At 36.4% G+C, this 144,179-nt stretch overlaps 1 protein-coding gene across 7 annotated transcripts; it reads right to left on the bottom strand.

Moving 5' to 3' along the window:
* Positions 1-2,991: 2,991 nt before the first annotated feature.
* Positions 2,992-108,656, bottom strand: VPS13A (vacuolar protein sorting 13 homolog A). 7 transcript variants are annotated; one of them, XM_051801305.1, is made up of 72 exons: positions 108,481-108,653; positions 98,377-98,420; positions 97,830-97,872; positions 96,802-96,897; positions 96,417-96,518; positions 95,607-95,716; positions 95,277-95,336; positions 94,214-94,273; positions 93,916-93,996; positions 93,438-93,495; positions 91,870-91,997; positions 91,550-91,656; positions 90,719-90,890; positions 90,300-90,362; positions 86,434-86,569; positions 85,665-85,759; positions 84,713-84,855; positions 83,258-83,459; positions 83,058-83,172; positions 80,271-80,407; positions 76,381-76,513; positions 75,472-75,589; positions 71,197-71,335; positions 66,699-66,783; positions 64,836-65,011; positions 63,197-63,353; positions 62,760-62,839; positions 62,440-62,499; positions 62,211-62,361; positions 61,565-61,681; positions 61,379-61,482; positions 60,770-60,937; positions 60,167-60,465; positions 59,231-59,378; positions 58,263-58,413; positions 55,700-55,824; positions 54,694-54,863; positions 53,889-54,109; positions 52,484-52,716; positions 49,858-49,950; positions 49,002-49,358; positions 48,159-48,260; positions 46,680-46,838; positions 46,300-46,561; positions 44,639-44,799; positions 43,444-43,547; positions 41,858-42,152; positions 40,328-40,723; positions 39,456-39,560; positions 39,209-39,355; positions 34,796-34,924; positions 33,993-34,126; positions 32,355-32,484; positions 31,772-32,007; positions 29,615-29,768; positions 28,726-28,872; positions 28,066-28,147; positions 26,615-26,684; positions 25,951-26,056; positions 25,471-25,584; positions 24,049-24,194; positions 23,848-23,929; positions 22,777-22,890; positions 22,242-22,317; positions 21,977-22,140; positions 21,564-21,609; positions 21,181-21,304; positions 20,108-20,222; positions 9,639-9,724; positions 8,878-9,001; positions 7,276-7,350; positions 2,992-5,973 (listed from the first exon to the last, which is right to left on the bottom strand). In XM_051801305.1, the coding sequence occupies exons 1-72, from the start codon at positions 108,578-108,580 to the stop codon at positions 5,923-5,925; spliced, it is 9,573 nt and encodes a 3,190-aa protein (XP_051657265.1). In that variant the 5' UTR covers positions 108,581-108,653; the 3' UTR covers positions 2,992-5,922. The 7 variants fall into 7 exon arrangements, 6 of the variants coding, with proteins under 6 accessions (XP_051657265.1, XP_051657266.1, XP_051657267.1 ...); XM_051801306.1 differs by lacking the exons at positions 2,992-5,973; positions 7,276-7,350; positions 8,878-9,001 and adding an exon at positions 13,491-13,609 and having other exon boundaries at positions 108,481-108,654; XM_051801307.1 differs by lacking the exons at positions 2,992-5,973; positions 7,276-7,350; positions 8,878-9,001; positions 9,639-9,724 and adding an exon at positions 17,373-17,952 and having other exon boundaries at positions 108,481-108,654.
* Between the last annotated feature and the right edge of the window lie 35,523 nt (positions 108,657-144,179).

Consider the following 144,179-nt stretch of genomic DNA (forward strand, 5'->3'; position numbering starts at 1 on the left):
CTTTAGATGATTTCCAGACCTTTTCCCATCTCCACCCCTCCCTGCCCAAGTACAAATCACTAAAATGTCAGCACCACTAATAGCACAGTCAGTTCTCCTTCACTGGGTCAAACATTCTCAGACAAAATTAATAAAGACATGAGGGCAATCTTACCCATGTAAAATTTGTGGTAGTCACTGGCACTTGATCAGCTAACTTGGCAGCACTGGTAAGGAGACCATTGTAGCAGAACAGCCTGTTAACACAGGCAATTAAGCTCAAAAGATGTGCTGAGGTTCTGTATTCAAATAAATGAAAATGCTATTTTTCTAAGAGAAAACATTATATCAATAGCTTTTACTATTAGCATAAAATAGTAATTTCTGTTCAGCACAGAAAAAACTTAAGTTCTACTGATTTTTCAGCTTGAGTAGTGCTTTTGTGTATTCAGCCAGGTGATAGTTCTCACAGCTCAATTCTGTGAAAAGCACACCCTGACCTTTCACTGCCCATAAAAAATGCTTGCCATTTCACACATTAAACAATACAGATGCCCTTTTTTCCAGCAGCACAGAAAAAGTTGTGTGTCCAGGAGGAAACAGCCTAACATTTGAGTTACCTGCCCTTTCTTTATTGTTGGAACAAGCAATAGAAGCCTGTTCTTACAACGCTTTAATGTTTTCTATGAGAGAAAAGACATTGACCTATAACATTGTGTCCATACTAGAGTGGATGGCAGTACTCCACACTGAGGGAACAGTGTGATACGTCCTGGGATGAGGTACAGGGTACAGTGCCTCAGGTACTTGCTGAAAGAGAAGCAGCCAAGGGAGGGTGACAGAAGGCACAGAATAAAACGGCACATCTTGTGAGAATATTGTTCATGTTCCAAACATGTCATCTCTACACTCCTCTGTAAGATCTGATGTCACGATACGTCCCTCAAACCTGCTGTCCTAAACTAACCATTGCTTCTCAAAAAATAATTCAAAGTCATTTCTTCTCATAAAATCTGTAGATATTGGAGTTTTACTTAAGAACTTCAGCCGCATGAAAAAGACATCAACAGAAATACTCCTTCTAGGGCAGCAGATTTAACAGAAGAAAGCATATGAAATGCCCAAACACTTGAACTGCTTGATAGAGTTTGAGCTCCTTGGGAACTTCTGGAAAAATGGATTTAAACTCTTAGAGGTTTCATATCCTGAGTCAAAATTTGCTGTCTACGTGAATAATGGAAGCCTAGCTTTGCTGGAACACAAACTTTGCAGGTGGTGAGACAGTTACGGTTTTGCAGGACCCATCAGCACAAGAATGCTTTTCTTTCACACTTCCCAATCAACAATGAAAAACATTCATGAGGGCAGGTACCAAGATGAACTTCTGCACATAGTTTTCAATCTGTTTGATGCACCAAGGAGTGAAAATGCACAAAGACAAAAAAAACTTGGAGACATCCAGCAAAAAAAAAAGGGAGGTTTCCCTTTTTGCCTATTAGTGTCCTATCTCATCATGCCTGTTCCAGCAATCACATTTTTTTCAGCCTTTGATGTATCGATCAAGAGGTGATGAGTTAATAAATTCCATGGACATTCTTTCATTCCTCGTAGGAGGAGACTTAAAACAAATTTACTCCTCCCCTGAAGTATTAAAAGAATATTTACAATTCTTGTTCCAGATTTGCCCTGAAGACAATCAAAACCTCTTTATAAAAAACTTGTGTGTGAAGTTAGTGAGCTTTAGATTCTTGAAGTCACAAAAGCAAAAATTGTGACCAAGATCATATTTGCACAGATCAAATAAAATTTGGCTCCTAGGTGATGGATAGATGTACTTGTGCATACTGGCCAGAAAAAATCCTAAATCCATTTGTAAGAATAATTTTGTGAAATGCTCAAGATAATAAATAGCTAATGGCATATATACAGAATTGTATGTGTAGGGAAAAGAAAAAAAAAAAAGAATTACGTAAGAATTTGGTTATCCCAAGCACAGATACAGGCTGGGAGGAGAATGTAGTGAGAGCAACTTTGAGAAGGACTTGAAGACGCTGGTGGATGAGAGGTTGGACATGAGCAAGCAATGTGCACTTGCAGTCCAGAAAGCCAATTGTATCCCAGGTTGCACCAAAAGCAGCGTGGCCAGTAAGGTGAGGGAGGTGACTCTGCCCCTCTACTCCACTCTGGTGAGACCCCACCTGGAGCACTGCATCCAGCTCTGGGGTCCCAAATTGAAGAGTGGTCCTACCAGAAATGGGAGATTGTCCAGAGGAAGGCCAGGAAGATGGTCTGAGGCGTGGAGCTGCTCTCCTATGAAGACAGAGTTGGAGAGGTTCAGCCTGGAGAAAAGAAGGCCCAAGGGAGACCTTCTAGCACCTTCCTGCACTTAAAGGGGTACTTCAAAGTAAGAGAGCTGGTAAGGGACTACTAAGGGCATGTAGTGACAGGACAAGGGGGAATCCCTTCAAACTGAAGGAGGGTAGGTTCAGATTAGATTCTAGAGAGAAATTCTTTCCTGTGAGTGTGGTGAGGCATTGGAACAAGTTGGCCAGAGTAGCTGTCAATGCCTCTTCCCTGGAGTTGTTTAAGGCCAGGTTGGATGGGGCTTTAGGCAACCTGGTCTAGTAGATGGTTACCCTGCACACAGCAGGGGGGTTGGAATTAGGTGATCTGTAAGGTGCCTTCCAACACAAAACCAGTCTATGCTTCTATAATTTGACATCATCATCTTTGTTTTTTCAATGCAGCAACAGAAGAAAAAAACCACAACCAACAAAACAATGTTAAAAGAAGCTTATACATGTTAATCCAGTTATTAAAACCTTGTCTTCACAATAAGCCAAAGGGAAATGCTAAAGTCTATAATTCTATTTTCACTGAGATGGTTACAACAGAAGTTTGATCATTAGTTCACAGAGACAGGATTTGACTTGACCTGCAAGATTCTGAGTAATGGTATTACTTGTTAATTAAAGCAGTATATAAAGAAAACAAATAATAATTACATTTCAGTAAAATAAAATTCAGTTTCACTTTATTCAAGATGAAGAAGAGGTTGAGGGGGGAAGGCAGTGTGGAAACCAAGAGAGCCATGCCATGAAAGCCATGCAGTTGAACAAAAAGAGATGCAACAACTAGATTGATGAAAGTTTCAGCAGTTTCTTAAAGGTAGTTCTAACCCTTAGTAAATTGAGAACCCAAGTGACATTTTTCAAATTTATTAAATTTACGTAACAGTAATCTAGAAGAGAAACTGTTCTTCAGCATTTCAGTGAAGGCCATGATAATACTTTAAACACCACAGTGGACAGAACTGAATGCCTACATTTTAATATTTATTGAGATCCCCTTTTGTAATTGCATATACACTTCCAATAAAAATTAATATACCTATTCTGCCTTCTTGAAAAAAATACGCATATTGCAATGAGGAACGAGGCACAGCAGAGTGGACATCTCAAACAACCTGCAGTAATCCAGAAAATTACACAACGGCACAAGTTTGAATACCTTTCTCTTTGCCCTGGGATGATATATCGTTAAAAGAGACAACTGGTGTTTGCTAAGAAATGGTAAAATCCACCCATGACTGTACGGAGAAAGTTTAAGGAAAAAAAACAATTTACTGACTAGAATAGGGAAATACAAAAAACACACTGACTAGAACAGGGAACTATAGAAAATCATGCTGTCATTAAGAGTGGAAACAAAGTGGGAGGAAAGGTCCCACACTGACTTCTGAACATTTCAGCTCTTGTGTTATCAGTGAGCACAGAAGATCAAAATATTTTATACTCTATAAGAAAAATGCAATTTGGGGTGAATTCTTATTTTTTCCAAAACATGAGCTGCTTAACCACAAATATGCATATTTAAAATAAATTTTTCAACATTAATGATTAAATTACTAAAATATTATTGAAGAGCCAGATGAGATTTGAGAATCAGTGTTTGTTGATAAAATAAATGTAAGAAATACTAAAACAGAGACAGAAGAAAATACATAGAATCAGGTAAACTTAAAAGCTACACAAATGGAAACGTACAAAGTACACACAAGAGGTATTGTAAGTGAAAGTTGCAGCAAATACTCTGTAAATGAGATGGAGCTCGCTTTGCCTTGTAAGGCCATCCATCTAAGAGAAGGTCACTAATTAACCCTACATCCCGAGGACCTCGCTGCCACCGTCCAAGCTCGCTCGGCCCTGGCAGATGAACCTCAGGATTAAAGGGTGGGCCCAGACACTGTGTCTCACCTAAAAAATCCAATGCACAGGCTTGACTCTGTAAATGTTGGGGATAGGGAAGAGACCACAAACTAATCAAGAAAATAATGAGGCTGTTAACTGAACTATCGTATATAAGATGAAAATAACAGATTATAAACAAATGACAGATAGAGAATGGTACTCAGGGCATTTAAAAACACTACTTATCTAAGGCAAAGTACATAAGTTTGGCATGATAACCTGAGTTCATACTCTTGGTATGTGCTTGGTGTACAAACAAGTGGAGTAACACAATCATTGTAATATTTTGGAATTATCTTATTTTGTTTCAATTTACAGGGAAAATTGCAAGATTACATGTATTTTGTAACCCACTAAATGGTTACTCAACACCAATGGTAAGACTTACAGTACATTAAAGATCTGCAACTATAGATTAGCATGCTAGTTGTTTAAGATTTTACAATAATGGAACCATTTGGATATCTCAAACTTCAGAATTCTATCCTGTAGCTATAAATATTGTAAACTATTGTTTAGAAATCATACTTTGGCAGCAGGTACTTTCTATACATATCAGATGTTTTGCAGACTTTGATATTGGAATTTATGGAAGCCTTCATGTAACACTGTACTGCTTCATGTACTTTCTATATCAACTGCAGTAAATAGCTATTCAACAACACTATGACTACTACATCTAAGAAACAAATAGAATTTCAGACATTCAAACTATCAAAATTCTGCTGTCTGGGTACAAAACAAAACAGTTTCATTGGGTAAGAAAAGTTGATATAAGCAACTGTGACATATTATATTTATTATTTAATATAAATCTGACTTCATTAGTCACTTGCTTAGCACACAATATTGCGTAATTCAAGGCATTTATTTTTGGTATGCAACAGTGCACTTATAACCCCATCAACTCCTCCTTGATTTGCAAGACTGTAAGTAACTTCTATTTAAAATAATAGGTTTTTATGATTATTTTTTAGTGCAGAGAAATATTAATTCTCCCCATTACACATTTTTGTAAACTGTTATATTTTCTGTGAGTACAGACAGAGGTGCTGCAACATTGCCTTAGCTAGAATATAAAAAAGTTTACACTAAAAGCAGTACTGTGTTGTAAATCAATCATGACCTGGTCCATTCATTTGCAAAAAGAAAATAATATTGTCAAATAAGCAGCCCCTCCTGTGATCACCTAAATTCAACTTCTTTGATCACTAGCCTCCTTCCTATATTTTGAGTTGTAACACTAATGAATAACATTTCCTTTGACAAAGAAATTTGTATTTCAAAACAGCCTCAAGACATAAATTAAGTATTGATTTTCAGAATCAAAACTGAAACATTTGCTCTGAATAGTATCATAAGAATTATTCCAGAGTTCAATTTCAATATCAAATGTTAAGACTAATTCACTTTATGCTGCTTATATAAAAAATTGAAATTTGGAATCTTATCTTAAAAAAAGCTGGAAAACCAAGCCCAAACTTGGCAGAATCTTTTCATCATTAGGTATTTTTTTAACTTAACATCATCTAGTTCTGTGATATAGCCATAGACTGTTGTGACCATAATAAACAATTCAATAAATAGTCCTTCCTTCTTGTTTTTGTTTTTGTTGCTGATATTCAAATAGTTCTGCTTTTTAAAGAGGAATTAAAAGGTAGCCGTTCTTCATATCTTGGTGTTTTTCCATTCATTACAATTTTGGTTGATTCTCTCTCACTTCTTCCAGTTTAGAAAGGATCCACTGTGTGAAGAAAAAGAAACAATAAAAGTCTTTCCGCGGTAAAAACCAATGAGACGGAAATCTAGAGTAGGACAAAAGGACTGCCATAAGAAGTGTTCATAATATTTAGCAGGAAGATGAGTAGATTATTACAAATCAGAATCAGATTCTACCCCCTCATATTGACAGACCAGTTAGTTGGTTTTGTTAGATTCCTGAGCCTTTCTAGGAAAATACACAAACTAGTATTTTTATGAAAAGTGTACTCAATTTTTTCAGCTTTCTTTTCCTTACTTAAGACTTATGGCATACATAATATGATGTGCTAATTTGACTTTTAGTATTGTTCCTGACTTAGCTGAGGCATAGACAGGATTCCCTTCCCAGAAAGACTACTGGACCTCAACACTGCCTGTCCCTGTTCCACCACAGCCAAAAAGAAAAAAAAAAAAACCAAAAAAAGAGAACCTCAGTTCCTCCAAAGATTACAGGCAAGTCAAATTCAACATGAGGCCCCTACCTTTGTGAAGTAAGAGTCAAGTGTTATCATTCAGCTGTGGTTAGAAATTACCTCCAGGAAGAAAAAGGCAACTTAAATTGATGAGAAGGTGCAAAAGTAACTTATAATAGTGACAGGATGCAACTTCCACAACCTGTTTCTAATCATGATCCCAAGGAACCATGTCCCACTGGAATATATACAAGACTAATTTATGGTTTGTGAAAATTATTAGCTGCACTAATAAAAACAAGGCAGGACCTTCACAACTCATAATTCTGGTAGCAGACCTGAAACACTCCTACTTCTCCATTGTAGTCAAAACTAATGATGTCAAAATGAACAGAAAATATATATAATAATAGCAGCAATATCATATATCAAATAGAGAATTTGTACTTTTATTAAGGATTTTCTTAATTCTTTAACCAAAACTGCATTTTGAGGAACTGAGCAATAACACCCTACCCCTTCCCAACCCCTGGAATAAAACTAAGAGTAATTTACCAAATATTTTTGTTCTATTAAAATGTACTATTTTAATTCACATCCTAGATTGTTTAGTTTCTGTTAGTAGTACTGTTAAATCAGTCTTTAGACAGATAGTTATAATTCCAAAGATTTACGTATGGACAAGTTTGATGTTGAAATTGATTATTTTTGAAATTCAGTACTGAAAAGTTCATTGCTATTTCCATCTCTATAATGCATATGTGGAAATTACTGAATTTTAAATACATATAGCAGTTTCAGGTTAAGAATATTTGTTTCACTTTTTAAGCCAAATTTAGCACAGCATAATTTTAATAGTATTTTGACTTTACCTTAGCATCCTCTGGACTTCTAAAATTAATAATTTTTCCAAATTCTTTGGCATGGAACACTGACTTAACTCGTTCCTAAAAAAGACCCCAAAACAGCAATTCAGAATTGAAGTTAAGTTTCTTCACACTTTAAGGCTTAGAAGTCATTTACTATTAATACAGATATGATGGTTCAGACAGCCATGTGTACCCATTACGCTAACCTGAGTATGTTTGCATTGCATGCACATACCCTGAGAAACGTAATTTTCTGCATGAAAGCACAGTGGAGTGGAACACTCCAGCAGTAACAGACTTCTCTTTTTATCATGGAGTCCCTGGAGAAGGGACTATCAAGTGCGTAGGAATGGAAGGCAGATAATGGAGTATGTGCGGTAACAAAATCCATTACTCCCTAAGGTTTTAATTTTTCATTCTTTCTAAGTCATTTCTTTAGTGGGCATTCCACCAATACTGACTTGGAAGTGGTGGTCTTAGGTAGTGAAAACAGCAACTTTGGCTGCATAAAGAAAAATATAAGGAGTTATTTGCAAAATACAGTTTTCAACCACAGATTTCAGTAAAGACATACTGCAGACATGTTAATGGATTCTGAAATGACTGCTGTGTAGGGGTAAAGATGGACATGTTATTCAGCATTGTCTGAAATGGCAGAAATGCTAAGAATTATTTCATCCTGTAAAAGTTCACTTGCAGTCAGAAATCCAGTTTGGAGGATTCCAAACCAATATGGCTCTGCCTTTCATGCTCTCTGCAATAGAAACAAATAATCTGAGTGAAAAACTGATTTACTTCGTACACTGTCAAGACTGTCCTGACAACCAATATGTGTAATTACACACGTGAAGCTTATTAAAAACAGAAACAAAACCTGTCAGGTAAATTTATTGATTGAAATTAAATTCAGTTACCATTCAACAAGAATTTAAGAAATATTTTTAAGGAACTGCCTCTGTAAGTACACTCAGTCATTGGTGGTCATCTTTCTCCTTCTGTCTTTTGCAATTCTACCAGGGAAAGAAAGTTTTAGGATTTTTTTCAAAGGAAAAATTGAAAGTAAGAGCAACATTCTTCAACTTGTATTGAAAGGGATAGATATATGTCACCATGGTTTTTTTTAAGATATGGAAACCTTACTGTATTTTTGAAGAATTTGATTACTAGCAAATGAAAAAAAAAATCTTTGAAGTATAGCACATGCCATGTATTTCTCTGCTCTATTTGCATAGGATTGCAACAAGGTAGAAGTCCACATATTGGCATATTTCCACAGTGTCAGAGAGCATAATAAAAATATTCTGCAATCTTCTGAGCCTTTTGTCATATCACCATTTTCCAAACTATGAATACTTCATGAATTGGTGCATACCAACAAAAAATTCCCAGGGCTCAAGGAATTTCACCTGCAAACAGTAAGTCACCATTCTGCTTAGAAGAGTCAGAAGTTAGTTATCTGAGTTTGCCCATGCCAAATTTCAACTCCCTTCTCTGAGTGTATCTCAACTACAAAAGAGACCAAGAATTCAAAGGAGAGAGAGTAGAAATTCAATTTTATAAGCAGTTAACACACAAAAAAAATAAAACATGGCAAGGTTAATGTACCTTGGCTTCAATGCGCAATCTTCGACCATCAACAATGAATGGTTCTTTGGTAAATTCATCGTAAGTGTACTGCCATTCACATATCAGCTGTCCAAATGTGCCTTTTGTCACAAATAACACACCACTAGGCAACAGAAAATAAAAGTAATGATTTAAAAATTATTGTAAAAATACTTAAAAGTTATCATGTTACCCTTGCTCTAGTGAATTCATTTGCTGTTGCAAAACAGTTCTCATATAATGATCTATAACAACTATACAGCACACTTTCCAAAAGAGTCAATTTTGAACCTTCCTCTTACTTACTTAAAATGCTCTCTTTCAGAGCAAAACTGTAACACTACTCCAAGCTGTATTTTTACAAAAAGTTGTACATACATTTTTTGAGAAGAATGCCTGATACTCCACTATTAGATGTTGACTCTGCTTTGGTATTATCCTTTTTTCCTGCATTATGCCAATTTATAAGTGAACCCCACAGTTCAGTTGACTTCACCGTAACCAGGTTTATAACAAATCCTTCTCAGCTAAAGAAATCATAAAGCCAACATTCCCTTCTTAAATAGGAGAGAAATAACACTCAGTGCTTTTCTGCAGTACAATGCCACAGCTGAAGATAATTAAGAGTACATTAGGCATGCCTTTCCAATTATTTTATCTACATAAATGATGACAGCGCTGTTACTGATCAGCAATTATCAAGGCATGTACATTTTAATGATTGTTTTAAGTACATATTATTCAAAGTTAAAACTGTTTACCTTTTGGTTACCATTAACAGATCTGTACTGTTGACCATAGCATGTGCAATATATCTGAGTTTTGCAAATCTTCCATTTTCAATTTTCTAGAAGAGATAAAAGTTTTATAGCTTTGAATATGCTAGTAAATTAATGTACTAATTTTGTGCTTAAAATGTATTTATGCTCCAAAAGTATAAATTATAACAAAATGCAATGGACATACTTTTAAAATAAAAGGCTAGTTTCATACAGTCAGAACATAACTAACAGATCTGTGACAGCTACTATTCATAATTATGTAGAATTACATGGTTCCTGTTAATACAGCTATGCAAATAAAAATCAATCCTAACCAAAACTGGCAAAGAAAAATATAATTTCTCCAAACATTTCAGGACTCATTTTTTTACATATTTTTAATATACTCTGAACTTACGACAACTAATACAGTTGTGAGACAACAAATGATAAGGATTCTTTTACTGATTTATGCTAAGTCACTTCCAAATCATTGAGTAATTACCTCCGAGAATAAATCTATGCCTAACTGTATATAAACCTCACCATCATGTAGACAGCAGAACTTATAATAATGCACTTAAGGTAATGCTTAGCATTCCTCCATATTCATTTGTTTTCCTGTGAACTTAACATTTTCCTACAATTGCTGCAAATACTGTAGCAGAATATTTTTTAATGGGTAATAAATTTTAAATATTGATGACAGCAGATTATTTTATAAAAACAGACACTCCCTGTAACTCTAACATGACTTGGCAAACATTGGATTTCTGATTTTCTGAGCTACGAGTGATTAAATTAGTGATTTAATTAATATTGATGCATCTTAATTGGGAATAGCAACATGACTGCTTGCATACTTCCCATCTTTTACAAATTGCAAGCAAAACTAGATTAGTATAAACCAGTATGATTCATTAAAGCCTTAACTACAAGCATATTCCTTCAGATATGTATGCCAAGATTTATAAACATGTAGGTTAGTTATCAAAGCAGTTAAAATAGTAAAACCATTTAATAAGCGTTCATCAACACAGTAAAATAATAAAGACATCTAATTTGGTGTACCCTTCACATTTGGCTGCATGGACAATTCCACTTGCCCAAACACATATTTTGAAAATTATGTCTTCCCCAAACATGCTGTTTCTTTAGTGACTAAAATGCATGAATATTTGAGTAACAGGTTCCCCAGAAGAGAGCTTTCCAGAAAGCTCTTGGAAAGCTCAAATAATTTCTCCTTCCCCAGCTCTGCTGGGCTACAAAAATCATCACTATTGATTATGTGCCTACTTACATAAGTCACCACTTGTCTTTATTTCTACAAGAGTTAATGTTTATTGCAGGGTGAATCCAGCAAGAAGAATGGCATAAGAAATGAGGAACTAAGGGCTTGGAAAAGTCGTTATTTTTTGTTATGTTTTTGGAAACTTCTTATTCAAGCTTTATCTAGGGGTTGCTATGCCTCTGAACTGAGTCTCTCTCTGCCTTTCATATTTAGGTCCAAGCTTCCACCTTATAAGGTAATAATCCTCTCTAAGCAAAAAATCCTCTCTAAGGTAGCCTCTACAACATTCCTGCACACAACACATTGGATGATTAGAAGACAGAGGAGGTTGTATGGACAGACAGCATGAGAAGGATACCTGATCCAGATACCAGGCTACTGGTCTAGGTCTGTGTTCTAATGGATATCGACCACTTGCTAGTGGTCCAGCAAGTTTTTAGTGTCTAGCAATTTTCTAGTGGTCTAGCAACAGGGAAGCAGAGGAGAAAGCTGACAGGAATTTAAAGAAATAATGTGTGTGGAAAGAGCAAGGGTGCTCCAGCAAAGTTGAAAAATACACAGTTGAGTTTAACTGCAAGACACTGTGACAATGACATCAATTTCTCTTACTGACCAAACATACAAATATCGCACAGCATGACCAATATCTCTGTTCTGTTAGAAGCAAGTATAGGGGAGAAGCATTTAGCAACTTAGCCTTATTAGGATGGAGGGGATATCCCCTGTTCAAGAAGGTAAATTTCTTGTGCTTTGCATAGCATTGAGGTAAGTCTCTCAATCCAAATACAATTCAAATACTTAGGAGAGGGATGTTACCTCTTTTTGTCTTTTCCGTAGCTTGCTAGGTAATTTTCATCAAATCATGTCAACCTGCTGTAACTTACTTAGCTTACTGAAAATGAACTGAGAATTGTAAAAATTATTTTGGAAGTAGAGTATTTAACTATCACACGGGTGACAATCCCAAGCAAAAGCTATTTAAATGTCCACCAAATTCCACAAAAAGAGTTTCATTCTACTAAGATTCCCAAACACGTGATTTGCGGAGCACAAAAAACATTGTTGGCATGCTAACTAGTCCTCATTATCTATGAGTCAAAGATCATAAGCTCAGTTTATCTGTGTTGTACAGTTTTGTAGACAAAAGAAGTTAATTGGGAAATAAAGCACAAGAAAATATTGCACGGGCTATTTGCAAAGGGAACACTTGTATCCATAGCAATGAAGAGCAGTAACTACTTCTAAATTTTCTGTCTTTGGATTTTTCTACCCTTCACTTACAGTCTTTATCCATTTAAGCATTAGAGTTATACCTATGCACTGGGAAATGCATCAGAGGGATACATCAAGTTTCTGCTGATAATTCTTATAGCAAGGTCACAACTGCGCTCTGCTACCAAAGTGCCTTATACAGCTCGAACATAAAAGGATATACAATTGATCCCTCAATATAGATGCATAAATAGTTTTTAAAAATCTTATAGTATTTAGCTAATGCCTGGAGAAAGACAGCAACCTGGATCACTGTTTGGTGATGCAAAACTATAAAAGTTAACATTGATCAACTATTAGTTTCACCACTGGAAAAAACCAAACACTGTTTTTTTAAAACAATGTCTGTATTTCAAATTAAAAGCATTTTAATAATCTGATTAAGAGTATATATGAAGCTATTGGGAAAAAAAAAGAGACACTCCAGCAGCTGTTACATGTGAAGTAACACAAGAATAGATCCTCTCCTTTGCAAATTCTTACCTGCAGTACAACTGCTTAGATGTCACTGCAATAATCTAACAGCAAACGTAATCATTTATGGATGGATATGCAAATATGTTCAATGTCTTAAGTGGCATCCCTGCATTTGGAGAGATTCCTAATCACACTACATACTCCTAATTTAACAAGAAATAATCACAGATGGCTATGGCAAAGTTAGAAATGAAACAGAGCAGAATGTCAAGTAGCAGAGCCAAAATTTAAAATCTATGATCCTTCTGGTAATAGTTCTAAAAAATACTAGTGTTATGTGTGATACTGAAGTCTGAATGCTTGATATCCTTCTTGAACTCATCTCAACTGAAACAGGATGTACAAAAATAGTGTAAAGGCTGTTACTACTTAAAAGTGATTATAAATCTGCTGTTCTGTATGTTCAGGTTAACCTGAAGGTTTCAACTGAATTATATATTGACAGTGTATTTCCTTATGAACTGGCTACGGTATAAATGTGTGAGTTCTGAAAGCAATTCGCTGTTGCTAGAAACTCCAACCCTGAATGCAACTTTCAGCTCAAATCATAAGGTAACTTCTTCAAAAGCTGTAGAATTACTGATTTCAGCAGGCTAACCTGCCATAATTACACATCCAATCTTTCCCACAGAAACATTTAATAGTTCTAAGCAGTTCCCAGGTGACTTGTTACATGTAGCTTGAATGTATGTGAAAAAAGGGGGAAAACTGTTATAGAAATAAAGAGTAACACGTAAAACATTCTTTTTTCTGCCTTAAAAAATTATCTCCTCATCCTTTATGAATAAGAACTGACATTTACCCTTTATTACCTATTTCCTCATTCCAGTTATCCCAATGTGCAGTGTCATTCTACAAAAAGCAAAGCTTTTGTCCATGATGTGTTAGTGTCTGAATTCAAGATTCCATTCAGCCATGTTGAACAGCAACTCTGAAACCAACATGGTTTTATTAAAATCAACAGAAATTTGCAGTCAAGATTAACATTTAAATCTAAGGCCACAGTATGCAGGACAATAAAAAGTAGGACAGCAGCTTTCTTTCAGTACACAAATTTCCTTCTTCACAGTAGGAATAAAAGTTGCCTAAGCTGACTAGCAGAATCATCTTGGTCAATTTTTGATCCAAATACACAAGAGAATTTCTTTGATAAGCTGAATGGAGAAACCATACTGATCCATACTTTCATTCTGATGACAATATCTAAAGGTTCTATTTCCTACCAATACAATCAAACCTCTTTGATTTGTAGCATTTGAAGCATGATTACTGCATCAGCAGGAAAATGGAAGAATATTGCATTTATGCTTCCATCACAATCAAGCTAAAATGAAACTGAGTCATGCAAGCTTTCATATTCTTCTGAAACAACTGGTGTTAGCTGGTTTCAGGCAGCTTCCCAGAAATATATATGTCTTCTATTTGGGGTTGTGCAATGGCTATGTAATAGTATCCAAATGTTGTGCATTTAGGTGGTGAGGATCCTGCTTCTTCCTTTAAACTAGACAGAGGAGGTTTTCCAAAGGAGGATGGATGACAGCCATGACTCACTTAAGGGAGTAGCAAACTAGATGGCATACATGAATGTCTGGTAAGAGTCAGGACAACGTCAAATAAAAATGAAATTACTTTGAACTTTGGAAAGAATTTCTCCCAATAATTTTATGAAGTGAAACCCCAGTTTTAGGGTACTTCATAATATGGATGTTTATGTTTGGATTTGAACCCAAGCTCAAGATGAGTGAGGGAAGGAGAGGAAGGAATAGTATGACACACTTTTCCTACTCCTCAGATGTTCTTCCTGGCAGACTGGAGTCTGAATATTGAGGGACGAATCACTTCAACATTCTACCATCTGATCTGAAGGTCCATGACCAAAAAAGGATCACTAAACCAGAAGCTGAAGACCTCCAATACAATAGGACATGGTATTGAAGCACAGCTTTGAAGGACTGTCTTCTCTACAAGCTTATACAGCAATCTCACACAACACAGTGGAAGTGTCCTCACAAACTCACACACTATAAAAGCAAATTAGAAATATTTTAAATTTATTTTGGTTTTGGGTAGACATTAAGCTGTGACACAGAGAACCACTGATTTCATGGTGCAACAGTTGATGACTTATCTTCATAAGCACAAAACTAGTCTTCCAGCTTTATTCCCTGGCAGGGCAAAGGTCTGGCAGGTCTATAGCTTCTGTAAATGACTAATAATAGCAAACGCATATTAAATGATCACAGAAACTGTCTAAAGTATCCCCTTGCACTCGCTTAAGTCTACAGAGCCTCTTGAAAAAATAAGACCACCACAGAACCCTGAACAAAAGGGATATACTGGATAACATCAGAGCTAAAGCACACAGATTATTCACCTCAGCAAGGAGGAAACATATACATTCCACCTACTGTTATACAAGTCACTAAAAGAGAAAAACTGAACTCCTGAGAAAAGCTGAATTGCTGACTTGTTCTGTTGGCAACTGATGCAGCCAAGAGCAGAAAATTTAGCAATATGAGACAAAAGGATGGCACAGTAATGGACTTCAAACTCAATTCAGCAGTGAAAAAGGGGTGCGTGGGGGAAATCATGCAGCCAAAAGTTAAATTGTTAAAACACATTAAATTGAATGAAAGAACCAAAATTGAAAAAAAATGTCTCCATTTTTGGTGTTACTTCAAATCCCTAATGAAAATAATCTCTACATGGTTTTTTGGCTGGTTGGTTGGTTTGGCTTTGAGCTGATTTAGCTATTAGTTTTCATAGCTTTTCATTCCATGACCTAGAGAGAAATTAAATACTAATATCCCAGGTTATACGAGTTTTTGTTATCCCAAAGCCCCAAATCCAAATTATTTATTTTTTCAATGTATATTCAGAGAAGTCTAGACTCAAGTGCGAAACAAATAAAATACTTGTACAAAATGAATATTTTTTTTTATTAACATAAAAACTTCAAAACCACAACTATATTCCATCAAAGAGACAGAATAAAGTAAAGAATTGTATTTGCCAACTACACTAGCAATTTTTTCTACTCTTTTGTTGGGTTGTTTTTTGGGTTTTTTTTTTGTTAGCATTCTACAACCTTTTGATCTACTGAGTAAAGAAAGGACTCTGCAGTTATATTGCAGTGTAACTTGAATTAGCAATACCTCACCCAGGAGTGCTACCATTTGTGCTAAATTTTACTTCCTTGTTCTGCAAAAATTAGTAGAACTTTAAGATAAAAAATTTTTAAAGTTAGGTCAACTTTTAGTCAAAAAAATTATTAAAATAATTACATTTCTAAAACTGTTTTAGAACGAGGAAGAAATATGGTTTTTTATAAAATTGACATGCATTGTCTAGAAAGACTGGTTATTACAGAAGAAAAACAATTTTATAGGTTAAAAAAAAAAATCACACTAAAACAGCACAAAAGAGAAGGAAATGTTAGGTAACATTATTCCAAATTCTCAAAATCCAATAAAGTTAATAAAATGTCACAGTAACCTTTCCATAAAGTTTATCTAACAATTTCCTCAACTTTTAGACATGATGTGTCTTTTTTCAGGATTGAAGATCAAAATGATTTCCTATGTTCCTCAAAGAAATATGGAAGATCCAGTTGTACCCGAAGCATTTAAAATCCTTCCCACTATGTTTCAGGCAGTAACACACTGCAATACAGTCTTTCATCTATTTCTGCAAGGCATCCTTTTGAGGTGACAATGTTACCGAACAAATAGAAACACATGGCCTGGAGTATCAGTAGTTTCAGCTAAAACCAGCTCTCAAATTTAGTTGTCCCCTCTTTCATCTGTGAGATTAAAGGCAAAGGGTAATTGCCCAAGAGATCACACTGTACAGCACGTTTTGAATGCATAGAGCCAGAATAAGCAGTCTTAATGCTTTTTAATGGTTCTTCCCTCAGCATTTTGATAACTGGAAGCCAACAGACAATGAACAAAATGACATAACTTCGGTAAATATGCAAACATTTCAGAAGCTCTTATTGCTTTAGAGCAATTCTAACTGTTCAGATGTTGGCAGAATTAATTATCACTACAATACTTAATAATACAGAAATATCTGCTGCCAGTTGTCTTTAAAGAGCAACACAAATTTAAATTTAGTAATGAACAACAAAAAAGAACGAGAAAACTGTGCAAGCATTCCAGTGAATACAGAATAAATAATCTTTTAAAGAAACAAGTAACTTATAAAGGTATTTTGTAGAATTCATAATACAGAATTGTAGTGGATGAGTGTTCCCTACCACCTCCCATATCTAGGTAAATAAAAAACTAAATACTTTTGCATGTTAAATATGTTTTCCTACACAAAGTCTTGTAAAAATACTAGTATTTTTTTCCATCTGTCTGATTTTTACATGGTGTTTAGTTCTGGGGTGGATTTTTTACCTTTCTGTTGCTATGAAACCAAAACCAATTTATAGTCAGAAAAAAAAAACAACTAAATAACATTATTTCACACTTTTAAGGATACCACAACATACACAAAATATTTAAAAATTAGGGTAAAACAAATTATAAATGAAAAATTAAAGTTTTATGTTAAATGTTCCTTGCAAAATGTATTTATGTTATCTTTTAAATACCTTCACAAGCCATTTAGTGTTTTTACATTATCTAGTTCCAGGAAACATGAAAAACAATGTTGGAACAGAACAGATGAATCCATTTTAGATATACTTTAGATATGTTTATTTTTAAAAGAAAAGCAGACAATATACTTCTGAAATATTTGAATAAAACAGTCAAAGAGCATTTAAACACCAATAATTCAAACTCAGTAAAGTTTTACTAAACACATTTAAAAGCAATCCAACTACTAAATTATAAATAAACCCTCTCAAACACTTATTTAAATGCAAAACCATTAAACACAGTTGATAGAAATACATCTGGAAATAAACTCTTAAGTCACAGTATCACTTATTTCTTCATATTATTCAATACTGTTTTACCTAATGTACAGTTTTATCTGTAAGACTGTTTTTATTACATTCTTTGCTCCTTTGCCGAGCACTCATCACCATACAGTTTATTATCCCCACATTTTTATTCACAGTTTTAAAAATAAGAATTTAGTAGCACAAAATCCCAACATCTCTGTGGGAATTATAGCAGCAACATTTAAAGGTTAAAGGTCAAAGGAATGTGACAAAGGCCATATATATCTGTAACAATCCACATCCACATTATCCTAACTGTCATCATCATCACTACTACTGTGAGTCATAGTCCACTCTTTGTAGGCCTGTCTTTTCTGAAAGCATGGTAAGGGAAGAAGAAAGCAGAAGTATTAGTTTAGAAGTAATGATTTGTCTGGAAAGTTTGTTAATTAAAGCAAAATAAACCCCCGGAAAACAAAGAAATTCTGAAGTGACATCCTAGTTTAGGACGCAGTATGAGTGCACGAAATAACCTATATCCTATTTCCTTTAATCAGCATATTCAATCTCTAAATTGCTAAAAGAAGTTTTACTCCAACCTAACCCTGTAATCTGTTGAAAAGCTACAATACAGTGACTGAAGTGGGACCAGTCACCAGACCTGTATGCAAAGAAACAATGCAAAAGGGGAGAATAATTATTTTCCCCACAAGAAACTACTACTCTATTCAAACTGTTTCAAATAGGGAACATGCAATCCACTGAGTTCCATGCAAAACAAAGTAACAGCTCTGGAACCACAAACATTAAGAATCAAAAACATTAGTATGCTTGAGAGTTAAATTAAGCTTAAGACACCAAACATCCTATAGCAGAATTTAATGTGTGGGAAAAAACAATACTACTCTCTGATTTGACTGTCTACAGGGAGAATTATAACCCTGCATGGAGCTTTGAAAACATTTCTTCAAGAGCAGCTGGAACGATACTAGTGAAAACTGATATGAAACAATAATTTTTCAAGTTCAGTTATTTTCAAATGGTGGCTGCCATCACAAAATATAAAAGACAACACACAGGGCCATGCTTTAATGTTTTTGTAAGTTAGATAATGGAAGGTGGTGGTACTGTACTCGACCATACAACACCGAAAAATTAGAATTACGTATTATATTGCAAAATTTTGTAAAGGCTTCTCAGGAAAAAAAACAAAATACAAACATGTACAAATCTAAGAAGGAAAAGCACTGTACAGTAATGAGAGAAGTCTGCACATTAGAGCTGACTCTGTTGTTTGTGAGCCTTTGTTTTAGTGGTACACTTTAAAACAGAAAAGAGGATGCTTTGAAATTTATTTTCCTACCAAAACCAAAAAGATAAGTAACAAATTTATGCTGTTCATCAGTAGTAGCTTCTAACTATCCTCTAGTTAAGGTAAAACTGCTTTATGGCACTAGCTTTAAATTGGAGAGCACAAGTTAAAGCTATCTCCTTAGAAGAAATGCAGAGGCATAATATTATCAAAGACCTTTCATAGTCTGCTGACCTAGATCACCAGTGAACGGTATAGTGAACACAGCTAAGGTGCTACAAATAGGGCAGTCCTCTTCCACCAGAAATGAGAGACAAACTGATGAAATGCAGAAGAAACAAAAACAAGAGTGGAACTTGACATGAAACAAACAGCTATGGCAATACTCAAAGTGAGTCAAAATGCTCTTCCAAACGCTACTTCATTCTTACCTACTTCTCCTAAAAGGTTATTTCTGTATGACATTTTCATGGCACACTGTGAATCCTTTTATGCGTATTTTTAAAATTCTGTTTAGATTCAGGCAATCAATAATTACTGCTTTATTTCTTATGCCTGAACATTTCTAAAAAGCAGGTTTATTTCTAACAGAGGAAAAAACAAACTCTGTAAGCTGTGTGTGTCACAATTGAAATTATTTCTCAAATTTCCTTAAGAGGCAGATGAATCATTAAAGAATAACTGCAGCTTAGCATGCTCTTCATGCAAACAGTATTCCACTTCAGAACTGTTTAGGTTCTTTCATGGCTTTAGTATGACACAAGTACAGCTATTCCCAGGTTCTTTAAAATGTTGTTTTACATAAAATTGAGATTTAAAAGTCACTGTTTAAAATATGTATTGTAAAATTACTGAAAAAGTATCTGTACTTATCATCACTGTTTATAAAAAAATGAAATTTAAAGGCATAAAACTTTTTAACTGCATATTTAAACTTTGTTCTTCTTTCAAAATGCACTATTATCTTGCACAAACTGCTATAGATATACTGATAGACATTATGGTGTCTTCCTCAAGAGTTGTATCACAGCAGCAAGTGTATCATAGTTGTATCCCTAAAGTGGTCATACACCTAAGAAATTAAATGAAACTTCTTGACTATTGAGTTACTGGGTATGGGCAGATTGGGAATTTAGGAAATGGGAAATTCTAAAATATTTATTTTAATGTAAGATGAGTTTAAATGTATGTCAATCTATCTCTCATTTTTCCTTCACCTGTAACATTTGACTTCCAGTTCCATCTCTTAATCTGTAAGGTCTAATAACTCCATCTTCACCAAAGAAGCGAGGTGGGCGCAGACTTATCACATCTTCTGATGAATCTGCAACTCTGACAATAAAACAGATTACTTCAGATATGTATCAATATCTCTACTCAACTATAATATTTAGCTAAGGCTCTAAATTATTTTGTATACAAATTAAATTCAAGTCCTAGTACAGCAACTGTTATTGTCTATATATGTACTTCTGCAAAGAAGTAGACATCCTGTGAAACAGTAACAGACTCAGAAATCTGTTTCAGAGAATCATTATTAGGAAACTAGATGGCACAGGGCAGCACATGCCTGTAATACTTAATTAGTGTCTAAGCATTGTACTTCAAATCTTCAAAATTAAAGACAACTGTAAAATACAGAACTTCCACTCTGATATGTTTCTTGCATTTCTCTTGCATTTCTCTGCTAAAGAGTTTAAAGTGGAAAACAAGAGAGACTGGTAATCTTATGATAGCAAAAGTGATCTAACTCACTAAGAACAGAGCCATTGAACTGCCGTATTCAGACGAAGTTACTAAATGCCTCCTCAAAACTGTTTCCTACTTCTTTATACATCACAGTGTGAGATAATCTTCAGCAATGAATTCATTAAAGTGAGAATACCAAGTATTCAAATGCAGTCTTAACACAGTTCTCAGTCTGAACAACCATGACAGATCCTAGCATAATCTGGTGGTCTTGGAACTCATCTCATACAATAGTAATAATATATAAAGTAACTTTAGATTCATCTGAGAAGTCTTTTTTATCTCCTTATTTTGAGTAGAAGTTAAAAATCAGCAATTGAAGGAAATCCAATCATGAAGGCTTTTAAAACTAGTTTTTTCAGTAATGCAAGAAATACCTGAGATTTGTGGCTATTTTTTAAATGCTGTCAACTGTGTATTTTGTTAAAGAGCCACCTATTTATTATGTAAATAACACAGAAGTGATAGGAAGACACAACATACTACTGGTACTACTGTCTGTTTCATGCCTTACGTTATCCTGTAGACTTATTTTACTTACTTTTTAATACCCTGAAATGTGCTGCTTGCCATGTCTATGATTCCACCAGTAGGCCTAGCTACTGCTCCCACTAAGCCTTTTCCGACACCTTTGAAAAAACCAGCTGCTCCTTCTTCCTGAGCTCCTAGAAGCATTAAGAGCAATAAATCATTGTAAGACACTGAGTTTTTCTTACAATCGTAGCAAACTTTATTACTATTTAAATACAACTCTTATTTGATACACAACTACACAGTCTCCATCCGAAGTTCATATAAACAACAGGAATATAAAATCAGCAGGAATATAAAATCTGAGTTTTATATCTCAGACTTACAATATCTCATCAAATATGAAGAATTTACCATGATGTGAACAGTTAATGAAACAAGACCCAAACTTACCTCTTATTGGTTTTGTAACTATTCCTGTTATGCCACTGACAAAACCCTACCAAGATAAACAAAACAGACATTACCAAAAGGCTTCCAGGTAATATTTTTCATTTTTAGCATTTTTCTTTCTATTTCATTGAAGAATAGGCTCAAAGTACATGTGTTGGGAGTATTCTAAAATTCACTCCAAGCTAATAGAATTAGAGCACATGCTTCACAATTTCTACCTTCTCTCCTACCCTCTTACATTTTTCTTTAAAACTATGACTCAATTGAGGCTATGTATTTGCAAAACCACAACTAAAACTTAACAAAAACCTAACTAACTAAAAAAAATTCAAAACTAACCACCCTGGTGACTACAACAAGCCCCTTGTTACTTTTGCCTGCATAAAATTAATTGTATTTTTTTTCCTCCTTACAGAAACTAATCCTTTTCCACCACGAGTGATACCCTCTCTCAGACCAGTGGGCTGTTTATTCATAGCTTCTCTCCTTTTTTGCTGGTAATCCTCATCCATGGTTATTGCAGCTACTCCTTTTGCCATAGCACCTGTGATTCTTGAGGCAGCACCTGCTAATCCACCTATTGGAATACAAATCAAATTAAAATTCCAATGCAATTTACAAATACTCAACTCTATTGTTGACTATTAAGCAAACTACCATCACAATGCTGAAACTTACCAACAGCTCCCCCTACTAGTGCCTTAAGTCCTAGTGCCATTCCTTCTATAAATTCCTCAGGACCCTGGATGGCTCCCTATGAGAAAAAAAGTGACATATTTATGATAAGCTTCAAATGGTATGCATTATATATTTTTAAATCTTACTTTTTTATTGGGATTTATATGTAACAAAGAGAACAAGAAGATAAGACTGAGCAAGAAAGTGTGAAAGTGCCCACAAAAGCCCCTGTGAGAGAATGACAGACTATTTTAGAATACTAATTAATTCCCTGAATTCTGCTTATTTTAAGGTGAATGGAAAAATGATCAGATTTATTTTAAAGTAAGAACCATAAGGAACAGTCATTTGTGAGTTAAGTTACATGGACTTCCCTCTCTTCATCTCACTTGAGTTTTCCAGGCACTTTCACTTGAAATGTGGAATTCTAAATCTAAATTTAAAACCTGAACAGGTATTAATATAGATTTTCAATACAATTCCTATCTATTTACTTCTACACTACACTTCATAAAAAGGCAGCAGAGATTTTTACCTGGTATGGTTCATAGAAGAATGCTTCTACTCCTTCAGACAAGCCTCTTATGAATCCGAAGGGATTACCCAAGACATCAAGGCCAAGAATAAGAACATACATCTGTTTAATAGCCTAAAATAAAGAGTTTTTAGTTAAATATTTCCTAAGTTACACTGAAACAAAGGCAAACAGTGTAGTTTAGAAAACTATAGATTAGAAACAGTGAAAGAAACATTTGTTTAATATAAAAACCACAAAATTACTTGGAAAAGTAGTAGTTGTACTAAAAAGGTGAGAAAATCAGTCAGTAAACCACACTAAGTCAGCCAAAGAACCAATAATACTTAAAAGCATTTCAGCAGTAACTGTTGTTAAAGTTACTGAGATTTTACAAAGCCAACATATTACATAGACTTCTCTCATACAACAGGACAAACTGTGGTCTCTTTGTATATGCTAAGAAAATTTTGTTGACAGTCGCTGCAAAATGTTGTAACTGCATCTATATGAAGTGTAATTTGTTCTAAAAAAAAAAGGTTACACGTCTCCTAAACGCCAAATTTTCCCTCTGTGAAAAGTAAGGGAAAGAGAACAAGAGATCAATCATTTCCCCAGTCAAAATCCTGTATTGATTTTTTCTCCTTTAAAGATGGACAGAGCACTAAACTAAAATGTCCCAAGAATCCCTTATTATCAATGGTGGATGGATAGAAGATGATGGCTTCTTTCATGCACAAGTGTGTGTGTTGGAGTCTCTCCACTGGATGACAGGACTTCAACAGTATATAAAAGCCAAGAAGGAAGCAAAATTCATATGCTACTAATGTCCAAGAAAAAGCATTAATATTTTCATGCTAATTATGTTCTATCAGAGTTGCATTGTGTTTGCTTCCCCTATCCATTCCAGCAAGCTGCATTGTTGTCCATGTCACTTCTCCCCAGTATAAAGGAAGTAAAATTTAAATAAGTAATTGTTTCATATGTTTTTATTTTACCTTTGTACTTAGATGTAAGTAATTTTACTCAGTTTCACAGAACAAAAACACAGAGTAGCACTTGCAAAATATAAATTTACTGAAATATTCTAACCTGTTTCGAATAATGTTTTACAACTGCTGACTGGAGCTGTTGTGTAGTACAGAAGTGATACCTGAGTTCAAAGAATGACAACCTAAAAAAACAGGAAAGAGAAAAAGTAAATCCTTATTATGCAGAGCAAAATAAAATCTAACATATGTAATATTGGTATAATCTTTGGGAGTGATCTTTACAATCACATTTTTAACCTACTTAAAAACAATATCTTGTACATCTGTGAGGGTGGCCCCTATACTCTTCAGCAGGAGATTCAAGGACTGAAGTGGTATCAGTTCATTCTTTCCTTCTTCTTTATTACTATCTTCTCCACCCGTACTGAGTGAAAAGCTTAAGTGTAACTAAAGGATAAAAATGAGATGGGGAAATAACAAGGTTCATTATTAAAAATATTATATTTCTACCTTTATAATATTTTAGATTATTTAAAAATTGAGTTAAGACATTCCTGGTCTTGACTGAAAGCAGTAACTTTGTAACAGAGTACATAAATACACCATGAGGCCAAAAAACCCCCACTGACAAAAAGTCAAACTGAGTAATTCAAACTACCTTTAAGAAAACAGGAAATGGAAACTGCTTATTCATGTTTTCAGAGAAGGTCTCCAGATTTTTTTAGCTTTAATTTAGGTTTTTAGCTTGTTTTCAAAATATTAGGTTTCTGTAAGTTATACCCAAAATCAAAGCAGACAGAAAATGATAACATAGCATGATGTCCAAGCAAGAGTGTAAAACAAAAGCCTGAAAACAAATAATTACTAACACAAGTTTTACAGGTGCTAAATAAAAACTGGAATATGCATACAAGAAAAATCCCACCTGTGCACACCTGAAATAATCAAATTATTTGTTTCACAGAAATTAAGACAGTCTCAAAAAAAAAAACATTCAGGAAAATTGCTCAAATGGCTCTATAGTGCACAAATGTATTCAGCAGTGTTCAAATCAGATTAAAAGAAGTTATGTCTGTTGCTGATTCTCTGAAGACAATATTATGTGCCACTCATTAATTTATGTTATAACAGAGCTTAACTATAGCTCATTTCAATGATACACAGTTCATCTTGGAGAATTATTGTCATTTAATTTTTAATCATTAAAGACTAACCCTTTATTAGAACCTGAAGCCCATTTATTCCATCCTATTTGCTCTATGCAATTTTTCTTGTCCAATATAATTTCTAAGATCTCACCAGATACTGCAAAGAGGTGAAACTAAAATATTTCTTTTATTTATTTCCTATGAGATGGAGATGAGATTCTCTTAAGTACTGCTATAGAGCCTATAAGATACTATCACAGCTTTAACAGTGTTTGTTACCCTGGCTGTACATGTTATTCAGAAATTACTTAAATCTCCAATCCACAACACACTGTCTGCACACAAACTAGAGAATTTTGCAGGGAAATCTTACATAATAAAAAGAAAAATCATTACCCATTATAAAGGAAGTAATGGATAGGAATGAAATACTAAGGTAGTGGTAACAATGAAAGCACTTTCCTGGGACTTTTTGTTTTGATCACCTCTATATGTCTTCATTTCCAGTGCCTATTATCCTGCAGGAGACAAATCTTCAGAGAGCGAACACACATTGTAATGTGAAAAAGGACTACCTTAATTGGAGAGATATGAAAGTATTCATACAAGCTGATTTGTGATGTATCCATTGATGACACACTCATCAGTTCTTCTTGAAGACATTCAACATCCTTTTTGAAATGTTGTATCTGTAAATGCATTTCAAATGAATATTACTTCAAAAGTTGGAATATATAAAACTAGCATGCATTTGTCACTGAGACACAATACATTGACTAATACTGCTTATACTCTCCTTTGTACAAATTCCTCTCATTTACCCTGTATTGTAAGGTTTTGAAGCCTTCTTTCCATAGCATTGAAGATGAAGATAAAGGAAAGAGCTTACTATGTCTCAGGCAACAGTAATTAAAAAACTCACAGCTTCATATCAGTCCTAGACACATAGCGATTAACCATTGTTATGGACACAGAAAACCTTTTTTTTTTTTAATACAATTTGACTAATTACAACTTTAAAATCTATTTCTCTTCAAACAACAAAAGGTCTCTACCTCTGGGTCACTTGGCAAATCGGTCTGTGTAAACAACGCAACAAGTGCATACAGGAAGCCAAGATCTAATCTGAGATCCATCTCTTGAATCAGGACCTTAAAATACCTATAAATAAAAAAAAATATTAAGGATTCTACAAAAATGTGTAACACTTAATACAGGATATTTAGGTCACTTATGTATTAATTTCAGGTATAGGTTTTATGGCGGCTTTTTCTGGTGTGGGGCTTTTTTGTAGTATTTTGTTGTTGTTGTTTTCTTTTTTGTTTTGGTTTGGGTTTTTTTGAGGGATTCATCATTACTGGTGAAAAGAAGGCCTCCTACAGAGGTGTAAGATAAACACATTTCTGGTAAACAGAACCATCTTAATCACGTAGTGGCATTTAACACTCTACATACCACCACTAAACATATTTTTTTTCTAAATTAAAGAAGACTAAAATCTGCATTAAAAAGACACCTAAAAATCCTTGCTTTGCTCTGCAATTATGGGGATAGCAAAAGGCATTGAGCTTTCATCTTTCTTAAAGTGCTCTGATCTTTCCAAGAATGAGTTGGTGCTAAAATTACCATTCATTATGTTTGCCTCTATAAAATTTTAATTTTAAAGCTTGATTAAACATAATCAATAGCAGAAGAGATGGAACATGTCAAAATACTTACTTAATATGAGATATTTGTGAATGTCCTGCAGTTCTCATGACAATACTGACATCAGTAAATGGTTTTGGTGCTATGAAGTTGTAAAATAAAAAGAGATCAGCACAGACTGTCATATGTTATACATAACTTTATAGTTTTAATATGAAAATGTCATATACATTCAGAGTTTTTTCAATCCTGTAAAGTAGGATTACATAATGGATATGACTGGCAAACAACTAAGTCAGGGAAAAGAGCAGGAACAAAAAGGAATGGGAAGGCAAAGATGAAATGGAACATCAAAATGCTATTTCACTGACCTCTTAAAATGCACCATTTTCATTTAAAAGCAAATTAATATTGATATAATCTTAGATTTATATCATTTCCTTCGTTATGGAATAAGATTTTCCAATTGCTGATACAAAGACACACACTAAACGACTACAAAAAAACCCAACCAAAAACCAAAACAGAAGAAAAAAAAAAAACAAAACCAAAAACCCCAAACAAACAAAAAAAACCAAAACCGAACAAAAAATTCTGCAGATTTATGCACTGTAGCTTGAAACCGATCATATTGAGAATGAATACCTGACATCCTATTAGCTTCTGCAAAAAATTAAAGCATTATTTTTTGTCTCAATCCACAATCCCTTTTGATATTCCTCAGATCTTTCAAGTGAATTTGGTATGAAAAATTTAATGAAAGACTTCAGTTCATCACATAGTAGAGAGACACTGCAAGCAATGTCACTATGCTCCAAGCAATGGAGAAGTCGGAAGGCTAAATACAAAACAGACAAAATATAATTTTCCATCTACAGAGTTTATAAATAATTTTGAGTTTAGACATTTCTTTTCATATTAGTTAAGGTTATTTCAGATAGGTCACTAGGTCATGTACTGCATGATTAAGATATTGAAGCAGTAGGGAAATAATGGAAGACTAAAGATTCACTAAAGTCAATCCTCAATGCCCCACAACTCCAAATGCAAGCAAGACAGAAACAGTGCACCAGATTCGCTATCATCAACATTAACAAGAAATCTATCTTTTCTTATTTTCAGCAGACAACTCTTTTCATATATTAGTCAGCATTAAGTTTTAGCTGTGGTCTGAATGCAACTACCAAAACCTCATTTTAAGCCTGATTCGAGCATAACTTTCATGCTTATGCTCCCCAAAAGCAATGAATTAGCATGCCAAAAAATGTGCTTAAGAGCTAAGATATTGATGGATAAAGGAAATTTTCTTTTCTTCTGACTGTTAACTGTTGAAATGGTTTTCTGTGTATCTTCTTTGTAGACACAACTGCTTCCTTATCTCCAACATTAGTATTTGTACTGTTATCTGTAGTCAGAAGGCTCAGACAGACTTCATCTGATAGAAGTGACATGGTTAACTTCAGTACAAATAAGTTATTTTGTCTTTTTAAATGGAAGGATTATGTTAAACTAGAACAACAAACCTGAATCCAAGGTGATGGACTTTGGAGGTTTAATAGGATAGAACACAAAGGGAAATATGGCTCCAGGAATCTGGTTTTGTATCTATTAGAGGGGTAAGGACAGGACAAGGTGCAGCACGTTAGCTTTTCAATAGTGAAATACTTTAAAATCAGGACAAACAAAAGAATTATGAACATTACCTGCAGCCTTCCACCAAACTGAAAACAGAAAGAAAGCTACTATTGCGCTTACAAATATATCTATTTTAAAAATTTAATAATCCAATTCAAATAGTTTAGAAAAGCTTCTTTAAGTTGGCGGTCCACAAAATTAAGTACATGGTCCAAAAAATTTTTACAAAGGATTTGTTTTTAAAAACTTGAGCATAACGAGAAAAGAAATCGCACATATCTTTTTGCTGGTTACAAAGAAAAGCTCCAAGAAAAAGCACGGAAGATGAATGGCAAATGTTTTTTTCTGAACAGTCATAGTTATCTTTTTTCTTTTCCCTAGAGGCATTTAAGTAGTATTCCACAGATTGAGAATCGCTGATGTAAAAGCCAATGATTACAAATAAATTGAAAACATGAGAAATTCAAACAATTCTAAAAATGAATCCAAGTTTCTATAAAAGTTGTTTTTCCTGAATAAGTAATTCACTACTTTCTGACAAGACTCACCTGTATCCTGTAAATTTGAATTCTGAAAGACTTCTGATGTGCAGACGAACTGTATTCCACTTTTAAAGCTGGCAGATAATTCCTTCTGATAGGAATTTCATTTGGTTGTTGAATTTTCATGTCCATTCCATTAGGAGTTAAACATACCTATTGTAATATTACAGAAAATTTGGTATGCTGTTTTAAAATACTGCTTTTTATAATATACTTAGAAATTTTGTCACAAATTTCAATAGAAATAAAATTACAAAATACTGCATTATTTGGGAGTTACTAGCATTTAATACGCATCTTTCTAGAGGAAAAGCTGAGTAGTATAATGGTCTATGACTGAGATAAAAATTGGTTTTACTTATGCAATGTTTATTTTCCGATAACACATTTCTGAGGAGCATCTAAGAATTTTTCTATAGAAGAGGACTGAGCATTTGGAGTATAATGTGCTTCAACGTTCCAGAATAATTTCTGAAATTATTTTTCAATTATATGTGGTTGAATGACAGTTGAATTATCCCATAATAAGCCATCTTAAAAATAGAAGATTTTATGCTAAAACAAACAAACTAATCCCAAACTAATACATTTACTGGTATAATACATAAACCAAATGCAAAGCTTCCTTACTGTAGTTTTATGAATATTTAGTATCAAGACCTGCAAAAATGTTATACCTCAATTTCAAAGTTAGAGGCTAACAACAAAAAGGAAGCTTTCAAATGTTTGTGGATTTCCTTCCAAATTTTTTTAAAGACAGAGATGAAGAAGGATATTCAAATGAATTGCGTAAATTGATATATCTCAAATTTCACTGGAAGTCAGCCAAATTGATACATGATCTTTTTCTAGTGTATACATACAAACAAAAGAATTAGAGAACTATCAGTAATACCAAAACATTCGATTCCAACTCAACAATCTTATTTTCTGAAGGACTCAGCTCACTGTAGTCTTTGAATTCTTGTTCTAGTTTTTCAATTTGCTTAACACTCATTGGTCTCCACCTTGACTTCTTCTTTGGTTTTGTCTCCCAAACCACATCAGAACTTTGAAAACAAAACAAAGGACCAAAAGAGATGTATTAGCCATTTCAAAACAAGTTTTAGCTACTGTAGCATGACTTTTAATAGGTTGTAACTGGGGAATGAAAAACAATATCATAAAGCACTACTGTAGTAAATAAAAGGGACTCAAATCACCCACTGCCTTCTTGGTACTAAGCAGAAGCCAGTCTCTCCAATATGATACAAAAAAGAAAAGTTAATGAGTCAGTATAATTCCATACTTCGATGAAGAGAGGTATGTAATGATATTTAAGGAAGCTCAATTGCAACAGCACTGCCATCCATTATTGTACAATCTCAATGTATTTTTCTGCTTATACTCCTGCATGTATTTTGGCATTTTAAATTTACAACAAATCGAGAAGTTTAAGTCAAGACAAAACACCTCTTGAACTGTCTCTTATTTTTGATAGCTTGTTTCTTCACTCATTCCATCTAAACCAATTGATGGTGACTTTGGTTTACATGTTTCCTCTACCGATTTTATGGTGGGGGTTTGGTTTTGTTGCTTGTTTGGGTTTTTTTTTTTTAAAAAGTTATCTCTAAATCAATTTTTTTCTTTTGTCTCTGAGTTTTATTAATACAAATAATTAACCAACTTTAAAGGCCATTGGACTCTTTTCCACTGCTTCTATGAGAAACTATTGTGTCTAATTTCATCTCACAGTCACTCAATCACAGAATCAGCCGGGTTGGAAAGGACCTCCGAGATTAAGTCTGGCATAAAACAGGGGAGAAATCAACACCGTCAGGCAGGTGCAGGATGTTTCCTCTTTCCACGGATATGCAGTTTTTGAGACAGTCCACTAAACCCTTTTAGCTACATCTGTGTCTGTGTTCAGACACATCAATGGCAGAACCATCAAAATAAAAAAGTGAGCTAAAACACAAAACAACAGCTACAAAACAGAGTAATGCCTTGAAGTTGCTGGGAGTTTTCCCCCCTTTTTTTTGTTCCTTGTCTTTTTTTTTCTTTCTGTTCCTCCTTAAAAAGGAAGCTCAATTTCAGTACTGCCATCCATTTTCCCGGAGCTTGATATCCATTCAGGATTTGACAAGAAAACAATACCAACTATACGCATTGTTAGACCACTGACTATGGATGACTTCTTCCAAAAACACCAACACCAAAAAAATCTCAACACTACTATGAATCTAGACAATCAGATGTCACTTCTAATGGAGTGTTTCCACTATTTAGATATCAGAGCACAGTTTCTCAGGTGAGGGCACAGACTGGAATTTTCTTTGTAAATGACAGACGTGACTGTGTGAAGTATATGTATATAAGAAGTTTTTGCTTGTTTATTTTACAGTGCAGTGCAAAAAATTAATCAAGAAAAAACAACCCTCACTCTTGCACCCTCATGGCTGTGAATATACAGAAATGTGTAGATTATGGCAGTGATATGTAAGTGTCCCTTAACATTCTAAAGAGCCCCTGTTTGAATATATGATAGCACACATTTCTTAAACATTATATAATTTCTTTTCTGCTTCCTTCTGAAATGTTTTCATAGGAAATCTAAGTATTAGTGCTCTGGATCACCATAATTTATCAATCAAAACTAAAGAGACCTATAAGCTGCTATTGCATCAAAATTTCCAACACAGAATTCAACAACTGTTCCTGTAGTGAAGATAGAAAAATCCACTGACACAAACTAACCACAGACCTTACAGCTTGAAATTCTATTATCACTTGCCAAACTACATGAACAGGAAATATTTCTGTTCAGCGTATTGGGAAGTTTGCCACACAGAGTTACAAATATATATTCCAAAAATACAGAGATACAGAAAGTATATGCATTAACATAAAACAGTGAAAACATTTCTCTTGACCAGGAAAACAGAGTGATTTAGTTCTAAATACTCTTAACCTAAATCTCTTGTTCCTCTTCCATCACAACCCAAAATAAAACTCACAGAGTGAAAATACCCAAAGTTAAACATTTTAAACCACTGCACACAAAGTAAGTTACCTTGTAATTCCAATGTAGGACACCTCTTGTTTTAAGTAATTATCAACCAATGAAATTCCAACATCTTGCAAAGACAGAATAATTTCTTGTTCTGCTAGTTCTGCTTTTACACTTTCATATGTCAATTTAAACACATTCTCATCTTCAGTGATCAGGACAATACGCTGCAAACCTTCATAAAATGACATTAAATAGACAGCTTTTCTGCAATCCACTCTGAGTATTTCCATTTTGTCCTACAAACAAGAAAGGAAATGTTTTTAGAACTCTATTCATCATTTTACTCCACAAACGAATGCATACATCTTGGCAACATAAAAAATAATAGAAGACATTTTTAAGGTGCAGGAAAAAATTAACTATGACATTTTACAAGAGGCTAACACAAACACACACTTTTCAACTGAAGACAATGCTTACTGGCACAAGCTCTGGCAAATACAGTGTTGGTACTTGTTCTGTGTCTGAAACTCATATATGAGACTCCTAATCATACTCATTAAATATGAAGTTTCATACATACACTGATGAACAGGACAATAAATTAGACGCCACTAAAAGGAGATTTCAATAATAAGCATACCTCTTTTGGAGAAATTTCCTCGGTTCTATTTCCACATTTCCATGTCAATTTCCTAGATCCTGCTGGGTCTGCCCAAGTATACAGTACTGCCTTATTGGGCTGAAGGCAGTCTTCCAATTCACTAAGGGAGCTAGAACAAAGTAATTTTAAATTCAAATGTCAACGAATATTATGTGTTAATGACCTTCGCATTCTAGCATTTCAACAAGAACATTTTATTTATATTTTCAAATAATGAAAATGAAAACTAAAAATAGCATTACGCATGAAAAAACATGAACAAAACCATGCTCAGGACAGTTATAAAAACACGCATTTATACTTCGAAATACATACATATATTTTAAAAATATACACAGTAGACTTTAAATACTCATTTTCTTTCCCACTTGTGATTAACGGGGAAAAATAAAGTAGAAAAAAATTCCAGACAGCAGAGCTTAAACACTGAAAGAAAAACTCAGGATTTGTGTCGCCCACCATTAATATTTCAAGATAAGAAATGTGGGTTCAAAATTCATTGTTTAGGAAAGGTTTCCCCCTATGATTTGCTGAAGAGAAAGAAGTGCAGTGTTTAGTATCTGGATATTTTTGTGCAAACATATTTTAAAATCCATTTCTCCTCAGATACAGTTAAAAACTGGCAGACTTGTCTTCTACTGATGTCTAAAAGGGAGCTACCCCAGGAGAGGTAGTGGAAAGGTGCTGATCTCTTCTTGCTGGGATCCAGTGATTGAACACATGGGAATGGTTCAAAGCTGTGCCATGGGAGGTTTAGACTAGACATTAGGAAGCTTTTCTTTACTGTAAGAATGGTAAAATGCATAAGAACAGGCTTCCTTTAGAGTCAATGCCCCAAGCCCATCATTCAGCAAAGCCCTTAATAACATGTTTTTACTTTTGGTCAGCCCAGAATGATCAGGCAGTTGGACCATGATCGCGGCAGGCCCCTTCCAACTGAAATATGCTACTCTATTCTCATTAAATTTATGATAAGGATGCCCAAAATTCAGCTAGAAAGATAAAAATTTCTAGTCTTTACAGATAAAAGCCAAAGCAAACAATTGTATTTTTCAGACAAACACGAAACAAACAGGATTTGACCAGCAGATCTTCCACTTTTCAAGTAAAAATCTTTAAACAACACTGCCCTGACTGACTGAAAGGGAAAAAAGCTAGAGACTGTTTGGCTTTTAAAAAGAAACAGTTGAAGAATCCTGTAGGTATGCTTACTCTTGTCAGCACTGCATTCATAGCTCACTTTTTACTTAATCTGCACAGTCAGCACCAACACAGGTCCAGAAAAGCCAAACGCAATTCTTTGCCCTCACCAGGAACGTAGAAAGCAAGGCCACAAAATTCAAGAAGACAACAGAGAGCTTCTTTAGCTCACAAAATAGGTTATTTACTCGCACAACTACCTAGCACAACATAACACTGCTAACAATACATTACCTTCAACTTACCAAGCAAGAGATTTTTGGGTGCTCTGACAAAATTAGACAGCCATTTTTTAAAAAAATAGGTTTCTTAAGAGATAAAAACAAGTTTCTTAAGTGATGGGCATGCTTACAATACATGAAGTTACAATTCACATGTCTCTATGCAGACATCTATACTAAAACTCTTCATACATACCTTTGTCCATACTCAATAATTTCGTCGTTAGTATGGTTTATCAACAGAAATGGAGCTGCGCCATCATGGTAATCAGAAAAGGTAATCACTGTAGAATGTTCAGTCAGGTTAACATCCACTGTAATTCCTCCAAGCTATCAGTTGTAAAAATTACTAGGTAAGTAACAATGGAATGGATTTCCAGGAAACCAAATGTAATTTAAATGTTTTGAAAAAACTTTTACTCTCGTAAGATAAAACCATCAAATAGTAAAACAAACAAACCATTTTACCTTATCTTCAAAATATTTCCTTGATCTAACTACTAGTTAACAAGTATTTCACTTAGTAATCAAAACTGCACAAGTTCCGTACTGTGAAAATTCAGGTTAGTAGTAGAGGAACCTTCCTTATACAATCATATGCATTAGTGCCCTCAAAAACATTCTACTACTAAAATCACTCACATATTTAAAAACTACTACTAGATGAGACTACCTGCAACATAAAAGTAAATTTAGTGGAGTCAGTTACTTTTCAGAGTAACTTATACAATACTTCTAGAGTGACAATACTTGCAAAACAATCTGTGTTTCAGCTTCTATAGAACTGCTTCCCAGAGAAGCACTTAAACAGAAAACCTGTTTATATCTGTGTGTACACACACAGGAAAGAGAGCATAAGAATACATTTACATAAACATAATCTTTTTCTCAGATAAGGTTTTGCAATACTTGATTGTATGGGAAAACAAAGTTTTGAGAATGGAAATGAAACAGTGATTTATACTGTTTTACCTAATTTGCAAAGGCAACCATTTTTACCTTGTTGTCTAAATGCAGTAGGAGACAGTTTTCTTGCTGATCAAAATTTATCTTCTTTGGGGGGAGATCAGAATTTTCAACTCTAACAAGCAGTTTGTTGGCATCATTTTCAGGCCAAAAAGGAATGCACTAGAAAAAAACCCAGAAATTTTAAAGTGAGAAAACAAATTACATGTTAAATGGCATTCACTTTAGCCCGAAGTTCATCTACTAAAATTTTACCCAAAAGTGTATTGATTTGGATCAGAAACTATACTAAAACCCCTAAAAGTAATTACTTATCTGAACACAATAAATTAAAAGGAAGTCAAGAAATAATTCAAACTACAGTGAAGAAAGTGATGAGTTAAGGAGCTAAAAGTGGAAACAGTAAGACTTCATAATCACATGAAGAAGTACATTTAAAATGGACAGAGTATATAAAATCCAGAGTATAAAATAGCTACAACAGTGCAAATACCAAGCTCATCTGAAAAAAAAAAAAAAAGACAAAACTGTAAAACTGTTTGTCCATTAACAGACCTGTTTCCAAATAAGTATAAATTACAAATCAATCTTCCAGTGACAATGAATGACAAAAAGGGCTATAAATACTCTCCCCAGGACATCAGCTAACTAGCAGTTCTTTTAAAAAGCTTCACATATATTTAAAAGTGCATATACACACATATATATGTGGGTATACAATATGTATAAATAAAATATGAAGAATTAAGTAGCTAAATCAGAGAGCATGTTTTGCTATTCACATTCACAACTGAAATCGCTGCAATTATGGATTTAACAATCTCACAGATAATCTCTCTTCAATAGTTTACTCACTAAATGGAGATGACCATGAGACAGAGAACACAAAAGTTCTAATTATAACTAATGCAAAGTTTCCAACTAATTAACAGAGTCGTGCCAAGGGAAGAAGACATGACTAACACTAACTCTCAACTGGCAAGAGCCAAAGTCTGTTTAGATAGACCAGTTTTCCTGTATTTCAAACTGTTGACGTGCAGCATCCAAAATTTCAGAAGCATCTTTCTCCAACGTAGCTTAGGAAATGAGATGTTCATATTCAACTGCATCTGAATCCTAGACCTAAATCTTCAGTGGTGAAAGACTAGTTCACCAACTTACCATGCCACTAAGTTCCCTTTCCCATTGTTTCTCACACCACAGGAAGCAGAAAGACAAAGGAAAAAATATAGTTAAATGGTAAGATCAATGGTGTTTTATTTATATCAATATGTATCCCACAGACAAAGGAAATTTAAATTGTGTTGTAAACCTAGCATAAAACACAGCAAGTAAGTCTCAACATGAAATTAAGGAAGCTCAGAGGAAATCCAAGGAGAATCCACCAAAAGCAAAAAAAAGTTTAAAATCAAAACCAAAATACATATAAAGGATTGGCTAAACAAGATGTTACAGAATCAACCACAGAGAATTGAAAAATTAATTAGCTACAGAACATGACACAATGATATTGTTTTCAAGCCTTTTACCACACACGTGATAAGTGCTCCTCTAGACATTATATTTATTCAACAATCTCAATTTTGCATCAGGATCTTTATATTTAGTAATGGTGTTATGACAGTCTTCAGCAATGTCTTCTTTCTTTCTTTAAGGATATATGCTTATCAATTGTCTTGCATTATACCTAATTCAAAGGATGGTCCTTGGCAAGCCATTGCACACTAATCGCTGTCCAACAAATTCTACTGCAATTTTTGAAGAACAAATGGATTTTTCTGAAAATAATGACTGAAGTTTTAGATAGATTTACTGTTTTCCAGACAGGGAACATGTCCCAGAGGAGACTGGTTCTACAAAAGGATTGCTTTTTCCTCTGAGAAGACAGGTAATCTGTCACTAAGAAAGACGAGTGTACAAAAAAAGAAAAGCAGCACGAAGGACTCTGCTTAACTTAAAATGACAAAAAATAGAATAGGGGGAGCAAGAACAAGAGCAAACCAAAATATGAATTAACATTTCAACAAGCTGCTTGGTTTTTTGAAGATCAACCTAGCGTAAAAGAGTAATGTGAGAAATACTCAAACAAATCACAGGCATTAGTTAAAAGAATAATTCAGGTTAGCAAAATTGCAGTGTTTCCTATCTCAGGATCAGATGGAAACCTGTTCCTAGAAATCTGTTCTGGATGCCCAAAGATAGAGCAATAATGGCTTGATGCTACCTAGATTTAGAAGAAATAAGAGACATTGGATTGAGCAACTGAGTTACAAATGAACAACCCTGGCAGACCTATTTGTTACAACATGGACTTCTAGAGACTACCTATCAAAGGGAAAAATATCAACACAATATGAAAAGAGGATTTAGAAGGGAATACAGATTCTTCTATTGACCTCTACTGCTCCATTAGGTAAACTGCCACATCTAATCTTTCAAAAGTTATTAGGAGTGATCCTAAAATTGACAGCCTATCCTTGATACTTTATAACAGAAAAGAGATTATGATTAATTAGTACATTTACGAAACACCTGAGAAACAGTGAGATTTGTGAGACAAACTAGAAAATCCTATAGGCATATGAATAAAAGGGTCGACACGAGAAACACACAGGTTATGTAAGTAGCAATGTATTTCAACTTTCAAAACTATTACCTTTGAATAGTATTTGCAGAAATTCCAAAAGTTCCTATAAATAATTCAGCTTAATCAAATAACAACTCTATATCAACTATAAACCACAAAACACCAAGAAATAATACCATCTGACTATATTTTCTAAGAGTAAAAAATATAAGTAAGAATATAGTGGCATGTTGCCCATGCCACTACACATGAACCTACTGCAATTTCAGAGCTCTGTCAATGAACTAGATGAGGAATCATGCACGTAAAAAACACAAAAACTATGTAAGGCCAAACAAACACTTGGCTCAGAGGAACATAAGAATATTAGGAAATAGAAAAAATGGCTTATGGCAAACAGTCTATTCTTGAGTAAGAGCATTATTTTTGAAAAAAATAATGATAAATGATAAATGTTATGGGAAGTTGAATGGTCTTCAACATTTAAAGATCTAAACATCTTTATGTACATTCAACAAAAATCACAATAGAACAATGTAACAAATTCATTAACTGAAATACTGATATTTAAATGGTACATCTCTAAGGACCATGTCATCAAAGATAAGAGGCATACTTAAGGAGTGTGTGTTGAAGGTACCAAAAATGTAACAAAAAATCTGCTTAAGATTTTGATTGAAAATGCTCTTTTAACTTCTGCATTTTGGTTTGCAAACATTTTTAGTAACCACCTGGAGTATTTGCAATGGTGACATTGAGGTGCTTGAGCGTGTCCAAAGAAGGGCAATGGATCTGGTGAAGGGTCTGGAACACCAATCCTTTAAGAAACAGATGAGGGAGCTCGGATTGTTTAGTCTGGAGAAAAGGAGGCTCAGAGGGGACCTTATCACTCTCTTCAACTAGGAGGTTGTAGCAAGGCGGGGGTTGGTCTCCAAGCAACAGGACCAGAGGAATCAGTCTCAAAATTACACTAGGGGAGGTTTATATCGGATATCAGGAAAAATTTCTTCACTGAAAGGGTGGTTTGGCACTGGAACAGGTTGCTCAGGAAGTGGTGGAATCACCATCACAGGAAGTGCTGTGGGTGTGGCACTTGAGGACATAGTTTAGTGGTGAACATGGTGGTGCTGGGAAGAAGGGAGAGGTCACTCTTTTCCAGAAAGCAGTACTGATCACTTTCAGCTTTCAGAGACCTCCAACGCTACCCCAAACAGGTAGTGCCTTTCCTACACATTCTGGAGGAAGGTATGATGGCTCCAAGACTCAACACACATACAAAACATAATTGTGTGATACTGTAGTGCAAACAGCCAAGCTGCACACCCAGTCTGCTTCAGTCTATACCTCATTTTCATGACACTTGGCCTTGAGGCCAGGGATCCCTCTCTAGAGGGATCTACGTACTGAGCACTAAAAACCATCAGTGAGACTAGTTCCAGAAGAAGAATTTTGAGCTATCTGAACTAATTCACGTGAGGGAATTTCTTCCCATATAAAGTTGCTTGATGTATACCAGATCAGCCAAAATACTCTACCACATACCACTGCTAAACTGAACAGAGGTTTCAGTGCCACTGCAGAGATATAATACAGTAACAGTACTGGTTTTTTTCTGACATTGTTTATGATGCAAGGTGACAGAGAAAAAATTCCAATTACAATGCAAACCAGGTTTACAGTATGTCCCAATGCAAGACTAAGAAATGGTAATAGAACAAGGATAATTTATTGAAAAAAGCATGATATATTCAGCCATTATCACTGAACGCATAATAGTTCATGTTTTTTATCAGTGAGTGTTCAAACCAACTTTTTTTCCTTAGAGACAAAATTGGGAATAGCTTCCCTTATAAGTTTACCTGTTGCAAAACAAGGGGAATCCACTTTTCCTTGCCTTCTTCAGCTACTTCCAAAGTATATTTACTTCTATTTGAGATCATAAAAAATGGAGTGAAAGTTACAATTCTAGTAATATTAAAACTGCTGTTGTTTATGGTGACACCAACCTGTGGAAAGAAAGACACTGTTAGAAGAAGTACACTAGTCTTTTCTTACTTCATTCATATCTCCTGGAAATAATGAATTTGAAAGATAAATATAACATACTTGATATTCCTTCTTATGACTCTTGCATTTCACAGAACCATGACTTCCAACAGTGTCCAGTGAAAAATGATCAGACAGTTCACTGTCCGTTACCCTAAGCTGCACCTGTGAAGAAGCACCCTGAATTTATTTTCAATTTACAGTCACTGAAACATTTAAAATTATATAAAAAGTATGGATAAACATAAATATAAGTGCATACTGGAAATACTGGTGTTTCTATAGATAAGTCAAGACATAAGTGCCAGTATCATCTCACAAATGTATTTTCTACCATGCTTAGTTATAAGTCATGTGGAATAAGCATTATAAGTGTACAGCATTCCAGTGAAAGCAACCACATAAGGATCCTTTCCAAAACTTATCACAACTAAAACTTCAAAGGTAAATCAACACACTCTTGTAATCTCTCTCATATCATTCATCCATCAGTGATCTTCAGCATCAGAAAATTCACAGCAAGTGCAAATAGTGAATGAATCTTAACCTCAGCATTCTACAAACCCAGAACTAATCTACCTACCACCACTGCAAGCATTGATTTTTCAAGTACCACACCGTTACACTTCCTACTCAAGGCCTATGTCTTATTTGGAATAAGGACTTTACTGATGCAGTTTAAATGGAATAAAAGAAATTCTTTTATTTAGGAAACACTTCTCAGTGAATTTTATTTCTCTCAAAGATGTAAACTTCTTAACCATATCTGACAAGACACTCATTTAAAATACTCTCTTTAGACAGAAGTATCATGTAGGTTTCATGCCCTCTACAGAGCACAGCATAGTGTAGATAAATTTCAAAGTATAAAAATACTTTCATACAACAACATGAGGTAGTACAGAGCTGCCAGGTTTTGCAAAACACAATACCTTGTTATTTTGGAGGAAGTTCTTAGGCTGGAAAGAAAAAAGGAGTGGCTTTTTGTAATCTGGAGGATGCTTGCGGTGAATACCATCAGCTTTGTATTGCAACATTCGACCAGTTTTATTAACCATCCAGTATGGACTGTGAATTGCTATAACCATCTGCCCAGTTCTGTAGGTCACATGAACAGCAATATCCAGTTCAGTCTTATCCAGCTCCGTGATGCAGTAAAATGTCGTGAAGCTGATATCAGGTAGATCGCTTTTTATATGGTACTCGCTCTTCCAATTTTGATCAAGATAGTTAAGCAACTGCAAATCTAGTTTTGTTTGATCCAAGACTGCATTATGAATCTGTGCTGAACTTCCTTCTTGTAGAGTGTCATATTTGTTCCCATTACCCTTTAAAAATAAAGAAACTGAGCAATGGAGCAATGTACACTTAAAGAAATCACATGTAAAATTCATATCAACTTCTATTTTCTAGCTAGCTTTAAAAATTCAGATACAAGTTATTTAGGCACAATTTTAAAATATTTTTTATGCTATTTAACTGTGTTACTTTCTTAAACAACTACCTTAATACAACACTTTGCAAAGGGAACCCCAGTACATCATGGTCATTATATTTAACACCATCTGTCATTAAATTCAAACACACAAATATGCCTAAATGACAGTTTCCTCAACACAGTATTTCCTTCACTAAATTTAAAGTTTTAAGAGACATTCAAATAAGAGCCTGTTACTTTCATACATTTGGAATAGGGTAAAGTCTCTAGTTCTAGTAATGGTGTATTTGTGACAAAAGTTTTATTATTAGTTTCTATTATTTGAGTCCAAATACTAAATATTAATACCATCTGAAAAAAATCTGTCTCCCAACAATATTTCTATTACCCTGATCAGTAAGGAGTGGGACATAGTCATAGCAGATCCACAAAATGAAATGTTTAGTGCTGAGGAATCAATGTCTACACGGCATGTTTTAAGTATTTTACTCGAGACTGGCTCTCATCTGGCACTGGAATGAATGCCTACTAGTCACCTAACTGTTCAATTTCATCTAGAAAGAATTTAAAGTATGGCATTAGCCAAAACCTGGCAAAAAGGCAGGGGTGTGAGACATTGTTAAAAGCACGCTACTGCTGAAAGTCAGTGACACCACATAAAATGCTACCAATAGGCTGATCCACTTATGTCACTTGAGGCAGTCAGAATTCACAGGAAGAACTACACTGTTTAATTAGGCTTAAGTTGCACTTGCGCAACAGTGTGAGTCTCTCACAGACCCAAACCTATACAGTGTTAAGTTTTACTTTGCATATATAACTGAAGTATGACTTAATACCACCACATTTCACACTCCTGTAATATTTCCTTTCTGCAGAAAGGCTTGCCCATATAAGATCTCTGAACTTGGTTTACAAATACTCTAACAGAATCCCTCTCTTTTAATCTCCATTTCACCCAGTTGGTAAACTTTCATATCATAGGTGGGAAACATCACAAAAAATTCAAGCATTAAATAATTACCTCTACAGAAAAAGTTATTAGATAAGGAAGAAGATTGTGGAGAAGAACAGAAGGCCATAAATGAACAACATATGGAAAATCCCATTGATCTTCTGCACATGAAGATGTCAATGAATCTTTTACAGGAACAATATTGATGATAAGAGAGTGGTTAGTTGACCCCACAGACTGGCATTTCCTTTGTAACAAACTGTCAACGTTTTTTATGATGTCATCAAACGTAATTCCTTCACACATATCATATTCTCCATTCACTGCATTTTCATTGGCTAGTGGTTGCAAACTCAATATGGATCTGTAAATGAAAACATTTTTAGATACTCAATATGAGATTGAATTTTTCAATTATAAAAAAGTACTATGAAACAGGAACATTTTAGTATTATTTGGACAATTTCTAGCAGTAATTCTTTCCCTGCCTTTATCTTGATTAAAGGAGGAATCAAAAGGTGGACTGGATCGCAAAAGTTCATGTTATTGTAACACTACGGGTTTTTTGTTCCATACAACCAAATTCTTCCTTTACAAAGAAAGGCATGTTGGAGATTCTTATGAAGAAGCTACTGAATATCCTTACAAGTGCTTCTCTATTCCTGTTCCAAGCAAAAGGTCTGGATAAACAACTTACTCTTATAACAGATGTGCAGAAAGTGCCTTTCTTTTCAGTCACATAAAGCATCAAGTTTATGGATTATTTACACACATGGCTTTTTTAAGGCAACAGCTTTAATCTAATACAGCTGCTCCTTGACTGAAGATTTTTTGTTAGGACACATTTTCTTACTGCCTAGTGGAATTCATCTGTGCAATGAATCAGAATGTCACTAAAACTTATTAAAAGAAATATAGTTAGAAATATTAACAAATCAATGAATCTAAGTAAAGTGTAACTTAAGTACTGAAAAATATACATGGCTTTAGTTGTGAAAAAAATAAGGAGAATATGTGCAGGAAAACAGAAGGGAAAAGTCTCTGTTATCATAAAAAAAATCTGCATCAAAGTAAACCTACCTACCTAAAACTTGGTGACAGTTCAGTTAAAATGTAAATGAAAACTCACTGCTGTTTTATGTTGTTAATGGATGTGCTAATAGTATAGCTATGCTGTAAGCCACGTTTTTCTAAGATTGACAAATATCTACATCTTTAATAGAGTTTAAGTGTATTAGTTTCAATATTTTACTTCAGAATCAAAAAATCAAAAGAAGACTTTTCAGAAAAACAAACAAAAAAAGCTGTACTACTTCATTAGACATCACCTGACTAAGAAGAAAATCTGTACTGTGTGGATAACAATCACAAAATTATTAAATCCAGAAGCACCTGAGCTCAGATTTTTAAAGTAACTTAGCTAATTTAACTTGTTCAGAAAAATGGATTTCAAAATATTTCCAATTCAACAATGAAATAATATTCTGGTTAACTCAGACTAGATGCCCTGAGAAGATCCTACCCAATAATGATAGCACAGTATTATTCCAGTATTAGGTAGCAAAGAGAAAAATTTTTTTAGCATAATTCTATGGATTCAATAATTCACAATGTATAAACATATTTGCCGATAAAGGAACAATGCAATAAGGTACCTGTAAGAGGAAAAGGGTATGTTGAATTCATTTCCTGGTGAAGCAGTCCCTAAGCATCTTCCTTCCTCAAAAACATTTAAGGGGATTGAAAAATGATTCCTTATCTGTGTGAAATAAAAATCCAGCAACATATATTAGGAAAGATGCAGTATTTTGAGAGCTCTCTCATTTTTTCATCTTACCCATCTACCATTCGAGGTCACATTTCAGAAGAACTGTCTCTGAAAACAGCAAATCTTTTTAAATTATCTAATTGTGCATTTTAATGCTATCTTTTATTTATTAAATAAATATATTAAGTGTAAAATGCTTTTCAAGGAGAAACATAAGACCCTGAAAAACCAAAGACAAGTAAATCTGGACTCTATGATAAGTTTCCAAAGAACAGTCTCCTAAAAATGTAATAGATACAAAGGTATGTGGGTTAAAAAAATCCATATGGCAGAAAACACATGGGAAGGCAAATGTTTAAGGCTAAATCATCAATGTCAATTATCATTTGAGGGCATGTAATTCTCTTCTTTGCAAACATTATTATTTATTTATTTCAGAGTTAATTTAATGACATTATTAGCTCTTGGAAAAAAAATTAGGGAAGAATCAAACAGTGAATCTGGTCATGAATTAAGCTGTAAACCACTTCAAGCAAAAAAAGCAACTGAAATATAACAGGAACACCATTGCTATAGAACACTAATATCTGAATCATCCCTGTATCTGTAAGCCATATAATGTCTATCAAAAAATACTATTCAATATGCTCAGAGATCTTGCTTTTCAGCTGACAACATACTAAATTTAAAATTAATGTATCAATGGTACAGGATGAAGAAAACAAAATAATCTGATTGAAGGATAAGCTTGTGGAACCACAATAAGGCTAAAAGAAGTTGATCACTTATACAAGACTGAAATTAGTGCCAGTATTAGGAAACGTTACTGATTAATTACCCTGATCGAAAATCTGTTGGATTTCCACCCCCATTCAACCCCTGTCTGTCACTTTGAAAAAGCTTTTTTCCTTGAAAATCTCTTCTAAACTACTTTATAATACACAAACCAAAGTTATATGAACCATCCAGGTACATTTTTAAAACAGCTTCTGCTAATTTTTATTTAAAGACTACAGGGTCATTTTCATTCATTAAAAAAATTAAAGTAAGTGTGAATTTAAAATGTATGGATATATAACAACCTGAATAGGAGAACGTATAGTTATCATCTTGCTTCCTTCAACAGTGTCAATTTGGCAGACAATGGACCTTTCAACACCTGATTCCTCGTGTCTCACTCTGTAAATACATCGACCCACTTTTGTCAATGGAATCTTTTCCACAGTAGAATGATTATGCGGACCTAGGATTTACAAGATAAGACATGAAACACTCAAAATGAGCATAAAAATACACTTGAAGGACAAAAATGTGCATTCAACAGAATTCTCTGTGTCATTTGATCTAACAAGAAAAAAAATCAGATGAAAAAGGAAAATCACCACTCTTAATATGCTGATCTTGCAGTGTTACTACAGAAACAGCAAAGATTCTTTTTTTTACAACAGGAGAAGGAGTAAATGACTCCATCACTCGAATATTTAAGTAGGTTTTGCTACTGCAAATAAAGCTAATGCTTCATAAGAAATGTTTACAAGATGTAATGGCTTATTACAAAGGTACAGCTCTTATATTGCAAAAACAATTCAACTAACACATTGTATGGTCAAGTTTGAAAAATTGTTAATTGTTAAAATAAATCAATTTAAATTGTTAACACATACACCATTAAAAATAGATAAATTTTAATTTTAGCTTTAACTCTGGTTTGCTTAAAACTATTTAAAACAATCTTTTCTTAAGAACATCGCCCTTAAGAGTAACTTCTATAAGCACGTAAATATACAGGGCTCAGAATTCTACAAAAAAAAAAATAAATTATTTTGAGCAGCTTAATTCTGCAATAATAAATAAATGCAAACAAAAATATTTGATTGCAATAAAGGTTAGTGTGGTAGTTTGGCCTAGGCCTTCCTTGGTGACCAGTTTGTAACCAAGGAAGTGCCCAGATTTACCCAGTATTCCCTATGATTTTTACGTAAGCCAGATTATAAGAAGAAAGGAGGAGAGGCCTTCGCTCTCTTTCCTTCCAGCGGCTTGGAGGTGCAGGTTCCCTGCTGTTGAGTCTGCCGTGTTGGGGAGCGAGGCCTGGTTAGGCCTTGTCGACCTTGGGAGACAGAGGTTCCCGGCGATCGTTCCAGAGAGACTCTCGCTTGTCCCAAGGAGAGTAGTGAGCTATTTCTTTGCTAACTCTTTTAGTTGTTAGATAGTGGGCTACTAATCGGGATATATATATATTTTATTTTGGTTTTGTTCCTTTTTCCCTTCCCCCTTCCCTTTCCCTTGTGAAATTGTATATATTTCAATCGTATATAACTGTAACATAAGCGTAAATATATTTATACATATTTATATATATCACTTTAGCTGTCTCTCTCTCGTTTCGGGTTTTCTTGGTTGTTTTCTCCCTCTTCTCCCTGAGGTTTGGGGGGGCAGGGGGGGACTTCTTGTGGTAGGATTTGGAGACTTGGCAGGGAGCCAGCTTCAAACTATATCACTTACTTACCTAAATAATTTATCATGGTAGAAAACTTATGCTGCAAAAATTAATGAGCATGATACATATAACTTCTAGCCTCAAAGACTAAAGTGAGATTTCAAATACTGCCACACATCTAGAACCCAAAGAAACACTGCTTTCACATTATGGAGTCCTCCAATATTTATTGACCTGTATAAGACACAGTATTACGCATGATGTAGTGTTTACAAAAACAGAAGATGTATGAACTTTGTAACTTACAGATTTGAATGTAAAATCTCTTGCTACTCAGTGTTGTCATCGCTGTGAACTGGTCACTTTCATTCTTAGTTCTAACAAATTCCATATTTAAATTCTCTCCATCTTTTAAATGAAATATTTTTGCTCCAAATTCAACATCAAGGACACTAAAGGCATCACTAGGCAAGACCATTATGGGAAGTCCTAAAGAATTTATTATTACAAACGGTGCTCGGTCTTTTTTGAAGATGTCTGAAGTTTGACTAGCTGCTTCAGCAAATGCCTAGGAAGCAAAAAAGAAATACAAAACATAAACGCACTGAATAAGACTTCATCAAGATGATCTCTGAAAACATTCATTTAGCAATTCTAACATGGCATAGTTAAGAAATCTTTCTTACCGTGCCCAAGTTACTCAACATTTGCAGTCCACACTTGGATAGTGTAATGTTGAGCTGGTCTTTTGAGGAAACATTTATTACAGTTTTATATTCTGGAACTTTGTAGTTTTCTTCATCTTCATCATCTGATTCAAGCAGCACTTTTTTTGCCTTTTTCATCTGAAAGGATATTTTTAAATAATTCTTATCTAACCACTCATTCTATATAAGCAAGTTTCACGTCAAGTCTCTCTATCTCTCCCTTTCCCATTACTATGTCCTGCCACGGTTCTCTCTCTTTTTTTTTTTGTTCATATTTTTATTTGTAAATAAAAGCAAAAGAGGGGGAGAATAAATAAGACAAGAGACAAAAGATATATTCTGGATGTCAATGAAATTTCAGTAATAGTAGCTACATTTATGATTATTCAAAATTAAAGAAAATACACTTAAATACTAACTACTAATGTATCCAGTAAATACTGTGTGATAACATTCAACTTAACATATCGAATAACACAGTGTAAAACCTTACACAATTTATTTCCTCATCTTAAAACAATAACTCCAAATTTAGTCTTTATATGTTCCCAAATCAAATACCTATTTTGTATGTTTTCATTTGGTTGAAGGAAAAAATAAAAATCTAATGGAATACATTTTTCTAACCTTCAACGTTTTTGGAAATTATGTGTTTTCAAATGTTATATTTCACATCTGGGCAAGAAGACATGAGGTTTGAGTCACTAGCTTCTACCTTTCTCCTGGTCTCATATCTTCCTGGAAAATTCTTGGGAATATTTTTAATAGCAATTTCTTAACTGCAACATCTCAGTCCATAACCTTTATCCTTCTGAGGCCATTACTGTAGAAATTTGTTTGATGATGACAGTCCTAGGAAAAGGGTGGGTTTTCCATCCTAGGCAATCTCTCAGGTTAAAAATACTTGAAAGTTTTTGAAAAAAATCAGAAAGCAATGAAATAAAACAGTTAAGACAGAAGGAAGAAAAACAAAAGATACCTTCTGTCCTTAGATAAAGTCTTATTTATTTTGAATCCAGAAACTATTTCCATGAAAGACGAAAATGAAGTGGTAAGTGCACTACTCCTATAATACACTTTGTGCTAGTCAACAGGTATCAATTCCTCAAATACATTTCTGCTACACATACTACTGTGAAACAAGAGGAATAGTTTGTCTTTCCAAGGTCCCTGAATGCACCATTTGCATATGGCCTAGCAGACAAACCAGCCATTATGATTATCTAGTGCAACTGGAATCAGATCTCACCACCTGAAAGACAATATTTAACAGATATGTGAGTCTAGATCTTCCTTTGTACAAGAGCTGGTTTTATTCACCAATCAGGAAAAAAAGTCTAAGTAACCAACAAGAAGGAATAAAATTGTTAGATTAGTCTCAGCAATGAAAGGCACAGAGCATTTGTTTTTTCTAAGGGATTGAAATGGAAGATTCAAGTTCAGCTTTGGAAACTATACCTTGATTTCAAGAATCCATGGCTTGAATAAATCAGTCTTCTCAACTTCTAACGGTTCAAGCAAAGGTTCCCACACCCCAAACATCTCATTAAAATAGTGTACCTATCAAAATGCAGAAGTCAATTAGGAATTTACATACAACTGTTTAATCAAAAATTCTCATTTAGAAGTATATTAATTATTTTGGTAACATACAAGATTCATAATCAGAGTGCACTTTCAGCTCCCACCATAAGCTGAAACAAATGCATTAGAGAAATAAATGAGGCAGATAAGTCTCTACTGCAAAAACCCAGTTCCAAATAAAAGGTGCATCACTTTCAGTATAATGCTGGCCTAAACTGTAGGCACTGGAAGTCAAAAGCACTGTAAATAAGGAAGAATCTACCTACAACAATCACTGGACTTTACGTCACTAATTTCCAAATATGAGCCAGTTTGGATGTTTTATGAAGAATACTGGTACCACTATAGAAACTACATAAGAATATATTCTACTGTAATCTTAAGTGAAGATTATCAGAGAATTTTAGCCAGTTGTTACTCCAACATTTAGTACTGATGCAACAGATTTTTGAGAACTTGTAAAAACTGTAAATGCGAGATGGTATAACACCACTTACTGTGCCATTAATGCATTACAGCTAATATATTAGATTTTCATTTTAATTTAACTGTCTTAAAATGTCATTCCCATCATGGTCCCACAACACTTATCTGCAGGAATTTAGTCATTAAATATATGGGTTATTTTACTTTTCTTGTCTAAATAACATGTATATAGCATTTAGATAATAGGGTTAGCATGTTCAGAAAACTTTTTTTTATTGTAGAATTCCTCACCTCTAGCTCAAGACAAGAACGTAGGTTGATTAGAGTACTCCAGTTCTTGACTTCTCCAACAAATGAGGATTTGGCAAGAAGCATTGGTACAGTTCTGTGCCCAACTCCAGCTTCAAGTGTTAGAAAAACAGATTCTATTTTAATTTTCAATGACTCTCCTGTGGGAACTAGTTCAGTGGTTGTGTTTTTATCTTCATTTTCATTTGTCTCTTCAAGAAACCACATGTTTAGATTTTTTATATCTTTCTTATTCCACAAGTCTGGAGGAATTTGACTAATCTCTTCTTCTGTTGTTTCTGCAGTTTGATAAAGGGCTGATGTAATAGTAATTACTGTGTTTATGATTATTGGTGAAACCTACAAAAAAATTGGAATAATTGGAAATGAGAAGCTAGTACAGAAACAGCTGCTTCCAGACACAAAAGTATAACGAATATGTTACACTAACAAAACACTTCTATTTTCTACATGACTCTTGTTTGAAAATGCATTCCCTTCCACAAGCTATAGCTCAATCTGTTCAGATTGTCAACCCCTGCCTTCTTTCCAGATGGAAGCTTTCTAAACTGCGTCATCCAATGATCTATCTGAACACTTCAAAACTTGTATCTCCACATCAGGTCATTTTATAAAACACAGATTCCAGCTGCGAAGCACAGCGACACAATTATTCAATTTCAATTTTATTTGTTTTGGCATGCTAAACAGGTAGGTGACCTGATGAAGAACAGAAATAATTCCCCACATCAGGCATTCCAGATTTTATTTTTTTTAAGAAACATGTGCCAAAAGCAACTTCATAGGCTGCTGAGCAGGAAATAGCAGAAAAGTAAAATCACAATTAAGGTCTACCTACTTTTAACGTTAGAGATTTAATCATTAGATCAGCTCTCTGTGGATTAGTACCTGACTGTTTCATTTCAAAGAAGAAGTCACAAGGCTGTAATACCTATACAAAAGAGTAAAAACACATGTTAAATAGTGAAAAAAAAAATCTGAAAAAACATATACTTTAAAGTAATACATATAAGTACCGAAAGGAAAAGTTACCATTATTTGGTTCTTCAAAATTAAGAGCAATCTGAACACTAACAATATGAAGAAAAAAAAAAGAAGTATCCAGAAGCATCACCTCAGCCATTCTCAATCATTAAAGATTCAAATGTCAGCTACAGTAAAAAGCATTACACTTCAGTAACTCTACTCCTTAGGTAAAGTCTGCAGATGTCTTCAAATACACTGCACCATCATGCCTTTGAGTTTTGAGGAGAACCACATTTTCAGTTAAGAGCAACACATCAACAACACAGATACAGTATTCCTGGATAAACATATAACTGTTTGAATCCCAATTCCAGCTTTATTTTGCAATCAGTCCCTGCATGCTTCTACTTGCCGAATTTTACCAAATCTAAGGTAACTCTATAAGCAAAATCACAGTGCTATGTGATTAACAGAGCACTTAGATATAGTTAGACTCTACTGACACTGTATTGACATGAAAATTTGCTCTCAAATCCCTACCTGAGAAGGTAAGTCTTTCAAAAACTGTAATTTCAAACCATACTGATTTTTGCAGTCTTCTGTGACATCAGCCTGTATCTGAATCAGGCACCGGTGGCGTAGAAACACCCTGAATCAGTTCTACCACACTTTTCCCAAGTGAGTTTGAGCTAACAGAATTTGTTGTCCATAATATTATTTTATACTCTCTTGCTCAAATTACGTTTTTTAATTACATTTTTTCTTATTCTTTGTTACAGACAGGAATGAAAAATAACATATTCCTCTTTAAAGCAATGCACATGTAAGAAATGCATAGAAACAATCTCATCACTTGTGCTATTCTATATCCAAAAGCTAGTTTCCTGTCTGTCTGGGGAAACCTATTTGGCATCTGGATGTGGCACTAAGGGATATGGTTTAAGGGTGACTGTGGTGGTGCTGGGTTGATGGTTGGACTAGATAATCTTGAAGGTCTCTTCCAACCTTGATGATTCTGTTATCAGAAGGATGAACTCATCCAATCTGATGTTTTCCTTAAGTATAGGCAATATAAAATCTTACTATCAACACCACCCTTCAGCAATCTTGTAATCTTCACATAACCTGATATCACTTAGTTTCTTTCCTTTCTTGACCAAAGGCAGCCATGGAATCTCTAATCCTCTGATTACTTTCTCAGACTGGATTGTTTACAGAAAGCCTGAGTTCATAAGTTGGCTTACATGCATGTTTTCAAAACAGTGGTTATGTGGCTACCTGCAGTGAAAGTTTTTTTTTTTTTTTTTTAAGTATTCCACTCAAGAACATTCTGAATCTTTCAAGGAAGGTACTGTTTAAGTATTTAAACTAGCGTCCTCTGAAGTTTTTTCCCTATCTATAGCACAAGCATCCTGTCAGATACAGGTCTTTTTCTCTGTTTCTACAGTCTGAGATGAGGTTCTGGAAGAAGATATTCCTGTAAGAGGGAAAGCTTGGTGTGAAGCCTTCCAATTGCTTTGTACAAAGAAAGCCATATTTATGCCACATTTGCCAGCTACGGAAATGGAAATCAAGTGATGTGGCATTGTGTTGTTGCTATCAATGGAAGTGCATCTCTTTCTCAATGACTAGATTAACATATCAGTGCAACTAAAGACTTCTACCTAGGGAGTTAACTCAGCTGCTACGACTCTACCTGAAAATGAGTCCCAGTCCTCTGTACTTATAGCTTTAGTCTTTTCAGTGTTAACTCCATAAGTAAGCAAGCATTAACAGAGAGCTGAAAAAGACTCACAAATTCATCAGTGGTCTGAGTAATGGCTAACAGTTGGATATAGTGTCAATTTTAATTTTTTCTCTGATGCAACAATATCATCACAGAGTTAACTGAGGTACATTCCGCTGTACAGGCAGAAAAGCTGTAAGAAGCTCCAGGAGTCAATGCAATTCCACCTGGTCAGTAACTAACAAGTCTGATTCTGTTGCTAAAATGTAAACACGCAGCTTCAATTATAACAGATAATTCCTTAATACAAAGGAATTTATGAACAGCATATCACAATTAAACTATTTCATAATATGTACTTCCCATTCTCTCTGTGACCCTGTCATTCTCTTTCATAACTACTTGATGCAAACTTTCAGACTGAAAGACTGAAAGTATTCCAGATTTACTATACTGCATTTGAAATAGTGTAAACTTATAAAATTCTATTTATTTGGCTTACACAGGATGAGATATAATTAACATTTTACTCCTTGAGGCTCTTCAATTTAGCTTGTCATACAAAGCAAACATCAACACCTCAAGACAAAGATGATGTTTTAGGCATATCAGAAAAAAACAGAATAAAATCAACAAAATGTTAGCCACAAAATTTTACTCATCTATCTGTGGTATACATTTTAACAACGAAGGTTTCAGAAATAACTTGTATTTTAGCTTGTATAAGTTACACAGCATCTTTTAGATACACACTGGATGTTTGTAAACTCACCGTAGTAATGTTCCCATTCCTTTTTTCTGGAATAAATGGGCATGCTTTCATTTGTATGTCTTTAACAGCAGCTGTCATGTTGTACTTTTCAGGGCTATTTTTAATGAAGACTTCACACTGTGTTGTAGCCACCAATGCAGGAGCATCACTTCTTGTTAAATCAGCCACAAACACAATCTCTGGATTTTTAATAACAATGTTCATCTCCATTGTAGATACAGGCTGCACAGGTGCTTCAAAAACATAAATTACATTAGTTTAATTGTTCAAAGATTAAATTTTAATCATTTGCATCTCTTTTTAACTTATGTGGAAGTTTTAAAGATTTAGTGATAAGATCTAACATAACTGGTGTCAGCAAATCTGTAGATCCCTGCAACTGGCTGGGATTTCTAAGATCTTTGCTGGAGGCACAAAACCATTAAATATCTAGTTACTTTCAGATACAAAAAAAGACTCCACAAAACGTCTTTGTTAAAATCAAAAGGACTTTAACAGTATCAGCACTGTTAAAGTCTCTGACAATAATCAGCTGACAATTAGCTGATATTGAATATCAGTTTTATTCAATACCTACATCAGCCAACTACGAAAGTGTTGGGCACATTTTTTACTCTCTGGAGTAGGAAAACCACATTTTCCATGGGATAATAATGCAGCACTTACTGATGCTTGATGTAACCATTTGCAATAACAATATACTTTCATATAAAACTTCCTTACCTGTTTAGATTTTCATCATCATCAAATAATCACAACAGACCTGGCTGAGATGGACACAACCAAGATATTTAGGGCACAGTAAAGCAAAACCAAAATAAACAGGGACTTGCTTGGCCCACCTGCTGCAAACTACCTGAGGCCTGGAAGCATAAAAAAGCCTACTTCCTCCTCTTATGCTCTAATTTTTGATATCAGATACTCAACCTAAAAGCCTGTCTTCTGATGTAGGGAGAAATGCGCATCAGTGGCCAAGTGAAATGACATTTCTAGGCAGCAGTATCAGGCAGGCTGATTTCATGTGTAAGCCTAATATAATATGGTCCATCACTCTTCAGAAGGATGAAAATGATGACAGTGATAATCATCCTTATAAACAAAAGAAAACAAGCCTAAAGAATGCCAGCTGTAACTGTCCTTTTCCATTTTATTTTATTTCATTTTAAACATGCATCTTTAAGTATTCCTTTGTCTGGTAAGACAAGGTTTCATTTGGAAATAAAGACCAAAGGTCAGGAACCTATTTCCATGAGGCAAAGAAAGTAACACAGTTACAAGAAGCTGTTCAATACACATAAACACAGGAAATAACATAAAAGGAGTATTGTATTTTTTTAAATAGTATTACAATGCCAAAATTACGTGGATATTTAAATTCAGATTTTAAACTATTCCCAGTATATACCTTGGTCCTTTAAAGGTAATGTCTGTTTGAGATTTCTCTGTGCAGCAGCACTTTCTGCATTAGCCTTTAGAAATATATCTGCTACAGTAAGTAGAAACTCCATGCTTGCACAAAGGTATATCTCTTGAACAATCACATCAAGAACAGTGCCATCTCTCCCCTGTTTGTAGCTTATATCCACCATAACTTTCTTTTCAAATCCATGTTTCATTTCCACCATTCTGAAAGACAATTAAGGTGGTATTTAATGAGATAATAAAAAACCAGCCACAAATACTGAAAAACATGCAAGATTCTCATCTAGCTGCAATACATTAACAAGAGTGAATTTAAAAAGTAATACCAATAATTTTAAAACATGACCAATAAAAGCATTAACATAAATTTTATATAACTTTAAAACTAACTGGACTCTCATACACTGATAACTAAGGGTGTTGATAGCTTTAGCAAATCAAATCATCATAATTCCTTGTTCACATATCAAAAGTACTACACTGACATTTGTTACTACTCAAGAAAAATAATCCTAGTCTTAAAAGTTCATTAAAGCAGAAAGCAAAAATTTTTCAATGTATATTTATTAATTTCATATTGACAGTTTGATTTATTTCATTTATTCATTTATTAGCATTTATATTGGTCTCTCACAAAGATATGTGGAACAAAAACCAAGTAAGACATGTAAGTCTACAGTAACAGGTACGCTAAAACAACAGCAGTTTTAACAGAATACTAATAAAATGGAACATTTTTAACTATTTGTCAAACTCCAGTAAACAGTAATCCATGTCAAATCACAGACCTTGGTGTAGCCTTCTGGATTGACTGTCTTTTATCATCTAATGTACAATTTGTCAGTTTGACTGAAGCATTCATTGAGCCATCTGATAACATTTTCAGAGCAGCTGACATCAAAACTAATTTAAGCTCTGCAAGCTTCAAAAGGTCATCTCTCTGATCCAAACTGGTAACCTGTTTAAATCAAATGTTTGTAGACTTCATTACAGGTAGGGAAAATAATATACTGGTGTGATATACAGTTTTATTCTAATAAAATTTCCAAAAATAATATATTAAATGAGTCCACTACTCATTCAAAAGACAACCACAACAAATAAAATACAGAGAAAACTTAAAGAAAGCTTTATCCTTCTATCATCTTTCTAAAGCGAGCTTACATCAGTGAGAGAGAGACAATGTTTACAAGAAAGTAATGCAATTTTGGTTTCTTTGTATGTAAGAACACATAGTATATGCAAAGATGTCAATTAAGAATTAAATTTTGTCTCTTATGACTATGCAGTGTTTAACCAGACACTGGAAAATGTTCATAATCTAAAATAATATCCAATAAGTCTACAATAAAATATTACCTTTTGTCAGAAATCTGCTGTAAATTTAAACCAAGATGAATATAAATGCATTCCTACTGTAAACACAAATTCAAAATCTCTCTCCACAAAAAAAACCAAAAATTATTTGTGTGTCTGTGTATGTGTAACTAATGTATAGGCTGTGTTCCTCTGCATTTTTTTCTTCCCAAACTGTATTTTAAACTAAGATAAATTTCCATCAGATTTTTATTCAGATCACAGAAGATGACAGATATTATGTCGGTTATTCTCTTTCCTGTAGTATCTGCGAAGTGATTTAGCTAAAATAGCTGTTTATCATTTCCATCACATTTGTTACTATTGCTAGAAAACACTTTCTCTCCTCATAAATTAAACTATTCTTGTTCAGAATTTCCAGGACTCCAAGCAACCTTAAAGCTGTTGCTTTCTCTTAGTAACCAAAATAATATTTACCTGTTTTGAATTTGGACTATACAACACTAAAGTCAGAGAGTCGAATTTGAAGTCCAGTTTTAGTGTTGTTTTTATTTGTACAGGTGAATGCAATTCCACAACAGCTGATGTCACAACAGTTACACCTTTCAGAAATCAGAAAAACAGTTAACACTAAAGAAAATTACTTAACACTAAAGAAAATTACCTGGCTGCAAACAAGGAAAAAAACAAAACAAAACAAAACATCCTCACTAATGACCATGAAGACAACAATTTCCCTTTTCTTCCACATGTAAATCCATCCTCACTTAGGATTTGTTTATCATGCTTTCTGTAATTACTTTTCACAAAATCACACAACATTTGAGAATATAAAACACTCCCCTTATATATTCTACATGTGATTTTTACCATCTTTAAGACATAAATATACAATGTCCCTTAGTGTAGTATGGTACTCCTTGCCAGAATGTTACAAAGAATACAAACTAACTTTCATCTTCATTTGTTCATCTGCCACATTTTTGCTGTTTTTCACATTTAATACAGGAATTCAACGAAAGCTGCTTTTCTTAACTTTGCCTTTTTATTTAGTATGTGCTGAACAGTCTATGTGTAATGACATGTATTGAACTTTTAGGGGTGCCATAACTATGACAAGACAAATAGATCTAAATCTGAACAGCAATGGAACCAGCACACATAAGAAAAAGAGTACCATGGCAGCTTTTTAAAGTTGGGATGTTACCACATTCAACCAACAGACTTGTAAGTGCTGCCTCACATTATGGCCAGGTGATGGAGAGCTGCATTCTGGAGGCCATCTCTGTCTGCATGAACGACAGGGAAGTGATTAGGAGTTGTCAGCATGGATTCACTGAAGGGAAATCATACTTGACCAACCTGACTGCCTTCTATGATAAAACAACTACCTTGGTGGATGAGGGGAGAGCAATGGATATTGTCTACCTCAACTTTAGCAAGGCCTTTGACCCTGTCTCACGACATTCTCACAGGTAAACTCAGGAAGTGAGGCCTGGATGAGTGGACAGTGAGGTGGATTGAGAACTGGGTGAACAGCAGATCCCAGAGGGTCATAATCAGTGGCACAGGATCTAGTTGGAGGCCTGTCACTAGTGGTGTTCTCCAAGGTTCAATACTGGGCCCAGTATTGTTCAACTTCTCCATCAGTGACCTGGAGGGGCAGATGCCTCCTCAGTGAGTTCACTGGCGACACAAAGCTGTGAAGAGTGGTTGATACCCCAGAGTGCTATGCAGTCCTTAAGGAGAACCTCAACAGGCTGAATAAATGGGAGAGAACTGCCTGAAGTTCAGTAAAGACAAGTGCAGGGTCCTGCTCCTGGGGAACAACCGCAGGCACCAGTACAGGTTGGGGGCCAACATGCTGGAAAGCAGCTCTGTGGAGAAGGACATGGGGATCCTGGTGGACTGTGAGCTGCCTATGAGCCAGCAGTGTGCCCTGGTGGTCATAAATGCCATGGTATCCTCAGATATGAAATTATATCCAGTTGGTGGCCGGTCACCAGTGGAGTTCCCCAGGGCTCAGTATTAGGACCAGTTCTCTTCAACATCTTTACTGATGATTTGGACAAGGTGATCAAGTCAGTTCACAGATGACACTAAGTTGGGTGGGACTTGATGATCTGCTAGAGAGTAGGAAGGCTCTCCAGAAGGATCTGGATAGCTGAATTGATTAATCAAGGCCAACAGCATGAGGTTCAACAAACCCACGTGGTGGGTCCTGACCCTGGGTCACAGCAACCACATGACACGCTACAGGTTGGGGGGAAGAGTGACTGGAAAGCTGCCCAGTGGAAAAGGATGTGGGAGTGCTGGTGGACAGCGGCTGAACATAAGCCAGCAGTGTGTCCATGAAGGCCAGTGGCATCCTGGCTTTGATCAAAAATACTACAGTCAGCAGGACCAGGGAAGTGATACTCAGCCAGCACTTGAGGAGAGGCTGTACTTTGAATCCTGCATTGAGTTCCGGCCCTTAACAACAAGAAAGACATTGAGGTGCCCCAGCATGTCCAGAGAAGGGCAACAGACTTGGTGAAGGAAGGGTCTGGAGCGCAAGTCTTATGAGAAGCAGCTGAGATAGCTGGGGTTGTTTAATCTGGAGAAAAGGAAACTCAGGGGTTTTGTCACTCCCTACAACTACTTGAAAGGAAGTTGTAGCAAGGGTTGGTCTCTTTTGACAGACAACTAGTGATAGGACAAGACGACACAGGCCTCAAGTTGAGCCAGGGGAGGTTCAGGTTGGACATCAGTAAGAATTTCTGCTCACTGGAAGGTGGTGGAATCACTGTTCCTGGAAGTGTTCAAGAAATGACATGGATCTGGCACTTAGTGCTGAGGTTTAGTTGATGTGGTGGTGTTCACTCAAAGGTTGGATTCGATGATCTTGGAGGTCTTTTCCAACTTTAATGACTCTGTGATTCTACAGTATTGTTAAACGCAACTGAATCTGCCATCCTTTTATAAATGCAATTCCAACAAAAGTAATAGACTGATAATAATACCTAAAAATGCCAGACTATGTCATTTTAGAAAATATTACCTGCAGAGTGCTGTGAAGTACTATGCATATCACTACTATATCTAGTTGATTCTTTTGCTTCTGGAAAAGATGTTGATGCACCAGCGCTTTCCCCTGTGTTTTCATTTAGTGTCCTCAGTATTGTGGTAATATCTTCCTGACTGAGAATTAGCTTTAAAAACAATTGGAATTAAAATCACAATTACAACTCAGTTCACGTAGCTTTCCATAACTAAAATGTGAGTTTACAAGTAAACAGATAAATTAAATTAATCTCATATGAGTCTCTGTTTAGGAGACTAAAGACCAAGTAAAATATTTTTCTCAAATTCACAAAACCTTTACGGTAATTTCTAGAAATTAGAAGTCAGTCGCACATTATTTTGTTTTCATCCAAAAAATTTCTTTACCAACTTACAGTTTAGAAGCTAGAACATTAGATGTACACATGCAGTTGGACTTCCAGTCACCCAAAACTGTTATGTGCATTTAGTCACAAGGTAGTTTACATTAATAGTTATGAGTTCTATTTCAAAATCTGGCAAAATGGCTTTCCTCATACACCTGACAACCTTTATATTTTTTCATGTTAAATTTAAATGAACACATGCACTAACTCATATTCAGGTTTGTCATGGGTATGAATTCATGCTGCTATAAAACAAACCAATAAACCCCAACTTTTTCCAATCCTTCTTTGAAAGATACTGAAGGTAAAAGAAGGCTATAACAGCATAAATATGTTTTAACTAATAACAGTAACTTATAGTACAAAGTCTCCCTGCAGTATCACAGATGAAACACAGAACTCAGATTAGAAAAGAAAGCTATCCGCTTCCTTTTCCCCTATCAAGCAACAAAATCCAGTCTACATCTATGTCTTGAAATCAAACAACAACCTAACAAATGAGCTTGGACTTTAATGGAGAGAAAAATAAATCCAATTTCCTCAAACATTATAACAGTTGACTTCAGAAATGAGTGCTTACATTCATAGGCTTGAGTCGGCCAGATATTTCAATATCAGGAACTTCATTATACCACGCGGCAGCTAAATTTCGTTCAACAGCTACTTCCAGATTGATTGGCTGCAGCAACTGTACTTCTGTTTGCAAAGAACCTTGCTCATAGCAGGATCTGTGAACAGAAACAAAATACTCCCTGCTTTACATATTTTGCTTACACATTCTAACAAACACATTTCTGTACTTCCTTAATGTTTTTAAACAGTGCTGTGAAACTGTCTTTATACCACTCTTAGTAGCTCTAGTTAAAATCTTACTCCACCAGCTAGGTATCTTTCTTTGTCAAGGAGAAGACATCAGGTACCTACCAGGCACACACCATATAAACTCTTGCAAGTTAGGACATCTTACCTGATCTCCAGTGGAGAGCAATTTCTTCTTTCTTCAGTACTCTCCAACCATGTTTGAAAAGCCCCTTCCCCCTTCCCTCTCCACTCACCAATCCCTGCACCAATAACCATTTTCAAACAGATTTTTACTGCTATCTGACTTAGTACCTTTCCTGCTGTGCACAGCTTGAAAATCCCATTGAAATAGCCAGTTACAAATGGGTATAACCTGTCCCAAAGTAATGAATGATATATAAGTCTATGCTACTAAACATCATATCATGGCTAGGCTTCACGAACGAAGATTTAGGAAGGCTCTATCCACATTGCTACTAAACAATTTTGCCTATAAAAACATTTGCTTCTATTTAAAGATATGTAGATTGCCGTTCTTCCTAAACCATACAATTTTACCGCTTTTAAAAGATATTAGTTTGCCGTTATATTTCAAGATAATAGTGTATCTGTCAACCACCAACCTTTAACTATTTAGTAACTCCTCAAAGCTCTCTATCTGAAGAAGAATCCCAGAAGCATTTAACGAATTTTAAAAATATTGACATTACATTACCTGTATAACTTTAGTTCACTCAATTTCACTGTCATAGAGTCAATAACAGGTGGAAGATTATAACACATTCTTGTTTTAGCGATAAAGAATCGGTTCTTCACGGTGATTAGACCAAGATCAGCCACCAGAACATTCTCAGACATTGCTGATTGTGGAATTATTACAACAGGCGCTTTAATGTTAATATCTAGTGCCAAACGGGAACTACGCTCTTTTACACCTGTAGCTGCTTTCTCTGCTGCTTGAACAGTTGCTTCAGTAAGAGCTTCCTTCGCAGCTTGAAAGTTATTTATAAAAGCCTGGGAAAAGAATACAGATCTTGGAAATTAATTACTAAGAACTGCACTACTTCAAAAACACTAAGAATCATAGTTATTCTTAAGAGACTGTTTTTCCTACACACTTTTTCCAAATCCTTTAATAGGATAATCTTTCCTCAAATATGATAAACTATGCATATATATATATAAATTTACATACTAAATATTTGGAAAATTATAATTATATTCAGTAAGAGCAATGATCACTCCATACAGAATCCTTTTCTGGTTCTGACAATGTTACTTGAATGCTAAGAAACAGTATCTGGGAAATTTAACTTACCAAAATAGATGAAACAAACTTGTTGACAAAAAGTACTTGAATACACCCAACAGTTAGATAAACACGATTATCAACAACATCCATATTTGAATATGCAACGCCATCTGTAGCATTCACATATGATATCATTCTGAAGTTGAAGACTTCTTTTTCTGTGATGTACAGAGCCTTAGGAAGACAAAAATACAGTATCTCTACTCTAAAAACTTACATGCTGAAGAAACTTAACTCTGAAATAAACATAATACCTCACACTCCTATGACATTTTTACCTCAAATATCTCAACAAGAAATGAAAAAAAAAATCAAATTTAAAAAATCCATTGAAATAGCTGAAAATATTCAGTTGGAATCTCAGCTTGAATAATTCTGTTCATTAAAGTCAGCAGAACAAGAGATGTAATGAGCAGTTGGGTATTACTGGGTATCACAGTTGCACAAATTAATGTTAGCCTAATAATTACTGGTTGTGGGAGCAAAATCAATGTGTCTATAGAGAATGCTGCTCCCACCAAATACATGTTACAGCAGAGAGTTGAGTCCATAAGTAAGTTCAATTTAGCATCAATATTCCACTCAAAAAAGTCAATAATAAATGCAAACGCATACCTTTTTATACAATGCTGTCTCATCAGAATCCAAAATAACAATGTTCTTCAATTTTGCAGTCACTTCGGTTGCTGTTTTCCTCATGATCACTTGGCTATCCAGACCTCAAAAAACAAGATATACAAAATCTATAGACTGTCCTGGTTACAAAGTTCTGCATCCTCGTGACGAAAGTTTTTCTCCTACCTTCAATGTGAATTTCAGCTATTCTATGTTTTTTCTCTCTAATAAAGATACTCAAACACGATAAATCTGCACAGATATTGAGGTCAATAACATCTTCATACTTTGATTTTTTTGACGCTGTGGGAAACACAAAATAATAAAAGTTACAGTTTTTCCAAGAGGAGATTTAATATTTTAGTGTCCCTTTGAACTGCACAGTAAGCAAAAGAGGAGACTGATGCTCCTCAAGTATAAGGTAATAACTGTAAATAACTGTAAATAACTGTAAATAACTGTAAATAACTGTAAATAACTGTAAATAACTGTAAATAACTGTAAATAACTGTAAATAACTGTAAATAACTGTAAATAACTGTAAATAACTGTAATGCCATCAAAAGCTTTAATTCATACCAGGAAAAAAAATTTTAAAATGACAATTTATGAATTTTTTATTTGCATCTACTCAGTGCCTCGAATACACAGCAAAGGTACGTCTCAATCTCTGTGTCAGAAAACTACACATGGATAAGCATATAAATCTCAAGCAAAATTTCTCATATCAAGTCACTAACAGGTTTACTAAACTAGAAAATACATTCATTTTCTTCTTGCTTAAGTGAAGAGAAAGGAATGAAAAGAGGAAAAATATAATAAAGAAACTTACTTAATTTCTTAAGAACATCCTTCTTCTCCTCTATTTTTTCAGGGACTTCTGCAACTTTAGTTTCTTGTTTGGGTAGAAGATTATTCAGATAGTTCATAGCATTCAGCAGAGCTTCAGTATGCAAATGAACATCTAAAGATGAAAAGTTCACCTAGAAGAATAACTTTTGTTTATTCAATATGCCTGTCTCCCCACTCTGAGAAAACTATGTTAAAAAAAGACATCATACCTTTATGTTTTGTAGAACATTCTGATAGGTAGTTTTGAGTTCTGGTCCGTTAATATCAGTCTATTCCATCAAAAGTGCACACAAAACAAATAAAGAAAACAGGAGAAGTTTGGAAATTTCATTAGAGAGAACTTATATTCAAAACCACTACAACTTAAGATGTACAAGTTATTCTGTTTAGGAAGCAGACAAACTTTGCACATGACACTCAAGATGCTAAAGGCATAAATAAGTGAGAAGAACCTTCAACAATTACTCCATAATATTGTACTACTTATGATAGGTTTACAATACAAAAGCAAAGTCTGCTGTTTTCTCACCTTTATGTACTCTAGAGTGAGAAGATCATCTTCTACATTATCCAATGTAGTAATTATGTAAACTGGCTTGTCGTTATCATCTTAAAAAAAAAAAAAAAACAAAACAAAACCACAAAATAATAAGATTACTTTTTTAAAAAGAAAAAAAATCTACAACTTTCTTAATCTATATACTACAAACTAGGCTACTAACTGTCATTACTGTTTAATCACAAAACCTCTTTTGCAGACCTAAACTACTTAGATGTCTCTCAAATCATCAGCACCAGAACGTATTTACCAAAGCACTAATAAGAGAATGAGCTCCTATTTCCCCCCCCCATATTTAATTTAGAAAGCAAATCTTCCTGAGTTGACAAAAGTCCTACAAGACTTTTTGAAGACAAATTCAAAGTGTTATTTGTGAGTAATTTTTTGATCAGACTATAAACACTTACCCATATACTCTGGGCACAGCAGACAAACTTCACGAAGGAAAGCATTTGCAGTCATGTCGAATGTTCTTAATTTAAGTTCTGTGCCTAAGCCCAAAATATCAAGCTGCAGCACAGGTATCTCAGTATTATCAGTACAACGGCATAATTTAACTAAGACCTAAAAAAAACACACACCCCCAAAACCAGTAGGGGATTCTCTTAGTTTTTATATAGGATAAAATATTTACATACATTCTACCAGTTAATGTGTATTTGTGTATTGACCATTTAACACATTAATACATTAATACATACAGTAAACACCTTGGAAAAAATAAACAATTCATCAAGTAACATTGCTCAATTTGTTTGCCGCTATTTTAACAAAAACTTCAAACACGCACACATGTAATACCAAAGTAACAGTTACACAAACTAAATAATTTAGTTACACAAACTAAATTCTGTCCAGCACTTAGTAACGTTGAACACAGTCAATACTAGATTTTCAGTCAGCATACAGTGTTTACTGCTTCCATTGGAATTTCTCTGAACACTCCTGGTAATTTAGATTCCCAAGATTAATGTTAGGCAGGAGGATTTACTACTTTTGCACCCATGCATGATAACAATGTTATTAAATAAATACCTAGCTCAACTGTTGTATCTGAACTTCACAACCAAAGCAAAACAAAGATATGTACACTTCCTTTCCATATAATGCTGTCTACAAATAAGGAAAATCAAAACCTAACCCAGTAAACTGTGAAGCCAACAAATGGAGAGGTGATTTCTAAGAGATTCCCAACCGTCCTTTTTCTTACAGATTGTAAGATAATTTCCATTAGAGAACAGTGTAAAATACAGCATCTATCTTTAGACTAGTAATTCTTAAACAAGGCCTTGTCATCACACAAAGAACAGCTCATTTCAGTTTTATTTGTGGCAAAGTTTTAGTATATAGTATGTTGCAAGCTAGCTATGATGTGTTGAAGACATTCTGCAATCCCTTGTAAAGTTAACTGAATTTGTATGATTTATTTGTATAATAAGTGTAAAGTAAAATACAGTGATTAGCAGCAATAACACTAATGGTCTAATGATAAAGGTAATGATGGTGTTAAGATGCCACCTTTTTTACTAGACCAGCTGATATAGTCAGAAATAGTTGTCTTGCATTTGGATAAAATACTCTTTTTTCCCCCCTGTGTCTGAAGCAGCAAGAACACCACAGAAAACTCAGCATAATGAAGATGTTATAGATTTAGGTATGCAGACAACAGGATCTGGGAAAAACTGGAGCAGAAAAATATGGGTTTTGTTACAAGAGGAAACATTAATGAAGTTTTCCCAGTGAACACAGCAGTATCTAGAAACAACATGTCAAAAACCAAATATTTACCTAAAACAAATACATAATGTGATTTTTGAGTGATAGGTAAAGAAAATTCAGTGATAAAACTGGATAAAGCAAAGTATTTCAGTGATGAAAATTATGTAGAAGCACAACTGTGGCTTGGAAAAAACTCTGCAGAATAGTTTTGGCAAAAAAATGGGGAATGAATACTTCTGCAGGCATGGATTTACGAACACAACAAATAGGGGAAATTACAGTCCTGATGTGCTTCAGAGAAATTTTTAAAAAAACAAGTAACTTTACCTCAGCAACTTCAAACCTGAGCTGGAATTCTGTCATATTTTTCAAAGATTCTTGTTTACGTAGTCTTTTTTGCCTTGCACTACTGCCAGCTTGCTTGAGGGAACCAGATGGGGCTTCAAAAAATGTCACTTCTTCCGTAGGACTGCTTAGTGCATCATAAAATTCTTCTTCTGATTCTATGGATTAATTCACAACAACATTACGTACACAGTTTAGACAGCTAAAATTTTTGTATTACTATGACTTAGAATTTTTATGCCTACATCTATAAAAGCTTAAATATCCAAGTATCTAGCTCATAATTAGCAACCAATGAAGTCTGTTTCTATAATTACCTCCACTCCTGCCTTCACAACTTTACACCACACCTACAGCTATCATGTCATCTTAAATTTCAGTTCTCATTAGCTAATTCCCTTATCAACATTCTCTCACTATTGGATGTGTAAAAGACAGCACAAACTGTGGCTCATCTTGCCTTTGGTGCATATTAATAGATTATCTCTCCTGCTGGCCTGACTGCTGCTGAGGGCTGCAGCCTCTGCTTCAACATCAGGGGCACTACTTTGGATCTCTCCCTGCTATAGATCTCCCATTTCAGGAGAGACTCCTAAGGACTATCAAGCTTTAAATCCACTTGACATTACTATGGAAATATAAACAAAACAAATACATTGCACTGTTTTGTAAAGCTCTTGTCAGTCACCTAAAAATCATGAAGACTGAAGTTTAAGGTAACTGTGGAAAAAGTATCCTTCTCAAGAAATTATATGAAGAGCTATTTTCTAAGGCTTGAAAGCATCCCTGAGTTTGGAGGGTGAAGATCAAGAAATAACATGAATCACTTAAAAAGATCGTACAGCTGTATGTACAGTATAGATTAAAAATCAGACTTTATTCAATCTAAATCTAGTTATTACTTTCTCAAATTACTTGTTGCCAGCATTCATCCTCCTTTCATCCTCATTTTTAAGAGTTGAAAGACACTTCCTTTGGACACAAAGGAACTCATACAAAAAATAAATGAAGATGCACAAATACATATTTCTATATATACTGCACATACACTGAGTTTAAAGCTATGAAGTAGATATAAAAATTAACTTTGCTAATAATTTCGCTAGTGTTTGCAAACCACATATATCATTACCTTGAGAAAGGAGAAGAAGTACTGTTCTCTTTTCTCCAGCTGAGTGTTTTGGCATCACAAAAAAAATTGATACTGAAATAATACTGATATATTTGCTTATTTCCAAATGTAACTACTAGATGAAATGTTAGGATCTAGCTAAGCTCTTTGAACAGCAAAACAGTACTAAATACAAGTGGTTTCTCCACAGCCAATCTTCTATTTTGAATTGAAAAATTCATTCAAAATGCTTGCTTATTAAAACACAGTAGTTTCTAACAATCATCATTTCAGGATTTTATAATTTAAATAAATCCAACTAAATAGGAGATAACTCCTTCATAAGAAGAAAATAATCTGAACTGTCATCACAGGACTAAGTACATACTAAATGTCATAAATATTACTTCAGGTGCTCTGAACAGACTTGCAACAACATATGCTAATACAAAAACATACAAACCATACCAAACAAATGTTACCGTTTTACCTTCAGAAAGAAAATGACAAAAACAAGCATACAAAATTTTACTGCTATGAGAAAATACACAAATAGTTTGTACAGTGTGAATTATAATAAGCTACACACAACATAACATTATTCAACCCTCAAGAATTTGAAAAAAAGTCAAAAGTGGTTGTTTATAGTAAGAGTAATAAATTCATTCAGTGAGTTCCAAAACTTCTTGACTTGACCTATTTCTTAAGCAAAACTTTAAATTAGATTATATTACCTGACTCAGGAAATGAATGAAGATCCAGAGCAGGAAACATGCCTTGTGGTAAATGTGGTGCTGAAAGCACAGGGGATATTCCAGCCTGAAACAGGAGGTACCATAAAATTTTTTGCTTGAATTTATTGGTCATGCTATTGCATGCACATATGCTCTGTGAAAGTTTTACCTCTTAGGGAAACTTGTCTAAGTTTAAATGCAAATCATTACAGTTAAACACTTACATTACTGAAATTACCAACATGGGGAGAAATGAGACCTAAATTAATTAGACAGAAGCAGCAGGTATTGCACTGTCATCTAGTTACAGAGAGAACACAGGAAAGACAGTGAAGAGGTTCAAACATACAACTTCACAGATCAAAAGAGGGACAGAAATGGTACATCATATGAAAAATCAGGAGAAAAGAAAACCTGTTCTCTGAGAGGACTACAGTATGGCAACTTCAGAGAACAATAAAGATCAAGAGCTTTTTTATAAAAATCACAAAATACAAGTGCCAGGTGGAAAAAAAAAGAAAAAAAGAGCTAGACGAAACATTAGAGCAGACAAAACTCTTTCTTGATTTCACAGAATCGTAGATACATTTAGGTTGGAAAAGACCCTTCAAGATCACCAAGTCCAACTAGCATTAAACCTAGCACTGCCAGGGACATGGTTTAGTGGCAGAATTAAGTGCCACATCTACAAGTCTTTTAAATAGTTCAGGAGTGGTGACTCATCCACATCCCTGGGCAGGCTGTTCCAATGTTTGACAATACTTTTGGTAAAGAAACTTCTCCTAATATCCAACCTAAGCCTCCCCTGGAGCAACTTAAGCCTACTTACTCTTGTCCCATCGCTTTTTCCTTGGGAGGAAAGGCAGACATCAGTCTTTCTTTCTGGGAGTGAGGGACCCAAAACTGAACACAGGATTCTAGGTGTGGCCTCACCAGTGCCAAGGACAGGTGGAAGATCACTGCCCTGGTTCTGCTGGTCACACTATTTCTGATATAGGCCAGGATGCCACCTGGGCACACTGCTGGCTCACGTTCAGTTGCTGTTGATCAGCACCCCCAGGTCCTTTTCTGATGGACAACTTTCCAGTCAGTCTGCCCCAAGTACGGGGTTGTTATGGCCAAACTTAGGACCCAGTATTTTGCCGTCTTTAATCTCACTTCTTCACACATCTGAAAAATCAAACACTAGTAGAGAAACTGAGGGGAGATCTCACGGCAGTCTACAACTTCCTCACAAAGGGAAGCAGAGGGGCAACCACTGATCTCTTTTCTCTGGTGACCAGTGACAGGACCCAAGGGAACAGCCTTAAGCTGTGTCAGAGGAAGTTTAGGTTGGGTATTATCATCCAGAGGGTGGTTGGGTATTGAAGCAGGCTTCTCAGGGAAGTAGTCACAGCACTAAGTCTGACAGAGTTCAAGAAGTTCAAGAGTTCGAGCATTTGGACAATGCTCTCAGGCACACGGGTGACTCTTGGGGTGTTCCTATGCAGGGCGAGGAGTTGGACTTTGATGATCCTTGTGGGTTCTTTCCAACTCAGCATATTCTATGATTCTAAGAGTCTTGAATTGTGAGATGCAGTTATGCATAACCCAGCGAAGCAACTGACAATATGTGAAATGCCACTAGAGTGCACAAAAGTACAGGAATCCTCCACTCCACCTGGTTTCATATATGATAGAATTAAGTTCTCTTAGTAAAGGTAACTAAATGGTTTATTCACCATCAAGTCTCGGGAAGTAGTCTTGGTGATCTGAGTTCATAAAGCATTCTCATCTGCAAGTTCCAGCTGCATATGTAGTGTACATGTGCCTTGCACACAATACTAAAGTAAGAAGAGAGCTGTGCACTGTCTATGTGCCCTTTTTCTGGAGTGCCTTTGGCTCTGGACTGCACAGTCAACAGCTCTTTCCCTGCACTATCACCCTCCCTCCACCCTTGTTACTGCACCTTTCAAAGCTTAGTGTCAGACAACTATTCACAGAATTACAGTATCTTACAGAAATATAAACATTATGGCAACAAGAAACATTAATCTTTGAACACTTTCCAAGGCTACATTTTTCATCTCCCTCATAACATTTCAACAGCCTCATTCATAGTCTCCAACCTACTTAATTTGACCTTTCTGAATATACCCATGTCCACAAACAATAAATATATCAACTATATAAGTCTTGTAACTTGTGAAAGCTGCTCATCTGTAACACTTCCACATTCTAAGAAGACAAGAAGAAAATGTAACATTTGACTTCATAATACCAAAAAATGAAAAATAAAGTCTTCCATGTTGGTCTTATGCTAAAGTACAAGTGCAGAATGCAAAAATGTAGAAGGAGCTGTTTCAAAAAGTCTTCTGTTGTCACAGTCCAAGAACACTTCCACCACTAATTCAAAATGTAAAGAACAAAGTTCACATGCAGCACTCTAAAGAAGGACAGCACATCCTTTTCAGTTCAGAAGTGGTGTGATGCTAACAAAGTTCAGAAGAATTTCAACTGTAGGGATGAAAGCTACCACCAAAGCAGAAAATCCACTCAATTCAACCGAACTTAATACCATCAATTAAAGTCTGCCAAGCTCTGTGGTAGATGGAAGATTGAGCAGACATATTTAAGCACAGAGGGAGCTTCGCCTGCGTGGTCTGTGCCCTCGCAGGAGATAAGAGGGGGAGCCTCCAAGCACACAGAGGAGAAGGACAACTCTAAACCCAGGCAGATGGAGCTCGTCAGCCCTGTAAGGTCATCCATCTAAGAGAAAGTCACTCTAAACAAACCTACGTCCTGAGGACCTCGCTGCCACCGTCCGAGCTCGCTCGGCCCTGGCAGACAAGCCTCAGGATTAAAGGGTGGGCTCAGTTCAGCGCACACTGTGTCTCACCTAAAAAATCCACTGCGCAGGCTCGAAGGCCTTACCCGCATTTCCAAAGCTGACAATGACTGACATATAATGCAAATATATTCATACTTGCTCCACAGTCTTTCCTCACCTCATCTTGTAAATCACAACTAATGTACAGGTAATACTAACCACATCAAGATCACTTAAAATGTTTCAGATCTAATAGTTGAATTCTATAATTAAATTCAATATAGTAAATGTTATAAAGTAAAAGATAATCATCTTATATGTGTAGATTCTGTCTATGTATAAAAATTATGTAAAGTCCCATTACTAACCTCAAACAAAGTTTGTCTGTGATTAGTTGCACAAAACAACAGAGACTAGGGCAGCTTTTGGCTGAGTATACTAGTAGTATATGAAGAGTGAAAGAGCAGGTCAGAATTAGCTAAAATTTTAACGGTACCACTGAAAAGATGGCAAGAACCACATGTCGAAGTGAAACAGTCTTCACTGTATATATACTTTCAATAGGTATGCATGTCTAGTTGTTATGTTTACAGTTACCGAATATTATGCTAACATAACCCATAGAAAATGCCAATCTGCATCAACTGCCTTCATGAACAGGGCAGAATAACTTTTACAAAGATGGAAAGACAAATTATCAAATAATCTTAAAAAAAAGCCAACACAAAGATAACCAGTAGTCGTTTAGAATCAAATAAACAGAAGATTAAATAACAGAATGTTGGAAATATCTACAAATGACAAAAAAATGGACAGCCAAATTTTGTCTTTGACCTTGAGATTTGACATATTTTCTAATGATAGAACTGCTTTAAACATACATAGAATATAACCGGATCACACAGACTAGATTTATGATAAAAATTAGGAACTGGAAGTTCATTTCCTAGTTTTCCTAAAAACAGCTCAAAAGGTAAAACATACTTTTCAGGAATAATATGAAAGGGGTAAACTTCTGTTCTGAAGAAAGCATAAAACAGTGACCCAAATCATTTTCACTAAGGGAAAGGGGTTGGGAAGGAAGGAGAGAACACACTCCAAACTCTTAAACATTACAAATGCAAGGCAGAACTTCTACCCACTAAGTTATGTTGTGTAACTGAAAAAAAAAGAAAGATGAGAAAAGCACTGAAGTCAGCTGAAAAAAAGCTGCCACTTTTGCTAGGCAGACACTGTTTATAAAACAGTGCCTGCCTAGCCTCAGATAGTGAATATTTTGTTTGTTTGTTTTTGAAACTTAAACTCTCATCTATTACTTGAACTTTTAAAAATTCTGACATGTCAACATTTTCTTTGCTGAACCCAAACTCTGCGGCACTCTGATACACGTGTAAATTTGAAGGTACCATTAAGCTAATCCTCAGCAAAAGTGAGCACATTTGTTAATCAAGATTAATATGAACTACAAATTAATTCCCACAGCAGTAAAACGCTGGGAGGGTTTATTTCAAATCCAGCCACTGGACAGCTATTTCATAGTTACTGGCTAAAGAATGAGCTAACTTTTCCAAGAGGCACTAAGCAAATGCTTGTTCTTCACTTTCCTGTGCTCCTTTCAAAATTGCAATGCTAATAGCAAGAAGGTGTTTTGCTAATCATTTTTTATGAAATATCTTTTAAAAACCTTACCTCAGCTGGTTTTGGAGGAGAACTGGTAGCAGGCACACTTTTTGGCTTAGGAATGCTATCAATTAGCTCCAAGATACTTGTCAGCTTCTGATCTGATACTTGGATAGAAAGTAATGGCATCTGTCCAGAGAGTTTGAACCTGTTTTGTAAAGAATCAAAGTCAAAACTTTCAAAGTTAAAACAATCAATCTTAAATCTATTTCATTCAAACTTCATGTTAATTTTCTTCTGAGAAACACAAAAGTCTTCCTGGTCAGAAAATCACTCATCTAACCATTGTACATAATAAATACATACATATATATATATATATACACATACACATAAATAGTACTAATAACCACTTGTGATTTGGCTACATAAGCATATTTCCCTCACAATCTGAAATTTTTGCCTCTTGTTTATGTATTTAATCTAAGCACTTGCAATAAATTACATTACTGAGCCTTTACACAGTATTTTATAGAAGAGAAGGTTGAGGAGTTTTTTTGCATATGAATGTTTAGGGCCCAAATGTCAAAAAAAGTGACTTCCCAGAAGAAATGTATATTTAAGCTGACTCTAGCAGTAGCCTAAATGGCAGAGCAAAGTAGGATATAAAAGAATAAAGTAAGTCTTTAAAAATGAAAACAGTAAAACAAATTTTAAGCCCATTTGAATAGGCTTTTGGTCAAAAAGAATCACCTCAAACACAGACACTAACTTTTTAAAGACCTAAAGCCCAATTCAGTTTCTCATACAAGTGAGTGTAACAGAAAGCAGAGAAATGGCTCAAATAATATTCTTATGCTTCTATTACAACTTCTAGTTAGAAGAGATAAAGAGGTTGGTTTAACAGATCAACTTTATCCCACCACAGGTAGCAGCAGGGGTGTAAGGAATACCTCCCACTTTTGATGTGCTTAACTCATAACTCTGTCTTCAAAGGGACATATAATATATGACTGGTGAAGATGTGAGGACAAAAAAACCCCACATTTTCAATCATCCTCAGCTAATTTTGGGACTATGAGAGTAACTGAAAAAACAGCTCCTGATACTTGAGCAAGCAAAGCACAAACTTGTACACGTTAAACTGCGACAGTAAGTAAATAGTTTTCTCCAATTTATGAATTTCTTCACATCCTTAAATTCTTACAGGATTAATTCTCAACTAGTTTTGACTTTTATTCTTAATTCCAATTCTGTCAGAGAAATTTATCCTTTTTTTTTATAATAAGAGAAAATTGGGGTAAATGAGTAGCTACCATGTTTGAAATGACCTCTCCATCTACTGCTCAAGTGCTCCAGCAACTGAGGACACTTAGTAATTCTCACCTATATTACACTTAAATCTCCCTACAAAAATTCATGTATATTGTGCAGGCATTTTGACAAAGTTTTGCATTTCGACAGCCCATGCAGTTACACAGAATGTACCTAGCAGATACCAGGCAGATAATTGCAAATAATCCCAATTCACTACACTGCTCTTGAAACAAAAGCTTTTAAGGCTCAGAAAACATCCATAATTGGAATAAAATTATTCCCCATCTTTAGAGACTAAGGCATGGAGGAGGTAAGTGTTTCAATTGATGAGGAAATCTGAGAAACTTCTTTCCAGTTCAGTGTGGTTGTATTTAGAGAGAAGGAAATCTTAATGCCACTGCCAAACCTGCAAATAGGTACATTCCTTCACATTGGAATTTTTATTGTGTTTTTAATGAATCCTATTATATGAAAGGATGCTCTTAATAGTGCTATCGCAATACTGGCTTCATATGCCTTCCAACTATATGACAGACTCTCAGACTTTAGAAAACAGGGGAAACATATGACACGATAAAAAGAACATAAAAAAAATTAAGCCTGACACAGACTAGAAAACCACAGAATCATATTGGTGCTTCCAAATGTGAAGTGACAGATACTATAAGGAAATTACTTCTGGTAATTTCTATTACCAGAAATTAAATAAAGTCAGATATTCATATCCAACCAAAGAGTGAAAGTCCATTTTAAGGATCAGAAAACACGAGTAGATGAAAACACAGGTTAACAGTGAAAGGCCCTTGATACAGTGGTCATTACTAAATTAAAATTACCTAAATTAATATTCTCTTCAAGGCAGCAATATAGAAATGTGCCTTCCTAAAGAAAGCCAGCACAAAGCACCAGTAAATTCATTACTGTTTTAAACAGTAACATCACAAAAAATTCAACTAAATTCAATGGTCACCCAAGGATGTGCAAACATTAAAGAATAAAAAAATACAGCTACCCAATCACCTTCTTTTTAGATAACTAAATGTAAAACAGGTGCCCTCCAAACTAAGAGACTCATTCATAAAAATCTACGACATTAAACAAAATAATTCTGGTACTAGTTTTTTTTGTAGAACTAATATCTTTCCACTCACTTTTCTCAACAGAACTATGCTGTTCTATGCAGATAGTTCCAAATATCAATAAAAAAGCTCTGGAAAAATATAATCCTCGCTTTATAAGAGAGTATACTTGTAAAAATTGAAATATAAAGGAATAGCTACATGTATACTAAAAATACATTTATATATACATAATTGATGTGAGCAATACTGATGCATAATACTTTATTCAATTACAAATACTAAAAACAAGAGCTATCAGTTAACTTTTATTATTTGTGCACAATGTCGTTTAGAGATCACATGGGCTAAACCATAGAATCATAAATATCATAAGTATCTGTACATAAACAGTCACCAACAGAACTTTCTTAAAAACAAAAAGAGATTATGCAGTGATAAAAAGAGATCTGGCATTTGAAGTTACGCAGATACTGATAAGTTTGAGGGGGGTTGAGTAGTCAAAGCTAGACCAAAAAATGGAACATTTCTAGTTTTAATTGATCTGGGAGATATAAAAAAGGTCTAATTCCCACCATCAGGTAAAAAGCTGCATATCATTTCAAGACTGATGGATTACTCTGCAGTATTTTAATACCATCTGCAGAACACATTCTGAAAGCATTTGGAGACTAGGTACAAAATGTTCTGCTATTGTTGAGTCATGGTATCAACATGCTAGATTTGAAATGGCTACTTGCTCTTGGTGTAAGTTAAAGCATTATTTTTTATTACTAACTCACTGTGGTATACTTATCTAGTACCAAACTGCAATTCTAGCATTCCTAGCAGTTGTGGAGAGTACAGGAAGAAGAACAGCTTATCTCCAAGAAATAGAACTATCCCAGGGGAAGAAAAATCTGTAATTTCTAGATACAAGTAGAAACTATTTACTGTTAATTGAATGGCTGCATGAGAGTTTGGAATACAGAAATAATATCCACCAGGGAAGAATTTCCCAGAATCTGTATAGACACAGGAACTGCCAAAAGGAGCAGCACACCTGGTAGCCAAGACAGACAGGTAGTATTACAGTATGGCAACAAGTGTTCTTATTAAGGGCAGACACTCCTTAATCCAGGTTACACTGGCATAACTTTGATAGATGTCGATTACAAACCTACATTAAAATTAAAATAAAGCCATTCTGTTATGACTATAGAAACGAAATCTAATTTTCTAACATAAAAAGATTTCTGTGAATTGCATTTCCCTTATTTGAGTTTCTTCACCAAACAGACAAAAAGTAAGGAGGGAAAGTATAAGATATCTTTTGTAAAGTCAAGCATCAAAACTGTGGCCTCCCAGGTTTCCAGAAGATGGCACCATTACATGACGCAATCATTGACCATTATTAAGAGTACTATACATTTTCTTCCAATTGAGTACATTTCCATAACCAACAGAATTTTGCTAAGTAAGTTTAAGTGCAAACTCAGTGCATTAAGAGCTGTTTCCCTGAGAAGTGATCCCTAGTATGTAAACAAACAAGAGGAATAATCCAAGTCAAAGACAGGGAGTATGACAGCATTATTTTTCAAAATATTTTTTGATGTTTATAAAAGAGACTCTAAGTTTGGATTTTTAGCTCCTCAGTATTTCCAATGAGAACTGAAATGTAGCTCTTAGAAAGACTCAACTAGAACAAGCAATACTATCTTTAATAAAAATCTTTAAATGTATTATTCGTATCACTTTTATAATAATATAGCATTCTATGACCTTTTCAACATATGAAAATGTCTTCATTTTATTATCATTTTTCTACATACATGTATTTTACTTCCAAGAGTCACACCTAGCCAATTTTAAATAGCACAGGTAAAACTACATTGTTACTTGTCCCTCCCCCACCTCCCCCCAAAAAAGTAATTTACTATAAAATTTCAAAATTGGGAAAAACACATACTTGGGCATTCTTGCATCTGTAACAACCATAGCCCTGCTAAATTCCATATTTACATCCAAGGGCTGTAAGATACATTGAGATGAATTTTTTAGCTTCCGAGCTTCTTGCCAGTTCTCATCTACAAGAACACAGAAAACCTACACTTTAAACATTGGAAGAGATCTTCTCATTACACATATCACAGAATTAAAGTATCTAATATTAGTATATATTGCTAAAAATTCAGGTGACATGATCTCTTTTACAGGTCTATATATCAACAGATATATATTATAGAAGCTCTGAATTCAGACACAGAACACTACTGAATAATTTCTCCCATTCACATCTAAACAGTTACTCCATCTATGCTGCAGGCATCTAAGAGTCTGATTCTTAACATGCATGGTACTGAGAGCTGAGGCTCCGGAACCAAACGATTAAGAATTAAACGCTTATGACTTCTCTGATTATAACTGACTCTATATTGCTAGTTGCCAAACTAGTAGTCAAAGTTTCCTTCAACACATGATCAAAGTAAATTGATTCTGATTCTTTCTTTACCTTTACAAAATGATCAAACCTACAACTACTTGTGGATTCTGCTCTAAATTTAGAGAAGAAAAGGTATCGAAGGAAAATACCATAGACAAACTAATTAGTCCTATATTTATTATGCAACAAATAAATTAGATGTCTTCAAATATAAAGGATTTTATTATAAGTCTGTTTATTTAGCAAAAGCTAAGATTGTAATCGAGTCCCTAAAGGTATGTTTTGGAAATTCGTAACATATTCATAGTATTGAGTTTAGAACATATTGGAAGACATATGTTCTAAAGATTCTCCACTGCTTCAGTTAAAAATATAAGAGGCTCAACAACAACCATAAAATTCATATAAAGAAAGATTACTTTCATGAATACTTACCATGTTTGCTGTACAGTAAGTGTATACTGCTGAGCTGGATGTCAAAACTGTCATAAGCTCTTGACATTATATCTTCAATAGTGCTTTGTCCTACTTTGAGTTCTGACAAATCAGAACGATTTTTGCTTGTCATCTTAAGACAGTCACAAAAAAAAGAATAAATCAATTTCAAAAATATTCAAAGCACTAATTCTAAAACCACTTGTTCCTACCATGATAAAAGATTAAATTTAATTCCTCACTACAAGGGTACAGACTCTTAACAACTATCACAGCACAGGAGAACTAGAATTAGTAGTTCTAATTCTGCATCAAAATGAAAAATGGAGAGGATAAAACCCTATCTCTTCTTCAAGGAAAGAAACAAAATAAAAAGTTAATTCAAATATGTGAAGCTTTAGACAATATATTTTGCATTAAATCATTTTCTTTAACAAGTGACTCATACTCCAAAGCGTAAAGTCTCAAACCCTCTGTAATCAGTAGAATAATCGTTCAGTATTTTTATATATAAAAATATTACTGCATTAATCAATTCCAAAATATGAAATCGATTTCTGAGTTCTGTTGAATTCAGTTGTGGCATACTAGTTAAAGAGAAAAAAAGGGCATTTGGACTGTTCATCATCAGTCTTGCCTTTATTATCAATCAATATTCCTTTGACTCAGCATAGGGATGCCCATACTTCCTGGGTATTTCACACTTGTATGTGCCCTCTCTGCTGTTCATCTCTGATGGTTGTCCTCAGCCTCAAATGTCTAATGATTTTGGATTCATACTTGGTTCTGTCAGACTCAGGTAATATTCAAGAGAACTGAAACAGGTTTAAATACTAGCATCTAGGACATAGCATTTTTTTCCAGTGCTGCTGAACTATGACTACTTTTACACTAAAAATAATTTGCAGATTGAAAATTCAGAATTACTAGATTAATAATCTTACGTATCTGCATTAAGAAACAGTTTTAATTTTATATGCCATTTCCCCCTGGGCTTGATTTCATCCAGTACACAACTGAAGGGAAAAGACTGTTGGCTTTGTATGAGACATAATCAACAAATGACCCACATCTCACTTAAGCATATGTCACTCATAGTGAATACGTAATTACTAATCATATCCTGAGAGGTAATTAAATTTTCTCTTATGGTATTGCCAAATTCCCTCATCTTGCTTTCTAATTTCTATTAAAGGAGAGGAGCCAATCCAGGAGTCACATTCACTACAAAAGTTACTCATCTATTTCAGAAAAAAAATCTCAGACACACTTACTGAAGTCCTATTTTGAAACATGTTCTTCTGTGTGTTATTCAAAGAGTAGTTTCTATGGGTGGAATAGGAGGTGGACTATTAGATCTAGGGGGTTGTCTCAAGCAGCCAGGCAACTACAAAGTGCCACCTCTACAAAGTGCCTACAAATGACCAGCATTCAGAAGAGCTGGTAAAATTATAATCACTGAAATAACTTGGATTTACAACCAGACCACTTACTTTTAGTATGTACACAGCAATGTTTTTTGCTAATTCCACTTTCTGAAGCAGTTCTTTCTAAACACGGCCTACTGCAAGGTCCTGAACTTGGGTTGGAGTGACCCCTGGTATCAATGCATGGCATCACCATGACAGCTGCAGGATGACCAGGCAGAGCTCCAGTGGGAACATGCTGCCTCACAGGTGCCAGCCTCCAGGATGTGCCGACTCTTACACCAACACCAGACAGCAGCAGTGAGCACACCTGTGGGAGCTGTGCCCAGGTAGAGGAACTCCTCTGCTTAGTGACATAGCTGCAGGAGGAGGTGAGTAGGTGGAGCTGGTCAGAAGCGATCTGAATATGAGCCAGCAGTGTGCCCAGGTAGCCAAGAAAGTCAGTGGCATGTATGTGGCTATGTCAGTGGCTTGTATCAGAAATAGCATGGCCAGCAGGACTAGAAAAGGGATCATCATCTTACACTCAGCACTAGTGAGGTCGCACCTTGAACACTATGTTCAATTTTGGGCTCCTTATGGCAAGAAAGACATTGAAGGGCTGAAGCGTGTTCAGAGAGGGGCAGTAGAGCTGGGGAAGGTCTGGAGCACAAGTCCTATGAGAAGTGGCTGAGGCAGGTGGGGGTGTTCAGTCTGAAGAAAAGGAGGCTGAGCGAACACCTTAGCCCTAAAACTACCTGAAAGGAGAGTGTAGCCAGGTGGGGGTCAGCCTCTTTTCCCAAGTAATAAGTGACTGAACATGTGGAAACAGCCTCGAGTTGTGCTGGGGGAGGTTTAGGAAAAATTTCTTCATTGAAAGGGTTGCAAGCATTGCAAGAGGCTGCCCAGGGATGTGGCTGAGTCACCATCCCTGGAAGTATTTCAAAGCCACAAAGACATGGCACTTAGGGACACGGATTAGTGGTGGACTTGGCAATGCTGGGCTAATGGTTGGACTCAAGGATCTTAAAGGTCTTTTCCAACCTAAGTGATTCTATAGTTCTATAGAATGCAGGCTAGTGATGATGGGATCAAGAGTTGCCCTGCTGTACTCATGGATGAAAAGCTCAACATGACTCAGCAATGTGCACTTGCAGCCCAGAAAGCCAATCACATCCTGGGCTGCATCAAAAGAAGCATGGGCAGCAGGATGAGGGAGGTGATTCTGCCCCTCTACTCTGCTCTTGTGAGCCCCAGCCTGTGTACTGCAACCTGCAGAAGCAGGTCCAGAGAAGGACTACAAAAATGATCAGAGGGACAGAATACCTCTCCTGTGAAAAAAAGGCTGAAAGAGCTGTGGTTTTTCAGCCTGAGGAAGAGAAGGTTCTGATGAGACCCTACAGCAGCCTTTCAGTAGTCAAAGTAGGCCTATAAGAAAGATGTGGACACACTTTTTAGCAGAACCTGTTCTGATAGGACGAGGGGTAACACTTTAAAACTAAAAGAGGGAACATTTAGGCTAGCTGTAAGGAAGGATTTTCTTACAATGAGAGTGATGATACACTGCCACAAGTTGGCCAGAGAGGCGGTGGATGCCCCATCTCTGGGCACATTCAAGGTCAGACTGGACAGGGCTCTGAGGAACCCAATCTATGGGTCGATGTCCCTGCTCATTGCAGGGTGGTTGGAGTAGATGACTTTTAAGTCCCTTCCAACCCAAATGATTTTATGACTAAGTGAAACCACATGCTCCGAAAGTCAGTCTGTTGAAAAGACAGAGCCAATTTACTCTCTTTAGCAAGATTTTAAGATTTGAAACAAATTCTTACTTAAGCAGCAGATAAGGCAATACAAGCAGGTACTAAGTAGCAGAATCAATCTTACCCAGACTACAAGTAAAAAAAAAGGAAATTGCCCGCATACATACAATATCATTTATCTTGAAAGAACACAAATTCAGCAGTGAGAAGATTGCTAAAAATACAGTTATAGTGATAAATTCTACATAAATCATTAGCTTTTTGACTTTTCGCTTGCATGAAATCTCAAACGTACCTCTAATTTTACTCAAATTATTTTAAAAATTTTCAGTATATTTACTTTTCTCATTTTAAAGTAAACTCAATGACCAAAGGTAAATAATAATAACAATAATTTAATAAGAATACCATTTAATCATGTAAGTAAGAAGTTCACTATTTTATATTCTAAGGCAAAAAAAATGTTAGATATTTTCCATGTAACAGTTCAAAGCATCAGCAGTAGTTTCATATTACAGGATGATCACTTTCTAACAATTCTTTTGCGTTGAAAGAATGCACTGAAGAGAGTTCAGTAATTTCTGCCTTGCCTGGAAAGCAGTTTAAAATAAATAACTAATACATAAACAGCAAGTGGCACTTTTACTTAATCGGTACCATAAAATACAAATGTAAAAGCTGAATTATAATTTTCAGTAAATTATCGCATTAGGTAAATACATACTTTAACACTACCAAGATCCAGAAGTAGTAAATTTGATGTATTATCATAGAATCCTCTCTGTGGAACAATGATGTATGAAGCCATGAGGTTAATTTTGAGGTCAAGAACTTTCTGGGTTTCAATAATATACATCAAACCTGAAAAACAGTATGATTAGTAAACATAAAAAAAGTAATCCATACAGAAGTTATAGCATTTAAAAAAGCTATAAAAAGCAAATCAAGTCTAACTTGAAATTAATCATGAATGCTAGATAACTAAGGTACAGATGATCTTCAGATTTCTTCTGAACCAATAATTACAGGCAGTCCTTAAACAAGCACCAAGTAAATGAAACGGTTAGCAAACAATGCTAACTGACAAGTATAGAAAGCAACATAACATACGCAAATCCAAAAAAATTCCATAATCAGCAGAGATGAAATAAGAACTGGAATGTGAACTGTAACTCTGTAATTACTGAGTTAACCCACTGTGCTCTGTAGATTCAGAAATTTTATTGTTCTAGAAATTCTTACTGGGAGTATCCAGTTGCACTGGTCAAACTCCTAGTGTTGTTACTATTGACATACAGAAGTTAACACTATGATGACAAGCATCTTCAGACACTGAAGATCAGCAAATACATTATCTTCCAAAAATTATGCTTAAAAATCATGCAATTAGTTGGGAAATTCAGACTGTCAGAACATTTGAGATCAAATTCTGCTTTTCTGCTTGTCTGTAAAGGAATGAATGGTCTTGCTTCAAGTTAGTACTGAAAACTGCCTTATGATGCAGCCACAACCCATTAAATATTTACCATGTGCAACAAGCTGATAATCGCAGTAAAGATAATAAATTATGAAGATAACAACATGACACTCAGCACATCCACTGGTAAGAAAACAATTAAAACTGTTACATTATCAAAGGTCATCTTGCTACAGGAGATTTAGGTTAATCAATGAAGAACTGGGTGACAACCACATTTCAGGATTTGCAAAACAACTTGGGATACTGCCTAACTGGATTTGAGTGACGTAGAAAGTTCAAGCAAATACTTTCTTTTTTCCTTCACTTGGGAAGACAATATAGTGGAGTCCATATATTGACCTCTGGTAAACCAAACTTTTGTAATATCTTTTAATGTTGAAAATCATAACTACTTTGGCGTAGCAAGTTCCTTCACTTCTGTAGTTCACAGTTCCCCCGTATTTTTCAGCTACCTTCTACCACTCAAAGAAAAGTGTTAAAAATTAATTCCTGAGGATTGCAAGTCTGACCATATTAATTATGTTGATACATTCCCATTCTTCTTATTCTACCTCTGCAACTAGTGTAGTCTACCCCACAACAGAAGATTCTGCAGATCAAATCTTCGTGCCCTGGAAATTTTTTAAGTCTCAGACAAGATTTTACAAGAAATGTGACACATATTTTTAGACATTCCATCAAATTTCTTGTTTTTGACTGGATGAAACCTTTAAATTACCACAGGCAAATCAGCATTCTTGTGAGGGTGTGAACAGTATTTGGTATACCTCTAAAGTAATGATATGCTGAAACTGTAATAAACACAGAGCATGATTCCATATTTCCACAAAAAAATTCATTATGATCAACACCAGTGTATTTGGTGGTAATGAGCAGAGAATCAAGCATATTAAATCCAGCAAATTTACAAATTCATCTCAGGAAAGAGCAATGCATTGTGGTATCATTATATTTAGTATTGTTGGAGAAGTTTCTGAAAGAAAAGTAAGTTGATCCACAAAACTTTGACTGGTTAATCCAATATTAGTCCTTAATTAAACAGTTCAGTTAAAGAAGAGCTAATGAATAAAAATACAACTGACACCTAATTTCCCTCCCAACATCAGCTTGATAAAAGCAATCAATTAAATATACATTATGTTTGAATTTTCTGTAAATTCTTTATCACTTGACTACTCAGATTTTTTTAAATTTACAATTCAAATATTAATACATTACAAATTTAAATGAGGTTTAAAAAAAAGCATTTGTTGCTTGGCCTTTTTGCTTTTAAAAAATAATTTATATATGAAATCTTCCCTTAGCATCCACTCCCATCCACACAGATAGGACACTGCTGGACATATCTCTGATCTAGAAAGCCTCACACATCCTTACTGGAACACATTAATTCTACACATCTCAGTGTTAGTTTCCAAAGTATTCAACTTTTTAATTAATGTGTTAAAATGTAAATTCTCCAGAGATAAAATGAAAACTATGGGGATGGCTTTAATGCCGAGCAACTGGAAGGCAGATAAATATAGTTTATGTGACTTGAACTGAGTTAGTCCAAATCAAAATCAATATTCATCAAGGAATACAGAAAATGGAAAACAACCATATAAAGGCAGATAGTGTCCTGAAAAGCAAGAACTCTGAAAATGATTTAGGGGTTACTTTAGAGGACTAATATCTTAGTATCAGTTTTTAAGGAGTAGGAAATAATTAAGGACATTTAGATATCAGATGAACAAAACTGAAGAAGTAACAAAATGTGTATGGACTACAAATACTGAAATACTGTCTTATGGGCATGCAGCATATCTTACAAAGTAGAAACAGTTGAATTTAAAATAAGATACACACAAAATATCCAATACCTAGAATAAATGCATTGCAATGAGATTGAATAATTCAACTTATTTAGGTGTCGTGTTAGAAAGCTGTAACTTGGGTACATGCATCTCCATAGGGAAGGATACAATGTTGTCTTACTCCTAGAACGAAAAATTTGTCTGAGTGCGTCACTAGAAAGCGTGTAGCACTTGCCTGTTGATGTTTTTTCACGGAACTCTTCAAGTTTCGTCAGAGTTGCTGATGTCAGTTGCTCTAAAGTTACATCTTTTGGAGGCCTGAAGAAATCCACTAAGTTATTTACTGTCATCTGTTAAAATAAAGGAAAAATAAATCATGGCAAGTTTACTATTAAGATTTTCCAAGATTTATACCTTATTCCAATATTTACTTACTGCATCATACACTATTTCCAGTGGCTGTGATTCTATTCTAAGCTTCTGATCTGCTTTCTCATCCAAAGGATTAGTCTCAAACATTATGCTTAAAAGTGAGGTACTCTCATCCGAATAGGCCGTTCGAGAAGATAGGAGACAGGGCGTACACTTTTCTCGGGACATGCCTGTAACTTCAAGTGAGGTAATTTTTGATTCAAATCTGTAAAGAAAGGTAAACAGACTGTTTAGATGTAATATCCATCTGGCTAGGCACAATTAGGTAGTAAGAGTATAGGAAATGAGCTTGAAAAAAACCCAGTACAATACATCTCTACCCAAACTTCAACACAAATAGTTTAAGGAGTAAACACACATCTGTGTGTTAACTGTTTTCCATTTAATTATCTTTTTTGTCTGATAGCCTTGACTAAACAAGAAATGAGGTCCAAGTTATTCCCTTCATACACTTTTCATGAGGACAGGTGTCAGGGCAGGAAGGAGACAGGCAAATGGGAATTCTGCAGTACGAGCTCAAGAATTACATGGTATAATTGCTACTAAAAAACAGATATACATCAGAACCGAAAGAGTTCTAGTGCAGAGAAATAGAAGAAACAAAGATAAATAGTCTCATCACTCTCAAGAAGTATATTTTAGATCTTAGATTTTTTTATTTTTTCAATACCTTGTCCACCTCATTAATAGCTCTCAGTTGAAGATGTTTATCTCCAAACACTCAAAGAAAAATGTGTCACTGTAAAAATGTAATATTTTCTTCCTTTTTCTTAGTATAATAACTTTATTTGGGCCATTTAGATGCACAAGAGTAAAAACAGAAAAGCCACATGCAAAACTTATAAAAAAAATCAATAGTATCTTAATATTATACATACATTATACTAATATGCCTCAAAGTAGAGGGCACAAGATTTAAAACAGGAAGGCTACTTTCCCCCAGAGTATTTAAGTCATTACATTTGAAATGAAATTAAAATATTTCAGTAGATACGTTTCATCTGCCAGTGTGAGAACACAAAACAAAGCAAAAATCATCAGTTACAGCTTTCTTCTAAAATCTAATCTGAAAGTGAATTGAGAATTCAAGAACTTTTCAGTAATGTTAAATGCCCACACTCAAGCATTTGCAAGATCACCCTGCTCAGATTAAGTTTCAAAAGGAGTAACAGTTGCTTTTAAAAGCAAGTAACAAGTTGGCACCTGGATTGTTTGCACATAACAAAATGAAAAAACATGAGTAAATCCATATTGGCACAAAAACCTCTCAAGATGCAGAGAACTCATCATGGAAACAGTATCCATGATTCATCCATCAATTGTAAAATTATTCCACTCCCAAACTGCACAAGAAATTACAGTGAAAAATGGAGCTTAAATACTGTAACAGTCTAAAAATGCTTATTAGCCATCATCAGCATTTCATGAGGAACAAATACAGTTTGACAGAAAGCTCACCTTACTGCTTGTGCACCTGGTCGTTGGGTAAATACTGTACTCAAGCCAGTTAATGCAAATTCTACCAGCTCAGGAGTTTGCCTGTTTTCTCTTATGGATATAGACATGCTTAGTAACTTCACAGAGAACTTCATGGCTTCATACTATATATGCCAAAAAACAATATAGGATTACAAAATACATTAATACACATTTCGATAGAGTTATGAAGAGATGAAAGCTACAAATAACAGTTCAAAACTATTTTTCTCATGCTATGAATAGTCTGTATCATAGTTGGTGTAAAAGTCATTCCCTAACAGTTACTAGGAAGAGGTAGGGCTAGAGTAACAAGTAGACTTACAAAGGTATGTCTATTTTGTGATAAACACTCTCTGATGTAGAGCCAAAAACCAGTCAATTGTATTGTCCTTGGTATCCCACATTAAGATGACATCAGACTATTTCTGAAAGATTCAAAATGTTGCTATTGCCCATTACAGTCCTTGAATCACCTCTTTCTTTATATAATCATTTATTCTGCCTCTTCTACTATCACTCATATTTTAGATTCCAGTGTATTTTCTTACCCCTTACTAAGATCCCTTAGCACATTCTGTGAAGAAGCTTCTGAATATTTAAAGGTGATCTATAAAGCACTTCAGTATTTAAAGAACAATACACTACATACATGATTTTATTGTTCTTTATGTAGCTAGGGCAAGCAAAATTTAACTGTGAAGTATTTCAGAATATCCAAAGTAAGCTATACAAGTAGTATCCTGAAACTGCACCTAATGATGCTGTCTTCTGCATAAAGCCAGCATGCAGCAACTTAATTAAAAAGTATCAGAAGAGTATTTAAATGTAGAGACAGAGCTTCAAGTAATTTGAAAAGTGATTTCCTACATTTAGATTTTTATTAGTAGATAAAACTACCAACTGTTTGGCATCATAGTCAATCACGACTTACTGATTTTGGAAGAGTTGGATCCACAGCTGTTTCACTATATCCAATTGCTGCATAAAGTTTAGCCTTTTCTTCTTGTGTCATCAGTTCTTCAAGACCTGTCACATTTCAAGAGGTTAGTTAAACTCAGTACAGGTATCTAAAAAATGCAAATACTGTTATGCACTTTACAGGCCTTGGCAGCTCTACAATGTACAGTAGATATTGTCAACATTGTCCTGAATTAGTAAAAGCAAATATACTGAGGTTTAAAGCCAAGTCTTGAGTATCCTAAAGCATGCTTTAAAATGCTTTTATTCTGACCTGTTCTATTTACTAAGTTGCTAACAACAGAAGTAACCTTTCTGATTTACTTTTCATATTCCATAACCATTACTAGGAGCCCTACACTTAAGTAAATCAAAGTCTAATACATTGCATGAAATAGACAAATTTTAAAATGAATGGAAGCAAAAAAATTTTTATTCCATTAATTTGTACTATTTTCTAGTACTTTCTTCAAATACCCATACACATACATTGTGCATGCAAATACAAAAACTGTGGCAGAAGAAATCACATATTGAAGACAGTTCAGAAAGAATTATTGAAGGAATTGTACGATACCTCTGTTACATGCAATTAACAACTTCATCAGCAAAAAAAAAGGCTAAGAGAAAATGTAAATGGCAATAATTTGATAATAAAAACAAAGTTCTATTCCACTGCTAGGGATCTATTATTCTAATAAATCATTTCTAACAACAGAAAAAATACAAATAAATTATCATACTTGAACCCTTGATTTCTTGCTTTTTTTCGTCCTTTTTTTCACCTGACCAGTTCCATATCCAACTAAACCAGCCACCAGAATTTTCATCAGCTTGTTTTACTCCTGGTCTGTAGATTTTTAATCCAGCCTTAGTTGCCTTAAATTTAAAAAATACTCAGGTAAGTCATTTTCTTCATGCTTTTTTCTTCATTTTCTTAAAGAAAATATAGACCCAAGACATCTCTTACACATCAAAACATCATTAGACAACAATTAAAAAGGCAACATGTTATTCCTTAGTTTTCCTTCTAGTAACTTTTTCAAGCATACACTGCAATATCAGACCAATTCTATTTTGCATAATAACAAACACCTTTAAGAATGAAAAGGGTATGTAAAAGGTCAATAAATGTTTCTTACATAGCAGATCTTCTCTCTAGCTTTCACCATAAAAAAAATCCACAACATTATACAGCGCTTTACATTACAATAATGGTATTATAAACAATCATTTAAAATACATATGTAAGCAACTAAATAGCCAGCACAGGCCAAAATTTAAATCAGCCCTATATTTTTCATTTCAAGATAGATGTGCAAAGCAATTAAAAAAAATTACTCTTGTAATACAGCATTTACTCTAAGAAAAATAGAAAACTATTCCTGGATCTGATACATACAAGTATAACAGTAAGGAAGATCTCCATTCTCCCATATTCAATATTTCCGTAACTAGGGGATGCCCTGTCTGATACCAGCAATGATTCTAATACTGGTCCTCACAGAAAGTGCAAACTACATCCACTGAAAGTTTGGCATGGGAATGGCAAACAACTATCAAGTGATCTAAGAGACAGAGGGGTTCTCAGAACTGTAGTGGACCACACAAACTAACTTTCTTCATGACTAATACAATCCAAAAAGATACAAACAGTTGCAGATAAGCCCTAAATTTAGAGGTACTCTATTGAAAGCAATACCTAAAGTGAGTGAGACAGGGATCTCTTCTCAGCATTCAAAACCCCAAGATCTGTGCAACACAATTAGGGAAAACAGCCGACTATAAATCAGAACTATGTAGGGACTTGTCACATCTATACACCTACAGGCCAATAGAAAGTAGGACTCACCACAAAAACACAGAGGCTTCTCAATTGATACTACTGATTCACCTCAGAGAGATGATGCAGAATGTCAGTTAAACATCAAGTCTCAAAAAGTTTGAACAAAGTCCTCAAAAATCCTCTTTGTAAAGGTCACCAAGTTATCAAGTAGGTGTTACAGAGTGAACAGTCCAAGGAAAAACTGAAAAGAGCCTTAGGCTGTTGAACCTGTGAAATTACAGGTTTCTGGGACATCAAGGGGTTGGTATTGAAGGGCAACTGCCACAGTGAAGAAGAAATGATGTTTAAAGCTGTGATGCTCCACATAGCAGGCAGCAGCAGGCACTGGAGTCCAGGGTAAGCAAGACTACAGGCAGAAGCCAGGGGAACTGTATTTCTGCAAAGATGAAGAAAAAAATCTGTGCAGTATGGGAACTACACAGATTTGCTGAAGAACTCCTTTTGGATTTTCCCCACTGTCCATTTACAATGGTTTAGTAATGAATGCAGTCACAGATTGTGGCAAGCTTAATCAGCAAGGTAAACTTGAGAACGATCTGAAAGGAGGGTGTAGCCAGGTGGGGGTCAGTCTCTTCTCCCAAGTAACAAGTGATGAACATGCGGAAAGAGCCTCAAGTTGTGCCAGGGGAGATTCAGAACATGCGGAAAGAGCCTTAAGCTGTGCCAGGGGAGATTCAAATTGGATATTATGAAAAATTTCTTCACTGAAAGGGTTCCCAAGGACAGGAACAGGAACAGATGGCTGAGTCACCATCTCTGGAGGTATTTGAAAGACACGCAGATGTGGTGCCTAGGCACATGGTTTACTGGTGGACTTGGCAGTGCATGGTTAACAGTTGAAGGTCTTTTCCAACCTAAATGATTCCATGATTCTATCCTGTATTCTCATTTAGGTGAATAACCTACAAAGTTTTCCCTAGACTGAAAGCATAAAATATCTCAAGCTACCTAATACAGAGACTTGACGCTTGGCTCACTGAAGCAAGCACTGGTGTGCTAGTGTCTGATACTTAGCACACTAGTGCTAAGAACAAAAAGTGGCTTGAGGTTTGCAATATAAAGTTCTTGCTACAAAGTTGCCAGAAAATCAGATAGCATTGTGATCACGAATATGATTTATGGTGAGCTTGATTTCAAGATCTAGGTGAAAATAAGCCCTTGAAATTCAACTTTTAGGTATGGTTTTAAAAAACAGAAAAGCTTCACAAACAGCAAGATCATTTATCTGGCTTTACTCGACCCACATCTAAAGGGTGCTCCTTGAAATACTTAGCAGACTCAAGGCGACCTGTCAGGATACCTAGCTAATAGTAGATTTTCCTCTTTTAAGTACTTCGAATCCTTTTTCAGAGGTATGACCTGATAATAGTAACACAAATGGGTGCTGACAGATAGGTGAAGACAGAACACAGTAGAATCACCATGACCTGATTTTCAAAACTTTCAAATATATTTAGATAACCAGCTAGCAGATCTTTTAAGATGCTCTTTAACGCTTCTTGAATGCAATCCTTAAAGCCCAAACAACCGAAAATTCATTCACTTGCAATCTACTTCTAAGCATTACAGAAACCTATCTTAAATCTCAGGATTTGAAGGTAGTCGGGAATGCGATATGACATAACCTTTCGTAAGCAGCATAGTCACACTGGGGAAAAGAAGAATAAAACTAGATAGGAAATACTTCAGGATTTCCCTCACCTTGCAAAAGGTTTGAGGAGAGAGATAAACCAAAAGAAACTATAAAGTACAGGATAAAAATATTCCAAAATCAAATGAGAACTACAAGAAGACAAAAACACCCTCCTTGTGAAAAGCAGTCCAATTCAGTCAAACAACTGAAGGAGAGGGTCATGAATATGTCTTCTGTAAAAGTCTGGATAATGATGACACCAGGAGGAAAAATCACATGTACAGATTCGTCTTCAGAGTTTTGGGTTAGAAGTGCAATATCTATTACTGCAGCAATTGCATTCACACCATATTTAATATACTCCATATCCCTCAAAAAAAAAATCAAATTGCTTTCAAGCACTGCCATAAGCAGTCACTGAAATTCGTGAAGTTTAATTATTATTACTTTCAGATTGAAAACTTCATAGTCTACTTACTTTTAGTTATCTTGATTATTAATGTAGAAAGATTTCAGAAAATTTATAAAGATTTCACTTCAGTGTCCTAGAATGATACTCAGCCTCTACTGAAAACTAGGCAGTATGTTAACCTAGGAAAACTGAGGCTAACAAATTAAGTGTAACTACTCAAGTCACATTATCTTGCCTAATTGTAATAATCTACTTAAACGTTTTCTGCATTTGTGGTATTCTGAATAGTAACACTGCAAAGAGTCAACACACAACAGATGTTCCGTCTACATAATAAGGTATCATGAAGGAAAGGAATAAACTAGTAGTCTACTGTTGGGGGATGGAGGGACCATGGAGCTTTGGATATAATTGCTTCCAACTTGACCTCTGTCACATTTTGACCATATTTTCCACAGCAGATCTTCCTCATCACATGTGGAAAGAAATTTATCTCAGTTCAGTCACTCTGAAGAAGCAGTATATGGAGTTACTTAATTTTTGCATAATTACAAGCTGAAAGTAACTATGCCTTATAGTAGAAACCATGAAATATTAGGAAAATTGAAAGACTGTATGATACACAATTCAATTACTAGATCTAAAATCCATCTGCTGGAAATCTCCACAATCTCATGTTTCAGTTACTCTTGGACTAATTTAAATTATGGAATTTTACCTCAACTTCTGCTTGTTGCCTTGCTAGAGTGATGTTAAAAATATCCAAGGCCTTTTCTAATTCCTGGAAAAGAGGTGAAAAATTATTTTTTGACAATTTCCTTTTGTTACATGTCACAGCTCAGTTTTACAGTGAACTATTCAATTTATGCAACCTAAGTTATTTTGCTTAATCTGAAAACTTAAACCTGGAAAAGAAAAGCACATACTTCAAGTTTTTCTTTCCCAAAGTTTCTAATTTAAAAAATTACCTCCTATGTTTGTTAACACCACTAACAGAAAAATGTAGTGATATAGGTACAAGTATGGCCACTGAAAATTTTATTCTGAATTAGAACTGACTTAAAAATATGTAAACATTTAACTCTAAATAAATATCAAGATGAACACTATTAAATCCTTCAACAGAAAATTACTAACCTCCAACAATTTCAAGATTTCTTCATCAGGTTTTCTTGATGTTATCTTTGTTTTATACATCTCTTTATAGTTTTTCACTTGCTTCCTGTGGTGTCGAATATGTTCCCATGACCACATTTGGAGCTTAGGTTGAACATTTACTTCAAGGATGCCATAAATAACATACTGCCACCTGACAGCAAAGACAAATGAAGTATAGCTTACATTTCTTTGAGTATACAGAAAAGACTTCCAAAACTTTGCAGACTATTAATGAATACAACTCCAAGATGTGAAGAGTGGAATCTCATGTCTAATATTGCACTTCTGATCAGTGGAGGAACTTAAGGATTTTACAGGTTGCTGTTTTCTAAAATTAAAAGGTAACTGTGTATGAAAAATACTCATAAATCTATGCATGTATGTGTGAAAATAATAAAAATATATTTGTAAGGAATCTTCTGAAATCAAATTTTTGTCATCTAGGTTGAAAAAGTTGGCCTATTTTTACGTATATTTTCTTGTAATAGTACCTAACATATAATGGGGGGGCATTCATTAAAATAGTGTTACGGTATAAAATACTGTAAGACGCAAGTTCCTGATAACAGCCTTTAAGTTAGCAACCATAGGCTTTCAAGTATTGTGTCCTCAGCTTTGGTTTGAGGTCCTCATCAATTTTTTATAGTACTAGCTTAAGAAAAACAAGTGAAAACAAAAGTGAAGACTTCCTTTCGAAGACTTCATTTCAGAAGGAAATTACTTCTAACCCTCTTAAGTAAGAAAAAATTCTTTGGTAATAATTTCAAATTAATAACTAACAAATTATTTTCAAAGTCTGAGACTGCATACCATGTCTTGGCGTTGTTGTGCAATGGAACATCAGGTCTGTATTTTCTGTATGGCAGATTTCGAGTCATCATATCAATAGACTCAAGGAGCTCCATAACACTGAAGTACTAAGCAAACAAATTCAAACTGAGAGTTATTATCTTTATGAGAACAACATGTATCAAGATTCCCTTTCAAGAGCAAATCAGTTACAAAGAAAAACAAGACTAAGAAGTTAATAGGTTCTGTATGTCCACTGTAAAATTTCAGACTGCTTTTCTTATTCTCACAAACTAACTTCTTTACCATACTACATAAAACTTCAGAAAAATAGTTTATACCTGTGGCTTGTTGAATTCAACAGTTATATCCTGTAAGTTTACATCTAAATCCATTTTTGGTGATGAAAAGTCAACATCAGATCGAGGATTCATAAGGAGTTTGGCTCTAGCTGAAATTGGGCGGAATACTAAGAAATACAAGTTGAGATAAAAAGTGCAATTAAATTATTTAAAATCATCATAAATTATACATATCTTAAATTATGCCAGATTATTAATTGTAAAATGCCAGACTTCAAAACGTGAAGGACTCCAAAACAACTTAAAATATAATACAATTTAGACTCATTTTTCAGTTTCACTCTGGCAACATTTGTGAAACAAATGTTTACAAAACATTACCACAAATTTTTCTGTATGCAGTATTACATGCAGATGTTTCAATTACTAGTTTATATTTGTAAAAAAACTAATTTTTTTGGCTATGATATATTTATAGTACAAGACAGTTTCAAACATAGCATTTATTTCACTATATATAACTCATATTCTGTAAGAATTATTTTTTTTGTGTACTAATGATTTTCTGTTTGATAAATTATACTCACAATAGTGGATAAAACCAAACATTCCATATTTCTAAATCCAAGCCTAAATAAGCATGGAAAAAAATCAATATGGATCCTACACAAAATAAGACATCACAGTATTAAAATATTCAGAGCAGAACTGTTTTATCGGTTCCACATTTTGGCAATATCAGCCATTCAAAGCCATGTTTATTTCAATATTTTCATCTGTTTCAGCAATTGATCCAACAATAAGAATGTGCATATTACTTGCATTTGTATAAATCATATTTTTATCAAAAAGAATTCTTTGTTTTCAACAGAGATAATGATAGGCTATCTACATAACAAATATTCCAAATTCCCTGAAAGGTTCATACAATTCAAAGATGCATTTTTGCAAGATGAAACCATATTTACACCAATTTACCTTTGCTTTTTTAAAATCCTGGATTATCCTACTTTTATCTAAACACTGTGTGTGGTAGCATTTCTACTAATTTTCTTTCTGTATTTTGCTCCCTAAACTTCATTTTTTATGCTTCTTATAGGTAAGTATTATGTTTGCTTTTATATCAAGTGACAGAATCAGACTTGGTGATCATTATCTTTCTATAAAAGTCTCAAACTAAAGAGTTGTCCTAAAAGAGGTAGAATTGCCATTCACCACAGTTTCAAACTTGTGTGATTACCATATTCACCTCTCATGAAAAAAGATACTTTGTATAAAGCAGGTGACCTCAAAAACATACTCAAACCAATCTGATTCACAAAACTTACATGGTATACATATTATTGCTAAACTTCTTAAGTAAAGGAATTAATCAATGGAAGGTTTTTGTATGACATTCCACTTGAATAATACATAACTCAAGACTCATTTTTATCAAGGCCTTTTTAAGGCTACAGATACGGTACAGTATTCACTGTCAGAAAGACTGTTACAGGACTAAACTGAACTCTTTACTAAGGTTTTTGAGTAACAGCCAAAGTAGCAACCTCTGAGAGGAACTAAAAATTAGAATTAGGCACCTGTATCACAAATAAAATACCACTTACCAAAATCATAACCTTCTGGAATCACACTGTGGCTGGAAACTCCCTGTTTTAAGTTAACCTACACACACAATGGAGTTAAAAATAAGTTGCATTTTTATTTCCAGATAAAGTTTTAAAATATAAAGTGTTAGCAATTTATTACAGGTCTCAGATAATCCCTCCAACAAACCATAAAGTTCAAAATACGTATCTATGTTTTAAACAGAATGTCTAATTTCAGTTAACAAAAATCTCTGAGTAGTAGTAAGATGACCATAAGTTATGTAAATTTTGTAACTGGTGAAAGACTTCCTCTTTTTAAACTTCCTCAGATAGGTGTTATACTTCCATCACATAAAAGCCTTAGCATGTACTACCCTAAAAATGCTTCTACTTACAAACAATACTGACAAATGGAAGCAGAGCTAAATGTGAAGCATGTCCTGTGTTTCCCAGATTCAACTAGAATACCAGATACACTATCTCATGCTTTACTTACCAATGATTCATCAAAACCACCATGGTAAAACATCTCTGATTGCACATTCCAGTAAGCGAAAAGGTTATCCAGTCGTACAAGCTGAAAATACAACAGGACATATGTATTAACACCTACAAATTCTTGATTAGTAATTTGGATTTCACAAAGTCTGGATGAATAAAAATATTCAGAACGTTACTTTTATTTTAGAGTCTATACAGTTACATGTTTTCTTGGTCTGACATTCTGTGGAAGAAACTCCAATGCAGCTAGTTTTATAAACATTTCTTTCTTTAGCATACAGTTCATACTATACCTTGTAGAACAACTTGGCAGTTTCATCATGTAAACATGGATTCCAATTCTTATCTGAGGTCTGAAATGCAATATACAAAGTTACTCCAATATCTATAATTCACCAACATCTTATCATAACTGAAACAAACCATCATCATAATTAAACCGCATGGAAAATAATGGGACACCATCGTCTGATTTAAGGTGATTCATCCATTATTTTAAGTGTAAACTTTGTAAGGCTACTTCCCCTAAAAAATACATATGTGCATGTGCAGGCTGCACACAAGAACCGAAGATACGATAAAATTCTGTCTTCAGTACTTCAAACTGTTTTCCTTTACACCAATATCATTTTTAGGCATGCTCTTTGGACAGAGCTAAACAAGGGATTGAATGCCTTTATAATTCTGGAAGTAATTAATTTTAGCTTGAGCCCAAAGAAAACCCTTAAATGTGCTAGGAACAAGCATTCACGAGACAACCATTGTTTACTTAGACACATTTTCTTTAAGATTATCAGTTACTCAGCAAAAACTACTGAATGAGAGCAACTCAGGACAACTAGCATACTGCTTCCACTACATAATCTTCCAGAAAAAAAAATTTATACGGTCTGTGATGACTATTCTTAGCATTTCAAAGTGGAGCTTGCAGTTTGAAAATTGAGCTCCAGTTTGAAAAAAAGATGTCATACTTTTTTTTTTCTTTTTTCCCCTGCTCCCTGTTATCAAGAATTAACTTCCTTTCTTGAAGCTCAAGGTAGTTTCAGTAAAATATTCATAGATTCCAAATAGCCCAAATCCAACAAAGTGGATTGGCAACCACGAAGTGTAGCAGGCAGAAGAATTTCCTCCTGAACATCTATTGTAATGATAGCACTTTATCTTTAATGGCACCCCTTCCACAATATTTATGTTGAATTTAATAAGCCAAGTAGTTACCATTGTGTATTGCTGATGATTATAGGTATACTTTCATTAGACAGCATGTTACCAGAAAGCATAACACACAAAAATGTAACTTAATCTACTAGTATATATCGACATGCTTTTTAGATAAACAATGAAAAATAAAATTACCTGCAAACTTAGATTCTGAAGTGAAATCCCAAATGACAAAGGGTTATTCCGATTTGTGATCTAATAGAGCGGGGGGAAAATACAAAAAAAGGATTATTTCATAGTCTATAAGATACAGTTGACTAATAATTTAAGTATCTTTATGTTTTGGTATGAGCTTTTTATCAGTTTTTCTTTTTCTTTTTCTTTTTTTTTAGACTATGAAAATGCCACAGCTTTACTAGGATTCTCTCAACATGGAAAACAACTAGGAGAAAAGAAATCAGACAGGTTCCTAATTTCATGTTACACTGCACAACCCTTTATGCTAAGATATACAAAAGTACTTACATCATCTTCATAGCGAATATGGATGTTGGAAATTTTCAGCTGAAGATTTTTGATGACCTGAGTAACTAGTTTTTCTACAAAAGTGTCTTGTGTCTCCTCTTTTACTTTATCTAAAAGAAAATAATTTGATATTTTATTTACATTATTTTTAAAACTAGACAAAACAATAACATATTAAAGTTTGCATGATAAATGTCTGATTTTCTATTCCATTGTACTCTAGTTGTATCAAAACATGTTCGCTCAGTATAATCTGAAATATTTATATCCTCAGACTAAAAGGTTTCACACCTTTATTACTTGCTGCATGAAGAACCAGGTAGTTCAAAAGTATGACGTGCACCCACCAATATTCAAGCTGACCAATAAAAATTTCTTAAAAGTACCAAGAGTCAAATTTAAAGAGCAGACTTATCAATAAAAATTTCTTAAAAGTACCAAGAGTCAAATTTAAAGAGCAGACTTATCAAAAAACAAAATAAACAGAATGTTTAAAAGGTTGTAATTGTAACAATTTTTGCTACTGGAAACAAAGTTAAATTGTTTCTTATGAAAGAAGAGGAAACAAAATGTCAGGCAACATCTGACACAAATAAGCAGTATTCCAAAAGCTCTACTTAGACCTTGTCAATACCGGAACCCTTTTATTTTCAGGATCCCAGTTCTGCAGTAATAATGGCAGCTTAACTGTAACTAACAAGTTTTTAAGTATCCAAACAGGAATCTAGAAGACTTCAACAAAGTCTGCATCTTTCTGGATTAAAATAAAGAAAGAAATAGCATCACTTTCTTAACTTTTCCCACTCTTACCTTGGTTAGCTATCTTCTGCTTTGCTTCCTCTATCCTTTGCAATTCCCTTTGTCTTGCTTCCAAGAATTGCCTGGCTTCTTTTTCAGCATCATATTTTATGCCTAAATGCACAATGTAAAAAAGTATAATACCAAAAAAACCTAACACATTTTCTTAAAGATGGTGTTTCAAAAGCAGTAATTTTTACATTTTCGTAACAGTTACATAACAGCAAAAAATTAGGTGATGAAATGCAAATTCATTAAAGGCATCCATTCCACTATCTGATTGGATTTGCTAGAAGTATCTACTAGGAATCAAGCTCATTCAAATATCATCAACCTATTCCAGATACTTATGAAATCCCAGTAATCTATATCCACTTCTTTCTCTACATTAACTTACTGGCTGTGGGCACAATAAGCAAATAAACTCCATCAAGAACTGCTTCAACAGGTTGAGTATAAAGGTTTTGCCATGGAATCTGTAGGTTAAGTTTACCTAAAAACACAGAAGAAAAAGGTTGAGGTATACAGTTAAATAGTTGACTGGGAAAAAAATTAGAAATATAATTGACATTAAACACAAAATCTTTGAACAACTATTACACTGGACAGAAAAAGAAACAGTGCATCTGAGGCAAATGTCCTTCGGGTTGTATTATTTTTTACACAACACACAAATAAACATGAGACAAGTTTTTCCAGGAGCAGAACTCTCAAGTCTCTAGATCCTCTCCTTACTCACAAGAATTATATTCCCTCTTCATAACAGCAACCGGTCTCTCCTTGCAAATCCACTGCACCACCCTCAGGAACAAGAAAAGCACATGGGCAGATCATAGATCATCAGTCAGTTAAATACTGTGTTTTGTGAACACAGGGATCCTGAGGTTACAATGTCTCTCATTCTTCATCCAAGCACCAATTTTAATAAAATATTAAATCAGTCACTGGGAAATACATATTGTCAGGATAGATTTGAAGGAAGTATAATGGCTTCACACTTAGTTTGCTTTAAGGAACCACTAACTTTTACAAGACAATCAACTTGCAATGAGAAAACTTTTCATTTTAGCAAAAACAAGGAAGGAGGGTGGAAAGGGAAGTGAAAGGCAAAAATCAGTTGTGGAGTCTTGCTAAGACAAGGAATGAGATCCAGTCCTGCCCAATTGCTAATTTTTGCTGTGTTGGGCTCTTTTCTCACTAACATTGAAGTGATTAAACAAGACTCCAGTATATTTTAACTTTACCATCTCAGAAAAGGAGCCATCGAACAGGGTTTTTTTCCAGAAGAGACAAACTTCAGAGCACACAAAGTATGCAATTCAAGGAAAGTTAGGAAATTACTTGCTTAAGATGCCTGAGTGACTTGCAAGGAAAAGCAGTATGTTTAGAAACTCCCGCATGGGTACATGATAAAATGTAACTTACCAATATGTCCTACTTTAACTTTAAATGGCACATCCATCTGACTCTGAAAGAAAGTAGTTCAGAAAATTTAAGCTCAATTCAGCAACTTGTGAAATGTTGTCATGTAGGAAAAGACATTATGATAACCTTAACAACAAATTTAACCTTTCGACTACTGAAAAAAAAATTCAATATAATAGATAAGCAAACATCAGGCTACCCATTTAGACTATTGAGCCATGCTAGGCTAAACACATTCCCAAGAGCAAGTTTCTAGGTTCACAAGCTATAGGAAAAAAATCTTTCAGTATTCCTTTTGACCTAAACATATTCTTTTAGCAATTGCAGAGAGTTCTCTCATGTAAAAAAAAAAAAGGCATATACTTTCACCTTTAAATTTAATCTAAAATTAATCAGATAATCCACACAGGTGTACAGAAAACAAACCAGTAAGCTTCCACTTAAAAGACAGTGTATCCTAAAATAAGAACTAAAAAATGCCCACCAAACCCAAAACATTGTTCATGAATAATTTTTTCATGTTATATTTTTATTTTCACTAGCTTACCAAGGCATTTTCTTTTATTTCCAGATTGTTCAGTGCTACAGCTCCTAAAAGAAAAGAAGCCAATAAGTAAAACTGCAATAAGAAAAATAGTAGTGGTGCATACTAAACATCCCAAAGTCTGAATCAGTGGGTTACAGAAGTCCAGAAAATATGGGGGCTAATGTGTATGTCTTAAACATCAATAGCCAGATAGCCGTGGAGCCAATCAGGAATTGTTGGTAAGAACATACCATGAGAAAAAACAGGATGTGAAAGGAAAAGGGGGCCATACAGAGGTAAGGCAGAACTCTTCTGGGATAAAGGTCCATGTTCTGGCTCCTGGAGATGAGCACAACACAGTACAGCACAAGTGTAGGAATGAGGTCAAGAAGTGGGCATGGACTGCTGGCCAAAGATCAATACGTAGGGACCACCAAAGATCCCCAAAGCCCTCTGATCCATTCTAGAAAGGTCTGGAAGAACATACTGCACATGGTAACTCATTTGCATAGAAAACAAGAAACCTAACTCAAGGGTGAGGAAACCTTTACTATAAAATGGTACTCCCCCAAAGCTCAGGCACACATGTGCCCCAGGGCCCTGGACATCACATCAGCCGCAGTGACACTGGAGCCAGGACTAGTGATCTTTCTCCCTTCTTTCTCTTACCCTCTCTTTTAATCTTTGTTCTCTTTCACCCTATCCCTTATTAAAAATATACCATCATGTGTTTATATTATAAAGGACTAACTTATAACAATTTCCATGCTGTGTGTATAGTTTAATAATAAAACTTTGTAAGTTTTTACAGACACTGACTTCTGTTGCTCTTTTTTGACCATAGGCAACTACGAACCTTGGGTGTTCCCTTCCCCTTTATGGTGGGGTGCCACAGTGGTCCACAACCTGTGGTCTCAGACTCTTTGCTGTGGAAGATATCCATAACCTACACCTCAAATATTCATGAAAGATGATTAAGACTAGACTGTTCATTTATGCTACAAAATAATACCTGAGATTTTCTCATGGAGCTTGTACACCCATGAAAAAGAACCTGAGATTCTGCAAAGTAAAAATGTTGGAAATTAAACATTTTTGTAAGGACCCATCTTGAAATTAAAAGTTTGCTTCTTTTTCCTCAACCATCTGCTTCCCATGCTTGTAGAAATCCAGCAAAATTAACTGTCAGTGAATTTTTAGCTCTCAAAAATTTTACATTTGCAAGTTTTATTTATAAGCTTACAAAAGTTCACAGGAAGCATTTCAGTAATCTAACATTTAAATGTCTTAGGACAAAAATTAACTTCAGTACACTGTGAATGAAGAAAATTTTAATTGCAAGATCAGTTTTTACCATATACTTCACATCAGACATTTGCCATAACAAAGAAACACTGGAAGGGACCTGAAAACTCACAATTTAAAAAACATGTATGTAATCTGAAGCAATGTCGTCTTCAAATTCTACAAGATGGATGGAGCTTCTGAAACAGTTACTTTAAAATTAATTGTATAGTGTTAATGCATGCCCATGGAACAGACACCTGATATAACTGAGCAGGGACATCAATGAGATTCAGTAAACCAGAAGCAGATTACAGGTCTGGAAAGGAATACAATTTGAGATTACAAATAAAGATTTAATTGACCTAAAATGTTTTTCTTTTGGGATGCATGTTAGAAATGGCAAAACATAGGGGGAAACGGGAGGTCTAACTGCAAGAAATATTCTTGCAGTTATGTAGTACTAATGGCATTAAACAACTGCTCAAAGTACCACCAATTTTGAGAAATCGGACCCAAATCTCAAAAATTAATACATTAGAAGAGTTGGGTCAAGCTGTTGAACAGTTCCAGAGGAGTTGATCAGGTAAACTAAACCATCCATCTTGTAGCATTCACAAAACACTATGAATTTTTTAATGTTTTAAATTTTTTCATTGCAATGATTTATAATCACTTTCCAGTAGAATTCTATACATCTGACATATCATTGAATCACAAAACAAGCTGAGTTGGAAGGGACCCATGTGCTGGTTTAAAAGTTAACCAGCAGGGGAAATGAACTCAACTCAAAAGAGAGATTATAAGTCAGAAAAACAATTTAATAAAATAATACAGTAAGTACGATTATACGGACAAACAATTGGTCTTAACCCACAAAACCCAAATGTATAACCCAGCACCCTGGGGCATGAACAGAGTGGTGTTCCTTGCCCCCCCCCCCGAATCCAAAGTAAAGGGAGAGGGGAAAAACCAGCTGGTGGGAGAGCTGTTGCAGTCTGGTCAATAGTGGTGATTGCAGTCCAGTTGAGGGTGGTGGTCTCAGTCTGGTTGAGAGTGGTGAGCTGCAGTCTTCCTCTGGATCCCACGAGTAGTAAAAAGGTTCCAAAACTCCAAGTTTATATATTCTCCAGTTCAGGCAGGAATGCTCAATCGATCCCTCAGAGCAGGGAATTCCATAAAAGGGTGTGAGGACAGGAACATCTTCCTATCTCAGAGGCCTCTTAGCACCTAGTTTATAGCCTGAGGAGTCAGGCTGCTCTGGGCAGAGGGTGTAAATGCTCTATTGATAACAGTTTCTGGGAAATGGCATGGAAGGCTATAGAATACACAGTTTTGGGTTACACCCATCCAGTGATGAATTGGTCTCAGCTGTTCTAACTAGGACAATCCATCAGGATCATCAAGTCCAACTCCTGACCCTACACAGGAACATGCCCAAGAATCACATCACGTGCCTGAAAGTTTCATCCAAATGCATCTTGACCTTTGTCTAGCTTGGTGCTGTGACCACTTCCATGGGGAGCCTGTTCCAGTGCCCAGCCATCCTCTGAGTGAAGAACATTTTTCTAGTATCCAATCTAAACCTCCACTGACACAACTTCAGGCCATTCCCTCGAGTCCTGTCACTGGCCACCACAGATAAGAGATCAGTGCCTGCCCCTCCTCTTCCCCTCATGAGGAAGTTCTAGACTGCCATGAGGTTTCCCTTCAGTGTCCTCCTCTCCAGGCTGAACACACCAGGTGACCTCAGCTGCTTCTCATACAGCTTCTCCTCAAGGCCCTTCACCATCTTCGTTGCCCTCCTTTGGACACTCTCTAAGAGCTTAATATCTTTCCCATGTTGTGGTGCCCAAAGCTGCACACAGTATTCAAGGTGAGGCCACCTCAGTGCAGAGCAGAGCCGAACAATCCCCTCCCTTGACCAGCTGGTGATGCTTTGCCTGATGCCCCCCAGGTCACAGTTGGCCCTCCTAGCTGCCAGGGCACTGCTGACTCATATCCAACTTGCTGTCGACCAGGACCCCCAGGTCCCTTTCCACAGCACTGCTTTTCAGCATCTCATTCCCTAGTCTATACAAACATTCAGGGTTGCCTCAAGTGCAGAATCTGGCACTTGCCCTTGTTGAACTTCATATGGTTGGTGATTGCCCAGTACTCTCATTTGTCGAGGTCTCTCTGCAGGGCCTCCCTGCCTTGAAGGGAGTCAACAGCTCCTCCCACTTTTGTGTCATCTGCAGACTTACTTAGCAACCGTTCTAGTCCTGCATTCTATCATTTATGAAGATGTTTGAAGAGCACAGGGCCCAGGATGGAGCCCTGTGGAACCCCACTAGTGACAGGTTACCAGTCTGATGTCACCCCATTCACTGTAACCCTCTGTGCTTGATCCATGAGCCCACTGTTCACCCACCACATGATGTGTTTACCCAGTTGTGTGCTGGACCTTTTGTCCAGCAGAATCTTGTGAGAGACATTATTGAAAGCTTTAATGAAATCCAAAAAGATTACATCAACTGGCTTCCCTTGATCAAGTAGGTGGGTTATATAAAAGGAAATCAGGTTGGATAAGCAGGACTTCCCTCTCATGAAGCTATGCTGGCTGTGACCAATGACCAAGGCTAACATCAGCCTTTCCAGAGAAATACTACATGCAGAATGATGTTTTTTGATATCTGGTGACTCTGATTTTAAGCCTTACGATACATACATCTTGCCAGGAAGAACAGAAAAGAGAAAAAAAATATACAGGCAAAGACTGCATTCCCAACAATAGTCTTTAACTACTCTAGTAACTATAACTACATAGTCTTTGTGGATAACAATAAGGTGACAGTTTTATATATCACTGGGTTCAATTCTATTCTAAACTTATTCCCTGATAAAGCTTACTCTGCAGAGACTATTTTAACACTAAAAAAACCCTATTTGCTTCTCCAAGAAGACATTATATTCATAGCAAGTAATCTTAATGGTATCCAGAGCAAAGGTTCAGGTTTGTAACCAAATTACCAGGCGCAACAGGCCACAACATGCAATTTCTGCATGTCGGTTGAGCCATGTTAAAAACACTGACATGGAAACCTTAAGACTATACAACACATGAAGCAGTTTAACTAGGTTGAGTTTCTTCACTGATTGCTGAGTCAACATGCCCTCTCATTTATCAAGGGTCTGACACATGACACATTTCAGCTGAGGCACAATTACTTAAGTTAAAATAATTTGGGGGCCCTGATGCTTCCAAAACCAAAGTACTGCAAAGTAAGGATTATCTTAAGCAATTTACAAACAATACTTTGTGATGGCATAATTATTTCTCATTTTACCTGAGCACATCATAATGGCAGAGAATAAACATGGTATCGGTAATGTTTCAAACACAAAGACTTTGACAATTCGACATCAAATGCTAGGATTTGGAAGTGTGGTACATAATTCTTCACTGTTTTTCCTATACTTATGATTTTACAGTTAAAAAGTTTAAGGTTTTAGTTAAAATCATTAGAAAAGATAGCTATTAGTAAAACTCAAAATATCTCACTTTTAGTACAAAATTAATGAAACACATTTATTAAAATATAACAGTTTACTTACAAAAACCTTGATTGAGGGTCTGATCACAGTGAATGGACTATCAAAGCAAAGAAAAGGCTAACAAAAGAGGCGCTGTGTTTTGTATATTTAGGCAACTTTTCTTTTTCCTACACTTGAGAAAGAACATAAGAGATTGACTAAACATTCCTATTTCCAAAGCCACCACACCTTGGAAAGCTTGCACTCACACTCACAACCTAAAATGCAGCTACTGACCCTGTCAGTATTCTCTTTGATTGCCAAAATTTAGTCTTTATCACACTCAGCCATTTCACTTGCAATGAAACATAGATTCGAGCGCAACTGTACTGAATCCTGACTGCTCTGTTGGGGGTAGGAGGCAAAAAAACCAAAAGCCCTCATATACAGAAACAGAAAAATCAAGGAAGCTTGTTACAGGACATAACACAGCTAATGAATTTACTATCTTGGAGCACTGACAATAGACTCTAATTGCAAGAATACAAAAATACATCAGGATTTGATTGTTTGTTTCTGTTGTTGGTTGGTTGGGGTTTTTTTGGTAGGGGTGGTGTACCCCTGTTGGGAGCAATTGGATGTTTCGATGACAGAAATGCATCCAGAGCATGGTTAAAAATTACTCAATTAAGCAACCTTGAAAACTGTATATACAAATAGTTGAAGTTGTATAAATATCTAGGTTTAAACAAGCAGATTAGCAGCCAAAACAATAATAAAAGTCAGAACATCTATAAATACTTATAGCACAGTCTGGGATTTACTTAGGCTATACTATAAAGCAAATTCTTACGTTTACTGATCTCTAGACATTGTAAACAATTCAACAATAGCAAACAGTTGTCAAAATACTGGAATAAATAGGTTTACAGTTTTAATTTTAGATACGCAAAATAACTTCATGGATTTGAGTGCATGAACCAATTGTCTACTACCAAGGATTTAGCTTGCAAGAAGTAACACTCAGTTAACACAGTAAACCATTTCACCAAAGAGGCCTAACTGAAATTTTGTTATGGTTGTAAACAGAAGTTAAAGAGGGCAAAGAAAATTAATCCACATAAAAATCCGCAGATTTTACCTAATTAATCTGTGCTGTCTTGTAAATAAGGGGTGGGGGAAGGGAAGGCAGATGAGAGAAACAGAGATGAAAGATCAGAAACCGAAAACACCTCAGCTGGAATCTGATCAATAGCCAACACTCCTGCTCACATATTTCAACAGCATTTCTACTTTTACCAACAGCACTGTCAGCTTGTGAACCCTCCTGACCACTTCATACTGCCTTTGCCAGGCTTTTCCTACTTATGTTTATGCTGATAATTATTCCTGTTTAAACAGGTCATTAAAGGCAGCAAAAACTATTAGATACTATTCATCCCCCAAGTGAATTCAAATTACCATTATGCAAGGAGAGGGAGGGAGGTTGCATCTGCTATATGCTTGCACCTCCTATACCTAGACAAGGTAAGGTATGCAAAACTAGTTATCCTTTACTATAACAGTAGCTGTAATCAAAAGAAAAAGTAAAAAATGTTTTTACAAATGTTACAAATGTGTCAATTATGTGCCTATATCATCTTAATAACAGAGCTGCCCTGACAAGAGATACCAGATATTCAAATAAAAAGTGAAGAAAAATATGCTTGAGACATTACCTAATAAGCAGGTGTTCCAAGTCAATAGAGAATTAAGTATTTTAAAGGGCAGTACAGAGGGTCTGGCCACGACACTGAATGAAAAGTTACTTAGACACAGTCAAAAGAAAACAGTTGCATCGTGAACGCGGATGAAAGTGTTTGATCTCTGCACTGTTTGGAAACCTCACTGGCACTTCCTGTATACTATAACTGTATACATCTCACATTGCTGCAAGCATTTTTTCAGGTATTGAAGTGTAACTTTACTAGGTCTAGAGCATTCAAAAATACCTAACTTACCTAAATACTTACCTAACCTTTTATCTACAAAGTAGTCTTTTACCCTGATTCATACTAATGGAGTTATTTAGGAATACGATTTCCTTCCCTGTTATGTTCTTTTCTGAATCTTGGCCTTTCCAATACTGGCCTTATATGTTCAAATTACATTTGTTTTCACTTGTATAGCTTGTCCTTCCTTCTCCTTTCTGCACTGCCTTTTATATTTCAGGTCATTCATTTCTTACCACAACCTGAGCCATGAGTGTTTCCACATATCACATCTTCCTTTAGTATTGAGACAGTCTACATTTTTACCATTCAATCTGAGAGCTTTTTAACAAGAAAAAAATTTCTGTAATTATTTCTGTGTTCATGTATTTTGTTTGAGCAGCATCATCACACAACTTTACTACACAGATTGAATCTGGATAGCTTTAATATGATATGATGAATTCTCTCGTTAATGAAAAACCAAAGTTAATGTTAAGCATGCTCATTAAAAACTCATTAATTAAGCTCTCAAATTTACAGAAGCTGAAACCTCTGTAAAATTAGGCGTTATACATATATTAAGAGTCTATCAACAGGTTATCAGTCTTAATTTAAGCAGGCCAGCTATAAAATACCACAAGATCACAACTTGCTCCCTACAGCATTTAAAAAAAAAATAAATTCCCTTGGGTATTAAATCATTCAGAGGCAAAAAAATGTATGCTTTTAAAAATTTAAGATACAGATATATAGCACTTGTGCAATGCTCTAGCACTCAAAAAGCAGTGGCCATTTGTTAGAAGGAAAAAACAAACAAACAAACAAACCAAAAACCCCAAACACATAACTTGCCTTTTTTTTTTTTAATCACTACTAGAACATTTAATAGGAAAATTTAATTTCAATACTACATGATTTATGTAAAATTTAACAGTTTTATCATGACACACAAAGACAAACACTGCATGGAAACACATAGCTGTAATGGAAGTGCTTTGGGAGCATGCAAGTAAACACAAAAAACTATTAAGTTTACACAAAATATGAAGACAAAAAATAAGGGTGATTTTTTTAAAAAGACCTTAGTTCCAGAATTTTAGTAAACAGCTAGCCAAAAAAATTATCAGTAGACTTCAGATACACTGTGAGTGTTAGAATCTGCTAATCAATGAAGCACTCCATATAAAAACAGTACTCTACTGCTATTACTACTAATAGTTACTGCCTTTTGGCTAGCAGAATGCAATTTCTAGGTCCTTTGAGATATTCAGAATGAAAGAAATGTTGCAGATGCACAGACCATTTAACACAGTTTAAACTGCAAAAAAGCATAATGCAGTAGACCAGGAAAAAAACAAACTCCTAAGACGATGCTTCACCAATGCTACACAGCAGTTCTGGGCCTCTTAGAGCAAGACACAGGTAGTTTTACATACCCATTTTCACAATAAGCAAGTAAACAGGCTGTGTAGAGAAAAAAATTGTTTTGCTGTAGTACACAAGCACTGCTCTGAGAAATGAGAAATTTCATTTGAATAAAAATATACTAAAGCCTCTAAAAAATAAGAACTACTTGAAAAGGAAATAATAAAAACAAAATCAAGTTACATGTACATTAAAAAAAAAAACAACAACTGAATATCAAAACTCCAGAGTAAAATTTATTGAGATTTAATTAAAAAAAAACAAGCAAGACAGTTAAAGTGCATCTAAACTCATAAGAGTTGCCTCATAGAGGCATAAACTGCCATGAGTAACCACCAGCAATCTACAGAGCAAGAAAAATAAACTTTTCCTTTTTTGTAATGTATAAATATTGCCCAAAAGATTCACGTATTGTTCCACATCTTACATTAAATATTCTACCTGCCTTCCCTCAACTGAAAGAAACTATGACAACTTCAGAACTTCAGTACACAAATCAAATAATTAGGATGACACGGTTTTGCTGAAAGATACGCTAACTCAAACCTTTCAAATAAGACTCACTTAATCAGTAATGGATATGCTATATTGAGCCTTACTGCTATAGATCAAGGACTACTACCTTCTCTCCAGCACTTACCTGTCATGTTGCAGTGTTAAGACTCCATATAGAGACTGAACTTTACGAAGATGCTACAAATGCCTTGACTAACTGACAGAAAATTACTGCAGATACGAAACCAAATAAGGATGTCATTTCGGAAAACAGAAGCATGAAAACAAAAATGTCCACGATGCAAAAAGCTCCAGGAGAAGCTTACAAAATCTGATTAATGTCTATGAGTACCTAAGAATAGATTTGCACGTAGGGAATACCTTGAGGGTGCTTCACACCTACAGATGTATGAACATACCTGTAAAAAAACCCTGAACCTCTGTGTTTGCTTTTGCTGACGCTACAGACACCTGGAATGCACCCTGAAGTGGTCGCTTCGTCGCTGCACACGTCTGTGCCTGACAGACCTTTGATACTGTTTTCTTGTTCCTACTAAAGGGACCTCAAGAAAGTACATTCAAACAGAACACTCCTGCCTTCACAACTGGCACGTTAATTTAATTCTATAGACCACTGCCTACCTCGCCTAGTACAGCTGGTCATCACCTCTGCAAACTTCAAGGCAGGCTTTACACCTGGGTTTTTAAGGCTAAAAGTGACAAATATTCTAGACCTACAGCACCAATATTCTAGACAGCACCAAGAAGAGACGGGACGTCAGTGCCGTTCGCAGAGAGGCCACTCACTCCCGCGAGCACGACCCTGACACTCGAATACCATCCAAACCCCTGGCGTTTATGCTCAGTTCATTTCCGGGCGGGGAAACCGCCCGTACGCCAGTTTCACATTCCCGCAGAGCCGGGTCAGGCTCCCAGCCCCAAGCTGCCCGCCCAGTCCTTTCCAAACTTTACGCGACCGTCAGAAGCACCGCGGCCAGCGAAGGTCCGCCCCATCAGCAGAGACCACGGGCTGCCCATGACTCCCTAGCACTTCGCCTGGGTTTCTCTTTGCCCCCCGCCAGATGTTTCCCCACAGCTCCTCCCGCCCGGCCGCTCCCTGCTGTCGCAGGCGGCGGTCCCGCGCCCGCCGCGGACACCGCCTCCAGCCCGCCCGCCCCCACGGCTATTTTTAAGCTGCAGGCAGGTGGAGCGGCGGCTAAGTTGTCGGGCAGGCGGTCCAGCACGGCTCAGCACGGCCCTGCTTGGCTCGGCAGGCCCGGCCCGGCCCGGCCCGGCCCGGCTCGGCTCGGCACCGCCCGGGGACACCGCCCGGGGACACCGCCCCAGCCTCTCCCCACTGCGGGCGGCAGGGCGAGCCCGGACGGGCAGGAAGGGACGCAGCGGCAGCAAGGGAAGGCAGACAGGCCCATACCTCCCCAAATGCCCAGCTTCAGCTGGGAGCTGTCCAAGTTCACCACGTAGTCGCCGAGGAAACGGTTCAGAACGTCCACGACCAGCGATTCAAACACCATCCTGCCGCCGCCCCTGCACCAGCAGCAGCGCCGCCGCCCCGGCTCCTGCAGCTGCGCGGCCGATCGCACCGCCCCGCGGCCCGGGGGGCGGCTCCGCTCTGCCTCTGCCCCCGCCCCTCCGCCTCCCCTGCGCGCCGGGGAGGAAGAGGCGTGGCTTGGCCCAGGCTACGGGAGCCGGTGGGGGCTCCGCAGTTCGGCCTGCTTCAGCCCGATCTTTCCCGTGGCCTCTCCGTACGTACAGAGATTCTGAGGGGAAATGCAGGGGTTTCGCGCTAGCTACTCTTGTTTGCTTGTAAGGTGTGAGTTAACACAGAATTTGTCAGGTTGGAAGGGACCATCAGAGAAGTCATCTGGTCCAACCTCCCTGCTCAAGCAAGGTCGTCCTAGAGCACGTGGCACAGGATTGCGTCCAAACGGTTCTTGAATATCTCCAGTTAGGGAGACTCCACAACCTCTGCGGACAGTCTGTTCCAGTGCACAGTCACCCACGCAGTAAGGAAGTTCTTCCTGTTCAGGTGGAACTTCTTGTGTGTCAGTTTCTGCGTGTGGCCTCTTGTCCTATTTCTCAGCACCACTGAAAAGAGCCTGGTTCCACCCTCCTGACAGCCTCCCTTCAGATACTTACAGACACTGATGAAGTTCCCTTTCAGTCGTCTCTTCTCCGAGCTGAACAGTCCCAGCTTTCTCAGCCTTTCTTCATGAGAGAGATACTCCAGTCCCTCAGTCATCTTTTTGTCTTCAGCTGGACCCCTCAGCTTGTCCAAGGGATTTAAATGTGAGATAGCTATAAAGATTTTTTGGATACTTTTCTCCCTCAGGCTAGGCAAGTGTAGAAATTACTGAGCTGTTAAAAATGGCTGAACTATTACTGGCATAATGGCTAAAGCAAGTTGAACTGAATTTCTGTCTCCAAAGAGCTTGACTCTCAGGCTGTTTTTCAGCTTGGGTAATGCTGCATCACACTGGGCCATATTTACCCTGAGTGGTTGTACCAAAGCCCTCTGTGCTCAGGTTTGTTCAGGAAACTTCCTGGTCTGACCATTCACAAGACTCCTTGGCAGACCCCACACCAGAGACCTTCACTGCTGGGACTGAAGGCCCTTCCCAGCAGACAGCTCTCACTTGACTCTCTATACACGTATACTCACACAGTCAGACCAGTTTTCCCTAGGGATTTGACCCCAGGTTTCCCATACCAGATGTCCCGTTCCACAAACCAATTTGTTCCCCATGCAGTAACACAGAAACAGCTTGAGCTGAGTGCCTGTAAGGAGAGACTCCCAGCCAAGGAACCCCTGGGCTTTTATACCCTCACAGTCCAAGCTGCACACAAGTCTTCCTCCTAAGTCTTTAGCTCCTGCTGTGTCTCCCAGTGTCCATCCACCTGGCTGGCAACACTCGACTTCATGCCCTTTGTTAACCCAGGTGTTGACAGTTCACTGCCTCTTGCCTCAGGCTCCCACCCAGAGATCAATCTGCAGCTTGCTAACTGAGCTACCTGTACCAGATGTATTTCTCCACAGGTTCCTCTGCCACACTGCCGCAAGGCTTTCTTTGCTGATAGCAGGAAGAATAGAATTACTCTCCAACTTGTTCCTGGAACTGCAATAATTAGGTTTGAAATTAACATTAAGTATTTTATATTTTATTATTTTCTATAGCACGGGGCATTAGATTTCCATGGCAGGTTTGTGGGGATGGAGGGCTACCTCCCTAAGAGACAAAGGGCTGCCCTGTGCTGGGCACAGCCAGTTCTGTCTGCTTCAAACTGAGCCACAACAGGGCACAGCTGAACTCTTCAACAGTAATTCAGTCACCTCTTGAGACCCTATTTAAAAAAGGGTAAAACAGGCTGTAGAGCAGCTGTGAAAGAAGTGAGAACAATGTGGGAGAAACAGCACAAGATTCTCCTGGAGCCCGAGAAGACCATGCTGGAGCAGGCTGTTCCTCTGCAGCCTATGGATGACCACAGTGGAACAGATACTCACCTGCAGCCTGAGGAAGACCCCACACCACAGCAAGGGGCTGTGCCCTGAAGGAGGCTGCAGCCCATGGAATACCCACACAGGAGCAGCTTTTGTGTCATGATCTGTGGCCCACGGGGAACCCACACTGGAACACTGAAAATTCTTATTCTTGTTTCTTCTGTGTGGCAGACAGTGCTTTCAAAATGCCTTTGACTCAAAAGAATGAAGTACAGTAAATAAAGCAGAATGAACTCATTAATATGTCCCCCAAAACCAAAATTATATCAATCTTATAGGTCTATCAAATTTTTTGAATTATTTCTTGGAGTATTTGAGAATATAACTGCAGCAAAACACACAGTGCAGGGATGCCTTATTTCTAAATCTTTCAGAGACACACGGTTTTTAATTTCCTTCAGAATCGGCTGAATCATGGTGAAATGTTTGCTCACACAAATTTTTCCTCAGGACAAGGTGAAATATGTGTAAGTGCTAAACTACTTCAATTATACATGCAGCAGTGTAGTAACTGGTCAAAAGTGTAGTAATCCTAGTAAGTCCATAGTACTGAGCCTGAACTGCTTAAACATTTTGAAACCCAAAGACAAAACCACTCCAGAATTTTCCATCCGTTCTTGCTGTGCAATAAAAAGTCTGAGGTCTTCTTATCAATGAAACATTTCAACTAAACTTGAAAGACAGTTCTTGTAGTTGAAGGTACAAACTAGAGAATAATTATATTCTTCCTGCCATTGTCAAAGAAATGCATTCAGTAGTTTGGCAAAATAGAAATTTTAGGAGTCCAACAGCCACCTGAACACTTTCAACTGAGAAGACCCTGATCTTCAAATTCTATTCAAAATTGTAGTCTAACATATCAGTAGATTTGTATATTGACAGTAGATCAGTATATTGACAGATCTTCTAGTTTTTTAAAAGAAGTTAGGAAGTACTATGCTTAACATTATAAATACTTCATTTATACTTTGTATCTATAAATATAATTTACACCAGATTTATGAATTTGCATTTCATTTTAAATTTGTTAAGTCACTCATAAGCACTGAAAAACAACATGACATAAAAAAAAGAAAAACAGAATTGGAGATACTATATTTGCATGTGCAAAGTAATACAAACTTATCTTACAATCTGGAAGTACTGTTTCAGGATAAATTTAAAGTCTGACACTGAACATATTTTGTTACATATCCTTACCTTTTTCTTGACTCATAAAAGTAGTTGTCAGGAAACACAAGGCATTACAAATAAAACCTGGATTTCAGTCAAAACCAATTGACTTGTCTGAGAAATTAGTGTTGATGGAAAAATGTAGTCTTGGTAAAAGGACACTGTCTTCCTTTTGAGCAGAATGTAAAGTAAAGTAGATTATGTACGTTTCTGGTAGGCCCAGTTCTGATTTATTTTGGACAGGGGTATTAGGATGAAACCTGCATATATGTCTTGCAGTTAAATAGGGGTTTATAAACTATACACATGTAGTGTGTCATTCGTATTGATAGTGGTGTGAAAAGTAGGTAAACACAGCTGAAGATACGTTACATGCCTAGGTGGGTTGCAAATATTTGTTTATATCCTACATTATGGGATCTTGTGTTGGTTTTAAAATCAGTATAGACTTGTTGACATTAAAGTGTTTTTTATTTCTATGATTCTTTATGCCTACTATGTTGAAAAAGTTTTAAACCTTTTTTTTCCATTTAAACAAGTTATTATATTGAAATGACTTGAATTTTATCTTTACCCACCTCTCTGAAAAAAAAAATTAGTTCAAGCTGTCACATGAAAAGGGGAGATTTTCTCAAACCTTTAATGTTTGATTAGTCTATCAGTGCCCTTGAAGGACTCAAATTAACAGTTTAGAGAATGGCAGTCTTTATTAATATAACTGGGACAGGGTAAGGTTTGAGGATTTCCAGTGATAATATCTGACCGGAAAAACATTCAAAGCAATATACTAATTCAAAGCAAAATACTAACAATTTCTAATCCCTAACAAAAGCTAGTTCAAGATTATAATTCAGCACACATAGAGTACAGATTTTACCCAGTAGGCTTCCCTATGGGGGAAGAGGCAGGTTCAGTCCTGTCATAGGTTTACTTGTTCTAAAAATCCAAGCAGAAATTTTCCTTTTTTCCTGTCTCGCTGTAAAAGAAGGTGTTGAACAAGGGAGGGGGAAGGGGTAATTGACTATACAAAAGAACTAGCTGGCAGACCTGTGTTCCAAGCTGATAGCCTTCTCTAAGGCTGGGGTGTGGAGGAGGGAGGGGAGGGGAGTTTTTCTCCCCTCCTCTCTTTGGAAAGAGGCACTTCACTTTTTGCCTTAACAGTGGCAAGATGTGTGTTGGCTGTTTTGCTCTCGACCTGGTCATCTGGCTGTTCTGCAGCCTTGACTTGCCTGCAATCTGCTCTGTCGCCAGCTGGACGTGCTCAGATTTCATCGGAGAGGTCTGGCGTATCCTGCAGAGGAACCTTTTGGGGAGGGGGTCGTTTTTTCTTTTTCCCTCCTCCAATCCCATGTTTTGGCAGCATTTTGTCCTCATCGAGGAGGGGGGGGAGTCCCAACCACAGCCAGCCGCAGACAGTGTGACTTTCATGGGAAAGAAACTGCCCTCCTTTCCCCTTTTTCCCCTTCCCCTCCTCGGTGCAGGGGAAATCTCCACTTTCGGCTTCTCCCGCTCCAGGCCCTCACGCAGCGACCGCCAGAGCCCAACAGCGCCCCCTGCCGACCAACGCCGAGCACTGCGGGCTCTGCTCCTCCGTGACCCAACAGCGCCCCCTGCCGGCCGTGGTTAGGATCGCGCCAGAGGACAGAGAAGTGTCGAACTGTTTCCTTCTGAAGGGGACTTTGGGTACGGGATTATTGTTTAGTTGTTTTTGTGTTCCTTTGCCGGCTTTGCCAATATACATATATCCTCTAATAAAGGGTTGTTATTTCTTCCTTTTTCCATACTTCTTCAGTTGGAGCCTCTTAATTTCAGATTTATGATTGCTGAGAGAGAGGAGTTTGGTCTACCTCATAACTCATTCTCCTTAGCAAAACACTTCAGTCTCCTTAAACTGAGACAGCCCATCAGCTGATCCCAGAAGTTATAATGGAGTCTTCCCTCACTTCTTCTTATTCTTAACTCACTTTTTTTCTCACGAGATTGCAGGAGTCAGAGCGAATGAGTGATATAGCCAGTAATGTGAAGGACACTTGGAGTGGGAGACCTGTCTTTGTTGAGTGATGGAGATGGCACCATCTGGTGGCTTCACACTGATTTCTGAGCATACTATTGGATTGATAGGCTCATGCATTTTCTGGTTGTTTACAACAAATTCAACAGATAATTACAGTTTAGATGAATAATTCAAAGCTATTTTATGTCCCTTTTTAAATTAAGTGAACAGGGAAAATGTAAATTCTCACAAAACAAAGATAGTTGGATTTGGAGTTGGCTTTGGATAGTTGCAGTTGAATTGGCCTTTGGAAAGCACCTTTGGCAGCGCAGCAATCATTTAGCAATGAATAGATGTATACTATGTGAAATTAGATAGGACAAGACTATGTGATCTTCCTGTATTGTTTATTCCTAAGTACCATAGGTAAAGGGCCAAGAAGAGAAGACAGAACTTACTACAAAGACATTCTTGCAGGTTTTATCACTGTCTACAGGGTAAGGAGGACACTGTAGATACTAAAAATAATTTCCAGAAGTCTTAAGGATTAATTTCACATTTGTGTCCCCTTTTAAAAAGGCATTGTTACTGTATAGTCTGGGGAGTTCTATTTGGATGTGAACCATGACTACCCCTGCTGAAATGGGGTGTCAGCTTAGCAATTTCTGCTCAGTCTAGAGGGACTGGAGCCATCAGTACTATGTCTTGCTTCCTGATCTTTCTGCACTGTTACTCACTCTGCAGTTCTAAATGAAGACACTCAGACTCCATGGCTCAAATGGCAAATCTGAATCTAGCAACTCCCCTGTATGAACTTTTTCATAGGAAATGGGTTTATGGGCACTTGTACTTCAGTTACAGGAGTAATGGACCACTGTAGTTAAAATCCATATGACACTGTATAAAATCTACATAGCACTAGAGCTCAATTAATTTTAAAACACCTAACCAAGCTAGTCTAATTAAAGTCCATGGTTACGTTCATCACCATGTGAGAAAAAGACTAGAGTGAAAACTTATGCAAAAGCTGCTGGCAACTTGTGGCAGGTAACAGTTAATGAGGCCTGAAGTCATCGTTGATGAGAAATAGAAGGCCCATGTGGGGAATATAGGAAGAAACATGGAAAAGCAGATACCTACTCACCTTCAAAGCACAAATTTTGCATGTACGTATTGTTTGAGCATTGTCCCTTACTACTTGATACTATAGCCAAAACCACTTGCCCCCTGCAAAGCTGTGCCTGGTGTTAGCCAGTTTAAGGTTGTCCTTTATATACAGTGAATTTTCTGTATGATTATAAGTCATTATGTATTGTTAGCATAATTTTCCCCCTAGATTTGTTCCATGAAACAATTTAGTTATCACAGTGAAAACTCAGAATGATGACTTCTTTTTCCCTGTGAAATGATGAATGTAAAGTTGGTAACACTGTTTGTTTAGATAATTCTAAAATTCTTTCTAATATTGTGTAGTTCTGACTATAGCATGATTATGTGAAAAATATAAGTGCACTGTTTACTTGATCAGTAGTAACAGTAGATTCATCAACACCGTGTACATCTGAATCACTTCTTTCAACTTTTCATATATTGAACAATTATTATTTTTATTATTTTATGTCTCTTACTCTCTTTTCTAAGATTCTGACAATATTCATCACATGGCCGACTAAGGACCTTCTTGTAAGAGAATTTGTCAAGAACTGTCAGACTGTCAAAATAGTGGAAAATGTTATTATCTGTTTATTCTCTGTTTTACGTTTTTAAAGAGATCTGTTTAAACTGTTCAAAGAGATCTGTTTAAATTCTTCACAGAACAGGCTAATGATTCACAATAGACATTTCTAGGTTTCTCCCTGATACTATGATGCAGAATCCTGTCTAGAAATTTCTTCACTTATTTTTCCTCATACTGAATTGGAGCTATTTATCTACAGAACCCTGAAACAGATTAGTTTTTTTCAGTGAGGATGAAATATCTGCTATGAGGACCAGAACTCAAATAATGCTCATCTGATTGTGAAGTGTGGGAGGCGTGTCTAAAGGCAGAGAGGATGTGCCCAGGTACAGAGCCCAAGGAGCATGCCCCAGAGATAGTAAACTGGTTGGTTAAGAAAGTCACATGATATGTAAGGATAAAAGGGTGCACGAGTTTGAAATAAACTCTCTTTGTCTCACTGTGAAGTTTTAGATAACTTACCTTTTTCAACTGTATCCTTTTGTCTGAGTAGTTTTGCTTAGCATGAGTAGGTAAAGTTGCTGAAGCCTTAGACCACAAGATGCGAACTCCCACTCAACTTGAACTATTGCTTAGATATGCTGAGGCCAATGCAAACTGGAAAATAACCATGACTTTCAACAGAAGTAACCCATGCAGATAAGAAACAAATGACCCCCCCAGGAGACAGAGAAAAAAATCAGATAAGGAACAAATAAGACTCCAAACCAAAAATCACCATTAGACTAAACGTTGTGTGAAAAATGCATGAAGAATGATTGCATAGGTTGTAAGAGTATAAGGGCCCAGGGATATCTTTGTTCTGGGTTCCTTACCGGAGGCACACAGCTGTTTCTACTACTCTACTACTCAAATGCTCTGCTACATTTCCTACCTAGGGTAGATAAACTTCTTTGACAGCTCTTCTCGGTTTCACTTCCACCAGAAAATCCTCTATAGTCAGAAGAATAAGGCTTAAAAATGCCTAAGGTTTAGATTGTGATAGGTACCTGAAGTTGCTAAGCTACAATTTTTGAGTCTTGATTTACATGCCTTGATGCCTGTGAAGCTCTCCTTATGAAGACGTGGCAACAAGTTGGCCATACATTATTTGGAGAAGGGTAGCAATAAGGAAGGGATGCATAGGAATTGAACTGAAGTACTAGGGCAGGTACTTAAGTGTACATTGGGGTTTTACCATATAAGTAAGCTGGCTGAGGGCAGCTCACTCTAGGCAGCAAGCTCTGCCATGCTTCAGAGCCTTCCCAGTGAAATACATTTAAACCACTTCTACATTGGGGAATTTCTTGCATTGCAGTGGGGAATTCATAGAGTTTTAAAGGCTAAGATAAGTGGATAAGAATCACTTTGTGAATTTCTGTAGCATTTAGGTCTCTGCACGTGTAGGTGAGGTGACTTAACAGTCTTTAAGCATTGAGCCAAATCATAGAATCACAGAATATGCCAAGTTGTAACAGATCCATCAGCATCATCAAGTCCAATTCCTGGCCCTACACAGGACACCCCAAGAATCATACCTTATGCCTGAGAGCATTGTCCAAATGCTTCCTGAACTCAGACAGGCTTGGTGCTGTGATCAACTCCCTGAGGAGCATGTTCTGCTGCTCAAACACCCTCTGGGTGAAGAACATTTTTCCAAAAATCTAACCTAAACTTCCCCAACTCGGCTTCATGCCATTTCCTCGAGTCCTGTCACTGGTCACTGTCGCGGGGTATCTATCGTATTGGTTAGGTCTGGTCGATAGAAAAAGCACACACACACACACACAGTGAATTGAGACAAGAGTTGTGTGCCATGTCAGCACAGCAGCATCCTTTATTGAGGCAGCTAACCCACATTTTTCCCCACACTTTCTGTAAATACAATTTTTACAAAACACCAGAGCACTAACACCTGCACCATGAACACAGCCAACATCTTTGTCCTTGTACATTTTATCCTGCTTATCACCTTTCTAGCTAACTCCCAGATTCTCAAGGCTGCTCTGTCCATGGGAATGGTTAATTAGCTTCTCTGCTCTCACAGGAATGGTCTTATACCGTCCAATACATTATATTCGTCAAGTTCTAGGGGCTTAGCGGGCCTGCCGCTTCCCCCCACAGGTCACAAGAGTGAATAGATCAGTACCTACTATCCTCTCACGAGGAAGTTGTGACTGCAATGAGATCTTCCCTCAGTCTCCTCCAGACTGAACACACCAAGTGACCTCAACCACTCCTCATACAGCTTCTCCTCAAGGCCCTTCACCATATTCATTGCCCTCCATTGGACATTCTCTAAGAGCTTAATATCTTTCTTATATTGTGGTGCCCAAAACTGCACACCATATTCAAGGTGAGGCTGCCCCAGTGCAGAACAGAGCAGGACAATCCCCTCCCTCGACCAGCTGGTGATGCTTTGCCTGATGCCTCCCAGGACACAGTTGACCCTCCTGGCTGCCACGGCACTGCTGACTCATATTCAACTTGCCATCGACCAGGACTCCCAGGTCCTTTCAGCAGTGCTTCTCTCCAGCCTCTCATTCCCCAGTCTATACACAGAACCAAGCTTGCCATGTCCCAGGTGCAGAATCCAGCACTTGCCTATTTTGAACTTCATATGGTTAGTGATTGCCCAGTCCTCTAATTTGTCAAGGTCTCTCTGCAGGGCCTTTCTGCCCTCGAGGGATTTGACAGCTCCTCCCACTAAGCAAACTTACTTAGCATTCCTTTGAGTCCTGTGTCCAAGTCACTTATGTCCAAGATGTTAAAGAGAACTGGGCCAACGATGGATCCCTGCAGAACACCACTATTGGATGGTGTTTTTCAATGCTTCCGAGAATAATCCATGATTTTACCAGGCACTGAAGTGAGACTGACAGGCCTGTAGTTTCCAGGGTCCTCCTTCTTGGCCTTCTTGAAAACTGGGACAATGTTCACCAGCTTCCAGTCAGTTGGTACCTCTCTAGATTCCCAAGACCACTCAAAAATCATCAAGAGAGGTTTTGTAATGACATCAGCCAGCTCTTTGAGTGGTCTAGGATTAATCTCATAGATTTGTAGGGATCCATCTGGAGCAGCAGATCCCATTCAAGTTCGGGGTCAAGGGGAGTTGATTATTCTCACAGTCATGATCCTTCAGCTCAGGGTACTGGGACCCTCTTGGTCCATCATCCATGTTGAAGACAGAGGCAAAGACCTCTGCCTGTGTCTGTCCGTGTTTTTTAGGTGACCATCCTCATTCGGTATTGGGCAATAATGTTTCTATACTGCCTATTGCTATTTTTGAAAAAACTCTTCCTATTGTCCCCCAGATTTCTGCCCAGCTTCAACTCAGTTGAGCTTTGGCTGCACAAGTTTTCTCCCTGCAGTGGTGCGTATTGTTCTTGTATTCTTCCCATTTCACCTGTCCTTGCTTCCACTGAGTGTACACCCTCCTTTTTTGCCTTATCTCCAAGAGAAGATCCCTGTTGAGCCAAACCAGCCTTCTGCCTGCTTGACTTCTGACACTTGGGAATTGCCTGCTTCTGTGCCCTTAGGAAGTGATGTTTGAAAAGTGACCAATACTGATGGACCCCAGCATGTGCAAAAAACATTTTCCCAGAGGAATTTACTCACTAGTTCCCTTAGCCTAAAATCTTCTCTCCTCATGTCCAGAGTTCAGGTTTTGTTGGCACTTTTCCTCCTGTCAACAGAGATTTTAAACCCTATAACTTCATGGTCACTGTGGCCAAGACAGCCACCATTCTCCTCTTCGCTCATGAGATCCACTCTGCTAACGAGCAGCAGATCAAGGAGGGTATCTTTCCAAGTTGGCTCCCTTAGGACCTATTCCATAAAGTTGTCATCCACGTGTTTTAGGAATTTTCTGGTGTGCGTTGTACCAGCTGTGTGATGATCCCAGTTAACTTCTGGCAAGTTGAAGTCCCCTGTAAGGACAAGGGTAGTTGACGTGGAAGTGTTCCTTAGTTCTTCAACAGATAATTCATTGGCATCATTGTCCTGGCTAGGTTTATAGTAGACTGCCACAATGACATCCACATTATTTGTTTGCCCCTTGATTCTTACCCAGAGGCTTCAACTGTGCCATTGTCAACTGTGAGCTCCATATATTCTTCTCCTTCCATTATTTACAGTGCCACCTCCCTCCCTTCTGCCTTACCTATCCCTCCTGAAGAACCTGAAACCGTCCAATGGGGCACTCCTATCACAAGACTTATCCCACCATAGAAATGATCTATTGAAAAGAATGTTTTCAAACTAAACAGGGTAGGCTTGAAGTGATCACCATGCCAAAGAAAATTTGCTGAATCATTTAGTTTTTATACAAATTTAAAATTTCTATAGATATCAGTAAGACTATACACGTGCATCATAATTGGCATTATGTAGTAAAGCATATAAAGCATATCTGTCACTGAGAAATTAACAGTCATAAAAGTATCTTATTTTTAGCATCTGTAAAACATAACTACATTATCACTGTTTTGCCCTAATTGTTTTTGTTTTATGTAGTCAAAACCTCAGTACTTCATATGTGTTTTTGTAGAATTGCATCTGGAAAATTGCTATAGAATTGGATAGTAGATTTTTTTTCAAGAGTGGTCCCAAAGAAGTATTTTGGTTTGAAGAGAAGTACTTTTAAAATACATTTGTGGATTTTTACAAAACCAGAAGATGGCAGCAAGTGTTGATTAAAATTTTGTGCCACTAAACCCCTTCACACCTTCAGAGCAAATCAATATCCTTTGTAATGCAAGCATTTGCTTTGAATGTGATGTGTAACAGAAAAGAGCTGATTTACATTTGCATCAGTACTGTTATTCTTGCACAGGGAAGTAAGAGGGCTAATCCATTTCAAACAGGTTTATTCATTTGAAAAGACTAATGCTGTGAGAGGCAGTGAGTGTGCACATACCAAAGAAATAATGCAATGATCTGTCCAACATATTCCCTGATAATACAAACCTACATGCATAGTGATGGTTTTCCCTTCACACTGCAATCTGAAACTATTTGCAGCGTATGTTTAGAAGACAGATGCTGTTTCTGAATAGGCATCAACAGTTGAAAGTATTAATGGTGATAGAAGATATCTTAAATGTTGATTCCAGCATAATTCAGAATCAGGGTAGTGCTTCTATGGAGTTTGGTGGGAACAGGTAAAACTGAGGTCTAATTCTTCTCAGTGTATCATCCTGCTTCTAGTTTGGTGGGATAGATGGGAATGAACCAGCAGATGGAGGTGCAGGAGGTTTATAGCTTTGTTTCTGGATTTTAATTGGAGTACTGTATATAACGTTAGTTTGTGGAAAGTTGGGAATAAACACTATACTCTCTGCACAGTTTTATTAGAATAATACATTTGGACAGAGCAATTCATTGGCATAATTTTAAATTCTTTCTGGAAATCACATACTGGGCCACACACTGAAGCTAACTTTGAGTAGATAGCTCAACAGTTCAAGAGAAAAAAAGTCCTTCCATCTTAATGTAAATTACAGTGAATCAGAGAAGAACTGGGAAAAATATAATGAACCTCACACATCAGTAAATAGTAGTTTTGGGATATAAACATCCTTTGAAGTGTTTAAATCTAATGAATTTTAGTGTAACTATTTCAATGTAAGGTTTACATATCATCAAAAGGGACCTGGAAGCCACTCATTATTTGAAAGGCCTACTGTATCTCTTGTTTTATCTGGGCCTTCATAAGCCTGAAGAATCTTAACTTATTTAGTTTCTTCTCAGACAAATCATCCTATAACTTTGATTATCCCTATTGTCTTGATTTTTTTTCTTCCACGTTCCTGTTCAAGATGCAGGTGAGCCATGGGTTTTATACAGTGGTATATTGAGGTTTATTCAGTCACATAATGATATTGCCTGATACTCTTTTCCTATTAAATCATAACATTTGACTTGCTTATGTACCTGCTGGTAATCCAACAGCCGCACAGTGAGGGAAGGCAATGAAACCAAAATACAAAAGTTGAACAAATAACAGTATTTTGTGTGTATGTGTGTTGCAACAGCATGTTCAGGAATCCATTTCACTTCTAAATGGATGAGCTGTGAAACTTTATTATTTTTCCTCTGTCCAATGGATAGAGAAAAAAAAATAGAAAAAGCTTGTGAATTCCAAGGTGAAGTAGATTACTATAATAAATTTACAAGAATAAGAAGGAAAAAGACCCTATTTGTTGGATAGGCGTCTGTAAGAAAGATTCTGTGTTTCACTGGTTGGGGGAATGTTGGTAAGAGTCATTGAGGGCTGAATGCCATCCAGCTTAGCAGAAGAACAGAATAAAATATTAGCGCTTTGAAAAGTGCAGATATCCAGGTATCTTAAATGAAAATATCACCCATCAATATTATAAGATTGAACAGCAAAGAATATGAATTTTTATGCCTATCTGGTATAACAGATAAGTCATTGAACACTACTGAAAATTGGGTATGATTTATTTCCAAAATTAAATTTGGTACAGGAAGTAGCATAACCTTTTCAATTGATCCTTCAAGATTCTAAACACCTTTATGGTTTAGAGACAAGTTAGATAGAAATCAGATTTAGACAGGAAGTAATTATATATATTTTTGCTGCTAGATCAGTTAATTAGTTTGATCAATCAAATCAATTGGTTTGGTTCTCTCATTCACTGAGTGATTGGTGAATCCATGAGAAACTTCTCTAGTCCCCTAATATAACAGTACTATAACTATGATTATAAAATCATCATCATCATCATGGCTAGGCTTTGATGATTATAAAATAAACCCATATAAAATACCCCAAACAAATATGCAGGTCTAAGAATATGATCTTCGATAACATGTATTGTAGCTGGTGCTGTTTAACATCTTTCTTGGCAACATGGACACTTGTATTGAGTGCACCCTCAGCAAGTTTGCCAACACCAAGCTGTGCGGTGTGGTCAACACACTGAAGGGAAGAGATGCCATCCAGAGGGACCTTAACAGGCTTGAGAGGTGGGCCCGTGCAAATCTCTTGAAGTTCAACAAACTAAAGTGCAAGGTCTTGCACTTGAGCCGGTGTTCCAAGCACAAGTACAGGCTGGGTGGAAAATGGGTTGAGACCAGCCCAAGGAGAAAGACTTGGGGGTATTTGTGTTAAAAAAGCTCAGTATGAACCAGCAATGCCCAGGAAACCAGCTACATCCGGGGCTGCATCAAAAGAAGCATGGGCAGCAGGGTGAGGGAGTTGATTCTGCCCCTCCACTCTGCATTTATGAGACCCCACCTTAAGTACTCCATCCAGCTGTGGGACCCCAACACAAGAAAGTTATGGATCTACTGGAACAATTCCACATTAACTTGATCACAGGGCTGTAACACCTCTCCCATGAAGACAAGCTGAAATAGTTGGGTAAGCCTGGAGAAGAGAAGGCTCCAGGGAGATCTTAGAGCATCCTTACAGTACCAAAGGGGGCATACAAGAAAGCTGGAGAGGGACTCTTCATAAGGGCATGTAGTGATAGGACTCAACAAATACCACAGCTACACTAGCACTGTTGTATTTGCTTCTGAGCAACTCTGCAAAATTACAGAAATGAAAAAAATAAAGTTAGACCTTGATTTTGAAGGCATATTTTTTTCTGACAAGAAAAAAAACATAATACATTCAAATCAGTAAGCATGAGAATATCTGGATTGATTTCTTAACTATATGAGTGATGAATTCTCATGTCTAGTAATATTTCATAGTTTCTATCTCTTCTATTTTTGGTTTACCGTATCTATCATTACCATTAGTACTCTCCTACACAGTCTTTCCTATTCCCATTCAAATTAATTTTTAGTACGCAGTGGAATATAAAGCCTCTGGAGACTGATTCACTGTTGTAGTATCACAATTTCTTGCTGGATTACTTATCAGTAGGGGGATAATGATACAAGGCAATGCATCACACATTCTGTTATCCAAAGGTGTCTACACAGTAAGCTGGCTTTACCACCTGAGAATATTATACATATGAAAATAAATTTTAAAGATGTTTTAAGATGCTGATGTGCCATTAAATATACGTCAGTCATATTGAAATAAATCAATCATCTCTAGCTGCACTACTAGAAAAGCGATAAAAGATTTTTGTCTTCACAGAGCCTAAAGAAGTATCAAAAACCTAGAGAGCCCCTTTGGCCAATAATAAAACTCCTCTGTATTTTCCTGATACCAAATTTATCTCAGTGAGGAGGTACACTTTAAGAAACAGTACCACTGTATGTATATTCACATTTTTTAGTTTCTGTTTTTTTCCCAGCATGCAAAGTGCCAGAAGAAATCTTAAGTGTGCAGCTTAAATGTGTTTTAAAGCCAGGCCTTTTTTTTTCATCTCTTTGATAATGCACATTTTTCATTTTAAGTACATTTTGGTTGCCCACATCTCAACAAAACTCTTATACAGCTACACGTTCCCCAAGGTTTTCCTCCACTCTCTTTGTGTCTTCTTCAAGTATCTGTCTTTGTTTATCTTGTCAATGTTGTTGCCTCTTGGTATGCTATTAAACAGTAAAGGTTTTGAAAGCAGAGGAGTGCTGTGCCAGTGCACAGCTTACAAATTGCAGTAACTGATCTTCAGATAGATGTGAGACCAAGTTAAAAACAATGCTATGACTCTTCTTGCTTTCCAAAGCAAGTCTTTTGACTATTTTAGATCATTCATTTTCATGTCTTTTTGGCAAGGACATGGAAGTGGAGGGTTCAGCTATTAATTTTGTAGGAGGATCATGGTGTGGTCAGATTTCTTAATGTCAGAGAAGTTACACTGATGGAAAATTCGTAATGAAAAAGGGTAAGGGCCTGATTCTTTGAACATCCTTTTATTTCTCAGACTTGTCAGCACTGTTATCCCAGCATTGTTGTTAGGTGTTTCGTTCTTGTTTAATTACAAAAAACTGATACTGTGAAATAATTGACATTTGCTAAGTCCCTCAGCTGCTTTTATTAGCTCTTCTCTGCAATAATTTTTTGTCCCCATTCTGTGATTACCTACATTCTTGACAGTTCCTGCAATGACTTTGCTTATAAAAGAATTTTGAGGCTTTTTTATGTTCAATTATAACCTCTAGTTAATGAACTTGGCAGCAATTGGTGCTGAAATACGTTTTCTGGCATGGCCTTTAGACTGCAGAAAGTGTTCTTCCCCAGTGGTGAAACCTTACAAATTAGCATGCATAGATAAGCATGTAATAAATTTAATATAGATATGGAAGGATATATATTACCCCTTCAGTTTGCCTAAGTTTCAACTGTTATGCTACTGTATAATCTAATCTGATAGAGGAAAAAAAGATTATTTTTTTTACACTGGTGTATGGTCTTCCATGTAGCATGGCTATTTGGCTTATGGAGGTTATGTAATCTCTACTGCTTTTGTGTACCTATCAAATCATATCACCAAGACTCAGATTGACACTTGTTCTGGCAATTGATAGAAGTGCCAAAAAATGTGGAGAGACATGATTGTTGTCTGACACAACTCTTCCCTGTTTTAAGACCTGTGACAAACATATTAAAAAGAAACTTGAATTTGTAGTTTGTTTTTTTGTTGTTTTGGTTTTTTTCTTGACACAACTTTAGTGCTAAATGCATTAAATGTTATTTACTTCGGAAGTATTTAAGTATGAGTTTCCTCTATGTGGGTGCCAGCTGTGTTGAATGCAAGAATGTATTTTGTTGCATTTCCAGTTAAAAAAAAATTCAGATTTACTTAAATTTATTTTCTCTAGGACAGAAAAAAAAAAGGGGTGGATATGTTTTCAAAAATTCAAAATCAAAACAGGTACCTGGACCTTCTAGCCTGAAGGTAATGACAGTCCCCTACTTTCCTTCCTGCGACAAGTTTTCACTTAGCAGACATAACCCTTTCACAAATTAATGCTGAAATTGAAAATATGACCCCACAATTGTCAAGAAGCTGTTTGTGGAACTGCAAGGATGATGTGCAAGTTTCGAGCTGGCTTCCTGCCAATTCCCCAAAACTCGACAACAAGGACCTGCTTCCCAGTGAGGGAAGAGAAAAAAATGACTTAGGCAGCCAAAGCTATAGCAAAAATTATATATATATATTACATATGAGACAGATATATACAATGAGAATACTATACACCGCTACTCCTGAAATGCCAAACAGCTCCCCAAAAAAAGGAAGAGGGGGAGGGAGAAGGGAAAAAGGACAAAAAGGGACAAAGACCAAACAAGTCAACCAGCCAACTGAAGGTAAAGTAGCAAAATCTCACCACTTCCCTTTGAACAAGCAGGATGGCTAGACATGGCCCAGCACTCTCCCCTCAAGCATGGCAGATAACAGCAGTCACTGTAGGCCTCAGCTCCAGATAAGCCAGACCGAGACAGGGACCCACCGTTCTCGAACCTCGCTGGAAAGGAAGAGCGTGAGGTCCCTCCTGCTGGCTTTATTTATAGCTCAAGTTACGTAAAGGAATAGCATGGAATACTTCCGTGATCACCTTCCTAGTTCCTTCCTCGTTACAAGCTGGTCTCCAGGAAGGCCTGAGTGAAACCATCACATTCTCCACCCCTTTTTCCATACTATTTCTTTACATAACACCTGTATATTGTGTTTATCTATATCTCGTGCATATACATATACATATATACATATATACATATAGTCCATGTTTATTTCGAGGCCGTCGTCTGTTGTTGAAGATCAGCACCAACAGCAGCTCGGTTTGGATTCTTGGCCCTTTCGTCACATTCACAGTTCTGGTTTGGGGCTGGTTCATTGGTTTGGGCTGTCTCATCATCGGACATCCTTGGGTACCGGTATCACCTTGTTCGGGTCTTTTTCCTTATGGTGTCTGGTCTCCTGTAAAACACAACTTAAGGCACAGAATTAGTTTTTCCCCAGGGCTAGGTTTCCTTGAGGCACACATTGGATCTCTCCATCCTTTCTCATAACTCACCAGGTACTTCTGGGCCCTCGTGCGAAAACAGTCCCACGAATGGGTTTGTCTTGGCCTGAGGGAGGAATGATCCAAACAGCCTTACCTAACATACCTCTTAGATGGATCGCTGGAACTTTGTCTCCATCTATAGTGTGGAGGGATTCTGCTTGGGCAGGACCAGTTCGGTTGACAAAGCCTCTAGTGTTGACTAGCCAGGTGGCCTTGGCTAAGTTCTTATCCCAATTTTTGTAAGTTCCCTCACCTAGTGCCTTTAGGGTTGTCTTCAACAGTCCATTACACCTTTCTACTTTTCCTGCAGCAGGTGCATGATATGGAATGTGATATACCCATTCAATACCATGCTCCTGTGCCCAAGTAGCCACTAGACTGTTCTTGAAATGAGTCCTGTTGTCTGACTCAATCTGCTCTGGAGTGCCATGTCTCCACAGGACCTGCTTCTCAAGACCTAGAATCGTGTTTCGGGCTGTTGCATGTGGTACCGAATATGTTTCCAACCATCCTGTGGTTGCTTCCACCATGGTAAACACATAGCGTTTACCTTGGCGGGTCTGTAGCAACATGATATAATCAACCTACCAGGCCTCCCCATATTTATATTTCTCCCAGCGTCCACCATACCATAGGGGCTTCAACCTTTTTGCTTGCTTAATAGCAACACAGGTTTCACAGTCATGGATAACTTGAGAGATGATATCCATGGCTAAATCCACCCCTCGGTCTCGTGCCCATCTATGAGTGGCATCTTGGCCCTGATGACCGGAAGCATCATGGGCCCATCGAGCTAGAAACAGCTCTCCCTTCTGCTGCCAGTCTAGGTCTACTTGTGATACCTTGATCTGTGCAACTTGGTCTACCTGTGTGTTATTAGCATGTTTCTCATTAGCTCGTTTCTTGGGCACATGGGCATCTACATGGTGGACTCTCACATTCAATTTCTTCACTCTGGCAGCGATGTCTTGCCACAGATCAGCAGCCCAGATGGGTTTTCCTCTACGCTTCCAATTCATCTCTTTCCACCGATCTAGCCATCCCCACAGGGCTTTGGCTATCATCCACGAATCGGTGTACCGATAGAGCCTTGGCCATCTTTCTCTCTCTGCGACATCTAGGGCCAATTGGACAGCTTTGAGTTCCGCAAACTGACTCGATTCACCTTTACCTTCAGTGGCTTCCGCTACTCGTTGGGTGGGACTCCATACAGCTGCTTTCCACTTCCGACTGCTCCCTACAATACGGCAGGAGCCATCAGTGAAAAGAGCATAGCGGTTCTCTTCATCTGGCAGCTTATCATATGGCGGAGCTTCTTCAGCTCGGCTTACTGGCTCTTCTTCTTCTTCTGCCAGACTGAAGTTCCCACCTTCAGGCCAATTGGTTATGATTTCCAAAGTGCCAGGGCAATTTGAGTTCCCAATTCGGACCCCGAGAAAACCAGCAAGTGGTGAGTTGACCACATGTCTCTTCACCAGGTGCCCATGAAGCTGCCCTATCATTCCCCCTCTACTGCTTGGCAGGGGAAGAAAAATACAATGAAAGGATTATAGGACAAGATAAGAACAGGGAGAGATCACTCACCAATTACTGCCACAAGGAAAACAGACTTAATTTGAGGAAATTACTTTGTTACCAAACAAAGCAAAGTAGGGTAATGAGAAGTAAAACCAAATCTTAAAACACCTTCCAACCACTCCTCCCTTCTTCTCAGGCTAAACTTCACTCCTGATTTCCTCTACCTCCACCCTCCCAGTTGCATAGGGGCACAGTGAATGAGGGTTGTGGACCCTCTATGTACACTCATCACAAGCTATCTCTGCTGCTCCTTCTTCCTCACACTTTTCCTCTCTTCCAGCATGGGGTCCCTCCCTGAGGAGGCAGTCCTCAACAAACTTCTCTGGCATGGGTTCTTCTCCTTCCCATGGGCTGCAGTTTTTCACAAATTACTCTAGTGTGTGTTCCTTTCCCAGGGTGAAATCCTTCAGGAACAGGCTGTTCCAGCATGGGTCCCTCAAGGGGTCACAAGTCCTTCCAGAAAATCTGCTCCATCATGGGCTTCTGTCCCCACGAGGCCAGAGGTCCTGCCAGGAGCCTGTTTCCATGCAGACTTCCCATGGGGTCACAGCCTCATTCAGACATCTACCTGCTCCATCATGGGGTTCTCCATGGGCTGCAGATGGATATCTGCTCCACCACAGACCTCCATGCCTGCAGGGGCACAGCTACCTCACCATGGTCTGCACCACGGGCTGCTAGGGAACCTCAGCTCTGGCACCTGAAGGACTTCCTCCACCTTCCTCCTTCACTGGCCTTGGTGTCTGCAAGTCTGTTTCTCTCACATATTCTTACTCCTCTCTTTCAACTGCTTTTTGTGCAGCAGGTTTCTTTTTTCTTTCTTAAATAAGTTGTCCCAGAGGGACTATTATCATTGGTAATGGACTTGACCTTGAACAGTGGCAGGTCCACCTTGGAGCTTCTTGCCACTGGCTCTGTGGGACACAGGGGAACATTCTGACACCTTCTCACAGAAGCCACCTGTGCAACCCCATGCTGTCAGAACCTTGCCATGCAAACCCGATAAACAGTATTAGAAATGCCTTTGACACTGTTACAGTGAAATGTGTCCCAGTATTTCAGGAATATATAATTCTGTGCATTTTTCAGTTCTCTTACATATCAGTAAGAGATACTTATATACAGAACTTTTATTGATTTCACCAAAACTTTTGATACTGTGAGCAGAAAAGGTCTGGCAGATTTTGGAATGATTAGGATGTCCCCCCAAGTTCCTCAAAATGATAATTTTGCTTCATGAGGATCAATGCGGCCAAGTCAGATATGGCAATGCACTTTCTGAGCCCTTTCTAATAACCAATGGTGCAAAACAAGGCTGCGTTCTTGCACCAACTCTATTCATAATCTTTTTCAGCATGATGCTACAAAGGGCCACAGCAGACCTCGATGAAGAAGACGATATCTACATCTGATATCGTACTGATGGAAGCCTATTCCACCTAAGGCAACTGAAGGCCCATACTAAGACTTTAAATCATCTTGTCCGTGAGCTGCTTTGGTGGTTTGAAAAACCTTTTCTCTGAGGTAGTAATGGTTTTACCCCACTGATAATACTGGACCAATCAATAGTCCATGTGCGCCCTACAGAAATTACATACCCACAGAAATGGAAGAGAGGTGGTGAAGATAGTTTAAAAGGTAGGTAGCCATGATCTGAGCCAGGAGGAAGCAGGGGGCCAGTGAGCCCCTCTGGGGGCCAAGGGCCCCCAGCCTCCAGCTGAGGCTACGGGAGACCCAGTATAGTGTCAAAGCTGGACCGGGTCCCGTAATCAAGAGTTGGAAGAGTTTCCTTACTGTCAGCAGCAGCAGAAGACACTGAAAGCGGCAGCAGAGCAGTCCTGAACAGAGACAGCGATGACTAAAAGCCAAAAGATAACCAGTAGCAGCGAGACAACGTGAAACTGGCTGAAAGACACAGAGATGTTCCTGCAGGAGGGAGAGCTGGCAACAAAACAGAGGAAAACTTAACAGAGCTGTTTTGGGGTAAGATTGTATCACTTTCCCAAAACCCAGAGACTTCCTGAAGAGGAGGGGTGGACTTCCAAACCCTTAGGGAGTCCCAAAATGCAGCAGCAGCTAGAGAGAGAGAGAGAGAGAGAAAGGAGCTGAAAAACTCAGAGTCATCCTGAGAGCTGAACCAGGACGGAATGCGGAGGAGGTGGCCTTGCCCTCTGCTGCTGCTGCTGCTGCTACCATGCTGGTGAGCTGAGACAGAGCGGAGGAGCTCTGGTAAGACTGAACTGAAAGCTGTCTTAAATGCTCTAACGCAAGAGAAGTGAAGGTCTCCAAGGAAAATCCCCCGAAGGCTCAGACTTGGGGTTGGAATTTCCACAAAGAAAGAACAAAAATCCTGACTGTCATACTTAAATCTGCTGCCTCAGAAAAATGAAAGACGCTAACCAGCGCCACAAAAAACTGAAATGAAGGAACTGTGGCCTGAGGAGTGACAGAAAAACTTTTCTCTTTTCTTCTTAGACTTTTATTGAAGGAAAAGAGGAATTTAATTCAATGTAAATATATATATGTGTGTGTAAATAAACCTTTGTAAATATTTTCCCCTTCCCCCAATAACGAACGGTTGTGTTTTGTCTGAAAACTCTCCACATGAGGTGAGGAAGATATCAAGTCCATGCCATCACTAAACCCTCTCACAGAGGCAAACTGTGGGAGGGAGGCCTGAACTTAGAAAATTAGATTCTTGGGAGTTTCAAACCACCACAACTACTTTTTGCTGACCTTGTTGCCCACACAGGAGGAGCTCTGCAGCGTTTAACATCTTGCTTTGCAGACGGTGCTGAGCTTTTTGGGCTGGAAGTCAGCTTGAAGAAGACAGCAGCTTTCTACCAACCTGCTCCTCAGGAAGTCTTCCATCATCCCTATATCATCACTGGTGAATCAGAGCTCAAGTCAGTCCAGCAGTTTAATTATATGGGAAGCATCATCTCCTCGGATGGTAAGATTGACAAAGAGATAGACAACAGGTTAGCAAAGGCATATAGAGCTTTCAGAAAACTCCATAAAAGAGTTTGGTGTAATAAACACTTGAAGAAAAGTACAAAGGTTAGTGTTTACAGAGCCATTGTGCTGTCTACTCTCTTATATGGATCTGAATCATGGATCATTTACCATCACCACTTGCGACTCTTAGAACACTTCCATCAGCGCTGCCTCCATACAATCCTAAACATCCACTGGACTGATTACAAGACTAATGCGTCTGTTCTTGAATGGGCAGCAGTCACAAGTATTGAGGCCATGTTACTGAGAACACAACTGCGCTGGGCAGGGCACATCTCCAGGATGAAGGACCACCGCCTCCCTAAGATTGTGCTCTATGGTGAACTTGCCACTGGCTGCTGCAAGAGAGGAGCCCCAAAGAGGAGATACAAGGACTCCCTGAAACAATATTTCAGCTTTGGCCATATTGATCATCATTGTTGGTCTACTCTGGCCTCCAACTGGGAAACATGGAGACACACCATCTACAACGCTGCAGCTATTTTTGAGAACACGCATAGAATCATTCTTGAGGAGAAAAGACAATGCAGAAAGAACCATGTCTTGCCAATGCCACCTAAGGAGACTTTCTGCTGGGCCTTTTGCAACCAGACTTGTCTATCTCGCATTGGCCTTTTTAGCCATCAGCGTGTTTGCAGCAAACGTGGGTAGAGTCCTTCTCAAATCTTTGTTCACGAAGCCTAGCCATGATGATGATGATGGTGATGATGATGGCATATCAGTAAATCATAAATATATGAAAATAAATATTTAGTTGTTCGGAGTTTTAATCCAACATGTTTTGTTGATCTTTGTATATAAAATAAATAATTATAAAATATAATAGTACGTATTTTATAATTTTAAGACAATAATAATTCCACAAGTCAGTCAGTCTGTCTGTCTATCTATCTATCTGTCTGTCTAGAGGATGCAGCACAAACCTTTTGAATTAACAGCTGTTATTCATATATCTAGCTGAATCTAACTGCTTAAATGGAAACTTACCATGTATGCTAGCTGATTCCAAGCTGAACATGCACAGTACCATATGAATAAGGAACACTCCATTATGGCATTAATGACATTAATTCACCATAGCAATTTGAGCAACTTTCAGATTTGTATTAAAAAGTGAGAAAGTGAGTCAAAGCTGAAGAAGACTTCAGCTGTTAAAAGTTGTTTGAAGCCCATGGAGCATGAACCAGGCTGCTGAATAATGCAGACAAGATAATGAACTGGAGATAAATGATCCCAAGCTAGCCCCTGCTGAGTGCCAGGAGAATATGTTTATTCAGTATATTTATTATCTTAACATCTTTTTACAGTTACCTCTAATTTAGAGAAAAAAATCCAAATATTTAGAATCTGTGTGTTTTTATTTGTAACTGCAGGACAAACATTATTATTTATCTGGAGATGATGTGAGTAGTTGTCTGTTGAATATGTTGAATTGGTTTGCTAAATTTTTCTTTCAATTATATAAAAGTATTTTAAACAGATTTTGTGTGGGAATCTCTGTCAAATATCTTCTGGACAAGCAGTTAAGACTGGTAATTTATCTTCAGGGCAACAGACCCAGTAATTTCTGCAAAGGTTGTATTTTGAGATTGCTCCTCTTTTAATAGTAAGACCTTGCTTTATAAATATTCTTACTGTTTTGTTTCATGTCTACACTTACTATTCTGAAAAAGAAATATGGGAAGTTGCCAAGAAGAGGCAACTTAACACAGATCGTAAGGACATTCATACATGTATTGCTATTCTTGAATGCTGTGAAGTATTAATGTCACTGGATGCATTGAGGTTCTTTCATCAGAGGCTGTGCTGGGCCAAAGCTCCTTTGCTCCACTCCACAGGTGCAGTGTAAGTAATATTCATAAAGACATTTCAGATTCAAACATCAATTCAATATATTTTTCTTTCAACTCCTTCAACTACTTAATGTCCACTGCTTTATAGCATTTTCCACTCTCAGACAGCTACTAGGTGTATACTACCTTCCTTTTCAGTTCCCAGAAATGTGTCCTTCCCAGCAGTGGGACTTTTGGCAAATAGAAAATTGTAGTTAGACCTTTTAGTAATTAATGGTTTGTCAGCAGAGAGTTGGTAATGAAGGTCTTAAATGGGTCCAGGAGATTAATTTTCTCTGCTTTCCACTGTACACTAGAATCATATTTCCATGAACATATGGATTTAGGCCTAGATTTTAGATTTACAGTGAAAATTTGTTGTAGGACATCTTATCTTTTGAGAGCATCATTTAAAGTACACAGTTTTGCAATTAAATCCTCAATTCTTATTCCCTAGGCTTAGACACATACGTCTTTTGTAAACAAAGGACATATGCAAGGATTGCAATAACACTGTTTTTGTGCTATCAGGTTTTTTCTGTTGCTATTGCAAAAAACAGCAGAGGGTTATCTCATTTCTTGATAACCCTTTCAACTTCCAGTGAAACCTGAGAGCCTTCTGCAATGAGGTGACTACCTTGGTGGACAAGGTGAGAGCAGTGAAGGTTATTTACGTTGACTTTAGAAAGGCATTTGACAGTATGTCTTATAGCATCCTCATAAACAAGCTGGCAAAGTACCGGCTAGTTAAGTGGACAGTGAGATGGATTGAAAACTGGGTAAATGGCCAGGCCCAAAGGATTGTGATCACTGGTGAGTTACCTCAGCGAAAAATTCTGGGGCCAGTACTGTTTAATGTGTCAGCAATGGCCTGGACAGTGAAACGGAGTGCACCTTCAGCAAGTTTGTAGAGGATGCAAAATGGGGAAGAATAGCAGATACACCAGAGTGACCTTGCTATGCTGGAGAATTGAACTGGGAATAATCTCATGAAGGGCAGAAGAAAATAGAATGATTTACCCTGTGGGAGGAATGCACTTCATGCACCAGTACATGCTGGGGGCTGCTCAGCTGGAAAACATCTTTGCAGAAAAAGACCTGAGGGATGGTTGAACATGATCAAACAGCTTCTGGAGCTGCAATATGCAGAGTGCTGCCATCCGATTGAGCGAGGTGATCCTTCCTCTCTACTCAGCACTGGTGAGGTACAACTGAAGTTCTGGGTGCAGTGCTGGGCTCCCCAGCTAAGAAAAGATACAGATATCCTGGAGTGGGTCTGGTGCAGGACTTCAAAAGTCATAAATGGACTGGAGCATCTTTCATATGAGGAAAGCTGAGAGAGCTAGGACTGACCAGCTCAGTAAGATGGCTCATGGAGATCTTAAACAAATGTGTAAATACCATACAGGAGGAAATGAAGAAGAGGGAGCTAAACTCTTCTTGCTGGTGCTCACTGACACAAGAGGATATGGGCAAAAACCAAAAAAATATGACATTTCTTCTGAACATAAAAATACTTTTATACTGTGGGGGTGGCCAAACACTGGCAGAGGTTGACCTGAGGGGCTGTGGAATTTTCTTCTGTGGAGATATTCAAAACACAACTGGACACAGTACTGGACAACCAGCTCTGGGTGACTTTACTTGAGCAGTAATTTCCACAAGATGACCCCAAGAAGTCATTTTCTGCCTCAATGATTCTTTGATTCTAGTAGTTTCTGGAAAAGGCAGGAAGAATATACCGTTTTCCTTGTTTATGTGCAAGGGCTGTATACCGCTACTGTTTTGGAAAACAAGCTTAGCTGGTAAATTCTCTGGCTGGTAGTGATATAGGTATTTATGAGGGTCTAGTTTGGTGGTGAGAAGGAGGGAAAAGGAGAAGAACAAGGAAAAAGATGTATTTTTAGTTCATTGTTTGTTTATTCAACACAAGTTTTTATCAATATTACACACATTACAGTAAATTAATGGTATTCAACGAGTTCATACAAACCTGTACATACTGAACAATTAAAAAATTTTAATACTGAAATGACGAAGTGTTATTTTATATGATACTTAACTTGTATCCATAAATAATCATGCATATTAAGTCACTTAGAACAGTAATGAGTAATTTTCAAGTCCCAACAACCAGCACGGTTCAATTGGAATATAATGTTTGGCCTACTTGGCCTTATTAAAACTTTCAAAGAAGGGGCAGCATGTCCTTTTTAATCTGCTTTTCAATGGCTAGTGGTAAGTAATTGAACATGAGATTGGTGGGTATGACAAATTAATATGCATACTGACAACTTATAAACACAGCATCACTTAGGGAATTACTATATGAATATACAAGTAATTATATGTTTTAAATTACTTATTTCATTTTCCAAATAATATACTACTGAAGTGGAAATTGATAAAAAAGAGACTACAAATACAATATTATATCAACTTTTTTACTGAACTTATTAAGTGGAGAGCCTCTTAATGAGGAAATTAATGAATGAAGCAGTTCATTATGGCCAAGCATTCTTTGTTGTCATTAAGAATTTGCCAGCATAGACCCGTTTTAGTCAATTTAATTATGATTAATATCTTATCTTGAATTCCATCTCCATTCATATCTGAGAAACAAATGCAATCCTTATTACATGATCAAAGTTCATAAGATAGGGTAAGCTGCTGATGACCTTATATTTTATTCATTTTTACATTCATATTTATCAGTTTTTATAAGAACTAATGTCAATCTTACAATATTTTAAAAAACCACATTTATTCATTTATATGTTATACAACCTCTTGTTCTTAGAAGCAGAGCCTATGTTCAAGACTAAATATCTCAACAGCTTTATTACCCTTTTTCAAAGGCAGTAACTACTATTTTATAGAAATTTAAATAAGGAGAACGAATGTCTAAGCCTCAAGGATTTACTCCAAATAAGACTTGGTAGACTATGTAATTTAAAGTGATTTTTTTTTTAGCCAAAAATCTCATAAACATCAATGCAAATTGCACTTCAGCTGTAATCAAAGTTTATTCTGTTAGTTCTATGGAGTTTTTTCCGTGTGTGAGCCCATGAATTTATGAATGAGGAGTATGTTTTGTGTTTTTAAGTGTAATCATTGGCCCACAATTTCCAATATTTGATCATATCAAATCAGTTGAGTCTTGTCCACATGAAGTGGTTCTTACATTGTCTTTGGCTGTGTGGTACTGGTTACATTAATATTATTATTTTTTTCTCTAATTTCCTTAACAAAATATCTAAAAAATTTGTGTGGTCAGACTCTCCATCTGTAATTCCTTTTCCCTTTTTTTGGATTTCAAAAAAAATTGTTTTGATATTTCTAAGAAACTGACCCAAGCAAAATATGTTTTATCTCTATTAAGGAATTTAATATAATGTTTATTAGAGTAGAGGTGATTCTTGATTAAAGTTTCTGAAAATGCCAATGTTGTTACACTAGCAACCACTTAGAGGTCATTTCTAGGTGAGCGAAGATTTCCAGGACAGAGGACTAAATTCCATCCTGTTCTCTTTACTGGAGCCTCTGAGATGGCACTAGATAAAACCACTAAGCCAGCTTCTTCATTTACAGCCATTCATTAAGGGTTCCTCATATGTGAGGTGCTTACTGAAACTTTTGTTGGAATTTGAGTCAACTGAGAACTTATGGGATGATTTGGAAACTAAAATGAAACATTTTCATCTAATTCTCACACATACTAACATAAGCCAACAATACTATGAAGATAAAAATACAGTCTACTAGAACCCTTGAAAGAGCCAGACTCTAACTGTAAGGGGAAGTGGGATCTGCAACTTCATTTTCCTGTAACTTCTAATCACTCTTAAAATGTCACCAAAATGAAAATAATGAATGGCTACTACCCATTCTCCTTAACCCTTTTGATGTCAGTATTTCAGAAAAGGGATTTAACCTGTCTAACTGAAAACTACATAAATTTACCTAGTTCAGGAGAATTCTTTTCAGGCATAAATATTTATGCCATTCTTCATGGGTTTGTGATGTGCTCTTCAACACCAAAACATTTTGAGTTCTGTTCAACTCGTCTCAACTGTGTTTGAGGCCAAAATCTTATGAATTCCCTCAAATCATTCACTCTTGTGCATTTCGTTTTTCCTAAAAGTGAAGAATTTTAATTTTCCTGACCTTTGAAAACCGTCTCATTCCATTTCAGATCCCTAGTGCAACTAGCATTTTATTTATGATTTCCCATAGGTATTTGGGGTCATATGTTTAAAAGCATGTGATGTGCATAAACATTATGTCTTTCAGCAGTCTCCATTACTGACTTCATAAGTCTGCCCTTTTAAAAAGCACCCTCTATCATGTTTATGATGTTATCTTACTTAAAATGGGTACTAATATGTCTGCTGAAGGCTTGATGGTACTCCTGTGACTGTCCCAGCAGTGAATCCCACACAGTGAATCCCACAAGGACAGCTTTCTTTCTTTGTTTTTCTTTCTTTCTTTCTTTCTTTTCTCTCTTTCTTTCTTTCTTTTTTTTCTTTCTTCCTTCCTTTCTTCCTTTCTTTCTTCCTTCCTTTCTTCCTTTTTCTTTCTTCGTTTCTCTCCTTCTTTCTTTCTTTTTCTTTCTTCTTTTCTTTCTTTCTTTTTTTTTTCTTCTTGTCTGCCTGCCTACCTTCATCTTTTGACATCACAGTTCCTAGTCACAAATGTATCTCCCTGCTACAGTCTGTGAGAATTCTCACAGGTAAGGTTATCCACATTCCAGTTACCTCTAAAACTCATTTTGGCTACTTGGTTTATGACAATTTTTATTCAGTTTTAATTTTACATTTTTAAATAATTATACAGATATCCTTTCATTTGTATAATTGCTATACAATTTATCTATTATTATTCCCCTTCTGATCTCTGTATGTAGGTAACAGACTCTTCAGATCCAGGCTATCTCAGGTATCCAGTTGTCATTATTCATCCTATTCATAGAATCATTTTAATGAAAATAACTTAACTATCTAATCATATTATCATCACTCTACTATTATGGAAATATGAAGAACATTATCCTAAGAAGCATTTTCAAAAGATAAACAAGCATCATTTATTCTGCTTGTAAGATGTAAGATCTCTATAATAGCTTATATAAAAAAATTCTGACTCCAATGTTAGTCATTGACAGTTCAGAAAATATACAGGCCTAAGGGTGACTGCAAGTCAAAAAGAAATCATTTCCTGGGGTCAAACTCTCCCTTGATAACATTTACTTTAGCCACTTAAAATTGTGTCAGATAAGCATGCGCTGCCATCAAAGATCTGCATTCACTTTCACTAATGACCATTTGTACTATATTTTGTCCTAAAATAGATGGCCTTGAAAGGTTGTGAGTCAATGCCCTGAAAAGTCTAGATTACCCGTAAAGATCTAGTACCAACCTACGCTGTAAGTGGACAGAAGAACAGAGATAAAGGAGTCTAAAGGGAAGCTCCTACAGCTACAGCTACAGAAGTGAGATTTATTGTATTGGTAGAACTATTGGAAGTGGTAATTCACTGATAGACTCATACTTGAACATAGATGGTTTTTCATCTCATAAATCAGTAGGACAAAGTGACAATGATAAATATGGCTGGATAACTGCAGCCTAACTTTTCAGTCCTCACCAAAATAGGACCACCGATTGTCTGCACAATATTTACTCACTTATATTACTTATCTCTGCATCTCTATATTGGTTTCTATGTGTGCTGAGAGAAAAGGAGCAGGGAGTGAAGTATAACAAGGTATGAGTATTTAAGTATTTCTTAAATACACGTTGATAGGATTGTCTTCACAGAAAAACATGTATGCCTGGGTCAGGTAGCAGAATCCTGAGCCCTGGATTAAGCTGTGTGGCAGCCCCATAGAAAATACTTGCTTCAGAATGGGATACACCAAACTCCTTCAATGAGATAGCCTAACAGAGCCAATGTCGACTGAGTGTCAAACAACATTTCTTTATTCTATGGCTGGAGGTGTCATGTTTCCTGGTTTCCAGCAGCTGTGATACAGCATTCACTCCAGCTGCATGAGACATAGTTTGATACCTGTTAAAGGCAAGTAAAATGTCCAATCTTCCTGGAACATGCTGTTATTTAGGTGTCCCATGCCACATACAGCATTAAGCTGTTCCCTAGGTGACTAAAATTCTGTTGGCTATGAATTAGGCCAGACAGATGGAGGAAGATGGCAAAGTGCTCAATCCTCACCCTTGCCATCTTTCATGACTTTGCTCCTTTTTTTATGTGAATAAAGACATAGCCCAAAACCCTTTCCCCACTAGACAAAAGATTTCCAAACTCAATCATATTGTTAACAACACCTCCTAGCAGCCAAGGCATGTGGCAGAAACAGAAAAAAAGTGGCTGTTTCACCCATCTAAATGGGAAAGGAGGCAGTCTGTGGAGGCATTACTGGTTCCCAGTTGTGCTGCTCTGCCCAGAAGAAAATGGAGCAGGGGAAACTCTCTACCATTCCCTCTTCCATTTCCTGGACTGCCATCCCTTTTGTGCCAGAGAGCAGCCTCTGGACCACTCTGAAATGATCCCCAACCACTAGCAGTACAAGTATTGTAGTCTGACAGTATCTGCAGAATTTTTGATTTTTTTTATTCCTCTCATGAAATTTTCAAATTCTCTCATGAAATCACATATACTATAAATTACAATTAAATAAACTATATCTCTATATACAATACTTATTTCTTGACAGGGTCTTGGATAGTCTAATGGATTAATATAATGCTGATGCTCTTGTTTTCCTATACCTATCGGGAAGGAGTAGTTCTACTCCTCATTCTGAGTGGCTAGTCTACTTAAATATGATTGATCCTTAGGCAATTGTTACTGTGTGCCAGAAATGCAGAACATATTAGTAATTCTACATGGAGAATTGGCAGATCAGTTCTGTTCTTCGCCAAAACAGGAGACTGATCCAACCCCGGGAATGTCAGTTGGACTGATGTCAATAGGAACAATAGCAGGGCTATGACATTTCCTTGCCTAGAGCTTTATATATTCTGACTATTGTAAGGAGTTTTTTTAACCTTCTGTTCCAAAAATCATGGAATCAGTGGGGTAAACTGGCATAGGTGGGACAGTGCTCCAATATAAATTTTTACATCTAAATCCACAGTGGCAAAGAAGACTACAGAAAGTAACAGCACAGAATCTAGATCGCGTTTAGGCACCCATGCCTCAATTTTAGACAGGGTTTTTTGGTGCGTCTTTTTGTTGTTGTTGGGGTTTTTTTTAAGTTTCCCTCATTGTTTAATATTGGTTTTATGATCATCAGAAAGGTAGTTGTGGAAGCCAGTAATGTTTCTCATGATGATGAAGTCAGAACCATAACCTACTAATAAATACAAATTAGGGAATAACTCGTGTTAACCTCACACTAGAAAGCAGGAAAAAAACCCTAGAGAATACATCTCTTAAAATAAACTTTAGTAGCCATAAAAAGCACTGTAAAAGGGGAAATAATGTGTAATTGTGTCATGGATGAGAGCCTATGGATAACACTGATTTGTGCTGGTGATGTAAAATGAATGTTAAGCACTGGAGAGAAAAATGTTGTATGGAAAAATTAGATTTTCTGCTTCAACTCATTAACTGTCAGTGTGAAACTTTAGTCTACATAGTGATAAAACATATAATTAAAATTGAGTTTTGATAGTGTGATGGTTTGATATAGGCCTTCCTTGGTAACCAGGTCAAAACCAGGGAAGTTGCCATTTCCCAGTATTCCATGTGATTTTTTACGTAAGCAAGAGTATAAATAAGAAGGAGAGAGAAGGTTTCTCCCCTCTTCTCTTCTGCTGGACTTGAAGACAGCAGGTCCCTGAGGCTGGTCTCGCTTACCTAGGAGTGAGGCCTGCTGTGGCCTGTTGTTTTCCTGAATCTGGGAGGAGAGATTTTGGTGGAGTAGCTTTCTGCTTTCTCAAGGAAAGTATTAAGATTCTCTTTGTTTGCTAGCTCTCTATTAGCTGTGTATATCTGCATATATCTGTGTTTTTCTGTTTTAGTTTTGGGGTGTTGGGGTTGTCTTTTCTTATATGTATATAGTTCTGTAACTGTATATACATGTAAATATATTTATATTGCTTTAGTTCAGTTTATTTTGTGTCCTTTGTTTTTTTTTCTTTTCCCTTCTCCTTTATCCAATGGTGGGGCAGAGGAAGATGTTCGCTGTGTTCAGGGACTTGGTGCAGAGCAAAATCCAAACAGCTACAGGTAGTGGAATGGTGAGAAATGGTAGTAGGAGCAAGAATATAAAAATTCCAATAATGGCAATGGGTACATTTATGAACTCTTGTTCTCTCAAGTTAATGAGATTATAAATATGATGCTTATCAGATTGTGTTTCGAGGAGAAATAAGTTTTAGTTTCGTTATTATAAAGAAGGACTTTGAACTTTGGCAGTTCATACTTTCAAAAGACAAAGAAAAAGATTTGTGGTTGTGGGGAAGACAGAGTTTGTAAGTTTTGAATGGCTCAAGTCAGCAGGACTTTGCCTTGGACCAACTGTATTTAGTGAAATAGGCACAATGCCTTCGGTAAGGCAACAGACAAAAATGTAAATTTTGTCCTGTTTATTATATGTTGGTGAAAGTGAAAGAAGAAATTGGTTTTGGTTCATGGCAATGATCACTATGCATAAAGGTTTCTGAATCAGGAAGGCATGTATAATTTTACTTTTGGATACTCTGGTTTTCTTTTATTGAGTCCATTAATTTAGCAAATCCATGAAACAAAAAGACGTCTCTGACAGAATGTTTTATGTCATATTTCTGTTTCTGCAGCACATTTCCATTGTCCACATGCACAAACACAAACAGAGTTCTGCTTTGTCTATGATAAGCACAAAATTCTACTGTTTTTATGAACTTTGGCACAAAATTCCTATGTTACAAAATTCACTAGAAAATAATGTGGGTAATTTCTTTGTGGATAATTTGAGGCTAATTGTTTTGTGAAAGACTAAATTCTTGGTTTTGTAAGGTAAACTATGCAGAAATTATGTCTCACAATCCCTCAGATGTTTCACTAACTTTTTTAGGTAAAGGAAAGATAATTGATTGCAGAGCTGTTGCTCCACCAATACCTTGGTGGAATTATTCACACACAGGTGTTTGCACATAGACTCAATCCCCATTTTTATAACTGGCTCCTTGCTGCAGTTACAAGAGGAGGGTTTTGTAAATGTTGTACATTAATTCTCATTAGAATGTTGTACATTAATTCTCTCCATACTGCAAAGCAATCTTCCATACCACCTTCTAAAGATTTGTTGTTTTAACTCAGGACAACTCAGGACAACTGTTCTGGATTGAAGGCAAATGCAAAATATAATTTTCATGTTAGATTTTTGTCTCATGCATCTTACCTGATTAGCTGCTGTTAAAACAAGCAGTTACAAGTACTCATCCTTTAAGGCAAGCGAAAAGGGTAGCCTGTAACTTCAGCAGTACCAATAGAAATATATTTGATCTCGCACCTCCAATTCTGACATTTTTTAACCTATCCACAATTAGTGAATTTCAATTATTTGTTCAGAAGAGCCATTTGTAATTGCCTGGTGTAAGCCTGCCTTTAGGATGTGAAGCAGAAAACAATAAAAATGCTACACTGGTGAATTAGAACAGCAGCACTCAAATGTATAAATTAAATGCGCCTCTTTTCACAGCTTTCTCTTTCTATTCTGAGAGGCCTCAGTCTGGTGACATCAAAGACAGGATTATGTGAGGCAAAAAAACTTGATCTAATGTCTATGTTTGAAGTCATGAAAGTCCTCTTCTCTCCAAGCCAAAATAACCGTCCTTATAGCACAATGAGCTAGGGTCCAGGTGCAGGGGGGAAGGTTCCAGCAAGGCACTGAGGATATTTGGGAAAAGCCAAAGAGTTGCACATTAAGCCATAATCTTCCTAAATTTGGAAGCTTTTTTCTGTCAATTAGTTTATTAAGTCTTTTTTTTAATTGAAGAATGCTATTATGCATGTGGCTCTATTGGCCTTTAATGACAATTCAAGCTGTTTCACTCACTTACAGGCAATTCTACATCATGATATATGAGGAATCAAGAAAGGAAGGTTAAAACACAAGGTCATCTAAGAGTACACTGTGATCATATGTTGTTAATGTCTGTGCACATAACATTCCATTTCTGATATATTTGATACACTGTCTACAATTTACAGAAGGATTTAGAAGGTAAGGCAAAATGATGACATTTTTGTACTTTGAAACATGTTCTTCTCAATGAAGGAGTCTTCTTACATTAAAATATTCTCTCATGTGATTAAATTATCTTCTCTGAGTCTCTAAAAATTGTCAGAGACCAGTGGAAACTTTCACCTCATAAAAATGTACAGCTTCATTGCTTCACAAAGACTTTTGTTTTAATGTTAGTATCTCAAAAACATGCTCTTAAAAGTTCTTGCTCTTAGAACAGCGAAACAACTATCATGTGCTTGGACAGTCTCTCAACAGGCCAAAGTGAGTGCTACTGTCCCACTTAAAATACAAGCCGATGGCTGTAAATTTTTATAAACATCAGATACTAGTGAGAATATTTGTCTTTTGTACAATCTATGATCTTGCCATATGGTTGTCTCTTTGCCTTGAATTTTCTGCTTATTACACATATTCACTAGCAGAAGACGTACATAGGTAGCAGGTTTTCAGTTCATAACTATGGACAAGCAGATGCAACCACCCGCGTGAAAAATAAGGTATTAATAGACCATATGTTGGATATTCACTACAGCCTCAATTCCAGCATTGGACAATTTGCAATAGTTTGATTATATTCTATTCTGCTCCAGTGTTGGGGGAAGATTTCTCAGTGGTGTATTTACAATGGCTTTAAAATAATGTATCTATTATATTATTCCTGTTTATTTACATTATGCACCTGTTTCCAGACAAGTAGCTATGTTACTATAGAAGTGGTGGAATAAATATATTTCACTCAATTTGAATTATGATAGAAAATAGAATACTATTGTTCAAAAATCTGGTTTTATACTAGTTTTATATATATAGTCCATGTAGCTACATATTTTGATGGCTATAATGTAGTTTAATTTGTTTCTTTTATAATTGTATTAAGGTACACATATTGCCAATTTTGCAACTCCCTGCCTAACTGTATCTGTTACTTTGTAAGGTCATTTCTCCTTTCTCCTGCTGAGTTTAAGTCATTAAATGCATCCTACTCTTTTCATTTGTAGAAGCTTTAAAATTGGATACTCTTCTTGAATGGTAGCTTTATTAATGCAAGATTCATAGAGGGGCCATCAGTAGCATCTTTGTTAATTTAGTTTCTGACAGACAAGGAAC

Source organism: Manacus candei, unplaced genomic scaffold, assembly GCF_025592945.1.
Source record: "Manacus candei isolate 608988 ecotype Guabito, Panama unplaced genomic scaffold, ASM2559294v1 h1tg000051l, whole genome shotgun sequence".
Taxonomy (NCBI): Eukaryota; Metazoa; Chordata; class Aves; order Passeriformes; family Pipridae; genus Manacus; species Manacus candei.

Bases quoted from the DNA above. Each gene is read 5' to 3' on its own strand.
- VPS13A (XM_051801305.1), bottom strand. From the start codon at position 108,580: ATGGTGTTTGAATCGCTGGTCGTGGACGTTCTGAACCGTTTCCTCGGC. The intron at 54,864-55,699 runs GTAAATATTATT...TGATTTAAACAG, and splicing joins ATAGTCCAAATTCAAAACAG to GTTACCAGTTTGGATCAGAG. The intron at 22,891-23,847 runs GTTAGAATATTT...TCTTTATTTTAG, and splicing joins TAAAACATTATTCGAAACAG to GCTATTAAACAGATGTATGT.